This window comes from Paroedura picta, chromosome 1, assembly GCF_049243985.1.
Source record: "Paroedura picta isolate Pp20150507F chromosome 1, Ppicta_v3.0, whole genome shotgun sequence".
Taxonomy (NCBI): Eukaryota; Metazoa; Chordata; class Lepidosauria; order Squamata; family Gekkonidae; genus Paroedura; species Paroedura picta.
Genome location: NC_135369.1, coordinates 198,639,169 through 198,780,797, shown reverse-complemented (window position 1 = coordinate 198,780,797; position 141,629 = coordinate 198,639,169). Strand labels below are relative to the sequence as shown.

The window sequence follows — 141,629 nt, the reverse complement described above, 5'->3', positions numbered from 1 at the left end:
CCGGATCCAACCGGCCCGAGACATCCTGCAGCCAATTGGTCACCTTGTCCAGTTTATGCTGCAATTCGCGCACCTCCAAGGTGGGCTCCATCCCGTAGCTAGGCATCCCTAGTTGATCCGGCCACTGCTCATCCCCCGTCAGGTGGTCGTACTTTGACAGACGCCTGCGTTCGGTGATGTGCTTTTCCAGGAACTCTGCATGACCCGGAGTCGCCTCTCCCAAGGCTCTGATCATGCCCGAGCTATAGGGACCCGCACCGGCCCCGTCGCCCTGAGAGTGGTCCCAATCCAGGCCCTCTTCCTGTTCAGTATAGATATTGCCTTCGTCCTGCATGTTGGCAGGCGAAAGTGGTTGTGAGATTTGACTTAATGTCAAACGTGAAGAGAACTCACAACAGGCTTCTTAATTAAAGAAAGCTTTATTGAAAAGTACTACACGCTCTAGGACTGCAAAGTCAAATCTGACTAGAGTACAGATTTGCTTCTGCTTATCAATATAATTCTCCCGCTCAAAACTTGAAAGTTCCCAAGGGAGGGGAGAAGGAGGGAAGAGGCACAGGCAATTAAAACAGTGATACATTCTCATGGCCTTGACTGGGTGATAGCGAAACCAGACCCAGCCGAGAGGCCTCAACAGGTGATAAGAGTTACAACAACATAATTCACTTATAATTGTTAGCAAGAATATAGGACCCGTGGCAACCAGGCACCAAGCAATAAAACTGTCATGGAAGAACTCAGGCTAATTTATGACAGAGATTCTACAATCCTGACACTTGTTGTCCCAGGCCTCGATTAGGGCCAGGGCCTTTTCAGTCCTAGCCCCATCCTGGTGGAATGAACTCCTGGAAGAACTGTGGGCCCTGATGGAGCTGTCAACATTCCACAGGGCCTGCAAAATGGAGCTCTTCCATCAGGTCTTTGGTTGATGCTGGGCTAGGAAGAGCAGATCCCTCCCTATACAGGCCTCATAAGACCTGTTTGGCAAGATATTGCTTGAAATTGCCCCCTTGGAAGGCTGTTGGCTACGTGAATGGGGGTTGGGGGGTGGGAGTGGGGATGTCCCGAAGATTGGGATTTTTGCCGATGTCTTGGATTCTTGAGCATTGTTTTTATGTGAGGTTTTTAGATTTTTATGTAAACTGCCACAAGCCAGCTAGACCCGGGAGTGGCGGTTAACAAATACAAATGCAAACAAACAAAAATAAATAGCTAAATAAATAAATTCTACCCTTTCCTGGGTCATTGCCTGGATCAGCCCACTCAACAATGACAATGACAATGACAATGACAATGACAATGACAATGACAATGACAATGACAATGACAGACAATGACAATGACAATGACAATGACAATGACATTGACAATTAAAGTTGAGCCCTGAGACCATCTCCTGGGATCCAGAAGTTTAGTGCTTCTGAATGTGGATTTTCCCTCAGCCTCCATGGCTAGCATCCTTCAGAGATCTATCTACCTGTACCTGAGAGTGGAAGATGTCTGGACTGAAGCACTCCAAACTGCAAGTAGGGATAGCGTACATTTGTTCAAAATGTTCTGCTTTGTGAATAACCCCTTCTATGTACCCATGTACCAACAGAATGGTTTAGTGAGATTTCCTTCTTAGTTAAAGTAAGGTTGCGAGATTTATATGTAAGGAGGCATTCAACCCCCCTCCCCTTTCTGCAGTGGCATAGTCCAGATGTTTAACATCTTTCTCCGACTTCATTCTACATTTATGGTTTATGCCGACAAAGGGACCCAACTCCTCCCAACCAGTCGTGCTTGTGTTTTCATGTATTCTACTCAGTTTCAATCAATCCTGCCCCATTTGATCTGACAGGGCAATGACAGTTCTGGGTGTTCACGCTCAAAGTGAAATGTTGACATCAACAGAAAAAACAAGACTGGTGATCTCTCCTCCACAGTGAAACTGAGGAAGTGAATAGTCATAGCTGTCCAGACTATCATAGGGCTTGGCAAATCAGCCCTCATAGCAGTTCTTGTTTCTGAAAACATTGCACATCCATAGGAACCAAAAACAAATAGACTTGGCTCCTGGTCTGTTTTCTGGGCACATCAAAACTGGTTAATTCCATGGTGTGTGTTCTTTTTCCTAATGATTTTTCCTAATGATTGAAGGGAAGAACTGTGTGTTCTATGACAACAGTTGTTCTCTTCTCCACTGCATTACTGCAGAACAGGGAGTAGTGGTGATCTAGAGCAGGGGTAGTCAACCTGTGGTCCTCCAGATGTTCATGGACTACAATTCCCATGAGCCCCTGCCAACATTCGCTGGCAGGGGCTCATGGGAATTGTAGTCCATGGACATCTGGAGGACCACAGGTTGACTACCCCTGATCTAGAGGAGAAGGAGTCCCAAAGCAGCTTACAGTCGCCTTCCCTTTAGTCTCCCCACCACAGACACCCCATGAGGGAGGTGAGGCTGAGAGAGCCCTGATATCACTGCTCGGTCAGAACAGAAGAAGAGTTGGTTCTTATATGCTGCTTTTCTCTATCCGAGGGAGTCTCAAAGCAGCTTCCAATCACCTTCCCTTTCCTGTCCCCACAACAGACACCCTGTGAGGTGGATGAGGCTGACAGAGCCCTGATATTAATCCTTGGTCAGAACAGAAGAAGAAGAGTTGGGTCTTTTATGCTGCCTTTCTCTACCAGAAGGAATCTCACAGCTGCTTTAGGTCACCTTTCCTCTCCCCACAACAGACACCCAGTGAGGGAGGTGAGGCTGAGAGAGCCCTGAGATTACTGCTCAGTTAGAACAGCTTTCTCAGCGCTGTGGGGAGCCCAAGGTCACCCAGCTGGTTGCCTGTGGGGGAGCGCGGAATCAAGCCCGACTCACCGGATTAGAAGTCTGCACTCCTAACCACTGCATCAAACTGGCTCCTATGCAGGTTTTCTTCCACCACTATCTCTCCCAGCTACTTTTGTCCTGCATAGGAGAGAGACCTGTGTTTCAATACTACATATAGATCTAGGAGGGAACAATAGAGAGGAGTGTGTAATGGGCAAAGGATTAAGACCCTTCCAGCAAGTGGTGCCAGTCTTCTCCTTCCAGGGATGGTATTGAAAGATGTGGGATTGCATTGATGGATTTAGCCAATCAATGTACTTCTCTTCTGAAGTATAAAGGTAAAGGTAAAGGTATCCCCTGTGCAAGCACCGAGTCATGTCTGACCCTTGGGGTGACGCCCTCTAGCGTTTTCATGGCAGACTCAATACGGGGTGGTTTGCCAGTGCCTTCCCCAGTCATGACCGTTTACCCCCCAGCAAGCTGGGTACTCATTTTACCGACCTCGGAAGGATGGAAGGCTGAGTCAACCTTGAGCCGGCTGCTGGGATTGAACTCCCAGCCTTATGGGCAAAGCTTTCAGACGGCTGCCTTACCACTCTGCGCCACAAGAGGCCCTTTTCTGAAGTATAGAATCATACAATCATAGAATCTTAGAGTTGGAAGGGGCCATACAGACCATCTAGTCCAACCCCCTGCTCAACGCAGGATCAGCCCAAAGCATCCTAAAGCATCCAAGAAAAGTGTGTATCCAACCTTTGCTTGAAGACTGCCAGTGAGGGGGAGCTCACCACCTCCTTAGGCAGCCTATTCCACTGCTGAACTACTCTGAATTGAGAATTTTTTTTCCTGATATCTAGCCTATATCGTTGTACTTGTAGTTTAAACCCATTACTGCGTGTCCTTTCCTCTGCAGCCAACGGAAACAGCATCCTGCCCTCCTCCAAGTGACAACCATTCAAATACTTTCAAAGTACCCTGCTGCATGCAACATGGGGTTTTCTGTTGAAAATCAATGCCAATAAGTAAGCAAATACGTTTGACAATACTGTAGAACAGTATTGTTCTGATAGCTGTCAAGCTTCTGCCGAACTCCCAATAAGTAGACTTGCTTGTTGAAAAAAATATATTTATTGAAGAAAATAACCAACAGAGAGCAGGGTGTTTCCTTACTAGCACTGCTTTCTCCAAATTCCTTACCCCAATTTGAAAACAGGCATACTGGATGAGATGCCAGGCTTGGACAGCTTCTTCCCTTCAAAAGTGTGCATAGCAGCTTAGAAGCTACAAAGGCATTCCCAAGTGTTGGTGGATGAGGTGAAGGAGGTGGGGACCCTAGGGGAAAGTGACCATGTCCTCATAGAATTCCTTTTGAGATGGGGAGCCAAGGAAGCTGGTAGCCAGACGCGGATGTTGGATTTCATAGGGCAAACTTTAATAAACTCAGAGAGATGATGAGTGTCATACCATGGATGAGAATGCTGGAAGGGAAGGGAGCATGTGAAGGGTGGGTGCTACTCAAACAAGAGCTATTGCATGCTCAATCAATGACTATCCCAGAAAGACGAAAACACTGCAGGAGCTCTAAGAAGCCTATTTGGATGAACAGAGAACTTCAAGAGGAACTAAGAAAGAAAAGGGAAATGTTCAGGAAATGGAGGGAAGGACAGAGCTCTAAAGAAGAGTACCTACAGGTTACTAGGCACTGTAGATCAATCATAAGAAAGGCCAAAGCTGAGAGTGAGATAAGACTGGCCAGGGAAGCCCATTGTAACAAGAAAAGATTTTTCAGTTATGTGAGGAGCAAACGTAAAGTAAAGGAGGCAATAGGCCCACTGTTGGGTGCGGATGGACAAACTCTAACGGAGGATGCAGAGTTCAAATCCCCTGCACTAAATGAGTTCAAATCCCCTGGTCCGGATGAAATGCACCCGAGAGTACTCAAAGAACTTTCCAGAGAACTTGCACAGCCTTTGTCCATCATCTTCGGAACCTCTTTAAGGACTGGAGATGTCCCGGAGGACTGGAAGAGAGCAAATGTTATTCCGATCTTCAAAAAAGGGAGGAAGGATGACCTGGGAAACTACAGACCAGTGAGTCTGACCTCTGTTGTGGGGAAGATAATGGAGCAGATATTAAAGGGAGTGATCTGCAAACATCTGGAGGACAATTTGGTGATCCAAGGAAGTCAGCATGGATTTGTCTCCAACAGGTCCTGTCAGACCAACCTGGTTTCCTTTTTTGACCAAGTAACAGGTTTGCTGGATCGTGGAAATTCGGTTGATATAATTTACTTGGATTTTACTAAAGCTTTTGATAAGGTTCCCCATGATGTTCTGATGGATGAATTGAAGGAGTGCAATCCTAACCACTGCATCAATCCTAGGGAATGTTCAGCCTGGAGAAAAGGAGGTTGGGAGGGGACATGATAGCCCTCTAAGTATTTGAAAGGTTGTCACTTGGAGGAGGGCAGGATGCTCTTCCCGTTGGCTGCAGAGGAGAGGACATGCAGTAATGGATTTAAACTACAAGTACCACGTTATAGGCTAGATATCAGGAAACAGTGTCCTCCAAGATGTTTGAGTGAAGACCCAGGCAGCTGCATATAATGGAAGGCCCACATAGAGCCAGTTACAGTAATCCAGCCTAGAGGTGATCACCACCTGGCCTGGTAGTCTGGGGCCAGGTAGGGCGCTAGTAGCTTAGCTTGGTGGAGATGACAAAACTCCAGCTGAGCTATTCTTGTGAGCTGAGTCTCCATAGTTAGGGAGACATCAAGGATCATTCCCAGACTCCTGGCTGATTAAGGAGCTAAGAGCCGGGCTGGGAAGATGTGCTTCCTGGTCTGATCCTATCTCACCTAGCCAGAGGACCTCTGACTTTGAGGGATTGAGCTTCAAGAAACTCTGCTGGAACCACTCTGCCATGGGCTCCAGCATCTGACCAAAGAATTCAGGGGGGTACCTGGCTTATTGTCCATCAGCAGATAGAGCAGGGTGACATCCACAACTTGGTGACATGCACGCCAAAAAAACTTCTGAACCAGCTTGTTGAGTGGATGCATAAAGATGTTAAATAGCATTGGGGAAAGAATTACACGGTGTGAAAGTCCACTTTGGAGTTGGCATCAGTGTGAATTATTCTCTCCAATGACCTCCTTGAGAAAGGCTGTCCCCTGTATCCCTGCATCGACAAGGAGGCAAGCAAGTCGTTCACGGCTGACCCCATCAAACAAGGGCAAGTGGAAACTTCCTGTGTTCATGTAAGCCTGCAAGTGCACTGCTGAGTGGATCCCATCCGACACGTGATAGGTTTACGATGGAGTTTCATGGTGCCTGATAGAAAAAAACAGTTCCCTTGACTTGGGATGTACAATATTAGAGTGCCTTCCGTGGTGGCCTGGCCACTCTCCAGATCAGGGGTAGTCAAACTGCGGCCCTCCAGATGTCCATGGACTACAATTCCCAGGAGCCCCTGCCAGCATTCGCTGGCAGGGGCTCATGGGAATTGTAGTCCATGGACATCTGGAGGGCCGCAGTTTGACTACCCCTGCTCCAGATGAAGAACAGCCATAGGGTAGGTTTACATGCTATCATTCTAACTGGCACCTTGTCGTTTGTCTCCCTTTGGGTTATTTGGGAGGAAAGAACTGGTGGTGGCTCAGGGAGATCTGTGATGTATGCTTTGGGGAAGGGCCACAGTGGGAGTTGAAGGTGCAGGAATTCGGTCATGACTCTTAACATTGTCTGAAGAACAGGGCAGCCGTGTTGGCCTGAAGGAGCACAATGAAATCAGAGTCCTGGAGCACTGTTAAGACCAACAGAGATTGATTCAGGGCGTGAGCTTTCGAGAGCAAGCACTAAAAGTCTGGGGAAGGGTGCTTTCACTCGAAAGCTCACACCTTGAATAAATCTTTGTTGGTCTTACCGGTGCTCCAGGATTCTGATTTTATTGTCTGTAGAGTTTAGCAGTGTTGCAGTATTATTTGGGAAGAGACGTTATTTTTTGCCTACGCTCCTGCCAGGACCATGAATGGAGAAGATTTGCTTCCTTAAAGAAATTGCATGCGGTTGCCGTGCCAGCTTTGCACGAGGGAGTTTCAGTGAAATCATTACCAGATGCTGTCGCTTTAAAATCATGGTTTCAGATGACGCCGTCAGCCTCCCGTCCCAGTTTTGCTCCATCTGCCTATTTGTAGCGGAAGCAGGGAAATCGGTTAAACTGCATTCCCCTGGTCAAAATCCGACAGATGGCACAATCACCCGTTAGGTTTCAGTGAGGAGGTGTCATTGGTACTCATTTCGCCAGGGAGATGTCCCTCCCCTGGTCCCACCTCCATGGCTTCCGGGGGAAGGGAGGTGGATGTTTTTTAAAAGTGGAGAATGTTGAATAGCAACGCATAATTGCAAGTCTCTTCAGAACCCTTTCAATTATCTGACTTCCCCCTTGCTCTATACATGAGCGCCTGTGTCACATTGTATTTTTTGCTCTTCTTCATTGGGGGGCACATGTAGAACTCCAGTAAAATACCCCCCCCCCCCCGTTTTTTGTTTGTGAATGGCTGGAGACCCCCCACACACACACACACACACTTCTGGAAGGGGATGGGGGGCGGTGAGGTTGCCAGATCCAGAAAAGTTAACTGCCAGGGAAGGGCAGAGACCACAGTTGGAACCAACTATCCAAGGCATAAATTTTCCCTATCACTGACAAGTATTTTGGCCCCAAAGCATCACCTCTTTGCTTCTGAGAAGGGGCTGCTGTTTGGGAAAATTTGCTCAGCCGTCTCCAAATATAAGTTTACGCTATGAAACTATCAAAACTTGAAGACGGAGCTGTGACAGATAACCAATGCCTCTGTGAACAAATGAAATTGCCTTGCAATGATTACTTCAGTGTTTTGTTTTTTTTAAGGAGGGGGCAGGCGGGCTTTGTGTAGCTAGCCGAGGGTGATTGGTTGTCTGGTTGATTGGCAGGCTCGAGGTGGGAGGGGGCGAGGGAAGTTTGTGGTGTTTTCATTGCTCCTCGGGGCAAGAACCGGAAGTAGGTGAGGAATGCTGGAGGAGAAACAGTCCCGCTAGGAAAACAGAGGGCCTTTCCGCACAAGGACCAATGTTGCTAATTGGTTTCACAATGTGGAAACACTATTTTAAATAGTGGAATCTCGGCATTCCGCATTCCTGCATTTGTAGTGGAATCCAGTAGCATTTCATTCGTTCCCCACAGGTTTCCGGTCTAGCAAAAATCACTAGATCACTAGCAAATGAAGTGAATGAAGCCTCGTTGGTTCGTTGCTTTCCCCGCTCTCTCCGAGGGGAAAAAAATGATGATCGCTTTGCTGGAAATTCAGAGGAGAGAGCCAGGGGGAGGGACTTTGTTGCAGCTGCTACATTGAGAACGTACAGGTCTTTTTCGCAAGTGTTGCAGGTTGTTGGCAGGAGTGTAGCGATTTTCGGATTCACTGGAAATAGCTACACACTGGAAATAGCTACACCAAAGCAATTTTAGCACTAGTGTTGCAGGACTGTTGCAGATTGTGTGCGACATCATGCGGAACTGCAAATTAGTAGCATTTACCATTTGTAAGCCTTCTGCTACTTTGAACTCATGCGGAATGGCCCAGAGTTTTTGGCCAGGTGGGAAATGACAATGGAACACTACAATACACAGCAATGGAATATTCAGTGTTGATTACAGATTTCTACCAGCTGTGAGGAATGGCCCTTGCTCTCCTCACATTCTTGTGTGTTTACTCGACTTCTTTTGCTCCAGATGGGTTTCTGCGCTCTAATTATCCCCTTGCCAAGAAAGCATCAGAAGACACGGATCCTCAGAATGCCCAAGTCCTCAAGAATGCAGCCCCTGGGGCCAGGAATGATTTAATCAAAAGTGACTTTCCAGCCACTCTGGAAGCTTTCAAGTCTCTTGTGAAATCTGCTGTCTTGAGCCAAACACAATCAACTGCCAGATGATTGTCATAAATGTTCAGATATTTCAGCAGCTTAATGGGCTCATGATTTTTATCAATGCAGGCATTGTTACTACCCTTATTGGGTATGAAGCTGCTAGATGTACACAAGAAACTTTGCTATGTGGTTAAAGATCTAAGAAGCATTTGGAGTTATGGTGACAAATTTATTTTTTTTTATTTATGATATTTATATACCGCCCTCCCCGGAGGCTCAGGGGAACTTTGCGTTCCTTATGAACTTTGGGCAGATGCTGCTCTTTGTGCCATGCACGGTAGGTGCTGCTAGAATTTCTCTCAAATGGAAGAGGTGACTTTGACTCACTGTGAAGGCATTAGATGGAAGGGGCCATGGAGGCCATCTAGTCCAACCCCTTGCTCAATGCAGGAGCATCCTCAAGCATCCAGGATGAATATCTGTCTTGCCATTGCTTGAACACCGCCAGTGAGGGGGAGCTCCCCATATCCTTAGGCAGCTGATTCCGCTGGTTCCCTTTGCCCATGAAAAAAGCTGTGCTGGAGATCACATAGGACTGGCATGGGTAGTGACGGTGAGGACCAGAGGTTGTAGTACTGAGGGAGAATTGGGCAAGACTGAATTAAACAGTTGGCCAGATTGAACCCAAGTAGGTTGCTAGGGAGGAAAATTCAGCCTATGGGCTAGTCAAAGGCGAAGCCCCTGATATTTCAGGAAATCCTGGAAAATAATTTGAGGTCTCATGAGGGAGGTTTTACTTCTCTACAGTTCCTTAACATATAAAATAAGTGCAACCAGACTGAAGGGGAGATCTTGTTTTGCGCAGAGAATAATAGTCATTTGGAATGTCCAGTGTATTCTCTGCCAACTGTCTGTGTAGAGGGTGAATGGGAAAACCCTCTCTCCCTACCATGTTGGATAATTAATCTTTTGTTAATTTGCCAGGCTTGTTGGCTTGAATCTACTTGTAGGGGGGTCCTTTATGCCTGCAACAGCTGTGTAGCTGTGGGAAGTTTATTTCGCTAAAGTACCTCCTCTGTTAGCAATGGCACAATCATTTAAGAAAGTTCACCTTCCAAATAGGATTGCTGGTTGGCTGACTAGGATTTCTTTCTTTTTAGGTGGGTTTTTAATAGTCTGGAATGATGCGCATCTCTGAGAAGGCAGAGCGCACTGAACCTAGAAAAAGTGTGCAACACAAATTTTGGGTCCCAAATGTATTTCTAGACCACCCTCTCGGCCAAAGTGGACTCAAGAACATATGAAAAATTTGAGCTTTGGCCATGAGTTATATGCAACACAACACAACCTCCTACTGTGTAGCCTCATTGCCAAACATAGCCTGAATTTCCCCTGAGGATCTGGAGGTTGTATTTATTTTTGCAACCCCCCCCAACAAAAACTAAGATTGGAGCTCTGAGCTTTAGTTCTTAAGTCAGCAGCAGGATTAATTTATCCTTCCATGCTCTGTGGGGTTGCAGGCAGACCTCGTGGAATCATAGAATCTGTAAACCGCCCGTGGCGCCGCATTCAGGTCTGTCCCTCTGGGGCAAGAGAGAACAATTCTGCTCCATCCTCTACATGGCACCCTTTTAAATACTTGAAGATGGTTATCAGATCCCCTCTCAATCGTCTCCTCTCTAAGCTAAACAGACCAAGCTCCCCCAACCTTTCTTCATACGTGTTGGTCTCCAAACTCCTCACCATCTTTGTTGCCCTCCTCTGGACATGTTCTAGTTTGTCAACATCCCTCTTCAACTGGGGTGCCCAAAACTGAACACAGTACTCCAAGTGAGGCCGAATCAGAGCACAGTAAAGCGGTACCATCACCTCCCGTAATCTGGACACAATACTCCGTTTAATACAGCCCAAAATCCCATTTGCCTTTTTAGCCACCGAGTCACACTGCTGACTCATGTTCAATGTATGGTCTACTGAAGAAGCCTGGGGAGGGAGGGACCAGGTTGTTTGAGAAGAAGCTGGAGGTCTTCTTCCTTTTGCTCATCCTGGCCACTCCTCCTTTCGCAGAAATAGTGTGGAAAAATACTAGCTCATTGTGGAAGACAGCTCCACACAAAGGCATAGAGCAGCTAGAGAGTTTGAAACTGTGGGATGGCCATGGCTCACTGACAGAGCCTCTGCTTTGCATGTGTGGGTCCAAGGTTTAATCCCTGGAATCTCGTTAAAAGGCCCAGGTTGTATGGGGAAGATCTTGGAGAGCTGCTACCAGTCTGGGTAGACAATGAGTAGACCTTGAAAGACTAATAGTCAGTATAAGGTACTTCCACATCTCTGTTCCATTTACTTTTAAATTTTTTATTCAGGATATTTTGATGCTGCTTCTTGACCCATTATGCACGGGGGGAATAACGCACATTCAGGGTGGAATGGCGGCGACTAAAATCACCGATAACGCACGGTGCCGGCTGGAACCGGCCGCAGCTTCGGTGCATGCCGCCAAAAAAGCCACATTAGCGAAACGCGGAAGAAAGCGCAGCTTCCGGGTGACCGGGGCGCAACCAGAAGCGGTGCCCGGATCGCCTCGTGCATAATCGGTTACTTTGGGTTTTGCCGCCATCGCGCCCCCTCCTGTGCATAACCGGTGTGTGTCGTGTCTTCCCCCTCTGCGTTTTCCATGTGACCCGAAATCGCCGATTCGGCGGCCTTGCATAATGGGCCCTTCAGAGTCCTACTCAGACAAAGTTGCCAAGTTCAGATTTGGGGTGCAGACCTTGGGGAGGGAAGGGTGCTCAGCAGGGGTGGGATGCCATCAAATTCACCCTCTGATGCTGCTATTCTCTTGGGGGAATGTCTGTTGGGGGAAGTGCTCTCTGCAGTCTGGAGAATAATTGTAATTCCAGGAGAACTCATACCTTACCGGGAGGTTTGATTCCCCTCAAGTGTTAGGGGTTGAAATCTGTTTTCCTTCAGTGTTGTGGGTTACCAAGGCAACTCTTGGATGGATTCTTCCCCAGTGACCAAATCCAGGACCCACTGTGATGTCAGCTCAGAACGTTGCCTGGCTTGTCAGTTGGGAGCCCAATCCAGGTTGGTCAACTGACGATTGGGCTAGCATCTAACAGGCAAGAAAACTTAATATAACAACTTATTAAATAATAAGTAGTACTACTTCAGTTGTACAACTAGGAGAAAGTGTTCAGAGCTGAGCCCAGACTAATGGCTGAGAAAATGGTGAGGAAGATTTCCTTTCTCTTTTTGTTGATTGGGAGGCTGTGGTGGGGAGGCAAATACACAAATACAAATGGGGGGGGGGTCAAGATGGCTCACCCTCAAGTGGGGAAAACATTTCTTCTAAATCCGTTATCTCACAATAAGTATTCTTAGAGGGTAGCTGGATTCTACTGATCTGCTGTTCTACTGCAGATCATGTTTGATATGTTAAAATTAATAAACTGTCCAGCAAAATAGTGGGCAGTTTGGTGCCCTTTCAAGGTACCCAGTAGTCTAGAGAAGACCACCTCTTGAAAAAGCGTAAAGTTGGTCCCAATCTTTAGCAATTATGTTCTTTTTTCTGAGCTGTGCCTCTGAGGTGAACAGCCAGCTTTTCTGCTGGAATCAGCAACCCCCAAACCCCACAGGGCCTCCTCTCTAGACTTCCCAAAAGCTACTGGCTTCATCCCCTGACCCAAAAGTGTCTGCTTCAGGTGACCAGTCCCCTGGAGATCTCCTGGAATTACAACTGATCAGTTCCTTTGGAGAAAATACCTGATTTGGAAAATAGCCTCTACAGCAGAGAAAGTGTTTGCTGGCAGGGGCTCCTGGGAATTGTAGTCCATGAACACCTGGAAGACCACAGGTTGACTACCCCTGCTCCAAAGCATTTTATACCCTGCTGAGGTCTCCCCCCAAGTTCCACCTTTGCCAGGATCGAACATCCTCCCCAAATCTCCAAGAATTTCTCAAACTGCAGCTGGCAATCCTAGGCAATATACAAATTAAATCATCATTAATTATTAATATAAAAGCAAATCAAGCCATTAAAAACAAAACAGGAATAGAAAAAACTATAAAAATAGCCACAGAACAGATTCTAGGCCAGAAGCAGAGCATAAAACAGAATAAAAGATAGCTGTACCTGTTGTTTCAGGTTGTTTTTCTTTTCTGTATGTGTTTCACTGTGGTATGTTTCTCTGCAGATTTAAAATGTAGGATGTTGTGCTGGATCAATGTAACATCACCAATGCAATATTGAATTGATCACTGGGTAAAGGTAAAGGTATCCATTGTACAAGCACCGGGTCATGTCTGACCCTTGGGGTGATGCCCTCTAGCGTTTTCATGGCAGACTCAATACGGGGTGGTTTGCCAGTGCCTTCCCCAGTCATTACCGTTTAACCCTCAGCAAGCTGGGTACTCATTTTACCAACCTCGGAAGGATGGAAGGCTGAGTCAACCTTGAGCCGGCTGCTGGGATTGAACTCCCAGCCTCATGGGCAAAGCTTTCAGACAGCTGCCTTACTACTCTGCACCACAAGAGGCTCTAGAGGGAGTAAAAACATGTAAAACAGGAGCTTCAAGCCAGGAAAATGATCATTAACCCCCCCCCCCAAATTTGCATAGGTTTAGAAAAAAGGAAAAGAGAGAAATAACCATAGAATCAACAATGTTCGAAAAATGCTCTGTTGTCATGGTCTTTGGCGAGGAATTTGTCCTGCAGAAACATTTTATGAAGACCAGCCAGCGCATCAAAAAGATGATTCCTCTGGCTGTACAGATACCAGAGAACATTTTTTTGCGGATGAATGGGCCCCATCTGATTCATGATTCTCTGATCCTTTGGGACTGTGGCTCAGTGACACAGCTTGTCACGTGGAAGGTCCCAGGTCAGTCCTCTGCATCTTCAGTTAAAAAGATCAGGTGATGTGAACAACTTCAGGCTGGGACCCTGAAGACAGACTTTGATGCACCAGGAGTGTGATTCAGTAGAAGGCAGCTTCATGTATGTTCATGAAAGTGGATCACTTAAAAAATGAGTATGTGTTCAAGATGGACTTCACAGAGAAGGACTCCAAAATCTTAACTAAGTTTCACTCCTGCCTGTGTGCTGCCAAATCCCCCTCTATAAAGTGTAATATCTGCTCTGTTTACTAACAGAAATAACAGGCAACCTGCCACAACGACTTGCCCAATCTCAGTCCTTCATTGTTCTCCTTTTTAGAATCATAGATTCAGAGTTGGAAGGGGCCATTTAGACCACCAAGCCCCTGTTTAGTGCAGGATAAGCCTCAAGCATCCATGACTATCCCAGAAAGACGAAAACACTGCAGGAGCTCTAAGAAGCCTATTTGGATGAACAGAGAACTTCAAGAGGAACTAAGAAAGAAAAGGGAAATGGAGGGAAATGGAGGGAAGGACAGAGCTCTAAAGAAGAGTACCTACAGGTTACTAGGCACTGTAGATCAGTCATCAGAAAGGCCAAAGCTGAGAGTGAGCTAAGATTGGCCTGGGAAGCCCACTGTAACAAGAAAAGATTTTTCAGTTATGTGAGGAGCAAACGTAAAGTAAAGGAGGCAATAGGCCCGCTGTTGGGTGCGGATGGACAAACTCTAACGAAAGATGCAGAGAAAGCAGAAAGGCTTAGTGCCTATTTTACATCTGTTTTTTCCCACAGGTCTAAGTGTTTAGGCACATCTAGAGATGGCTGTAGCCAAAGGATAGTGTCTGGGTGGCAGGTTAACATAGATAGAGAGGTGGTCGAGAGGCATTTAGCTGCACTGGATGAGTTCAAATCCCCTGGTCCAGATGAAATGCACCCGAGAGTACTCAAAGAACTTTCCAGAGAACTTGCACAGCCCTTGTCCGTCATCTTCGGGACCTCTTTAAGGACTGGAGATGTCCCGGAGGCCTGGAAGAGAGCAAACGTTATTATGATCTTCAAAAAAGGGAGGAAGGATGACCCGGGAAACTACAGTGAGTCTGACCTCTGTTGTGGGGAAGATAATGGAGCAGATCTAAAGGGAGTGATCTGCAAACATCTGGAGGACAATTTGGTGATCCAAGCATGGATTTGTCTCCAACAGGTCCTGTCATGTCAGGATCAGTTCCTGTTCTCTGCCATGATCTGTTCAATGGGCCTGGGTGACTCCATCTTGCCTATTTCTTATTGTGCCTTCCTTTTGCATATTGTGTCTTATCCTTGTAACCCATGTCTATTCACTGTTCCCATGTAACCATGCTTTGTAGTTGCCTGCTTTGATTTGTTTACTTTGATCTCTGGCTGCTCGGTCTGCATATTTTCTCCCCTTTGAGAAACACAAGGACCCTGCGGTGCCTGCGAAAGGCTTTATCATCTCGCTGGCGCCGGCTGGCTCAAGGCTGCGCAAATTTCAACACCTCTGGCAGGAAGCCTGGGATGGCACCTGGGAGAGGGGGCACCCCTCCCCTGGGAACACTCAAGTTTTGGGCGGGAGAATTGTATTGATAAGTGCTTGTAGTTCTGTTGTTTGGCAGATTTGACTTCTCAAGTTATAGTGACTAGAACTAACTTCCATTAAAGCTTTCTTTCCATAGAAGTTTTGTTGTGAGTTTTTTCAGCACTTGACATGTCAGACCAACCTGGTTTCCTTTTTTGACCAAGTAACAGGTTTGCTGGATCGTGGAAATTCAGTTGATGTCGATTATTTGGATTTTAGTAAAGCTTTTGACAAGGTTCCCCATGATGTTCTGATGGATAAATTGAAGGACTGCAATCTGGATTTTCAGATAGTTAGGTGGATAGGGAATTGGTTAGAGAACCGCACTCAAAGAGTTGTTGTCAATGGAGTTTCATCAGACTGGAGAGAGGTGAGTAGCGGGGTACCTCAGGGCTCGGTGCTTGGCCCGGTACTTTTTAACATATTTATTAATGATCTAGATGAGGGGGTGGAGGGACTACTCATCAAGTTTGCAGATGACACCAAATTGGGAGGACTGGCAAATACTCCGGAAGATAGAGACAGAGTTCAACGAGATCTGAACACAATGGAAAAATGGGCAAATGAGAACAAGATGCAATTTAATAAAGATAAGTGTAAAGTTCTGCATCTGGGTCAGAAAAATGAAAAGCATGCCTACTGAATGGGGGATACGCTTCTAGGTAACACTGTGTGTGAACGAGACCTTGGGGTACTTGTGGATTGTAAACTAAACATGAGCTGGCAGTGTGATGCAGCATTAAAAAAGGCAAATGCCATTTTGGGCGGTATCAACAGGGGCATCACATCAAAATCACAAAATGTCATAGTCCCATTGTATACGGCACTGGTCAGACCACACCTGGAGTACTGTGTGCAGTTCTGGAGGCCTCACTTCAAGAAGGATGTAGATAAAATTGAAAGGGTACAGAGGAGAGTGACGAAGATGATCTGGGGCCAAGGGACCAAGCCCTATGAAGATAGGTTGAGGGACTTGGGAAGGTTCAGTCTGGAGAAAAGGAGGTTGAGAGGGGACATGATAGTCCTCTTTAAGTATTTGAAAGGTTGTCACTTGGAGGAGGGCAGGATGCTGTTTCTGTTGGCTGCAGAGGAGAGGCCACGCAGTAATGGGTTTAAACTTCAAGTACAACGATATAGGCTAGATATCAGGAAAAAAAATTCACAATCAGAGTAGTTCAGCAGTGGAATAGGCTGCCTAAGGAGGTGGTGAACTCCCCCTCACTGGCAGTCTTCAAGCAAAGGCTGGATACACACTTTTCTTGGATGCTTTAGGATGCTTAGGGCTGATCCTGCGTTGAGCGGGGGGTTGGACTAGATGGCCTCTATGGCCCTTCCAACTCTATGATTCTATGATTCTAATGTGAGCGTAGGCTAGCAAGAATTGCTAAACATAGCAAAAAAGGCTTCTTTAGTTATATTTCAAGTAAGAAAAAAGAGTAGGAACTCTATAGGACCACTGCAAGGGAAAGAAAGTGAAATTATAACAGATGATGAAGAGAGGGCTGAACTATTTTTCCTCAGCCTTCTCTTGTGAGGGAAATAATGCTCTATGGCCCACTATGCATGGCAGAAGCTATGCCAGGCTGCCGCCGTTCACCATGTATGCACAGGGTTGGGGCTCCGCGGAGCATGCTAGCTGCACTCACACAATGGCCCCATGTATGCAATGTGGGGCCGGAAGTGTTGGGAGTGCTCCGCTGCCATGACAGTAGCAGCTGGGGCGGATCTGGGGCATAGGGCCCCCACTGCATGATGGTGGGGAGCAGCATGCACCATGGTGGGAGTGGGGGGGACGCCTTTGTCAGCTCCGCAGAGCTGCGGAGCTGGCAGGGGTGAGAGGCATCCCTGCAGGGATGCTGTATGTCGGGGGAGGTTATGCACAGGGCTAGCCCGACTTAGCCCTCGCCTGCACCCGTGGTGGTTCCCGGCCAAAGGAAGAATCCATGTTTCCTTAATGCAGGTCTTCCGAGGGCGTGGGTTGATCCAGGCCTCGGTTGGCGGTAACATCATGCATAATCAGGGATTTTCCCCACAACCCTGTTGCCACCATCAGGTGCATAATCAGTCAATATTGCAAAAAACATATCACAACAGGAGGGATGGGAATGGTGGCCTAGGATCACTGTTGGGGCAGTCCACAAACACCTAGTTTCTTTAAAGGAAACAAACTCTTCTGGGCCAGATGAACTGCATCCAAGGGTACTAAAAGAACTTGCAGATGTCATCTCTGAACCTCTGTCCATTATTTTTGACACTTCTTGGGGAACAGGTGAGGTGCCAGATGATTGGAGGCGGGTGAATGTTGCCCCCATCTTCTAGAAAGGGAAAATGGAGGATCTGGGTAATTATCGACCCGTCAGCTTGACATCTGTAGCTGGCAAAATTTTGGAACAAATAATCAAACCATCAGTCCTTGAACAGCTGGAACACAGAGCTATGATTTCTGAGACTCAGCACGGGTTTTGCAAGAACAAGTCATGGCAGACCAACCTTACCTCTTTTTTCAAGACAGTGACTACCTTGCTGGATCAGGGGAATGCTGTGGACATAGTTTATCCAGAGCTCAGTAAAGCTTTTGATAAGATTCCACATGATATTCTTGCTGACAAGTTGGTAAAATGCGGCATGGATCCTAATTCTTTCAGGTGGATTGATAACTGGTTGACAGATCGTACCCAAAGGGTACTTGTTAATGGTTCAGCATCCTCTTGGAGAAGAGTGACAAGTGGATCTGTTTGGGGCCTGTGTTATTCAACATATTTATAAATGATTTGGATGAGGGATTAGAGGGGATACTTATTAAATTTGCAGACGATTCTAAACTGGGAGGGGTAGCAAATACAACCAAAGACAGAATCAGAATACAGGATGATCTTGATAGGCTCGAGAATTGGGCTAAACTGAATGTAAATGTAAAGTTCTGCTTTTAGGTAGGAAAAACCAAATACACCAATATAGGATGAGGGAGTCTTGTCTTGGTAGGGCCTGGGGACCAAGCCCTGTGAGGAAAGGCTGAAGGACTTGAGAATGTTCAGCCTGGAGAAGAGGAGGTTGAGAGGGGACAGGATTGCTGTCTTTAAGTATTTGAAAGGTTGTCTCTTGGAAGAAGCCAGGGAGTAGTTCCTGTTGGCAGCGAAGGATAAGACCCACAGTGTAGAACGGTACTGGCTAGATACCGGGGGGAGGGGGGAATCATAGAGTAATTCAGCAGTGGAATGGGCTGCTTCAGGAGGTAAGGAGTTCCTCTTCACTGGCAGTCTTTAACCAGCGGCTGGACAGATACTTATCACAGAATCACAGAATCATAGAGTTGGAAAGGGCCATACAGCATCACACTGCCTGCTCATGTTTAGTTTACAATCCACAAGTACTCCAAGGTCTCGTTCACACACAGTGTTACCTAGAAGCGTATCCCCCATCCAGTAGGCATGCTTTTCATTTTTCTGACCCAGATGCAGAACTTTACACTTATCTTTATTAAATTGCATCTTGTTCTCATTTGCCCATTTTTCCATTGTGTTCAGATCTCGTTGAACTCTGTCTCTATCTTCCGGAGTATTTACCAGTCCTCCCAATTTGGTGTCATCTGCAAACTTGATGAGTAGTCCCTCCACCCCCTCATCTAGATAATTAATAAATGTTAAAAAGTACCGGGCCAAGCACCGAGCCCTGAGGTACTCCGCTACTCACCTCTCTCCAGTCTGATGAAACACCATTGACGACAACTCTTTGAGTGTAGTCTGTAACCAATTCACTATCCACCTGACTATCTGAAAATCTAGATTGCAGTCCTTCAACTTATCCATCAGAACATCATGGGGAACCTTATCAAAAGCTTTACTAAAATCCAAGTAAATTACATCAACCGAATTTCCACAATCCAGCAAACCTGTTACTTGGTCAAAAAAGGAAACCAGGTTAGTCTGGCAAGACCTGTTGGAGACAAATCCATGCTGACTTCCTTGGATCACCAAATTGTCCTCCAGATGTTTGCAGATCGCTCCTTTTAATATCTGCCCTTTTTTGACGGAATAACATTTGTTCTCTTCCAGTCTTCCTGGACATCTCCAGTCCTTAAAGATGTCCCAAAGATGATGGACAAGGGCTGTGCAAGTTCTCTGGAAAGTTCTTTGAGCACTCTCGGGTGCATTTCATCCGGCCCAGGGGATTTGAACTCATCCAGTGCAGCTAAATGCCTCTCAACAACCTCTCTATCCATGTTAACCTGCCACCCAGACACTATCCTTTGGCTACTGCCATCTCTAGATGTGCCTAAGCCCTTTGACCTGTTGGAAAAAACAGATGTAAAATAGGCACTAAGCCTTTCTGCTTTCTCTGCATCTTCCGTTAGAGTTTGTCCATCCGCACCCAACAGTGGGCCTATTGCCTCCTTTACTTTACGTTTGCCTCTCACATAACTGAAAAATCTTTTCTTGTTACAATGGGCTTCCCTGGCCAATCTTAGCTCACTCTCAGCTTTGGCCTTTCTGATGATTGATCAGAAAGCTCAGAAATATTGAGCTTTACCTTTTCTAACACTCTTCCTACAATCATTGGTTATTTGTTTATACTCATCCTTGATAATGAGGCCTTCCTTCCATTTCCTGTACTCTTTTTTATTCCTCAAATCTTTTGACAACTGTTTATGGAGCCAACTTGGCTTCCTTAGGCTCCTTCCATCTTTTCTTCTCAAGGGAATTGTTTGTAATCGGGTCTTCAGTATTTCACTTTTAAGAAACTCCCTGACTCCTATCTCTTTACGTCTTTCTGACCACAGGACTCTACCCAACGTGCCTGTTAAAATCTGCTTTCCTGAAGTCCAGTCTATACGTCCGACTATATAAAGGTTTTCACTTTCTCACAATTTAAATTCCAAAAGCACATGGTCGCTACTACTAAGTGTGCCCACTACTTCCACCTCATCTACCAGTTCTTCCCTATTGATGAGAATCAAGTCTGAGCCCCTGGTTCCCCTCTCTACGTTCTGGGAAATGAAGCTGTTGGCAAGACAAGTTAAGAATTTAACGGAGTTTGCATTTTTATCAGAGTTGGTGTTCCAACAGATATCTGGGTAATTGAAGTCACCCATGACCACTATTTCCCCCTGTTTTGAAAATTGTGTAATTTGGTCTAGCCGCAACTCATTCAAGTCCTCTGACTGGCTTGGTGGTCTATAGCAGACCCCCACAATAATACCACTCTCATTTCCTACTCAACTGAACTTTCATGCTTTGGTACCGGCATTTCTTCACAAGTATAAAGATTCCTAACATATATTGCCACACCTCCTGCCTTCTTTTATTTTCTGTCCCTTCTGAATAGATTATACCCCTCAATTTTAGTTTTCCAGTTATCCCACCAAGTTTCTGTGATTCCTATTAGGTCATAGCCCCCTTCTATTACAACTACTAGTTCCTCCTGCTTGTTTCCCATACTCTGTGCACTGGTGTAGATCTTTCAATCTGATGAAATACTATTGACAACTACTCTTTGGGCACAATTTTCTATTTCCCTGTCCATCTAACCACCTGAAAATCGCCAGTTTACCCATCAGAACATCATGGGGAACCTTGCTTTATAGAAATCCAGGTATACGTCAATTGATTTTCCACGATCTAATAGGCTCGTCACTTGGTCAAAGAAGGAAACTGAGTTGGTCTGGCAGAACCTGTTGGAGACAAATCCATGTTGTCTTCCTCAGATCACCAAGTTGTATTTCAGATGTTTGCAAATACCCCCCCCCCTTTAATATCTGCTTCATTATCTTTCCTGTGACAGATCAGACTCACTGACCTGTAGTTTCCTGAGTCATGTCTCCTCCTTTTAAAAAAAGATTTGAATAACATCTGCTGTCCTCCAGTCTTCTTACATTTCTCCAGTCCTCCAAGAGGTCCTGAAGATGATGGACAAAGGTTACACAAGCTCTCCATAAAGGTCTTTGAGTACTCTCGGGTGCATACCATCTAGGTCAGGAGATCTGAACTCATCCAGTGCAGCCAGGTGCCTCTTGTCAGCCCACCACCCAGACATTATACTTTGCCAACTACCATTCCTAGATGGCAGAAAACCAGGAAAAATAGAGGCAAAATAGGTACTGAGCCTTTCTGCTTTCTTTCTCTCCTCTGTCAGATTTTCTCCATCTTCACACAACAGCTGGCCTATTGCCCCATTTACCTTACATTTGCTGCTCACATATCTGAAGAAGCTGTTGTTGTTGTTGTTGTTGTTGTTGTTGTTGTTGTTGTTGTTGTTGCTGCTGCTGCTGCTGCTGCTGCTGTCCCTGACCAGTCATAGGTCACTCCCAGCTTTGGTCTCCCTAATGGGCGGCCTATAAGGCCTGGTAACCTGCTAAGTCTTTCAGCATCACTCCACCTCCTCTTTGATCTTTTCTATTTCTTTTGAACATCTACTACTGCATTCCAGTCATGGGAATCATTCCAAGTTTCTGTAATGCTTACTAAATCATCTTTCTGTCTACATGAGAAGTTTGAGCTCTTTCTTTTTATTGCCCATGCTTTGGGCATTGCCTTCTGTACTTGTCTGTCCCTTTGGAATAGATTATACCCCTCATTTCTACCACCACATTTAGTATGCCACCACATATTATCCCACCACATTTCTGGGATTCCTATTAGATCATAGTCTCCTTCCTCTATTAGGATACTAGGTCCTTCTGCTTGTTTCCCGTACTCTGTGCATTAGTATAGAGACATCATAATCCATCCTTTGTGTGCCCCATAGTGATGGTTTTTGAACTTCCTTGTAAGTTCATTGTCGTTGTGAGGTGCGAAGTCGTGTCCGACCCATCGCAACCCTATGGACAATGATCCTCCAGGCCTTTCTGTCCTCTACCATTCCCCAGAGTCCATTTAAGTTTGCAACTACTGCTTCAGGGACTCCATCCAGCCACCTCATTCTCTGTCGTCTTCTTCTTCTTCTGCCCTCAATCGCTCCCAGCATTAGGCTCTTCTCCAGGAAGTCCTTCCTTCTCATGAGGTGGCCAAAGTATTTCAGTTTTATCTTCAGGATCTGGCCTTCTAAGGAGAAGTCAGGGCTGATCTCCTCTAGGACTGACCGGTTTGTTTGCCTTGTAGTCCAAGGGACTTGCAAGAGTCTTCTCCAGCACCAGAGTTCAAAAGCCTCAATTCTTTGATGCTCAGCCTTCCTTATGGTCCAACTTTCACAGCTATACATTGCAACTGGGAAGACCATAGTCTTGAATAAACACACTTTTGTTGGCAGGGTGATGTCTCTGCTTTTTAGGATGCTGTCTAGATTTGCCATAGCTTTCCTCCAGGAACAAGCGTCTTTTAATTTCTTTGCTGCAGTCCCCATCTGCAGTGATCTTGGAGCCCAGGAAAATAAAATCTGTATCTCCATTTCTTCTCATTGTATTTGCCAGGAATTGAGAGGGCCGGATGCCTTGATCTTCGTTTTCTTGATGTTGAGTTTCAAGCCAACTTTTGCACTCTCCTCCTTCACCCGCATCAACAGGCTCTTTAGTTCCTCTTCACTTTCTGCCATTAGTATCATCTGTATATCTGAGGTTATTGATATTTCTCCCTGCAATCTTGATCCTAATTTGTGACTCATCTAAACCCGCCTTTCTCATGATGTGCTCCGCGTACAAGTTAAAGAGGCAAGGCGACAGTATACAGCCTTGCCAAACTCCTTTCTCAATATTGAACCAATCAGTGATTCCATGCCCGGTTCTCACTGTTGCTTCTTGACCTGCATGTAAGTTTCTCAAGAGACAAATAAGATGCTCTGGTATTCCCATCTCTTTAAGAACTTGCCACAATTTGTTGTGCTCCACACAATCAAAGGCTTTAGCATCGTCAATGAAGCAGAAGTAGATGTTCTTCTGGAACTCCCTAGCTTTCTCCATGATCCAGTGTATGTTGGCAATTTGATCTCTAGTTCCTCTGCCTCTTCGAAATCCTGCCTGTACTTCTGGAAGTTCTCAGTCCACATATTGCTGGAGCCTAGCTTGTAGGATTTTGAGCATAAGTTTGCTAGCATGAGAAATGAGTGCGATGGTGCGGTCGTTTGAATATTCTTTGGCATTGCCCTTCTTTGGGATTGGAATGTAAACTGACCTTTTCCAATCCTGTGGCTATTATTGAGTTTTCCAAATTTGCTGTAAGTTTATAGTTCCCTGCTTATGTGCCGTTCCCTGTAGATTTATAATCTTCTCATTTTCAGTTCTTAACATCACACTAGGTCTGAATTTACATCTTTGGATTTAGTTTAAAGCCCTTTTCATCAGGTTTGCCAGGGTTCTCCCAAAAATACTTTTTCTGACCCTTGTGAGGCACACTCCTGATAGTAGCCCCTCATATTGACATGATCCAGAAATCCAAACCTTTCCCGAATACACCAGTGACGTAGCCAGTCATTCACTTGCATAATCTTCTCTCTCTTCCTGTGCCTCGGCCACTTAACAGGAAGGAGTGATGAGAACACAACCTGCGCTCCCAGGTCCTTTACCTTTCCCCCCCACAAAATCTTTCTTTATACCTTCCATGTCATATAAGCCGTGACTTCTTCGGGATTATACCTTCCATGCCATGCTGGGCAGTATCATTTGTTCCTACACAAATGAGAAGGAAAAGGTAATGGTCTGAGGACTTGATGAGCCTGCCCAGCCATTCTGTGACATCCTTGATGCGTGCACCAGGCAGGCAGCAGACCTCTCGAGACAACAAGTCTGGTCCACACACTTTGGCCTCTACACATATCATCAGGGAATCCCCAATTACCAGTACCTGTTTCTTTGTCCTCTTGGAGCAGACCTAGAACACTCACCTGTGAGGGCCTGTGAAGTGTTCTTTGAGCTTTGTGGGGACTGTGGGGGAGAAGACCTAGACCTCTCATCGGTAGGGGACTGTGACTTGCTTCCTGGTCTTTGTGCGAGCTTGGGGAAATTCTCTTGCTCCTGTATTCTGGAATGAACATCTTCAGGCAGATGCTGGAACTGATTGCTGAGCATCAGCGGGGCAGACCTCCTCCTCATTCTTCTATTTCTATGTGTAACAACCTTCCATTCTTTGCCCTCATGTGTTAGGTATCACTCCCCCTGTACTTGCTCTCTCAAGAGCACTTCATGAGTTCTGTCTAAGAACTCTTCACCCTCCTTTATATGTTGCAGGGTATTCAAGCATTCCTCTAAACCCCATACCTTCTCCTCCAGCACAGCTAGTGATGTGCACTTGCTGCATGTGTAAAAGCCTTTACCCTGAGGTAAGAAGACAAACACGCCACAGACAGTACATGTCACTACCTCAGCTTTTTCAGATGTCATGCCACTTTTGATCTATTCCAAATGCTTATCAAGCAGTCCTGCATTTCACTGAATCCTTTGGCTTGATCCTCTGGAAAAAGCCAACAGCCAAGAGTCCTTTAGCTCTTGTCCTTTGACACCATGTCTTCTGGCTTGATACGGAACCCGAGAGTCCTCTGAAGTTTTGCCTCTGGCAAGCAAGAGTCAGCTCCTGAAGTGCCACTTCCTCCTTCTCCCAGCTCCAAGTGGGCTCTCTGGAAACAAGAGCTATTGCATGCTCAAGCCATGACTATTCCAGCAAGACAGAAACATGGTAGGGGATCCAAGAAGCCTTTATGGATGGACAGAGAACTTCAAGAGGAGCTAAGGACAAAAAGGGATATGTTCAAGAAATGGAGGGAAGGACAGAGCTCTAAAGAAGAACACCTGCAGATTACAAGCACTGAAGGCCAAAACTGGGAATGAGCTGAGACTGACCATAGAAGGTCACTATAACAAGAAAAGCTTCTTCAGTAGATCATACATTGAACATGAGTCAGCAGTGTGACTCGGTGGCTAAAAAGGCAAATGGGATTTTTGGCTATATCAAACGGAGTATCGTGTCCAGATCACGGGAGGTGATGGTACCGCTTTACTGTGGTCTGGTTCAGCCTCACTTGGAGTCCTGTGTTCAGTTTTGGGCACCCCAGTTGAAGAGGGATGTTGACAAACTGAAGCATGTCCCAAGGAGGGCAACAAAGATGGTGAGGAGTTTGGAGACCAAGACGTATGAAGAAAGGTTGGGGGAGCTTGGTCTGTTTAGCCTGGAGAGGAGATGACTGAGAGGGGAACTGATAGCCATTTTCAAGTATTTTAAAGGCTGCCATGTAGAGGTTGGAGCAGAGTTGTTCTCTCTTGCCCTGGAGGGTGGACCAGAACCAATGGGATGAAATTAATGCAAAAGAAATTACATCTAAACATCTGGAAGAAGTTTCTGATAGAGTGGTTTCTCAGTGGAACAGGCTTTGCTCAAGCTTTTAGCAAGTTACAGTGGATGAGCAATAGGTTTGTGAGTTTCCTGCATAGGTCAGAGGTTTTGGACAAGAATTATCATTTACTGTATTTGATTGTGTGACACAGTCTACTGATGTAACAGAATCAATTTTTGCTATATATTCCCTGTCATATAAGGAGTTCATAGTCTGACAAAGTGTGCTTGCACACCCTGAATAAAGCTTTGTTGGTCTTTAAGGTTCTACTGGATTCTGATTTTAATGTCCAACTACAAACTTCCTTCACCCCCCATCTCAAGCGGAATTCTAGGAGAACATGATCACTCCCCTCAGGGTCTCCACATCCTTCACCCCATCCACCAGCTCTTGCCTGTTGGTCAGTATTAAGTTGAGTATGGCCAAGCCTCTCGTAGATAAATGAAATTATTGGCTAGGCAAGTCAGAAAATTGCATGACTCTGAATGCTTAACAGAATTGAACTCTCCTCCTCTAGTATTTCTTGACAGGCACTCCACCTCCTCTTTGAATTTTTCTGTTTCTTTTGAACATCCACCCTCTACTGTAGCGATCCCCAACCTGTGGGCTGCGGACCACATGTGGTCCTTTGACTAATTGGAGGTGGGCCCCGAAGGACGCCTCCCCCCCCGGCCTTTTACATCATCCCCCCCCCCGGCCCTTTACAACACACTTTGGGTGTCCTTGTCTCCCATCACTCCCAGATGGGACTATCTCGTTGCAGAGAAACAAGCTCAGGGTTCCCACTGATTTGTCATTGTCATGAGTTAAAATTTCCATGAAAATAAAATGTTCCTTATGTTCATTGCTGTGGCGTGTCTGTATCTTATTTTGAAGGGATGTTTAAACATTACCATAGCGATCAGAGAGCGTTAGGGCAGTGGTTGAGAGTAGAGGAGTAAACTACCCCCCCCCACTGGGCCTCAGTAAAATTGTCAAGCGTTGAGTGGTCCCCAGTGATAAGAAGGTTGGGGACCACTGCTCTACTGCATTCCAGTCATGGGAATAATTTCACCAAGTTTCTGTAATACCTACTAAATCATCTCTCTCAGTCTACATGAGAAGCTCAAGCTCTTCATTATCTTCAGCTTCTGACTCGTTCCTCTTGCCCTGGCAGGCAGGATCAAAGAGAAAGCCACTTGTGCCCCATTAGTTTCAGCTGCCTCCCAAGATCTTCATGGTTAGCCTTAATACATGCAGTTGTGTTCATGGCCATGTAGTTCATTCCCATGTGGACTGACAGAAATGATCTAAACAGGTTTGATCCATGGGTTTGATGAATTTCAGTATCTGGTCCATATGTCTCTCCCCCCTCCCCCCTGTTTACAACTTTCCCCTCTTTACAACTTCCTTCTCAAAACAGATATATGTTGTGTAACAATAACACAACTATAATGTATAACGTACAGTACAATGTTAGAATCCAATGATTCTAACATTGGGGAGGGGTCAAGAAATGGAGAGATCTTGCCTCCTATAGGGTCACCACCTTCCAGGTGGGTCCTGGAGACCTGCAGTTCCCCTGGAGAACAAGGCTGCTTTGGAGGGTGGACTCTGTGGCATAGCACCCCACTGAGCCCCCCCCCCTCTCCCAAGCCCTATCCTCCTCAGGGTCTACCTCCAAAATCTCCAGGCATTTCTCAACCCAGAGGTGGCAACCCTGTCAATAAGTCTCATGGTTTTGAAGGGTAGATCTGGACACAATATGTTGTTTTGGGAAGTAAGACTGTCTAAAAAAGAAACAAGCGAACATTTTCCATTCTGTCCCTTCCTCTGGCAAGAGCTTTGAAAATTATTTCCAGGGATGACATGTCTGCTTTGGAGAAATCAAGGAACACAACAAGGATCCACATGAAATCAGACATGAGATTGACATGATGCAGAAAGAGGAAAGGGAAGCTTTGCCTTTTGAAGCAGGGCTTCTTTAAAATGAAAATACTAATCAACCAGTTAGGCAAAACAGAGTACACCAGAGAGAACCACTTATTTCCCATCATATCTGGTGTTTCTTGGTGGTTTTTGGATTATAATTACCTGAAACTATTTGCAGTCTTAATTGTAGTATGGTATGTTGCTTTAATTCCCAGCGTTCCTCTATTTGGGGGGAGTTAATTCCCCTCAGTGACGCTGGCAAAGGGTGAGGTCCGGCAGCAGGAGACACCTGTCCCCACTGGGGGAGTCTGGCATTCCTAGTTGCCAAAATTCAGTTGGGTCCAGAATATCTCTGAGAATCACAATGGAGTTCCAGATGAGAAATCAGATCCCCTGGGAAAACGGTTCCTTTGGGAGCATATCATGAGAAAGGCGGGGTTAGATGAGTCACAAATTGGGATCAAGATTGCAGGGAGAAATATCAACAACCTCAGATATGTAGATGATACCAATCAAATGGCAGAAAACGAAGAGGAACTAAAGGAGGAGAGTGCAAATGTTGGCTTGAAACTCAACATCCAGAAAACGAAATTCATGGCATCCGGCCCTCTCAATTCCTGGCAAATAGATGGGGAAGAAATGGAGATAGTGACAGATTTTATTTTCCTGGACTCCAAGATCACTGCAGATGGGGACTGCAGCAAAGAAATGAAAAGATGCTTGCTCCTGGGGAGTAAAGCTATGGCAAATCTAGACAGCATCCTAAAAAGCAGAGACATCACCCTGCTAATGAAATTGCGTTTAGTCAAGGATATGGTCTTCCCAGTTGCAGTGTATGGCTGTGAAAGTTGGACCATATCACAAGCCAAGCATCAAAGAATTGAGGCTTTTGAACTCTGGTGCTGGAGAAGACTCTTGCGAGTCCCTTGGACTGCAAGGCGAACAAACCGGTCAGTCCTAGAGGAGATCAGCTCTGACTGCTCCTTGGAACGCCAGATCCTGAAGATGAAATTGAAATACTTTGGCCACCTCATGAGAAGGAAGGACTCCCTGGAGAAGAGCCTAATGCTGGGAGCGATTGAGGGGGAAAAAAGAAGAAGGGGACGACAGAGAATGAGGTGGCTGGATGGAGTCACTGACGCAGTAGGTGCAAACTTAAGTGGACTCCGGGGAAAGGCCTGAAGGATCATTGTCCATGGTGTCGCGATGGGTCGGACACGACTTCGCACCTAACAACAACAAGATAGCTGTCTGTCAGAAATGCTAACTCTGTGAATTTAGGCAGATTGTGAGTCGGTGGACTTGTGTTGGTGCCTGGCTTTTGTTGACCTTTCTTGCATGCCCAGGGAAATTCTGATCGCCACTTTGGGGTCAGGAGGTGAATTTCCTCCAGGCCATATTGGCCAGGTATTCTGGTTTCTTTGGGGGGGAGGGGGATCTGGGCATGGAATTGGGGTCACTGTAGGTTCACATCAAAATCACAAGATGTCATAGTCCCATTGTATACGGCACTGGTCAGACCACACCTGGAGTACTGTGTGCAGTTCTGGAGGCCTCACTTCAAGAAGGACGTAGATAAAATTGAAAGGGTACAGAGGAAAGCGACGAAGATGATCTGGGGCCAAGGGACCAAGCCCTATGAAGATAGGTTGAGGGACTTGGGAATGTTCAGCCTGGAGAAAAGGAGGTTGAGAGGGGACATGATAGCCCTCTTTAAGTATTTGAAAGGTTGTCACTTGGAGGAGGGCAGGATGCTGTTTCTGCTGGCTGCAGAAGAGAGGACACGCAGTAATGGGTTTAAACTTCAAGTACAACGATTTAGGCTAGATATCAGGAAAACGTTTTTCACAGTCAGAGTAGTTCAGCAGTGGAATAGGCTGCCTAAGGAGGTGGTGAGCTCCCCCTCACTGGCAGTCTTCAAGCAAAGGTTGGATACACACTTTTCTTGGATGCTTTAGGATGCTTAGGGCTAATCCTGCGTTGAGCAGGGGGTTGGACTAGATGACCTGTGTGGCCCCTTCCAACTCTATGATTCTATGATTCTATGATTCTATGATTCTGAGGTAGCTGTGAATTTCCTGCAATATGTAGAGGGTTGCAATAGATGACCCTGGAGAGCCCTTCCAATTCTATGATTCTATGAAAGTTAAGCATGTTCTTAAATTTCTTCCATTGAAATCAATGAGCATAGCAAGGATTTATCGTAGGGTGATTTCTATTTATGAGAGTATGCTGTTCTGTGGGTAATTTTTTCCTTTCTCAAAAAGGGCTCTGTAGAAAAGCCTCTGTTTTTCATGCAGAAGGCCCTGACATCTTTGGTTAAAAGCACCAGCCTGTAGGCGCTTTGTGTAAGGCAGCTTCACGTGTGTTCCATTTGAAGGAACTGGGGAGCTGTGGATTAGTGGAAGAGCATCTGCCTGGCATGGAGATGTTTCAATCCTTATCGTCTCCAGTAGAAAGGGGTCCAAGTGATGGAAATGACCTCAGCCTGAGACCCCGGATAGCTGCTATCAGTTTGAATAGACAATACTGACCTTGATAGACCAAGCAGCTTCATGTGTCTGTATATACCTTTTGAAGAAAAGCAAGTGCTTTGTCTGCATCTCTAGTGCACTGTGTTGGTCTTCAGTCACATAACAAAGTTTGAGGCTTAAAGATGCTACTGGACTCAAACTTTGTTCTGGAACTAGCAATGGCATTGACCTAGATCCAAGTGGAAGACTCCTGAGGCAGATGGAGCCACAGAACCCATGCTCAATAAAGGACCTCATGCAATCATCACCCACTATTCCTCCTCACATTGCTATTTTCTAAGATGTGCTGAAGCGTCAACCTCTTATTGGTAGGCTACCAGTAAGCCATAGAATGTGCAGTTCCCACAAGTTATCCATTGTTGTTCCTCTATATATTTATGAAACAGCCTAGGGGGTGGGACGTGTCCGACTGTCCAAGTTAGAATAAGGCCAATCAGGGTGCAGCCAGCTTTGCCCTGATTGGCCCTGCCCCTGCAGCTCCTGCCCACCATCCCTGGACGCTAGCCTCTTTGCTCTCAGATGCCTCAGTGCCTGGAGCCAGCAGCAGGTAAGTGGAGAGGCCCTAGTCAAAGGGTCGTCGTGGAGGCCTTGCTAACGAGGGCCTCTTGGCCTGCTAGGCTGGGCCTGCTAACAAGGGCCTCCTGGACTGCTGCCTGCTAAGGAGCTCTGTCTCAGGCCTCCTAATGAGCTGCCCAGCCCCTACCTGCCCCACTTGATCTGGCTGTGAGCTGCGGCCCAAAGCTACCTTAAGCTGCCTGCCCAGGAGCCAGGGGAGAGGGCTCTTTCAAGGCCCATTCTTAGGAACGGGCTTTGAAGCTAGTAATTATATAGTTTTGGAGGGGGTCTCAGTGTGCTGGTTTTCTGATCTGAACAAGGGGGCCCTCCTGGTTTCATTAAGAATATCTAATTGCACACTATCACTTACAAGACTGATCAATGTACTCTGCTGTTCTGGAGCCAGAAGTAAAATTGGATTGTGTTCTTTCACAGGTGTAAATGGCACACTAAATCTAGCGAGCCATAGAATCATTTTTCCAAGCAAAAACGATAACATTATTCTTACATTAAAATGACCTTACTGTGGACCACAGAGGAAGAATGTTTTCTTTTTCCTTTGCCTTGCACTCCGTTCCAGGACTTGTCCTGGGAAACAGCTTTCGTGAGCTGGAAAAAACAGATTGTTGTGGTTTGCCAAAGTCTTTCTAGCCTTGGCAGGTCAGAAACAACAGGACTGTGACAAATGAGGTGAGAGATGAACTCTGAAATAATTCCCCTCCTTCCACTTTGATGAAATTTTTGTAGGGATAGCCCACGTTAATCGTGTGTTACTTGAACTTTGCCGTACAAACTGAATTTTGATTCCCTCCCAATTTATCTCCCTCTGTTGCCCAAAATCAGGGAGGTAGATTCGGTCCCAAGCTGTTGATGTGGCAGTACCTTATTGAAACCATTAGCATGTAAGAATAATCCTTAACTATTCTACTTAACTGTACAAGCAGTGGGTGGGCGTCAAGGTAGCCATGTTCAGTCCTTGTCCCCCCATCACCAACTCTGCTACACTCCCCACTTGAGTTCTCATCCATGTTTCATTTCTTCCATCTAATGAGAATGCATCTGAACAGATGTTTTGCCCTGGCTTTATTTATAAACCTGAGTCAGACTTCTTTGTTCCTCCTCCATGGAACGCACTCAGGCCTTTAAAGAAGACAATTGCTCCTCTTGCATGCAGCTGAAACTTTCCAGATCCACATTGTTATCTTCACTTTTGATAAACACACCACAAGACCCACCTCGGTTCAGTTTCAAGAATTCACTTATGCGGAGATACTTTTGAAGAGAAATAGGTTTCCTTTCATGTAAGGCTGCACATTTGTGTACAGGCTTGATGGAAAGCAGGATTTGCAACAGGCGCATTCCCACCCCCAAGATCTCCTTACAGTGTGTCCTTCCACATAGAGCTGATGCTGGCTGCTCATGGGGGCTGTTTCAAATTGCTCTCTTCGACTGAAGCCAACGGTGCTGCTGTGCATTGGATGCCGGAGGCAGAGCACTGATCTATAGTTTCTGCAGTGAGCTTTACGTGCTCTGAGCCCCTATGAGAGCCCGTTTGCTCTTGTTCTGCAGTACAAAAAGAATGCTCGGCCTTACACCCAGCAATCACCACGGAGGAGGCTTCTGTGCTGCCCCCCCCCCCAAAAGAAGGCTGTGTCATATCAGCCAGAAATCAGAAGGCAGGCTCCAACATCCAAACAACGAGAACAGAAGTCAGCCATGAAAGTCTCCGTGCAATTCTAAGCAGATCATGCTGGGCCACTACGTATCCTCATCATGTAGTAGGGATGTCATCCTCCGGGGGGACCCGGAGAGCCCCCAGAATTGCAGCTCATCTCCAGACTACAAGGATCAGTTCCCCTGGAGAAAAGGCTGCTTTGGAAGGCGGATTCAAGGGCACTGTGCCCCACTGAGGTCCCTGTCCTCCTCAGCCTTAATCCCCGTCTCTCTAGGATTTTCCCAGCCTGGAGCTGGCAATTCTACCAGGGGGGCTGGCAACCCTGCTGTGTCGAGTTCTACCAAGGTTTGCCAGCCAGTTCCTGGACCCAGTCTTCTACATTCTCAGAAGTGTCCCTAAAAATGTCATGGGTGGATCCAACCATCTCCCAGAATGCTTTCCTCCAGCAAAGGGACCCTGCCTCCTACTTAGGAGATTTCATACTTTTCTCAGTAGAGTGGTGGAAGCAGGGAAAGCATCCAGCCCATCATGTGAACATTTAAAACATCCTGCCCAAATGATTCTAGGCTTAATCTTCAGGAAGTGGCACAAAAAAGAGACCCCCCTTCCCAGTTCTGACCATCTCCTTAGGGTGACATTGTGGGCACCCTTGGAATTCTGCCGCACAGGGAATACAGCCACAAAATGGCCGCGGTGGGTGGGAGACGTAACCACAGCATGGCAGGGAGTGAGGCTATGAATAACTCTGAGAGCCACTCTGACATTTCAGACAGAAGCTCTGTTTATTAGGATGCCATTTAAAATGCACATTTTCCTTTAAAATATTTTATGTTATACACACAACTTACCTTCAGTGCTTGTGCTGTGGTAGCAGCTGCTGCCAAATTCATTTTCCAAATCTGCGCAGCCTATCCTATCTCCAATGGCCAATCAGAAACCCTGGTGGGCAAGAGGGTTTTGGAATGCACGTTCCAAAAATTCCTGGCAAGCACCAGGAAAGGTACTGGCGGGCACCACAGGAACCCTTGGGGACCCTTGGCTTAGAGCAGGGGTAGTCAAACTGCGGCCCTCCAGATGTCCATGGACTACAATTCCCAGGAGCCCCCTGCCAGCGAATGCTGGCAGGGGGCTCCTGGGAATTGTAGTCCATGGACATCTGGAGGGCCGCAGTTTGACTACCCCTGGCTTAGAGCTACTCAGAGCTCTCTGCAGCTAACCACATGCTAGGTGAAATACAAAGCAAGTGTGACCCTTACAGTGAATGAAGGGAGCATTGTTTGAGTTGCTGTGCTCTATTTACCTGCTGCTGCTTCTGCTCAAATAATTACAGTTCCCCACTTAAAATAATTTTCTCTTAAATATGTCTAAATATTTTCATTAATATCTATGTATAGAGAGAAATTATAAGGAAATTATAACAGCTGCATTTGTATTAAATAATTTATGTTCGGAACCTCTCTTTGTAATGCTCTGCCCCCTGGACTTTGCACAAGTATCTCAGGGGAACTGACATGCTTTTCTAGGGAAAGGGCCCTGGAATGGGAGGTAATGTTTTGGAGATCGCCAGCTTTGCTTGTGGAAGTCAATCTGGAGCCCACCTGTTGCATAAACAAAGGCCACCTGATAATAATTTCTGTCCTTGCTACAACTTGTGTGTGGGGAGGGGCAGACATCCTAAGGCCAGAGATTATGCTGTCAAATGAAGGCCCACAGCTCAGAGCATCTACTTGATATGCAAAAGGTCCAAGGTTCAATCCCTGGCTCGTCCAGTGAAAATTACCAGGTCTTAGGCGATAAGGAGGACAGCCGCTGCCAGTTTGCCGCTGTGATTCTCTGATTCTGTGGACAAGACTGTCTTTGGACTGACAATCTGATTTGCTACAAGGAAGCTTGCGTGTGAAGCGGTCCTGTCTGGAAGGCCTTTCCACTACCCGAAGCGCCACTTAAATCAATTGGGGAAGGGGGGGGATCTGGCTCTTTGGCAATTCTTTGGCATTTTCTAGGGGATCCAGAAGGATCCACTCTCAGGTCTAATTTACAGACAAGAGATCACAATCCAGCCTCTGACTCAGCCTAATTTTTTTTTAGACAGAACAGCTTCCTCTGAGGCTGAATGCACTTTTACTATTGTGAAGACCCGTTGGCACAACTGCAGGTCTGTTTGGAAAAAGGCCCACATGAAGTCTTGCATGCGTCTTGTGTATAAATCACATCGCCCATATAAAAATGTGCACCCTATACAAATATATACCATTACTAGAAAAGTGGCTAACACCGTTGGCCAAGAGCTTATTTGATTTTGCATCATGTCCCTCTGCCATGCCCTGACCCCAAACAAACCCTCTGCTGCCCCTGTCCCCTGAACACATGGTTTCTGGATGCAATTGGCTGCCCTTTTCAGTATTCCCTTGCCTCCTGAAACTGTTTGTAATAGTCCCCCTCTGAAGGGTTCTCTGTACATTTCTGCCCATTGTTTGGAGGGCGGGCTTCATTATATCGGCTCCAGTCCCCCTTGCAGATAATCCAGGGCAGGACATCTACTTTGTAATGTAGCTCTGCCGAGAACTCGATGCTGATCAGGTTGGGTGTCCCAGCTCCCTTCCCGCGCGTGATGAGCCTCAGGCTGTCATCGTAGCAGCAGTGCTGCGCTGCCAGGGTGGTGCTCTCCAGGGACAGCAGGGAGCGGATGCAGTAGCGGGCAGTGGGCTTGTAGATCTCCAGCTTCTCCTTTGGCCCACTGGCATCTTTCCAGCGGAAGGTCTTCCGTTTAATCCGGTCGTAGATGTCTGCGGTGCTGTAGGCTACTTCTGTGGGGTATGCGCAGGGACAGGCTGGGAGGTCGTTGAGCACTTTGTGCATGTACTTCTTCAGGAATTCACTCTTGCAGCTCATCCACCGCTCACAGTTGTCCGTGTCTAGGGAGGAAGAGGGATGCGAGAATTGGCAGCTGGTTGGGTCTAAAAATGCAGCCATCTTGGAACAATGCAGGGGTCCCAAGACTTTCTGAGCCCTCGAGCACCCTGACCCAGGGTGGTGGGCACAACTTAAAAGAACCATGTTGGATCAGGTCAACAGCCCATGCAATTTGGAATAGTGGTTAAAGTGGGTAAGGGGCCGTGGCTCAGTGAAGATTGGAAGAGCCTGTCCATACAGAAAGTCATAGGTTCAATCCCTAACAGCTTCATATAAAAGAGTTGATGTGAAAGACCTCTACTGGGAACCTAAAGAGCCGTTGCTATTCCGAGTAGGCCTCAAGGGACCAATGCTCTGATTCAGTATAAAGCAGCTTCAGTATAAGGCTGAGCAACTGGGCCCAGAAGGCGAGGAGCACATGGAGAGCTGTGGCATGGTAAGGGGCTTCTCCCCCTTCTTTTGTCTCTTCAAATTGAGGCAGCCCTGTGTGTGTGTGAGGGAGGACAGTATTTGTGGGTGAGGGGAATTTTTGTAGCCTGTTAGAGAGTACTTTGTTGAATTAAATATTGTTAAGAACTGTTCCTGTGCCTGATTGAGCAAATGTGTGCTGGGGGTGGTGAGCAATAGAGGCATTACAAGTCCTGCCCTGTGCCTGGCTGTGACCTGTGAGTTAAAGGCTCCTCCTCACGAGAGGCATGAGCCTTTGGTGTGAGCTGAAGGGATTTGTTGGGGGGTCACTCTGACTACTTTATCCTGAAGATCAAGATTCTAGAGTCAAGGAGACTCAATGCCCACATCCAGTCACCTGCAAGGAATGTGCCATTTTTCTCCTTCCTGAAGAGAAGATGGACTACACTTGTCATGTGTAAATTGGCTGGGCTCTTAGAAGAGAAAACTAGGAGGAGGAGAGGATTTAAACACTGCATGAAATCTAGCAAAGAGTAGATTTTATTGATAGGAGCAGTGCAAACCTGCATATAATGGAGGAGAACAGTCCAAAGGAGATTTATTTATTTATTATAATTATATTTGTATACTGCCGCTCTCGGACTTGCTGTCTTGCGGCGGTTTACAAGATGCAATAAAACTTCTATTCATAAAACAGTCAGAATCCAAACAATAATAAATCCCCAATTACAAAAACATAAAAACAAGGACATAAAAACAAGACGGCGGATTAACGTAAAAGCTTATCCCGACCTCACAAGCAGCTGAACCAGTATGGGCTGGCAAGCCGGAGATGTAAAGTTAGAAATAAAAAGATGGGCTAATTCAGAGTGGATCAACCAGTGCATGCAGGCCGATCTAATAGCTAAGCCTGGAACCAGGGGAGGGGGGATACTGACTTCCCGATGGAGCCTCCCTTCACTGCCGTAACACGAACCTTAAGGTGTTGAGCGAGATGGCACTTGGCACCATTGAAGCTCAAGAACAGATTTCAAGCCCTTGCAGAGAAGATGGAAGCAGCACTGAGGGTAGAGGGAGAACCTAAACAAATTGAAAGATGGAGTGAAGAGGGCAAGGGGACAGGAAGAAATGGCATTCGAAGGAAAAGGTAAGTGTTGGTCTTCAGTGACTTTCTAGTGGAGGCAAACCGCTGGTTGCATTGATGGTGCCAGCAGGTGAGGTTTGGATTCTGCGACCATGGGATACATTTTCTAGAAGAAGGCTTCACTTATCCATGTTCGGGAAGAATGTGTTTGGCAGGAACCTGTGGAGATTCATCAGGTGAGCTTTAGACTGAAGTCACAAAGGGAAGGAGATGTACAACATAGGGATTCTAATGTAGGAGAGCAAATACTGATGGGCCCACCTGGGAAGGATGGGTCAAACAGAACCAAGGGTAAGAAGCTGCAGATGCCTATATACTAATGCTCAATACATGGACAATAAAAAGGAAGAGCTCAAGCTTCTCATGCAAACAGAGAGAGGTGATTTAGTAGGCATTACAGAAACTTGGTGGAATGATTCCCATAACTGGAATGCAGCAGTGGATAGGTATGAGTTGTTCAAAAGAAACAGAAAAAGAGGAGGTAGAATAGTGCTGCATGTGAGGAGAAGGCTTGCCTGTCAAGAGAGGAGAGTGATATTTCATTGGAAAGTATCTGAGTGAAGATAAGGGAGGAAAAACAAAGAGTATAATGTTTGGCATCTGCTATTGCCTACATAACTAGGGTGAAGATATAGACACTGTCCTCCTTAAGCAGACTGACAGACTTTCCACGCAACAGGACCTTGTAATTAAACCTTCAATTTCCCTGATGTGTGCTGGGAAACAAACTCTGCTAAGCGTCCTGAGTCAGGAAATATTATGACCTGCTTGGCTGACAATTTGATTTATCAAATGCTGGAAGAACCTACAAGAGGCTTGGCCATACTTGACTTAATACTGACCAAAAGGCAAGAGCTGGGGGATGGGGTGAAGGAGGTAGGGACCCGGGGGGGGGGGGGCGGAAGTAACCATGTCCTCCTAGAATTCCTTATAAGATGGGTGGCTAAGGAAGATCATACTCAGATGTGTCTATTAGACTTTTGTAGGGCAGACTTTAATAAACTCAGAGAAATGATGAAAATCATCCCATGAAACAGAATGCCTAAAGAGGTGGTGAGCTCCCCCTCACTGGCAGTCTTCAAGCAGCAGCTGGACCAAGCCCTATGAAGATAGGTTGAGGGACTTGGGAATGTTCAGCCTGGAGAAAAGGAGGTTGAGAGGGGACATGATAGCCCTCTTTAAGTATTTGAAAGGTTGTCACTTGGAGGAGGGCAGGATGCTGTTCCCATTGGAGGAGGGCAGGATGCTGTTCCCATTGGCTGCAGAGGAGAGGACACGCAGTAATTTGGTGATCCAAGGAAGTCAGCATGGATTTGTCTCCAACAGGTCCTGCCAGACCAACCTAGTTTCTTTTTTTGACCAAGTAACAGGTTTGCTGGATCGGGGAAATTTGGTTGATGTCATTTACTTGGATTTTAGTAAAGCTTTTGACAAGGTTCCCCATGATGTTCTGATGGATAGGTTGAAGGACTGCAATCTGGATTTTCAGATAGTTAGGTGGATAGGGAATTGGTTAGAGAACCGCACTCAAAGAGTTGTTGTCAATGGTGTTTCATCAGACTGGAGAGAGGTGAGTAGTGGGGTACCTCAGGGTTCGGTGCTCGGCCCGGTACTTTTTAACATATTTATTAATGATCTAGATGAGGGGGTGGAGGGACTACTCATCAAGTTTGCAGATGACACCAAATAGGGAGGACTGGCAAATACTCCGGAAGATAGAGACAGAGTTCAACGAGATCTGAACACAATGGAAAAATGGGCAAATGAGAACAAGATGCAATTTAATAAAGATAAGTGTAAAGTTCTGCATCTGGGTCAGAAAAATGAAAAGCATGTCTACTGGATGGGGGATACGCTTCTAGGTAGCACTGTGTGTGAACGAGACCTCGGGGTACTTGTGGATTGTAAACTAAACATGAGCAGGCAGTGTGATGCAGCGGTAAAAAAGGCAAATGCCATTTTGGGCTGTATCAACAGAGGCATCACATCAAAATCACAAGATGTCATAGTCCCATTGTATACGGCACTGGTCAGACCACACCTGGAGTACTGTGTGCAGTTCTGGAGGCCTCATTTCAAGAAGGACGTAGATAAAATTGAAAGGGTACAGAGGAGAGCGACGAAGATGATCTGGGGCCAAGGGACCAAGCCCTATGAAGATAGGTTGAGGGACTTGGGAATGTTCAGCCTGGAGAAAAGGAGGTTGAGAGGGGACATGATAGCCCTCTTTAAGTATTTGAAAGGTTGTCACTTGGAGGAGGGCAGGATGCTGTTTCTGCTGGCTGCAGAGGAGAGGACACACAGTAATGGGTTTAAACTTCAAGTACAACGATATAGGCTAGATATCAGGAAAAAGTTTTTCACAGTCAGAGTAGTTCAGCAGTGGAATAGGCTGCCTAAGGAGGTGGTGAGCTCCCCCTCACTGGCAGTCTTCAAGCAAAGGTTGGATACACACTTTTCTTGGATGCTTTAGGATGCTTTGGGCTGATCCTGCGTTGAGCAGGGGGTTGGACTAGATGGCCTGTATGGCCCCTTCCAACTCTATGATTCTGTGATTGTGATTCTGTGATTCTATGATTCTGTGGACAGGTACTTATCCTGGATACTTTAAGCTGATCCTGGATTGAGTAGGGGGTTGGTCAAGATGACCTTTATGGCCCCTTCCAATTATATGATTCTATAAGTTGGATTAGTGTATAGGAGACCCTGGTTTCAACCCCCCCCCCATTGCCATGGAAGTTCACAGAGTAATCTTAGGCCAATCATACTCTCTCAGCCTGACTTCACAGAGTGGTTATAAAGCTAAAATAGAGGAGTGGAGACCAATATATCTTCCCTCAATATGATCCAAGCAATGGTTACCTCTAGATTGGCTTCTCTGGGGCTTCCTTCCATCCCTTCCCAACTTTCGCCTCGGTCTGCCCCTTTTCAATGGCGGGTCTTCTCTTACGCTGTAGGGGGCTGGTGTGTGCATCATCTCCATCCCATACAGCATCTCTGGGGCTCCCTTCTACCAGCATGCTCCCCTTACCAGCCTCAGCCTCCCTCTGCTCCTTTTGGTAGCGCAGCCTCTCCTGTGTCATAAGAGGCCAGTGTGCGTGACACCTCCCTCTCGCACGGCTTCTCCGGGACTCCCTGCTCTCTGTGCAGTCCTTTTGCCAGTCTTCCCTACCCCTTTTGGTGGTGTGGCTCCTCCTTGGCCTTGAAGGGCCGATGAGCGCGCCACCTCCTTCCAGCACCCCTTTCCCTTTCCCCGGCCCATTCTGCAGTGGAACAGCTTGTCCCAAGTCGTCCTAGGAAATTATTCTCTACTGCTGCTTACCCACTTCAAATAGTTTCGTAGCGTTGAACTCTTCACTGCCCACAAGCAAACTCACTTCAGTGGCTGCTGTTCTGAAGGTGTCTTCAATCCCTAAAAGCAATTAAAAAAATTGTCATGGACAATACCCAAGGTGGGAGAAAGAACATGACCCTGCATCCTTACGCCATCCCTGCTCACTGTTCCTTATAGTCTTTACATTTGTGCTTTCATAGTTAGTAAAATAAATCTCAAGGGGATAAAATTTACTTGTGGGTCCAACAAAGACAGGAAAGCCTAACAAGCAGAAGAAAGGGCAAAGCTGATCTGACCCCCTCTCTCTCGTCGTAGAACAGGATCACAAAGTTGGAATGGGCCATAGAAGTTATCTAGTTCATCCCCCTGCTTAATACTGGATCAGCCTAGAGCATCCCTGACAAGCTTTTGTCTAGCCACTGCTTGAAGACTGCCAGCTGAGGGGAGCTCGCCACCTCCCTAGGCAGCCCATTCCACTGCTGAGCTGCTCTTGATTAAACAAATATTTCCAAATATCAAGCCAGTACCTTTCAGCCCATGATGCAAGCCCCCATGGCTGCAAGTCCTCTCTTCTGCTGCCAATAGGAACTACCCCCTGCTCTTCTCTAAGGGACAGCCTTTCAAAGACTTCACAAGAGCCATCCTGATCCCCCCCAGTCTCCTCTTCTCCAGATTGAACATTCCCTCATGTCCCTCTGCTTTTCCTTCTACAGCTTGCACCCCTCCCAAAAAATCTTCTCTCCATCAAGTAATAGTATTTATATGGGGAAAGTTTCTGAGCCTTCATAAAACATCAGCAACAATTCTTGCATTGTCTAGAAGCTAATTCGTAGGACAGGATTTCCCCCATTATTCTATGCTCACAATGCCAACAAGTAGATTCTGAGCATAAAAGTTTGCCAGCTACTGTGTCAATGGATTTCTGCAAAACACAGGATATTCTACTGGCATTCTTTTGACAACATGACTAGAATATAAGCCAATGGATAGAATATAAGAAATGGACGTTAGTGCCCGAAGAAACCGCCAATGGAAGAACAGCAAAAGCTCATCCCAGTTAATGGGACATACTGATGATGGAAGCGTGTCTCCGTGATCTATGCAGGTAGGGACGGCTCGTGGGTGTCTTTCCTACACAGTTGGATCATTTGTATGTTCTCTGAACAGTACAGGAACTTCTTGTGGAAGTTCCTGAGCCATATGGAAGGCGGTATAGAAATCAAATCAATCAATCAATAAACGGCTCCCATGCAGCAATGCTTTGCCTGGAAGTCACCATGTACCAGACTGGATCAAGGCAACTTGAATCACCACTCAGCCACATAAGTTTCCTAGATGACTGTGGGGCAGTTACGCTCTCTCAGCATAACCTGCCTCCCAGCGGCATTAAAGAAGACAATGGTAGAGAGATGACAAGAACAGTAAAATATTCTTTCATTTCCCATTGGGGAGAAGACTAAATGAAAACGAATGCAAAAGATCTCTTCCGGAAACCCTGGGAAGCAACTGCCAGTGTTCTGACACTGAAAGGCAGCTTCATGTCCAACTAAAGTGCATAAGTGGAACATCAAGAGTGCCGCACTACTTCTAGAGCATGGCCAATAATCTTTTGTTTTAGCTGGCTACATGCAACAGGAGAGCAATAGGCTTTTCAAACGAAACTCAACATTCAGAGGCACTAAACCTCTGAATCCCAGAGCCAGGAGGCAACATGAGGCCTCAGCCTCTTTGATCTATGGTCGTTCCTCTAGAGCAGGGGTAGTCAAACTGCGGCCCTCCAGATGCATGGACATGCTGGCAGGGGGCTCCTGGGAATTGTAGTCCATGGACATCTGGAGGGCCGCAGTTTGACTACCCCTGCTCTAGAGGAACTGGTTACCTACTGTGTGAGACGGGAAGCTGGACTAGATGGAACACTGGTGTGAGTCAGCAGGGCTCTTTTTAGGCTTTTATATATCTCTGAATCTCCAATCCAGGAGGTAACATTTATTTATGAGATCTTTATACCGACCTCCCATACGGCTCAGGGTGGTTCACAAAAAACATTGCAGGAGTAATACATAGAACAGTTTAAATGTATAACACAGTCATGACTAACATATCAACAGTGAACTAACTGGCTTCAGACAGAATGGCAGTCATGACCAGTGCTCCAGTGGCACTGGATCATGCAGTGCCCTCTACCTCCAGCCCTGAAGGCTCTCCAGAGCACCAGTGGCACAGTTGAGCCAGTTTGAGAGCATGCTGGCAGAGTGTGCAGCTGGCGGCTCACTGTCAAGCTAGATGGGGCACAGCTAAGGATCCTTTGTCTGATGATGACTGAGCTCAGGTATAGATACAGGAGGGTGGCAAAGCTGCATTTAAAGGACAATGGGACCTTGAGAGCGTTGTAGGAGCAACACATGTGTTCCCTGCCCCTAGGCCCAGACTTCGGTTTCTTGTGATCCTACAGTAAAGTTCTGCTGGACTGAACTTCTGGATTTTGATCTTGGCTTACTCTACTGCAGCGGTTCTCAACTGCTTAGTCTTGTTGACCCAAACTGTGGCTATGGTGGGGTCACCACACGCACGCCGGCAGCGTGCGCATGCGAGTATGCGCGTGCGTTCACCCGCGCGTGTGGGCACACAAAGTTTGGGCGCAGCATGGAGGTGGCCATGGCTTCTCCGCTGCTGGCTGCCGCTGCCTGCCACCTGCTGCCGCCGCCGCTTTCCGGCCACTTCAGAGCGCTGCGGGTGGCTGGCAGGTGGGCGGCGAGGAGGGGCGGGTGAGGAGGCGCCGCAGCACCCGGAGCAGCCTCTGGAGAGGCCCGCTTGAGGGCAAGGCTTGGCGGCAGCGCGGGACCCCAAGGTTGAGAACTACTGCTCTACTGACCTATGACGCTCTCTCAGCACCCGGTAACCTGACTCCTGAGCCCTTGTTCCTGCAACCTGCTCTGGCACCTTCTCAGGCCCGACTCTCCTGCTCTGGCACCCCGCTCTCCAATTGCCTTCCTGACTTGAGGACTGCCCCCCCTCCCCGGTACCAACCTCTGACATGCTCATGGATTTGGCTCTGCCTTTCTCTCCCTAGCTTGACTATGGACTCTTTTGTGGCTTTTCTTTCAGTCTGTGTTTTGATTGTGGCTTTCTGGCCACAGGTGCAGAGACTCGACTAAGTGCAGCCTGGCAGAATGGCACACCTTCCTCAAGGGCAGTCAAAACTCCCTAAGCACTTGGGCCGGGTGTGAGCTAGCAGATTTGTTGGAGAGTGTGTATTAATCTCACTTTGTACCACCATCTCATAGGCTTTCATAAGGTCTTATAAGATGTTATCAAAGCTTCATCGCGAGTCTTCCTCCAAACTCTCTCATTTCCCCTGTGGACCAGAGGGCTCATTTGAGGCAGAGGCGGAGAGGCCATCAGGGGTCAATCACATAGATGGCGGCTGACATCCAGCTATGCCAGTCATTGATCTGCTCATTTCGTGAATTGCCAAGAAGCACCGGGTCCCGCGGCGCATTCAGAAATCCAACTGGATCCAAAGTCTCCAAGGGCGACAAGGTAATCTCCCCAAAGCTGCAATGTTACAAAACAGGAGATTGCCCTGCCAGAAAACCCTATCTAAACAACACGTTGGCAAAACACCTTCCAAAACACAATAATCTTACAGGCCCTCTACTTGAGTGGGAGCCAGGAACACATCACCTGACATGCTGTTCTCCAACTGTGGGGCAACAGGGGCAGTGCTGGATGGCTTCTCATGTTCTTATGTCTGAGGCAGTGATGCTCTGTCTTCTTGGTGCTTGGATGGCAACAGCAGGAGGGTTCCTGGAGTTCTGGCCCTGCAGGCAGACCTCCTGATGGCAGCTGAGTATTGGCTACTGTGTGACCCAGTGCTGCACTCTATGGGTCATTGGACTGATCCAACATGGCTTCTGTAATGTCCTTATGTCTAAAGAAGTGATGCTCTGTATTCTTGGTGCTTCAGAGGCAACAGTAGTTGAAACTCCTTATGGCATCAGAGTATGTTCAAGGTTTTGGTTTTTACCTTTAAAGCCACCCACTACTTGGTCCCTACCTATCTGAGGGACCACTTGTCTGCTTATGCCCTCTGCAGGAGCTAATCTCTTGGAGGTCCCTGGCCCCAAGGTGATACACCTTGCCTCGACCCAGGCCAGTCCCTTTTTGGCCCCAACCTGCTGGAATGAGCTCCTGGGAGAGCTGAGGGCCCTGACAGAGCTTGCACAGTTCTGCAGGGCCTGCAAGACTGAGCTCTTCCACCAGGTCTTTAGTTGAGACCAGGACTAAGATCTACTGGTCCCCTCCTTAGATTCCAAGGAGGATGGCTGCCAGGCGGGGAGGGTGTTATGGAGTATGTTGCTAATCTTGTTAGATTTTTATACTGGTTTAATGGGGTTTAAATGGGGTTTTATACACATTGTAACCCGCCTTGAGTCTACAGAGAGTAGCAGGCTGTACATGTAACAAATACATAAATAAATATGTGACACAGAGTGATACTCAGTATTCTTGGTACCTGGAGGGCAAGGGTGAGAGGGTTTCTGTAGTTCTGGCCCTGCTGATGGCACCTGAGATTTAGTCATTGTATGACACAGAATGTTGGCCTGGATGGGCCATTGGCTTAATACAGCATAGCTTCCCTTATGTTTTTACTGGCTATTATTATAATTTATGGATAAGATTCATTTAAAGTTTTTTTTAATTGCATGGAGTTTGAGGTTTGCTTAATCAATATTTTTGGCTATTGTTTTTCAAGTTCCCTTCCCTCTTTTCTTATGGGTCCCATTATGCACACCCCAACCCTGTGTCAAGATCCTGTGTACCTGTTTTCATGATCTTGCCATGTAATGTTTTTTGGCCTGATTATATGTAATGTTTCCTTGAACGATTTTATATTTTCTGGTGTCACATGCTTCTAAGCTTTGGCTATGTAATGTTCCCTTTGACCTGGGTGTAAACTGCACGGAGCTTTTATTCTAATCCCAGGTCAATTCAGTCCCTGCCATCTCCACTGAATGCGATTTCCACTTTGATTTTGTCAGATTTAAATTTTCCCTCTGCAACAAGCATGATAGATCCAGAGTGACCCTACCTTTATCCTGCAATATCCTAGAGTGGATATAACGCCTCAATATTTGAAGAATCAGATTGAGAAAGCATGAGAAATCATGCGGAGCTCTGGCTGCTTCGAATTTGTTGCTGACTCCATGGTAGAGAAGCCCTGATTGGCCAAGGCTGCCCAGGTGAGAAGCTTGCCTTAAAGGGAAAGCCCCTAATTTCTCTCAGCAGAAGCTCCCAGAAGTCCTAACTTCTGTCGGTAGAGATTTGCCTCTTGGGTTTTTTTCTCCCTCCTCTGCTGTCTCCAATCCTCTCTCCCCAACCCTTCAAGAAAAGAACGAGAGGCTCAGGTTGTGCTTGGCTCCTCTGCTGTCTCGAATCCTCTCCCCCCCCCTTCAAGAAAACAAAGAAAGAGGCTCTGGCTATACTTGGCTCCCCCTCCCCTTCTGAACTCCCCTACCCACGTGCAGAACACTTTTCTCTTTCAATGGGGGGCGGAGAGGAAGACCCGAGTTCAAAGCGATCTGGATTCAGCAGGATCCACACCAAAATAAGTGCAGAGTCAGCCCTGTTTTCAACCTGTGCTTTAATGGTGCAGTCTGTGTTTTTTCACAGCTCTTGCTTGCAGGTGTTTTATTCTGACCTTGCTGGATTTATCTATGCTCTTTGAAATGCCTGTAATGTCTAGAAGTTGGCATGCAGTTTACTCTGGGAAAATTGAGAGCCTGGCACACTGATGAGCCTCAGAAGATTCGAATTTGGGGGAGGGGTTGTGAGGGTAACATAAAAGTAGGTTTGTTGTTTTGTTTGTTAGTTCTAGCAAGGAATGTCCTTACTTCTGTTTGCCATTTTCTTCAATAAAGAGAATTCTTGTTTACAATGGATCTGCATATTGGGAACTCAATGGAAGCTCGACAACCCTGCTCCACGCCTCAAAGTTGTCACTTACTCACGGCAACCCACTCAGGAGAAGTGAACACCAGCACCTGTCCACGTTTTTTGTTTGAGCAACAGGGTAGCAAAAAAGCTCTCTGATAAGCCACCCAGGCTAAACTGCACAGTCTGAAATGGTTAGTTTAAGATCGCTATTTCACACTGGCCAACCCTGTCGACTAGAGCAGTTCATGACAAGGTAATTCCCCAAAGCCACAATGTTACAAAACAGGAGATTGCCCTGCCAAAAACCCCTGTCTAAAAACATGTTGGCAAAATGCCTACCAAAACACAATTATCTTACGAGCCCTTTAGTTGAGAGGGAGCCAGGGGCACATCACCTGACACACTGTTCTCTAAATGCAGGGCAACACAAGGGCATGCCCAATTTCTCACAGAGGACAGGCGTGTGAGCTACAGGCATGGAACAGTCAGGAAAGCCTGCTGGGCAGATCTAAGAGGGTGCATAGAGTTTGCGGACTTCACGCGTTTAAGGCTTGAACTGGGAGGTAAAAATGAGAAAAGAGAGCCTTGGGGAAGGGTGGAACAAACTGGCAGGTGTTCTTCACTGACTTATTTTCCAGGATGCACAGCCACATAAACAAACAGCAATCAAAAATAGAAAAAAAACTTTAAAGGTGAAAAAGTTGGTGTCGATTACATACAGATGCCCTTGAACAGCCTTATAGGTTGGATCCAATTAGCTTTTCTACTAGTGAAAAAGAGAGGAAGGTGTCCTGGGACGTGGGTGCCTGCAGGAAAACAGAACGAGGGACAGAGCCACGCTGGTGCAAGTGGTCTCTAAAATGGTGGGCGCAACTTCAAATGCAAGAATAGAGACTGGGGATGACATAGAAGACAGGAGAAAAGAAATAGGGACTTCCCTGGACTTAGGAAAGAAACCGGGGCCACTCTGGAGAGTGAGAGGGGAGGGGAAGGGAAGGAAAACGCACGCCTCCCCACTCAGTTGCAGGAGCGGAGCCAGCGTGTGAGCCCTTGGAGAGAAGCTGTGGGACGACTGCGAAAGAGGAAAGAGTGGCAGGCAAGGAGATGGAACGTCTGAGAACCAGAGAGAAGGGGGGAACGGGACCAGGAAGGGAGGAAAAGAGGGCGGAACTTTGGGAAACGGGCAGTTAGAGAGAGGGGAGGAGAAGGAGGAGGGAGAAAGGTTGATGGATGGTGACAAATAAACTTCATTGAAGCCAATACGCCTGGAACTTTTCTCCTATTACCAAAAAACAAAACGGTCCAAAGGGGTGGGGTGAAGGGACAGGGTGCGCAACCCACTACAGGAGGTAGTCCCTTTTGAACACCAAAAGACCATGCTGAGGCTCATGGAACCTGCTTGGACAAATGCCATATGGGACGGGGTTGTAATAGGGTGGTGGTGGAATTGTTAGGTGATTGGGAGACAATCTGGCTGGATCCAAGCCAGTGATTAGAGCAGGAGTGGCTGCTATCAGCAAGTTCCTTTCAGTAGCACCTCTAAGACCAACAAAGATTTATTTAAGGCATGAACTTTCGAATGCAAGCACTCTTCCTCAGACCCTTGCACTCGAAAGCTCACGCCTTAAATAAATCTCTGTTGGTTTTTTGTGCTAGTAGACTCTGATTTTATTGTGCTAATTCAGGCCAATACGGCTACCCATTTGAATCTTCTTTTCAGTATGCTATGTAGCCTAAAGGAAACTCTGATTGTCTATGTCCACCTGTCCCCAAAAGCAGGCCAATGCCCCCAGCATGCCACAGCAAGGCACAACAGTCGTGCGATACTTTATCTGCCTTTTGTACCTGGCCTCATAAACTTTGGAGCAGTCCCATTCACAATAAACGGCTGGCCTTCCCTCCCACAGGATGTGCGAATGGCTCATGAAACTAGAAACCAGGTTCTGGCCCTCTGCCCGGCACACTATCTAAGCTTTGAAGTTTCAGAAAGGTCAACGGATCCTTAGTGGGATCCTTAAGTGAGCGCCACCCGTTTTTCTCAATTTGGGCTTCTGTTTAGTGCTCTGGGGGGAAACGCTTGGACAAACTTTTAAAAAAACTTTCCACATCGGAGCATGATTTCTAGATGCATCTTTTATGCATTTAATGCAACATGACGGAGCTGTTAGAAAAGAGCAAGGGTCCGGTATCTCCTTAAAGATCGCTAAATCTGGAGGACAATTTGGTGATCCAAGGAAGTCAGCATGGATTTGTCTCCAACAGGTCCTGCCAGACCAACCTGGTTTCCTTTTTTGACCAAGTGACAGGTTTGCTGGATCGGGGAAATTCGGTTGATGTCATTTACTTGGATTTTAGTAAAGCTTTTGACAAGGTTCCCCATGATGTTCTGATGGATAAATTGAAGGACTGCAATCTGGAATTTCAGATATTTAGGTGGATAGGGAATTGGTTAGAGAACCGCACTCAAAGAGTTGTTGTCAATAGTGTTTAATCAGACTGGAGGGAGGCGAGTAGCGGGGTACCTCAGGGCTCGGTGCTCGGTCCGGTATTTTTTAAATTATTTATTAATGATCTAGATGAGGGGGTGGAGGGACTACTCATCAAGTTTGCAGATGACACCAAATTGGGAGGACTGGCAAATACCCCAGAAGATAGAGACAGAGTTCAACGAGACTAGATGACCCATGAGGTCCCTTCCAACTCTATTATTCTATGATTCTGTGAGGTGAGCAGTGGGTGCCACAGAGGTTGGTACTGAGTCTGAGAATTTACAACATCAATGATCTGGTTGAGAAGGTGGAGGGGCTACTCATTAAATTTGCAGATGGCACCAAACTGAGAGGAGTAGTTAACACCCCAGAAAATATGGAGTTCAACAAGATCTGAACACTTTAGAAAAGTGGGGAAATGAGGACAAGATTCAATTCAATAAGGATAAGTTCAGATTTCTGCATCTGGGTCACAAAAATGAGAAGCCTGCCTAATGGATGGGAGATACACTACTTGGTAGCAGTGTGTGTGAACAAGATCTTGGGGCACTTGTGGACTATAAGCTAAATATGAGTAGATAGTGTGATGCAGCGGTAAAGAAGGTGAATGCAATCTTGGGGAGTATCAAGAAAGGTATTATGTCAAAATCGTGAGATGTTATAGTTTCAGTGTATACTGCATTGGTCAGAACCCACCGGGAGTATTGTGTGCAGTTCTGCAGGCCTCACTTCAAAAAAACGGTTGTGGACAAAATTGAGAGGGTGCAGAGGAGAGAGACAAGGATGATCCGCAGCCTGGAGACCAAGGTCTATGAGGAAAGGCTGAGGCACTTGGGAATGTTCAGCCTGGAGAAGAGGAGGTGAAGAGGAGACAGGATGACTCTCTTATCTTGAAGTATCTGAAAGGTTGTCACTTGAAGGAGGGCAGTGAGCAGTTTCTGTCAGCAGCAAAGAATAGTGCCTGCAGCAATGGATTTAAACCACATGTACAATGGTACTGGCTAGATATCAGGGAAAAAATGTTCACAGTCAGAGTAGTTCAGCAGTGGAATCGGCTGCCTATTGAGGTGGTGAGCTCCCCCTCACTGGCAATCTTCAAAACATAGCTGGACAGATAGTTAACATGGAAGCTGCATTAGATGGCCTATATGGCCCCTTCCAACTCTATGATTCTATAATTCTATGATCTGTGAACCAGGATAGTGGCTCATCCAGTCCAACACTCTGTGTCACACAGTGGCCAGAAACCAGAGATGATGAGGAGGTCTACGACTGGGGCCAGAAGTAGACCTCCTACTGTGGTCCTGCCAACACCAAGGATACAGAGCATCACTACTCCAGACATACGAACAAAGCCATGTCTATTGCCCATTCAGTCCCAGACATTGTGTAAGAGACCTCCAGAGGACCTCACATTGTTATCCCCCAAGCGCCAAGAATAGAGCATCCCTGCCCCACACAGAATGTTCCATCCATACCTTGCAGCTAATAGCTACTCATGGACCTCTGCTCCATAGGTTTATCCAATTCCCTCTTCACAGTCTATGACTGTAGCCGCCACCACTTCATTACTATTTGAATGAAGAAGTAATATTGTAAAGTGCTTGGAACACTGAAAATGCTATATTGATATTCAATGTATCCCACATTTTTCTACAGTTCCATGTTGCTTGTTGTTTCATTTCATTATTGTTAATCTAAGTTATCTGTATTGTTTCTGTTTTATGTGAACCGCCCTGAGCCTTCGGGGAGGGTGGTATATAAATATAGTAAATAAATAAATATGGAAAAGGGAAACGTTAAAAGGAAAGTACAATGATGAGCAAGGGTGTGGCTCAGCGGTAGAAGGTTCCACGTTCAGTCCCCAACATTCCCAGTTATGCGGACTAGGCAGTAGGTGGGGGGATAGACTTCTGCTTGAGATACTGGAGAGCTACTGGCAGTTTGTGTAGACAAGACTAATGTCAATTGATTGATGGTCCGATTCAATATGAGGCAGCGTCATGAGTTCATCTGGTTCCCAGAATGATTAAATCTAAGCAAAGTCTCGTTGACCAAATTCAATAAAAGCACACATCTCCTATCTTGGAGTAGGGATGGGCACGAACTTAAAAATTATGGTTGAATTCAGGATTTGTGGTGGCCCTTGAATTGAACCCCAAACCAAGCCTTGAACCAAATTGGCCAGTTTGGGTAGGGTAGGGTAGGGTGGGGTGGGGTGGGGTGGTGGATTGCCTGCCTATTTCATTTTAAAGCAGGGGGGGTGAAACATACAGGCTTAATGGCTAGCAGCCATGTAGACTGAGCTGCTGATGGGCAGTCCTTTTCTCCGCCCATTCCACTGGCAGTCATTTCACTGGTCCATTTCTCTTCCCACTGCTTTGAAACAGAGGGAAGAGAAACCGGCTGTTGAAATGGCTCGCTATCATTTTAACTGAGGTCAGCTTGCGGATCTGAACTGCGTAAATAGTCTGAGCAGCTGAACAGAACCATGCCAAATTTTGGCTCGTGCCCATCTCTCTCCTTGAGGCTTCAATACCATGTAGGAGGCATTCTGTGGAGAGCATTTGTCTTAAGTGAAAGAAGGTCCTGAGTACCTCCATTTGCAAAACCTCGAATGCTGCTATTTTTCCCGGTCTTCTAATTCCAAGGCATTTTTTCCCAATAGTACCCAAAAGCAATTAGAATGTCAGAATCCATAATTTCCTTAATTTCCCCATCACCCCACCTAGTGCATATTGCAAGAAATGCAGTCATTTTCTACTAAATGGTCATCATTTGGCCAACTTTGGGTTGGGAACCTCCTGGAACTTTGGGGGCAGAGCCAGGAGGAGGAAGGGACCTCATCAGGGTTGTGCCGCCACACAGTCCACCCTCCGAAGCCGCCATGTTCTCCAGGGGAACCAATCTGTAACCTACAGGTCAGCTGTCATTCCAGCAGATCTTTGAGCTCCAACTGGAGCCTGGCAACCCTAGATCATGAGATTACAGGGCATGTAGAATCAACAACATAGTCCAAAGTCCTGCAGGGAAAAACCGAAAGCTGACATTCACAGTTGAAAAGAGCAAGAGATCAGTAGTACTTTAAAGACTAACAAAATTTGTGATAGTATATGAGCTTGTGTGAGTCACTGCTCACTTCTTCCGATATTATTTGAAGTAAAGATCAGTGATGCGGGAAAGCTCATCCCCTGCAACAAATGCTGTTAGTTTTAAAGGTGCTCCTGGACTCCTGCTCTTTTCTATGATTACAGGCATACTAACATGGCCACCCATCTTGATCTGACTGAAGAAGTGCGCAATGACTCACAAAAACTCATCCCCTGTCACAAATTCTGTTAGTCTCTAAGGTGCTCCTGGACATTTGCTCTGTTCTACTGCTGCAGACAAACACAGACACCCATCTTGACATTCACAGTCTTGTAGAAGCACAACAAAGTTCCAGAAATCAGGTGGCATCTACTGCTACGTTTTGTCACTAAAGGTAGTACTCTTTATCAGTCAACTGGGTTGTACCAGTTTTATCATTCCAGTACAAGTCATTCAGCAGAGCCTTACCGGGACAATTGGGCCTGTCGCATGTTCGTGATTCAGTTGCTGTGCAGGCGTAGCCACAGGCCCGGGTGCGCCTCTGGTTGCCACTGCCACAAGTGACGCTACAAACAGACCATGAACTCCAGTCTCCTTCCCCCTCTATATAATCTGCAGGTAGAAGAACAAAGGTATGTCCTAAAATAGACAGGCAAAGAGCAGAATTCGTTTTGCTATTGATGGGTTGGCCACAGTAAGCACTGTGGGAGGGCTCGTCGTTCAGTGGTAGAGGCTCTGCTTGACATGCAGAAGGTCTCAGGTTCAATCCCTGGCAGCATCTCTAGTTGCAAAGACCAGGCAGTAGGTGATGCAAAAGACCTCAGTCTGAGTCCCTGGAGAGAAGCTGCCACTCTGAGTAGATAATACAGACCTTGACAAATCCTTATGCATTGTTGTTCCTCTATATATTTCTGAAACAGCCTAGGGGTGGGGCATGTCCGGCTGTCCAAGTTAGAAAAGGGCCAATCAGGGTGCAACCGGCTTTGCCCTGATTGGCCCTGCCCCTGCAGCTCCCGCCCTCCGTCCCTGGACTCTAGCCTCTTTGCTCTCAGATGCCTCAGTGCCTGGAGCCAGCAGCAGATAAGGGGAGAGGCCCTGGGCAAAGGGTTGTGGTGGAAGGCTTGCGAATGAGGGCCTCTTGGCCTGGTAGGCTAGGCCTGCTGACGAGGGCCTCCCAGCCTGCTGACTGACTGCTAAGGAGCTCTGCCTCGAGCTGCCCAGCCCCCACCCACCCCACTTGATCCGGCTGTGAGCTGCGGCCCAAAGCCACCTTAAGCTACCTGGCCAGGGGAGGGGACCCTTTCAAGGTCTGTTCTTAGGAACGGGCTTTGAAGCTAATAAAATTTATTTTATTTTATTTTATTTTATTTTATTTTATTTTATTTTATTTTATTTTATTTTATTTTATTTTATTTTATTTTATTTTATTTTATTTTATTTTATTTTATTTTATTTTATTTTATTTTATTTTATTATTTTATTTTATTTTATTTTATTTTATTTTATTTATATACCACCCAATCCCCGTTAGCTCAGAGTGGTTCAGAACATTTTAAAAGAATACATAGTAAACAATAAAACAAAATCTTTCCTAAAAACTGCCTCCTGTTACTTGTCTCCTTGTTGGGATTAATCAGATTTTGAGGGGCTCCTTTTGATGGATGCTTTGAGTAGGGAGACTAGCATCTCATGATGTTATTACCTGGCCTCAACCATAGGCCTGTTGGAACAGCTTGATTTTGCAGGCCCTCAGGAACTGTTTGACATCCCAGAGGGCTCTGACCTCTTCAGACAGAGTGCTTCATCAGGCTGAGGCCAGGGCCAAAAATGGACCAGAATGGCAGGTTCGTGTGCACGTGAAAAATTTATACTTGCCTTCCCTCAGGCAAAAGGAATCTTCACTAGAATTAATTAGATCAAAATACAGGGTTGGATCCAGCCAGCTTTTCCATTTAATATTTCCATTTAATAATACTTTATCCCCCTCCCATGTGTCTTTTGTCCATGAAGGTCTCATATAAGACACATTAAGATACATGAAACTGCCTCCCACTGCATCAGGCTCCCTTGGTCCATCTAAGTCAGTATTGTCTACTCAGACAGGCAGTGGCTTTCCAGGGTCTGGAGCAGAGGGCCTTCAAATCATCTCCTACTTGATCCTTTAACTGGAGCTGTCGGGTTGAACCTAGAACCTTTTGCAGATGCTTTGAGCCATGGTCCCTTCCATGATCCTCGGCATATCCTTTTTTGGTGGTCAAAGAGGAGCCTCCTCTTTTCTTTTTCACCAGCAGAAAAACCCAAGGATCCCCTCTACAGGATTCCCTTATCTGAATTCTACTGTTCAAAGGGAAGGGCCGTGGCCCATTGCTTGGTCCGCAGAAGGCCCCAGATTCATTCCACAGCATCTCCAGTTAAAAGAACCAGGCAGTATGTAGTAGGAAAGGCCTCTGTCTGAGACCCATGGAGAGCAGCTGCAAGTATGAGTAGACTATACTGACTTTGATGGACCAAGGGTCTGATTCAGTGTGAGGCAGTTTCATGTTCTTCATGTGTCCTTTTCACATTCCCATTCTTTAGCGTCAGACCTGCCACAACTGTTCTCACTTCTCATTTCCAAACGCTCACAAGAGATCTTGAATTCTTACCATATTCTGGCTGTTCTTTGGATTCAAATGTCCGGTGACTGGGAGCATGCCTATCCCATCCACCAAGGGGATTTAAGAAGTTGCTGTCCTTAGCTGTGTGATCGTACTTGTCACTACTACTCATGCGGGTGACGGTGGGTGCTGATCTCTGCCACCAGTTCCTCCAGTCTGGTGAGGGGACAGGCCAGCTGGGTTTACTGCTTTCTTTTTGGAGCTCCTTCTCTGATTCGGTGTCAGGCCCATCAATGACTTCTATAGTAACCTGAAGAATTGGAGAAAGATGGTCAAGAAACATTCAGAATACTGAAGATTCCCCCCCCCCCCAAAGGGCTTATGTTGTCTGGAAATGGCCGCCTAAATCAGGGGTAGTCAACCTGTGGCCCTCCAGATGTTCACAGACTACAATTCCCATGAGCCCCTGCCAGCATTTGCTGGCAGGGGCTCGTGGGAATTGTAGTCCGTGAACATCTGGAGGAGCACAGGTTGACTACCCCTGGCCTAAATGGCTTTGTGGAAAAGCCATGCCAATGATTTATGTCAAATAAAGGATGGCTTTAGCACTCTGTGGCCAATCCAAGTTGGGACCCATCAGTAATCCCACTGCTATGTTCAGGGGAGGAAAAAGGGAGACCATATCAGATGCAAACATTCCTTCATGTTTAGGCAATTATTTAAAAATATTATTGTAAGCTTTGTAGAAATGTTTAGTCAAATAGATATTATGTTTAATGACTGTATACAACAGGGCTCCCCGACTTTTTTGAGCCAGCGGACACCTTTGTATACTGACATAGCATGGCAGGTGCAGCCACAAAAGAAGAAGAAGAAGAAGAGTTGGTTCTTATATGCCGCTTTTCCCTACCCGAAGGAGGCTCAAAGCGGCTTACATTCGCCCTCCCTTTCCTCTCCCCACAACAGACACCCTGTGGGGTGGGTGAGGCTGAGAGAGCCCTGATATCACTGCTCGCTCAGAAGAGCTTTATCAGTGCCGTGGAGAGCCCAAGGTCACCCAGCTGGCTGCATGTGGGGGAGTGCAGAATCGAACCTGGCATGCCAGATTAGAAGTCCGCACTCCTAACCACTGCACCAAAATGGCTGCTACAAAATGGCCTCTGCAGCGCACCCTTAGTTGCTCAGGGAAGAGCCTTGTGGTGTGGGGCCAGCTCCTCCTGAAACAACGCTTTAAGAAAATTGGCACAACTAATCAAACATCCAGTGGGCCATCAGAGGCCTCACCTGGTCCAACCCACTTCCTAAAAGCACTTGGCAGGCCCTGGGACAGGTGCTGGTGGGCACTGTGTTACGGAGCCCTGAGGAAGAAAATCTTTTGGGAGATGCAGCCTTTTGCCTCTATGAGACACATTAACCCTACAAAGAGTACCTTCTCTTGATTAAAAAATATAGAAACTTGTTGTCCTATGCACATACAGAGAAAAGAAGGAAAATCGGCCTATACAGTTAAGAAAAAAAATGAAGTGACGTGGTCTTTGTTGCAGTTCTGGGTATTAAAGTGGGTCTGTAATCCAAATAAGGTTGCTGTTGATGGGAATGGGGGAAGATAGAGCTTTAGAAAAAGCTGGAGGGAAAAATGAAAACCAGGCCTGTCTGTGAGGAATCTAGCTTGAAGACAACTCTACACTGGAAGAGGAAGAAGAATGGGTGTATCTCCCCCCCTCACAGCTACACCAACACATCTCCTTGGCCTTTTGTGTGGAAGCAGGGGATCTCTCAGGACGGCTACTCATCTCCAGACGACAGAGATCAGTTTCCCTGGAGAAAATGGTTGCTGTGGAAGGGGGCGGACTCTATGGCATTCTGTCCCACTGCGGTCCCTCCTCTCTGAACGGTGCCCTTCACAGGCTCTCAGGATATCTCAATGTCCCACCCGACCCTGGCAACCTTAGGGAAACTAAAGAATAGAAGGAATGGTTTAAACAGGGTAACATGAGGCTAAGGTGACCAGATTGTCCCAATTTTGGAGGGACATCTGGGGGTACCTGGCAAATTGTTGAAATTAAATATATATATATATATATATATATATATATATATATATATATATATATATATATATATATATATATATTACAATATTATTTTTGCGTTCTATGAAACTTTTTGTTGCTCAATATTGTCTCGGGCATCCCTGATTTTTGCCATGATGGTTTCAAGCCGACCAGAGAGACTCCATCTTGGTGTGTGTGTAACCTCTTTTGCTTTATGACTCTGTAACTGCTCTTCGAACCTCTGTCCCCCTTTGATGACCCTGAGCTTTTCACACTGCATTCTCCCCTGCTGTGATACGGTGTTGCAAGTACCCCTGTAAACATCTTATCTGCAAAGAGAGGCGCTAGTTCCACCAAGGCCGCAGAGCCAGGGAGGGTCTGGGAGAAAGCCCAGGATGGCACCTGGTGGGGGGAAGATTCCTCCCTGGGAACCGGGCACCGTTTGGGCGGGAGAATTGTACTGATAACTGCTTGCTTTCCCGATATCAAACAGTCTTGATTTCAGATGTTAGAGGGATCAGAACTACTTCCAATTAAAAGCTTTCTATTAAACCAGAAACCTTGTTGTGAGTCTGTCTGCCTTTGACACATATAGATCAGATTTTTAATCAAGAAAGCCCCAAATGCCCACCATAAACTGACCCACAATTTTGTTGTCCATCTGCATGACACTGAAGCTGTGGTGTCTGTGGACAAACAAAAGAAGGAAGATAGATATCTAAATTCATACTCCACTTTCCTCTGTGATCACTATTGTTGTCCCCTTCACTTTATTTTCATAACAACAATCCTGTGAGTTAGGCTGAGAAAAAGAGAGAGAGATTAGCCCAAGCTCATCCAAGCTAGCTCCTGAGGAGGAGCTGCAGCTCATTGGTAGAGCATCTTCTCAGCATGCAAAAGATCCCCGGTTCGATCCCCAGCATCTCCAGTTAAAAGGATCAGGTAGGAGGGGATGTGGAAGACCTCAGCTTGAAATCCTGTAGAACTGGTGCCTGTCCGCGTAGACCAGTGGTTCTCAACCTGGGGGATGGGACCCCTTTGGGGGTCAAATGACCCTTTCACAGGGGGTTGTGGCAGGGCAAGCAGCTTGGCTGGGGGGGCACCATCCACACAACAGCCTTGCAGGATAGATCAAGATAGAGCATTCCTCTGTCTGGAGCAGTGGGAAAAGAGTGAGATCGGCATGATGGGGGGCAAGAGGCAGAACTGAACTGAGAAACCCCAGGAAAAAAAACAGTTTATATACAATCATGAACACTGGATCTTCACGCCATTGGTCAGTTTTGTTTCAATTTCTAAGAAAGAACCCTTGCATAATTTTATGGTTGGAGGTCACCACAACATGAGGAGCTGTGTTAAAGGGTTGCGGCATTGGGAAGGTTGAGAACCACTGGTGTAGACAATACTGACTTAAAGGAAGGGGGGGGGGTCTGATTCAGTAGACGTCTGATTCATGTCTATGTGGCAGAAGGGTGGTTCAGTCCTGAGTCTCCCAGATCCTGATAGACACTCTTAACTACTATGCCATGCTGGATCCTACTTTAAGCCCAGTTTAGGCCATATTTATTTATTTACTTACTTACTTAATATACACCCCACCTTTCTTCCCAAGGGGGACCCAATGCTGCTTATTTTGCTTACCTCTCCTCCCCTGTATCCTTACAACAACCTTGTAAGATGAGTGTGACCAACTGTTATGGGTTAAACAGGTTCTGGGTCTGTTCAAACAGAATTCTGTGGAGAGGGTCAGTTAAGAAATGACCGCTGGGAACTGACAGTTGAGGAAGGTTAGCACTGACTGAGGACTGGGAAGGAGGCAAGGAGGAATGAGAGTGTCACAGAAAATCCCCACTCAAGCCAAAAAGGGACAGCGTCTAGTGAAGAGACGTGGTCACTGCCTAGTGGAAAGGGAAATAGCTCTAAAGAGAGGAATGATCCCTTGGTTGGTTCATACAGGAGGATTTTGGAACTTTGTTGTCTGTTCCTACCATCTAAACATGAAATGTCAGTGAAACTCAGAAACCTACACTTGAGTGTTAAAGCAGACGCCGAAAAGAAAGCCGATCTCCTCAAAGCTTCACATTCTTTGGATAAAAGCAAAAACACTTGTTGGCATTATATCAACTGGATTTAGTGTCATTACAAAGTTACCTCAGTTTTTATTACCTGTTTGCCTCATACATCCTTCCCCTTATTCCACCTGACCTTTTATCTTCCAAGTTAAATAAAGCATTGTGTTTATTTTAAACTCCCAAAGGCCTCTCATGTCCCATTTCAGAAGTAGAAGATAGGAAAGTGAGTTTGCCCCTCCCTCCCCTACTCGTCCTCCCCCTCTTTCTTGCTGCTTCTGGGCACTTACCAGGGTGGGAGAAGAGCCAGCCCCTAGTCTGTGGCACGATATTAAGGGTGAGACAGGACAGCAGGCAGAGGGCTGGCCCCGGCTGCCCAGCCACTCTGGCCCCACGTGTCCTCCCGAGAGTGGGGGGAAGGAGGGCAGTGGCCGGGCAAGGGGAGGGCTGGGCAAAACCTTTGAGAAATGGCCTGCTGGGGGCAGTAGTTAATGGCGTTGACGCTTTCTTGACACCTCGCAAGTGGGGACCCAGGTTGGTGGAGCAAGTTCTTCACTCCTCATGGTGTAGAAACAGGCACTGCACTGGACATGGCACCCCAACGTAGCCAAGCAGGATCAGTCCAATGGGAGACCACCAAGGCAGACTCTGAGGGGAAGGGAATGGCAAATGGCCTCTGCTTCACACTTGCCTTGAAAGCGCCTTGCTGAGGTTGCCATAAATTGGTTGCAACTTGATAAATGTTATGCAACATGTTCTGCTGAATTACTATGTGGGAAGGATCAAGCTGGGTGGCTGTGTGAGTGTCTGTAGCAGTAGAAAAGAGCAAGTGTCCAGGGGCACCTGAAAGACTATCAAGATTTTGGGCAGGGGGGGAGCTTTTGCGAGTCACTGGTCACTTCTTAACTTAGCTTCCATCCTGCCACCAATTTTGTTTGTCTTCAAGCTGCTCCTGGAACTCTTTGCTCTTTTCTACTGGGTGCAAAAAATGTGGCTGGGAAAAAGGGAGGCAGAGGAGAGCTCAGACAGAAAAGGGGAATGGTGTCCTTTGAGAGCTGGAAAGAGTGAAAAGTATATCACAAAGAAAACAGCGGAGGAACCCTGTCACTTGACATGTGACTTCACTCTATTTTGGAGGAGGAAGAAAGTGAATCTGTTGTGCCCGGAGTAATCCCACAGGGCTGGCATGGCTGCATGCATTGGCATGTGTCAAGTGAGTGGCGCCCAACAAAGGAACCTTTCACCAAGAGGAAGAAATCTCTGCCCCTCACGGACATATGCCTGCTGGTTTTCTAAAGCACCTGCTTTTCAAGAGCGGCCTAAGCAGAGTGGTGCATTGCCACTGTGTTAGTCACAAAGCACAGAACTAAGAGCTGCTTATTTTACCCTTGTCTTGTTAACAGTTCAGCAATTGGAGGTTGAATGAAAATATTTAATTCCTGAGGGGAATCTGGCCATATCATAAGGGACTGAAATAGAACCAGAAATCCCATCCTAAGAAGGGAGCCGTAAGCTGTTGTTTTAAGTATATTACTGCACAGGCCAGGGGCCCCTTTCCCTCTGTACTGTGCCAGGGCAGCCTTGATCATGCACATGGGCAATATCGAGGACTGCCTGCACACATTCCTTCTCTGTTGTGGTTCCTACCTAATGGAGTAGTCTATAAGAAGATCAGGAAGGTTCCTCCTCTTTGGCTTTCAAAAACTGAATTATTCAGGAGAGCCTTTCTGCACAGGCCATAGAGTTGTGCCGTGATTCACAGAGTTACTTGGATGAATGATTAGGGATGGTGATCTGTACAACTGTGCATAGTGGACAACCTTTCAATCAATGGACAACCTTTCCCGGCCTGAGTGCCACCTCCTCCCCACAATGTCTATCTCCTTTCCAATGTTGCTGCCTTTGCTGTATTCCACTCCCCACCCTGAATGGCTTGGGCCAGGAGGAGGCTCAGTTGCAAAAAAAAGGGGAAGTCCACAATTATTGATTCCACATTTAGAGCTCTGTATCCAAATCTTGGCATTTTCTTTTCCACTGCATATTCCATTTATACTATACGATTGTATATAGGAAAAGGCTGCTTTGAAGGGTGCTGGCAGGTGAATCATAGAATCATAGAGTTGGAAGGGGCCACACAGGCCATCTAGTCCAACCCCCTGCTCAACGCAGGATCAGCCCAAAGCATCCTAAAGCATCCAAGAAAAGTGTGTATCCAACCTTTGCTTGAAGACTGCCAGTGAGGGGGAGCTCACCACCTCCTTAGGCAGCCTATTCCACTGCTGAACTACTCTGACTGTGAAAATTGTTTTCCTGATATCTAGCCTATATCGTTGTACTTGTAGTTTAAACCCATTACTGTGTGTCCTCTCCTCTGCAGCCAATGGGAACAGCATCCTGCCCTCCTCCAAGTGACAACCTTTCAAATACTTAAAGAGGGCTATCATGTCCCCTCTCAACCTCCTTTTCTCCAGGCTGAACATTCCCAAGTCCCTCAACCTATCTTCATAGGGCTTGGTCCCTTGGCCCCAGATCATCCTTGTCACTCTCCTCTGTACCCTTTCAATTTTATCTACGTCCTTCTTGAAGTGAGGCCTCCAGAACTGCACACAGTACTCCAGGTGTGGTCTGACCAGTGCCGTATACAATGGGACTATGACATCTTGTGATTTTGATGTGATGCCTCTGTTGATACAGCCCAAAATGGCATTTGCCTTTTTTACCGCTGCATCACACTGCCTGCTCATGTTTAGTTTACAATCCACAAGGTGCTCATGGGAATTGTAGTCCACAGACATCTGGAGAGCCACAGTTTGGCCACCACTGCTTAAAATCATTTAATATACCATCAAATCTGTTTTTTCATATTTATGGTGAGAATATGAATTTGCTTCCATGCCAGGAGACTTGGTCTGGACCGTATCTTCAAATAAGATTTCAAATGTACAGTCCTGGGCAGAGTCCCGAGTCCAGGGTTTCCCAACATGGCTGTCATGCCCCCGCTGTCACCTCTCGTCTCCCAGGAGTTGCCATAGCAACCAGGGCCTGCAGCTGAGCCAGCTCTGGCAGAAGAGAGAGGAGCCTCTGAATGTGCGGCAGGGGAAAGCAGCACAAGTCAGCCAGTCTCTTCCCAAAAGGCATCTTTGGTGCAGCCACAGATGCATTCCAGCCCTGACAGGTCACCTGAACAATGCAGACGAAGCAGAAGGGTGGTGTTTGCTGAACAGCAAAGGAGCCAGAGACTGCAGGCATGCTGTCAAAGTAGCTGGGATAGCTCCTGGGGAGGATGAGTGAGTCATCCCCCAGGTGCAGCCAATTAGCTGGGCTGCTTTTAGGAAAGACAGCAGCACCTCTTCGGCGTGGATACAACCTATGCAGAAATCCTCCTGTCCGGCTTGGATTCCTTGCTCTCCGAATGTCTGACTCCCATCAGCTTCCCTGACTCCTGGCAAACGGCTTTTGACTATGCACCTGGTAACTGGACTGGCTTTGTTGAATCTATGCTTATGTGGACTCTGACCTTGGCTTTCCCTCGACTACTCTTTGCTTCGCCCTTAACTCTGCTTGCTTTGATTCCTAACGACTTGGACTGGACTTTGACTTTGCTCTGGTGTGGACTCCGGCTAGGCTCTGCAGCCCAGGCACCTCCTGCCACTGGGTGTCGCCAGCTAGGGCAGCAGGAAGTCTTTTGATTGGCCACAGGAGATTTTATGAGCTGTGCAGATTTTTTAAAAGATTGTGTGACTGACGGTAAGCTGTGGCAGCCATTTTGTGGTCACGTCCACCATGCTGTGTGAGAATTTCAAAGGCCTTTGCTTTCTCATAAAGGTTGGAGGACCCCTCCTCTAGTCTAATCTCCTGACGTCAACGAACATAAATGGGAAAGATTCTGCACAGGAATACAATAGTATGGATTTACTGCTTTATAGCACAGATTTACTGCAAAGCAGTTTTACCTGGATGTTGGGATTTTGCCCATTGATGTCTGCTTTGGAGAGGTCAGGGAAATTTGGGAGATCCAGAAGGAAAGACTGCGGTCCATCTCGTTGCAAAGATGTCTGCCCATTCTCCTGTCTGAATTGTTGCTTGACAATGTGAGCCCCTTGGGAGTCGGGGTAGCTCCTTCTGTCCTCTGGATTTAGAGTGAAGCTGGAGTCAGGAGACGAAAGGCTATCTGTATGGAGTGTGTCCTGGATGAATAAAAGCAAACGAAGCAAATGCAACATGAAACAAGAGTCTGTCTGGCATACAGCAACTGTCAAAACTCCTGAATATTGCAAATGATGAAACATTTGTCTGTTCCTCTCCCCCACACATCCGTTACCAAACACAACACATTCCTGGAAAAAGTCTTTTTCCCAGTGTGGGAGAATCATTCTGCTCTAACCTGCAGGCCAGATTCCACCTCTCCCTCTTGGTTTCCCCAAGACCTGGATGAGCTTTTCTCCCTTTCATTTCAACCTCTGTCACCACATGAACTTTGCAGGAATGGCCTACTGAAGGTTCAGAGATCTCAGCTTCCCATCCATGTTTTGTGTCTTTGCCTCTGTGTCTCCTGCTGCATGGAGACCACTTACTAACTTTTTCACCACTAGTCTCCACTTGCCAACTACCTATCCTCCTCTTCCTCTTCCTCTTGGTGCTCCTTTGAAGATAGTAGGTCCAAGAAAGTGGAAGTTTTATGTGGCACAGAGAACCATGACCAGGATCAAAACTTACAAAGCATTTCTTTAAAATATTCACAAACATACTTTTAGCACAGCACCAGATTGAGCAAGGTTCAAAAGAATAGGGTAAAATACAATGCCCTACCTGTTCTCTGTTGTTAAATATAAGGCAGGTTCCTTAGCTTAGAAAGTTACAGATTTTTCCATTACATTCAAGCCTCTTTAAAGTGTGCAGGCCAGCACATGGCAATGGTGGCCTGCTCCAGATGTTACTTAAGATTTCTGCCTGCTTTGATGGAATCAGTACCCAACAGTCCTTCCTCTCTCATCCCAGGACTTTTATCATACTTTCCCCACCCACTGACCAAGTCAGGCAGGGTCAAAGAAGCTTTGCTTGAAGTATCCAGATGTTTCTTTCTGAAGTTCTTCTAGGATTTAATGCCTCCAAATCTCAATACCCTGGGGAGGGGGGTTGACCATCCCGTTGTCTAGACCTATTAGCATTTGTACAGAGGCAGGGTGATGTAAATTTAGAAAGCATCCCTCCTTCCTGCCTGTTCTTTGCACACTCGCAAAGAATAAAAATAAACATTTAAAACTCAAAGTGAAGCTTTTACTCATTTTAAACCCCCAAAGAAAAAATGCATTTCTTCTCAACCAGGACAGCCACTAGAATTTTTACCAAGAACCTAAAGGCAGATTAATACAGGAGAAGTCTATCAGCAGCTAACAGCCATGGAGACCAAAGGGACTCTGCAGGTTCAGATGCAGTCAACCTCGAGGGAAGGTCTCTATCCTGTTGTTGGCTTTCCAGAGAAACTGGTTGGCAACTGGGTGAGACAGAATGCTGGACTATATGGACCACTGGTCTGATTCAGCAAGGCTTTTTGTGAGGCTCTTAGCGTCAGGAGTATGCCTCTGTTGTTGGACTGCCCTGTTGTTGGACTGCCAAAGGAACTGACTGGGTGAGAATGAATAATTGATCTGATCCAGCAGGGCTATTCTTATACTCTTACAGAGGCATGATATTTAAGGCAGGTATTGTTGAAGGTGCATTATGGTTTAGTCCTATGCTCTACTACTGTACACAAAACTAGTTGTAAACAGTGGCCATTTATACACTGGCGTTTTCCCACGATTTTGTAGTGCCTGTCCACGTTTTTTTTTCCTTTTCAATTCTGCATTTCCTCTTGATTTCACTGTGCACCTCCATTAGGTTTTATATTTCATTCTATGTAGGTTTTACTTCTTTCAGTACTCAGTTGCTGTTTCCCCAGGGTCTCAGGGAGTGCTATTGTGGCAGTTTTTCCACTTGCTTGGCTCCCAAGCCAAAGTTCATTCAAAAATATAAAGATTCTGTTAGCTTTCCATTAAGGTCTTCTCCTGCCCCCCAGAAGCCACTCCTCCACTGCCCACATTGAGGTTGTTCCTTCCACTCCACACTTTCTGCCATTCTGCCCTTTTACAGCCTGGCCATGACGCCAAAGAACACTACGACAAAATCATTAGCTTGATCTGTTTATCAACAATAAACCTTTAAAGCCATTTGTTGTTGTTGTTAGGTGCGAAGTCGTGTCCGACCCATCGTGACCCCATGGACAATGATCCTCCAGGCCTTCCTGTCCTCTACCATTCCCCGGAGTCCATTTAAGTTTGCACCGACTGCTTCAGGGACTCCATCCAGCCACCTCATTCTCTGTCGTCCCCTTCTTCTTTTGCCCACAATCACTCCCAGCATTAGGCTCTTCCCCAGGGAGTCCTTCCTTCTCATCAGGTGGCCAAAGTATTTGAGTTTCATCTTCAGGATCTGGCCTTCTAAAGAGCAGTCAGGGCTGATCTCCTCTAGGACTGACCGGTTTGTTCGCCTTGCAGTCCAAGGGACTCGCAAGAGTCTTCTCCAACACCAGAGTTCAAAAGCCTCAATTCTTTGACACTCAGCCTTCCTTATGGTCCAACTTTCGCAGCCATACATTGCAACTGGGAATACCATAGCCTTGACTAAACGCACTTTTGTTGGTAGGGTGATGTCTCTGCTTTTTAGGATGCTGTCTAGATTTGCCTAGATTAAAGCCATTATCCTACCCTAATAATGGCTGGTTTGACCCAGAATGTAAAACCTTCAGGAAAAAGCTAGTCAAATGTATGAGGCTGACCCGTCGTAGTAGAGAGGATGACAGTATGTTAGAGCTCATCAGATTAAGATCCCATTATAAGAGTCTCCTCTTATAGCTGACTATGCTAAACATACGTGGAACAAACTAAATCTGGCAGTAAAGGAGAAAAATGAGTCTCAATTCTGGAACCTTGTCTCTTTCAGGCTTGCAAAATCACCCCAACAGGTTGAAGCCCAAATATCTGGAAACACTTGGTTTACATATTTTTTGAAAACTTTTGGAGCCTGAACACCTTCTTCACCATCCACAGAATCAAATACCCAGGTTATTTCCATTTATTCTCTAAATTTACCAGCTTGGCCCCCAGTCACAGAGGCTGAAGTCAGAGGCCTTATTACATCCTTAAAGGTAGGTAAAGGTATCCCCTGTGCAAGCACCGATTCATGTCTGACCCTTGGAGCGACGCCCTCCAGCGTTTTCATGGTAGATTCAATACAGGGTGGCCTTGCCAGTGCCTTCCCCAGTCATTACCGTTTTACCCCCCCCCCCCAGCAAGCTGGGTACTCATTTTACCGACCTCGGAAGGATGGAAGGCTGAGTCAACCTTGAGGTGGCTGCTGGGATTGAACTCCCAACCTTATGGACAGACAGCTTCAGACAGCATTTCTGCCGCTTATCACTCTGCGCCACAAGAGGCCTTCGCCTCCAATAAATCACCTGGAGTAGACCTGATTCCACCTGATTTATTCAAAGCATTCCCTAACTGGTGGACCCCAGTCTTAGCCACTCAGATAAATGAATCAGGCATTTTCTCCAATGGCTGGAAGATGAGCATAGTGGTTCCTATCCACAAAAAAGGCAACAAGATCGACCCACAAAACTACCGCACCATTAGTTTACTAAATATTGCATCTAAACTCTATGAAAAATTCCTCCTACATAAACTAGAGGATTGGGCTGCTGACAACCATATCTTACACCCACACCAAGCAGGATTTAGAAGAGGCCATTCTACCATGGCCCTACGAGAGCTCTATATGCAGCTTTCATTGATTTAGCCACAGCTTTTGACTCCATTGACAGAGACAGACTCTGGTCAAAGTTGAGGGAAACTAATATCAATAAACGCCTACTGTTTCTCAGGCACCCACACAAAAATTAGGGTAGGTGCTTCAGGCTAACTAAAGAAATTGCAGTAAGGAAAGGGGTAAAGCAGAGGTGTGTATTAGCCCCTCTGCTTTTCAATATTTACATCAATGACATAGTGCAAAGACTATCGGGCCCAGAATTTGTACCCCCTTCTGTTGGTCAGCAAAAGGTTTCTACTCTGCTTTATGCAGATGACATGGTCCTGGTTTCCCTTACAAGAGTTGGTCTGAAAAAGCTACTTAACAACTTGGGTACTTATTGTAAGGAAGAGTCCCTCTCCATCAATTATGCAAAAACAAAAGTTGTGGTTTTTAGGAAATGACCAAAAAGATTTATTTGGAGTATACACAATATTCCTATAGAACAATGCAGTACATTTAAATATCTTGGAATCACTTATAGTGAGACCCTAAACTGGAATGCCCACCTTGCAACTATAAAGGCCTCTGGTCATTGGAGGCATTCTGAGATTTTACTACACCAGAGCCATTCTGAGATTTTACTACACCGATACCGGGCCGCAAAGGCCATCGTGCTGGGCCGCCAGCGGCCGCGCCGGCCTCCCCCCCCCTGCAGCGAGAGGGGGGGAAAGAGGCCGGCACGGCAGCCGGCGTGGCAGCTGGTGCGCCAGTGACACTAACGCGCACGCGCGGAACTGCCGCACATGCGTGTTTGCGCCCCCTGGTGGCCAAAACGTGCATGCGCGACAACTCTGCGCATGCGTGTTAGCGCGTTATAGGCAACTGCGGCAGCCGGGCCGCTGGCTCTCCCCCACCCCCGGAGGCGGTCCCCGACCAGATGAAGGTTGGGGACCGCTGCTCTATGGCATCGATATCTGGGGCTGGAAAGAACAAATAACCAACAGCTTGGAGCCCATTCAGAACTTTTTTTCAGATGTATCCTGGCTCTTCCAAAAGGGTCTCTCACAGCCCTGATGAGGGCAGAGCTTGGTTTCCCCTCACTCAAATCCCGTGCCTACTTAGCTATTCTGAAATCTTGGAAAAAAGACACAACAACCAAATCAGATTTTTTAAGCCATCAAAGTTTTAAGCTCTTATTGAGCATAGACAGGACTCGGTCTGACTTCTTTAGCTCCATTCTTTCATGCTATATCTTACCAGACGACTTACTGCATACATCAGCCAATATCTCTCATGTACGTGACTGGGTGCTTAAAGCTGATTCATTGATCACTCTTCAAGTCTCCTATCACAATCAGCCCCATGGTATAAAACAATTTAAAAAGATGACTCTAGAGCATCATATTTAGTAAACATAACAACACATAATCTTAGAATGGCCCTTTGCGGTTTGAAATGATGCCATCAGCCATGCTCTTTGGATGATATCTCCAAATACCCACAGCCCAACACCTGTGTATATGTGGAAATTCATCTGTGGAGGACCTGCCCCACTATGTTTTGGCTTGTCCCCTGTATGAACCCAGGGGCAAATTCCTTGCCAAGTTACTACCAAACTCACACCCCACTTCTGATTTTGATAAAGTCACCTATCTGTTATCAGATGTTGACCCCTATATTTCATATAGAGTAGCACTATTTGCTCTGGCTGCCAGTAAGATCCTAGCCAAAGTTTTATCCATATTTGCACCATATTGTTTTTATTATGTTTTGTAATGGCCTTTGGCTAAACACAATAAATGTTATCGTATCGCATCGTATATCTCTTTCTCTCTTTCTCTCTTCTCTTACTCTTTCTTTCTCTCACTCTTTCTATCACTGTGTTACTTTTCCTTTCTCTCTATTTCTCTCTGTACTTCTCTCCCCCTTTCTTCCCCTCTCTTCCCTTACTTCTGTCCCTCTCTTAATTTCTCTTTAATTTTCTCTCTTTCCCAGTAATTCTCTCTCTACATTGCTCCCTGCCCTTTCTATCTCTCTCTCTTATTTAGTTTCATTCCTTCTACCTATATTTCTGGCTGACACTCTCTTTCCCTTCTCTCCTTTCTTTTCTTCCTCTTTTTCTATCCTCTTTCTCTCTTTCTATCTCTCTTTCTTAAGCACTCTCTTCCTTTCTACCTCCCTCTCTACTTGCTATTTCTCCCCCTCCCACCATGCTAGTGCCTGTTGTATCAGCTACAACGGGCTTTAATTCTAGTATAAGCTTAAGAAAATAAGAGCTCTATCTCCTCATGGAGATAGAGTCCCAGTTAGATTTGCCAGATGTTTGGAAGTGGTTACTGGGCAATTGAACAGAGTCACCTGAAACTCAACCCCTCCAAGACAGAGGTCCTGTGGCTGAGCAGAAAGAAGGCAGATCAGGAAGCGTGTCTAACCAATCTGGCTAGGGTGCAGCTAAACATTGGCCTTGGCCAGAAATTTGGGTGTGATTCTGGATGCCTCCCTTTCTTTGGAGGCCCAGGTCACAGGTGTAGCCCACACAGCATTTTCCCATCTCCACCAGGCTAGGCTACTAGCGGCCTAACTGCCTTCGGACTGTCTGGCTACAGTGATCCATGCAATGATCACCTCCAGATTAGATTTCTGTAACTCTCTCTACATGGGGCTACCCTTATCTTTGACCTGGAAATTACAGCCAGTACAAAATGCATCTGTCAGGGTCCTCACTGGTACATCTTGGAGGGCCCACATTCAGCCTGTCCTGAAGCAGATGCACTGGTTGCCAGTTGTAGCCTGGATCAGATTCAAGGTTCTGGTATTAACATTTAAGGCCATCTACAGCTTGGGCCCTGCCTATCTGAGAGACCGCCTGTCTGCCTATGCCCCCCGCAGGGTTCTTCGTTCTGCAGGTTTGAATCTACTTGCGATCCCAGCCCCAGAGAAACGCACCTGGCCTCAACCCAGGTCTGGCCCCGACCTGGTGGAATGAGCTCCTGGAAGAGCTGTCTCAGTTCCGCAGGGCCTGCATAATGGAACTCTTCTGCAAGATCTTTGTTTGAGGCTGAGTTCTCTAGGGACAACTGGGGCCCATCCTCCAGCCAGTGCTATTACATTCTCTGTATCCCGTACGTGTGGTGGCTTGATTGTAAATTGAGGAAGATATGGGGGATTGTGCTACCATTTTAGGTGGTTATGGGTTTTATGGGGTTTTATGGAATTTTAACGAGGGATTGTGATTTATTTTATTGGGGTTTATTTCTGCTTTGCATAACCTGCCACAAGTCGCCGGAGAGTGGCGGGATAGAAATCTAAGAAATAAATAAAAGAGAAATAAAAGAGAAACCATGTTGGACCAAGCCAAAACCCTGGTGTCCTCAAGAGATCCATATGTCAAAGTATATTCTTAGAAACCAATGCATCATACAAGATTTATTTATTTATTTATCATACTTCTATACCGCCCTCCCTGGAGGCTCAGGGCGGTTTACATTATAACAGAGAACAATACAGTCTGTAGAACATGTATAACTGATAACTAATAATTGTAACCAAATAACAACACAGTATAACAGTAAACAATATAGTAATACAAACAGGTCCAGGGCTTATTGATGGGATTCTGAGGGGGGGGGGGAGCAGGGGCCCTTGGTCGCTGATTGATTATGTCTGGTCTCGGCCAAATGCCTGGTGCAGGAGCTCCTTTTTGCAGGCCCTGCAGAACTGTTTAAGATACACATGAACAATGCCGTTCATTAACCTGAACGTGAATATGAAGAACAATTTTGCCTGCAAATACATATTGGCAAGATAGTCGGTTTGGTCCTCTTTTCTATATTTTGTGGGTCAAAAACTTACAATTTATACACAAAGGCACCGCTAACAAGAGGGACTCTAAGCACATGCTTTGGATACTTTGGTGTGAATAGAAAATATAATTAGTAGCCAAGGTTCATTCTCCTATCTGCCAATTAGATTGAACCATATTTGTCCAGCCTACTCATTTCAATAGGTGGCTGTACTGGTCTGCAGTAGAACAGCTAGTTCTGAGCCCAGGAGCATCTTGTTCCCTGCACCCATAACCAGGGTTGCTGCGAGGACTGACAAGAAGCAGGTTGGCTGGAGCAATGGAACCATTAAAATGGGTTTCATTAATCATAGCTTCTTGCAAGTTATTATTTCACTGCACATTTTCCATTCTGAAATTAATGTCAGCAATTGGGCTCCTGATAATAAACTGGTACTTATTTGACAACTAAAAAGCTACCGATGAAGGAAGTATCTTGGCTTCTAAACTGACTTGTTGCCTAGTTTTTCTAAAATAGCCCTGGCTAGCCAGCTCAAAGAAGCCCAAAGTGGGAAAAGGAAGGCCTGTTCACAATCCACTGTCCAGGTGGCCAGAGCACTCGGATGCCGTCCTCTAGGTGGGACCGGAGAATACCCTAGAATTACAGTTCATCTCCAGGCTACACAGATCAGTCCCCCTGGGGAAAATGGATGTTTTGGAAGAGGGACTCTATGACATTGTGCCCCACTGAAGTCCCCTGAAATCTCAAGGCTGCATCCCCACAACTCCAGGAGTTTCCCAAGGAGGGTGTGGCAGCCTTCCAGGGACAGCTGGTTTATCATGCAATGTTTACCCAGTCTCTAGACTACTGAGGGCCGACCTGAAGTGTGATTGTACACAGCCCCTCCCAGCAAAGGCAGCAGACTCCTGCCACACAGTAGAAGCCCCTCGCTTTAAAACTAATGCACGCCTCCTCCTTCCGACATTCTTCAGGTCCTCACACTCTCCTCGGCCTATGCTCTATTGTTGCAAAACCAAAGACGGACTGCTGGTTCCAATACAGTCCCTAAGAAAAGAGCAAGCTCCCTACATTTACCACCTGACTGCATTCCCTTTAAACGGAGAGCTCCGTGGTGCTTTTTCAAAGAGCTATCACAGGCATAGATCTTCTTTACAGGACACCGCTTACAATCAACGGTTCTGCAACTTAAAAAATAAAGGGGGAAAAAGCGACAAACAACTAGAAGCACCTAGAAAGAATCCCCATGAGGTGAACATTCCTCCTTCAAAAATATTGCTGTGGTTACCGCCTTTTAAAAACACTCGGGACATTTCAGCGTTCACATACCTTTGGGCTATTTCGTTTATTCCCACCAATTAAGTGGTTACATTATGAACTAGGTTGTGTGATTAATGTTCAGTGGGCAGAACATCTCCAAAACAAGAACCTGAAAAGTTTAAAATTTGGTGTTCAAGAAACAAAGTCCAACGTAAAACAGCAACCCTTTCCCTAGTTGACTCACATCTACTCTGAACCTCTACCCTTAAAATCCACCCACCGAAAAACAGATCCCCCCCACAGTGTCTTCTAATTTTCAGACAATATACTGATATATAATGCTTGGAATCCCTACACAAGCAGGGCCTTGCTGTGAAAAACAACCCTAGTGAACTCTTTGGTTTCTAATCTGAACTGCATGGACCAAATAACGCTTGAGATCAGCAGCATGTAAGACCGCCAGAATATTTGTCTTCATTCACAACAAGACATTTAATCTGTCCTTGTTACAGAGCCACTTTAACATTTGCAGATGCTACATCTCTGTGGAGCCATTGCAGGCTTTGAGGTTAATGAAGGGCATGCACTTAGAAGCATAAAAAACTTTCCCCAGAACCATATAAAAGGTGTCCCTTTGGGCCTGATCAACACAGAGAATGAAGACAGATGGTGCAGTCTAAGGCTGATGGCAGAGCTATATTCTATGTTGCAGTGAAAAGTGGTGTGAACAGATTTGATGGCCTTGGAAAGCAGCAAATGGATGCTGAAACTATTTCAATCACATTTTCACATGTACATAAGAGCCCACTTGCCCAGCATCCTGTCTCACAGTGGCCAACTAATTCCTCTGGGCAACGAACAACAGGGCATGGAGGCTGAGGCCTTCCCCTGATCTGGGATTCAGAGGTTTAGATCTCTTCCTGGATCTGGGATTCAGAGGTATAGTGCCTCTGAATGTAGAGGTTCCCCTCAGTCACAGTGGTGAGTAGCCATTGAATCTATCTAACCCCCTTGTAAAGTAGTTTATTCCTTTAGTCAACACTACATTCTCTGTCCATGAATTCCACATTTTAGCCAGTCTGTGTAAAGTAGTATTTCCTTTTGTCCATCCTGAACCGACTGCCCACCATTTTCATTGGAGTTCTAGTATTTCAGGCGAAGGAGAGAAAGTTTTCATTGTCAACTCTCTCTACCCCATGCATCACAATCTAGGCCCTCACCAAGACAGGCCAGAAAGCCACTGGGAAGCGGCAGGACACCGATTCCCAGTGGATTTCTGTAAAGACAGTAAAGACAAAGACCTTCCCCTCGGGCCTAGAAGCACACCCGGGGCCTCAATCAGGGCCAGAGCATTCTCTGTCCTGGCCCCCACCTGGTGGAACGAGCTCCCAGAGGAGGGCCCTGACAGAACCTAAACAGTTCCGCAGGGCCTGCAAAAGGGAGTTCCTCCACCAGGCATTTGGTTGAGGTCGACCCAAACCATCGCTTCCAATAGGCCCCCAAGCTCCCCCCCCCACTACGACTGACTACGACTGACACTAATCAGCCTTACCCACTGGGTCCCAGTAAGAGTGGAGCTGAGGCTCTTGCAATTTCTATCTTCTAATATTGTTGTTATAATCATGTTAATACTGTTATGACCTGTTACTATATGTTATCTTTTCCGGTTTCCTGTAAACTGCCCTGAGCCCTCGGGGAGGGCGGTATATAAATATAATAATTAAAAATAAAAAATAAAATAAAATAAATTGCGGCAAGTTCTTAAAGAGATGGGAATACCAGAATACTGATTGGTTAAAAATTTAGAAAGGAGTTCGTCAAGGCTGTATACTGTCACCTTGCATATTTAGAATCATAGAATCATAGAGTTGGAAGGGGCCATACAGGCCATCTAGTCCAACCCCCTGCTCAAGGCAGGATCAGCCCTAAGCATCCTAAAGCATCCAAGAAAAGTGTGTATCCAACCTTTGCTTGAAGACTGCCAGTGAGGGGGAGCTCACCACCTCCTTAGGCAGCCTATTCCACTGCTGAACTACTCTGACTGTGAAAATTTTTTTCCTGATATCTATCCTATATCGTTGTACTTGAAGTTTAAACCCATTACTGCGTGTCCTCTCCTCTGCAGCCAGCAGAAACAGCATCCTGCCCTCCTCCAAGTGACAACCTTTCAAATACTTAAAGAGGGCTATCATGTCCCCTCTCAACCTCCTTTTCTCCAGGCTGAACATTCCCAAATCCCTCAACCTATCTTCATAGGGCTTGGTCCCTTGGCCCCAGATCATCTTCGTCGCTCTCCTTTGTACCCTTTCAATTTTATCTACGTCCTTTTTGAAGTGAGGCCTCCAGAACTGCACACAGTACTCCAGGTGTGGTCTGACCAGTGCTGTATACAATGGGACTATGACATCTTGTGATTTTGATGTGATGCCCCTGTTGATACAGCCCAAAATGGCATTCGCCTTTTTTACCGCTGCATCACACTGCCTGCTCATGTTTAGTTTACAATCCACAAGTACCCCAAGGTCTCATTCACACACAGTGTTACCTAGAAGTGTATCCCCCATTCAGTAGGCATGCTTTTCATTTTTCTGACCCAGATGCAGAACTTTACACTTATCCTTATTAAATTGCATCTTGTTCTCATTTGCCCATTTTTACATTGTGTTCAGATCTCGTTGAATTCTGTCTCTATCTTCCGGAGTATTTGCCAGTCCTCCCAATTTGGTGTCATCTGCAAACTTGATGAGTAGTCCCTCCACCCCCTCATCTAGATTATTAATAAATATGTTAAAAAGTACCGGGCGGAGCACCGAGCCCTGAGGTACCCCGCTACTCATCTCTCTCCAGTCCGATGAAACACCATTGACAACAATTCCCTATCCACTTAACTATCTGAAAATCCAGATTGCAGTCCGTCAATTTATCCATCAGAACATCATGGGGAACCTTGTCAAAAGCTTTACTAAAATCCAAATAAATGACATCAACCGAATTTCCACGATCCAGCAAACCTGTTACTTGGTCAAAAAAGGAAACCAGGTTGGTCTGGCAGGACCTGTTGGAGACAAATCCATGCTGACTTCCTTGGATCACCAAATTGTCCTCCAGATGTTTGCAGATCGCTCCCTTTAATATCTGCTCCATTATGATGTACAAGGGCTGTGCAAGTTCTCTGGAAAGTTCTTTGAGCACTCTCAGGTGTATTTCATCCAGCCCCTGGGATTTGAACTCATCCAGTGCAGCTAAATGCCTCTTGACAACCTCTCTATCCATGTTAACCTGCCACCCAGACACTATCCTTTGGCTACTGCCATCTCTAGATGTGCCTAAACACTTTGACCTGTAGGAAAAAAAACAGATGTAAAATAGGCACTAAGCCTTTCTGCTTTCTCTGCATCTTCCGTTAGAGTTTGTCCATCTGCACCCAACAGTGGGCCTATTGCCTCCTTCACTTTACGTTTGCTCCTCACATAACTGAAAAATCTTTTCTTGTTACAATGGGCTTCCCTGGCCAATCTTAGCTCACTCTCAGCTTTGGCCTTTCTGATGATTGATCTACAGTGCCTAGTAACCTGTAGGTACTCTTCTTTAGAGCTCTGTCCTTCCCTCCATTTCCTGAACATTTCCCTTTTCTTTCTTAGTTCCTCTTGAAGTTCTCTGTTCATCCAAATAGGCTTCTTAGAGCTCATGCAGTGTTTTCGTCTTTCTGGGATAGTCATTGATTGAGCATGCAATAGCTCTTGTTTGAGTAGCGCCCACCCTTCACATGCTCCCTTCCCTTCCAGCATTCTCGTCCATGGTATGACACTCATCATGTCTCTGAGTTTATTAAAGTTTGACCCTCGTTGACCCTTGCACCTACTCTGCAAGGGCCTGAAATCTATTCTGGATTCTGGAGCTATTCTGGAGCTCCAAAGGCCCCGAGAACTGTCTCACTCTATGCCGCTGAGTCTTTTTCCGAACTGTCTGCAGAGGCTCCGTAGTGAGGTCAATCTCCTTATCCTCTTCAGGACTGGTTGTATCCTCTTTATTCCGAGTTGCACGGCTTGGTTTATGAACTCCTCCCCTTTCTTACTTTGGGTCAGAGTAATAATGCTGTCTTCTAATCCCCTAATCCTTTCCTCCAAAAGTCTTACCAGTTTACACTTGGGGCAGATGTAGCCCATCTTGTCTTCTGGGAGGCTTATATGTGGAGCACATCATGAGAAAGGTGGGGTTAGATGAGTCACAAATTGGGATCAAGAATGCAAGGAGAAATATCAACAACCTCAGATATGCAAATGATACCACTCTAATGGCAGAAAGTGAAGAGGAACTAAAAAGCCTTTTGATGCAGGTGAAGGAGGAGAGTGCAAAAGTTGGCTTGAAACTCAACATCAAGAAAATGAAGATCATGGCATCTGGCCCTCTCATTTCCTGACAAATACATGGGGAAGAAATGGAGGTAGTGACAGATTGTATTTTCCTGGGCTCCAAGATCACTGCAGATGGGGACTGCCCCTTTGGCTGGCCGAGGCCCCGGTGACGAGCAGCCGGGGGGGGGGAGGCCTTGGCCCGGCCAAAGGGACAGGACTGCCTCTTTGGCCGGGCTGAGGCCCCAACGACGAGGAGAGGCTGGGGGGAGGCCTTGGCCTGGCCCAGGGGACAGCCCTTGGGCCGGGCCGAGGCCCCGCCGTCCAGTGGGAGGCTGGCGGGGGAGCCTGACCCAAGCCTAGCGCAACTTCCTGCTCCAAACACCCACCCTCACACCTATGTTTACCCTGCCCTCTTCCCCCACCCCCTCACAAATTCCCTTCCTTACCCCCCTGCCCCATCCTCTTTCCTTTCGCCTTCCTACCTTTGTCTCTCACTCTCTCTCTCTGCCGTGCTCCACCGCCACTCTCTCCCAAACACCCACCCAGCCAACTCTTTCCCCGCCACCCCACCCCTCACAACTCGTCCCCCCCTCAACCACCCAGCGGACCCTTCAACTCCCCGTGCCCTCTCCTTCCCCTCCTGCCCCTTTCATTGCACCTCCCTCCTTCCATTTCTCTCTCTCCTTTCTGTCTCTCTCTGCCTCTGTCTCTTTCTCTCCCTCTCGCTTGCTCTCTTCCTGTCTTCCTGTCTTACTTTCTGTCTTCCTTTCTTTCTCCCTTCCTTTTATCCATCCAGCTATCCCTTTATCCCCTATCTCCCTCCCATCCATTCATTTCTCTTCTGCCTTTCTTCCTTCCTTCCTTTCTCCCATTGCTTACTCTCCTTTCTCCCCTTCTCACTCTTTTTCTCCCTTTCTCTATGCCTGCCTGCCCTCCCTCCCTCCCTCCAGTGTTCTGGTCACTGCATCTTTCTCCTCCCTCCCTCCCTCCCTTCAAACTCAGGACTTCTCAGCCAAACATTCCACCATCACACCATGCTAGCGCCCGTTGTTTTTCAACGTACAATGGGCTTAAGTTCCTAGTTTTTATATAATATTTTAGACAACTTCTAAGTCAAAATTTGTTGCCTGTTTGCATACTGACATTGTCCTTCATCCACAGGAGACTGGAATGGGGGAGAAAGAGGAAGAACTGCTCAGTCCCATCAGAATCAAGGGGATATTATGCATGGCAGGAAACATTGCAAAAAGTCTTGAAAAAAGACCCTGCTCAGCTTCAGAGACCCAGGTCAGCTTTGGGCCCTCCAGATCAAGGCTCTCTGTGTTTAGTGTATTTTGGTATGAGGCAGGGACAATGGATTGAGTTTGGTAGCAGCAAAAAAGATTCAGGGCCACTGTCGAATACTCACTTTGGGGGAGAGAGCAGTGTCTTGCCATCTGGCAATTTGACCTCAGCTGCCAGTTTGCTGAGACTTTTTAAATGTCTTTTTTCAAGACTTTTTGCAATGTTTCCTGCCATGCATGTTCCCTTGATTCTGATGAGACTGAGCAGTTCTTCCTTTCTCCCCCATTCCAGTCTCTTGTGGATGAAGGACAATATCAATATGCAAACTGGAAACAAATTTTGAATGAAAAGTGAGAGACCACCAATGAAGTCCAGGGTTGCTATGCAGAGGGCAGGCAATGGCTAACCACCTCCGCTTGTCTCTTGCCTTTAAAAGACTTTGGAGTTGCCATAAGTTGGCGGCCACTCAATGTCACTTTTTGCCACCAAACATTCTTTTGTATTTAGATGAAGAAGAATGTGCCATTGAGCCACAGCCAAATCCTGGGGCATTCCAGGCAAGAGACATTCACAAGCAGTTTGCTATTGTCTCCCTCTGCATAGTGATCCTGGACTTCCTTAGTGGACTCCCATCCAAGGACTAACTTTGGTTAGCTTCTAAGAATAGGTAAGAGCAAGCTAGCTTGGGTCATCCAGTTCAGGATAGAGGTGGTCTACCACTGCTTGCATCTGTGTAGGAACTCCAGACTTCCGTGGTGGTCTCCCATCCAAGTACTAACCAGGGTGACCCAGCTCAGCTTCTGGGATCTGACAAGCTCCAGTTAAGCTAGGCTCTTGGGGCTGCTGTTACCTTTTTAAACACACCCTAATTTGTCTCACTCTTTTCCTCATCCATTTGTCAAAAAACTCTGATAACCTTCTGAAGCACGGTGGTTTCTCCTCAGGGTAAAGGCTGATGATTGGACAAGGTAGCCCAGAATAGCTGTAACAATCTGGGTGTGTGCCTTGAGAACTTTTAGAAGTGGTGGTGGGGAGTTTCCAAGAAGTAGATTTACATGAAATGTTGATAGATTTGCAGAAGCGTTAATCACTTAGTAATAATTAATTATATGACCCAGAGTGCAATTTGCAAACAGCTGCAAGCACATATTGCCAGAGAACCAACTTGGTTAGAAATATCCTAAGCTTGGGAGAACAACCTTTCCAAGCAAGCATCTGGTTCTCACCACTTGATTTTAGAATGAGAGGCAATATACTGATGCTCCATACCCTCTATGGTTATCTACCTCAATAAAATTCCCAAAAGTACCACTCCCTGTTTCTTCCATACTGAAGACATCCCCTGATCCACACTCCTGTTCTTTCCAGTCTCCAAGCACTGGGTTTTATTTATTCTTGGTCTGGAGAGGGACCTCAGAAGGGTGGAAGACCAGAGTCCACCTTCCAAGGCAGTCAGAAAAGAGGTTTAATAGCAGGATATCTCCAAGTGCCACCCTATATGGAGGGCATGATTTACTTGCATGTTCCCAGGTACAGGGACATGGATAGAATGACCAAGGGAATGGCCAAGGAATGTGTTAGATCTGTGATGGATCTTGTGGGTCAATGACTCACAAACACTGGAATCATTGCAGCTCTTTATTGGTGCCAGAACAAGAAGTACTAAGACTACACTGAATCCCCCCCCCCCCCGCCAGAAAACCCCAACTTATATACAGTTAGCGAACAATACATCTCCTGGCCATGCGCACCATTGGCTAGAATGCCAAAGATTGATTTAAGCTGATTGAAGCACAGCACTGAGATCCTGGCTGGGCATTGGTTTATAACATGCTCACTTCGGTCCTACCTCAGACCTTAAGCTCAGTCCTCCGAAGGATTGTTAACAGAGCCACAAACATAACAGAATGGCATGTATTCACTGTCTAGGGAAGGTCCATGACTAATGGGTTTGGTCTTCAACTGTAATTGTTTTGAGTCATTCAAGCTGGTCATCCCCTGATAAGGGGAACACGGCACAATCTGTAGCACTACCCTGCACAAGGCTGCAAAACTGTGCCCACTTCCTTCCAAGTGAGCCCGCTTGAAACCTGGGGAACTAATTTTCTAATGAACCTGTGCAACGGGCTCCATGCTTCAGGTCAGCATTAAAAGTGGAAAGCAGGTTTGAAAAGGCCAAAAGGTACTACCCTATGGCAAATGCTATAAAAAGTGACAGCTGTATTGTTAATTGAGTTCATAAATGTGCAATATCTTCATGCTATAAAAAATTTTTTTTTGGCTTAGCACCAAATTCATTTCAAAAGTTCACACAGTGGTAGCATTTTTCAGAACCTCTGTAGTAAAGAAAGGGAAATATAAGTAAAAGTATTTTTGTTTTTTGTTCGTTTTTTAAGGGAAGATACAAGATTTAAGATGCACCTCACTCAATTCTGCATCCATTACTCTAGCATTCAGAGTTCTTCCTCATGGGAGAAAGGAGGGGCTATGCTTTTCAGATGCCCACAGCCTAAGAACATGTTGGATCAGGCCAAGGGCCTGTCCAGTCCCACATTCTGTGTCACACAGTGGCCCAAACCCACAGGACATCAGGAGGTCCATCAGTGGGGCCAGGACTCCAGGAGACCGCCTGCTCTTGCCCCCAACCCCCAGTGCCAAGAATCCCGAGCATCACTGCTCCAGACAACGTTCCCTCTATACCTTGTGGCTAATATCCCCTGATGGATCTCTACCCCATAGATAGGTGGCATATCTAAAATTCATACTTGGCTCCTGAGCCACTGAGAATCACAGCATTAACCTATAAAGATGCCTTATACTTAATCAGACCCTGTGGCTAATAATCACTTGCAGACTTCTGTGTTCATCCAGTCCCCTTTTAAGCCTAAACATTTTACAGATGTCTTCAGTAAATAAAAATAAAAATAATGACAGACTTGTCACTTTACATGAATGATCTGCACCATATTTTCCTCAGGGAAGGAAACTTTTGTGATGTGAATCCATGCATACTGGGCGGGCAGGCAGTCAGGATGCGTTTAATCACAGTGGGCTTGGTTAGCGTCCGCATCGGAGCCCTTCAGAAGGGCAGTCTGCTAATTCTTTGGCTGATTCAGAATGCTTGCAGCTCCCATGGAGAGGGCAGAACTCTGCCTGGAGTCGTGAAAGATGAAACCGCCTTACGCTGAGTCAGACCCTGGGTCCATCAAGCTCAGTCTTGTCTACTCACTCTGGCAGTGGCTCTGCAGAGTCTCAGGCTTTCCCATCACTACTGCCAGGCCTTTTGCCTGTAGATGCAGGGGCCTGAACCATGGACCTTCTGCATGCCAAGCAAGTGCTTTATCACTGAGCCAGGACCCAGTTGCCTGCCTCTAGGCAAGCATATACAAAAGACGAGGAATATCCTTCTCTTGGATGCAAGACACCTCAGGACACACTTGACTGGGTCCAACTTTCTTGATGATTAATGGTCCATAAAGGGATTTCTAAGTAAAACACTATAACAGTCTTTCTCTTCAGATTTCAAGAAACCCTAGAAGTGGGGTGAGCATACAGAATATTGTTGAGAAGCACAGCTGTGTACATGCCCACCCTGGGCCGCTCCCCTTCCCACCCCTCCAGGTCCACCATTGGCCATTTTGGGGGGGGGGTCAACAAAACCATATATGGTCATATCTCCTGATTAACAGATTTTTTAAAAATATTAAATTTAATAATTGACGCACCTATTTGGGAAACCCTTCCAGGGCCGTCAAGAAACCCCAGGGTTTCATGAAACCCTGGTTGAGAAAGCCTGCACTACAGGAACAGTTTCAGGATAGTAACAATCCAGTCATGAACTTTGCATTGGAGAAACCAAGGTTACCTGCTCTGGTTTGGGAAATACCTGGAGACTTGAGGATTGGAGCCCAGGGACGGACCTCAGCAGCTTATAATGCTGGACAGTCCACTTTCCAAGGCCACTCACTGGTTTCTCCAGGGGGATCTGATCTCTGCTGTCCGGAGAACAGGAGATCTCCAGCCACCACTTGGAGGTTGGCAAACCTAGGAAGAATGGTGTCTGCTTCTGCACATAAAACCAGTTTCTGGGATTTGCAGATGGAAGCCCATATGTTGTGCTGGTGGTCTCTTCACATTCGCCTGCTGCCAGTCAAAAGGTTGCTCACTCACCCATTTTCTCAACACTGGTAATCCATGATTTAAAAAGGGAAATTGTGGCTGTGGCCACCCTTTGTGAGTTCATCCATGCAGGAAGGTTATGGAGCCAATGAACGCCATCCATCAAGGCTGCTGTACTTGCAAACCGCCTTTCCTCCCTGAGCATTAGTGCACTCACCTCGGCAGGACAAACAGGCAGAAAGGTGGACAGCAAGAAGCCTCCATGAGCAGCTGTTTTAAAAAGTGAGCTGTGTCTAAAGCATATTGTACTCATGGCCTATTTTGCAGAATTCTAATCCCACAGAACAACTGTTTTAAATGTTACTGGGAGATCGTCTGCATTTCGTTATGGATAAATGAAAAACTGCCATCAGTGCTGTACGCAGCTGCCAATAGTTCCCACGAAACTTCCAAGAAAGGGTATTAGTCATCTGACCTCTTTGAGATGTTTATACCTGAAGCTGAAGTCACACTGTCATTTTCTGACTTCTTAGTTCAAGATGAACTCAAATGAACACGTTATTGGGTGTGCATAAGTGGGGAAGCCATTTCAATTGTGACATTCCTTCATCATTGGATAGATCACATACCCTCAGTGTGTGATCTATCCAAAAGCAGTTCATGCTTCCCTGCACGATATCCCTGCCTGATGTCGTGATAAACCATGGCTGATTAAATAATGTGATGTCTTCATGCAAAACTTTTACTTTGCTCTGTAGCATTACCCAACTCTTGCACAAAGAGAGGGGAACAGATTGTGGAGGCCCCTTCCAACTCTATGATTCTATGATTCTAGAGAGCAACCGAAAACCTTGCTGCTCCACCTGTGTACAACTATTATTGATAGCTCTTCCTTCCTCCTAATTTTTCTCTCCATGGCCACCCCTTCCTGGTAAGTTACCAGGAAGGAATCTGCTTCTGTGACTTCATGTTTCTTATTTAAAAAGCAGTGAAATAGCAAGAGATAAGTGGGAAAAGAAAACAGAGTTGCAGTTACCTGTGTCAAATCTCTGTTGAGCTCTCAATAAGCAGGCTTAGAGGAAATCTCATTATAAAAAAAAATAATGAATAGGGAGCAGGGTGTTTCCTTGCTAGAACAAATTACAAGCCTAACTTTGCGTTTCCTTTCCAATCCTCCCCCCTAGTTCAAATTCTGCACACTGAACAACATACTAGGCAAAAGCCTTTCCCAGGCAGGTATTCCCATGCAAGGTATGCCCTGGGCTTAGACTCTACAAAGCATTCCTACCCTATCTGTCCCTCTTAACAAAACAGGAAGAAGGGTTGGGGTGGGCTGAGTCCAGGGGTCACTAGGGCTGCCAAGGGGAATGAGAACGGAGGCTTGGACAGGCTGCACCAGCCCTTTTTGCCCCAAGGCCGTCCGAACTATCATGTCCAACTGTAAATGGCCTCAGAACCCTGACAGAGCTGGCGGGGGGCTGGAGAGTGCGCTCCCTCCCCCACCCTCCCTTCAGGCCTGCTGCGAAGGAGCCTCTGAGAGCCCCTGACTGAGGGGAGGGAGGCCTTTCCAACAGCAACGCAGGGGAGCCTGAGGGCCTTCCTTTTGAGGGGGGGGGACTTTCCCCTTCTGCCAAACAGTTGGCTCACAGGGAGGCCACAGAAAAGCCCCTTCTCACTTAAAATACTGCTCTGCCCGGAGGTTAGATACAGCCAAGCCATGTGTCTTTCTTCTTTGCAACTCTCTGCGGATTTGAAACTGGGTTTTTTTGTCTCCTGTTTCATCTGCACAACAACCCTGTGCAGTAGGCCTCATGTCTTTCAAATCAACAACAACATGTGTGGGAAGCCTTAAATGTTTCTTCTCTACCACAACCCTGTCCAAAATAGCCCTTTCTGCCTGGGGAAATGATCTTTATACTCTACAGGTGAGCTGTAATTCCAGGAGCGCTCCAGGCCCCACCTGGATGTTGGCTACCCTTGGGTTGGAAATATTCCTGGAGGTTTGGAGGTGGCACTTCAAAATCGTACAATACCTCAGAGTCCAGCCTTCAAAGGAGCCATTTTTGCCTGCAGTTGGGAGGGAGTGGTGCAGATGTGTCCCTCCTGGCCTATGGGCTATGGCCAGCCCTTACCAGCAACTGTTTGTATTCTGGGGCGCAGACAGGCAGACCAGCATCAGTCCTGTGAGTCTGGAAAGTGCAGGAAGATCTAAATAAATATTTACAGCCTGAAACTGTAAATAGTGATCAAGTGAATGGCTGGAGAGACATGGGAACTGCAATAACTTTTCAACCTTGGCCTGGCAAATTTTAAAAAACAGTATAAAAAAGGTCAAGACTGATGTGCACAGACAGTCTTCCTCTTAGGGTTGTCAGCTTCCCTGTGAGGCTCACTACCCCACCTCCCTCATGGGGAGTCTGCTATGGGGAAAGGAAGGGAAGACGGTTGGAAAATACTTTGAGACATCTGAGACCTGCTGGGTCACTGCAGCCCATTCCCAGTTCTCTCAGACCTCTCACAGCCCCACATCCCTCACAGGTTGACTATTGTGGGGAGACGAAGGGAAAAGATGTTTGTAAACCGCTTTGAGACTCCTTTGGATAGTAAACAACAGGAAGGGAAATGATGCAGAACTGGGAGGAATTGGTTGCCCTAAGAAAATTGGTTTTCCCCTAAGAAAAGTCTCCAGTTTCATTTTCCTTTCACATATCTGAAGACATGGCTCTGGAAAGCTCATCTGTAACCACTATGCCACAATTCCCAAAGGTCAGTCCTGTCCCACACTCAACAAATATTCCAAACCACAAGTTCTTGACACCCATATCTCTACACCCATGCCTTCATTTGCCACCACACCACCACAACCTCCCACACAACCCACACATTCAACCCCATGCCCTTACACATTGGACAACTCCTCCCCTTCCTCTTCCCCCTGCCAAGCTCTAGCACCCATTCTATTCTTGAATACAACGGGCTTTTCCCCTAGTGCATCTATAAGGTTGGAAAAACAAGCTTTCAGAACAGAAGAGGCTCTTGAGCCTCTAGTCTGTGGAAAAGTACTGGAACATGAAAACAGAGAAAAGGTAGAACAAATAGGCAGATAACCTGTGAGCATGGTATGACTCATGGCAAGACCATGGGAACAGGTGAGCAGATAACGTGGACAAGACCTTCACAGCCTGTGTTGTTCGTTAAAATCTTCAGTACAGGGACACACAAGGACTGTGCACACAGAGGCCAGCCATGAACATCTTTTCCTATTTTAAAAAACAGTTCTAAAAAAACTCCAGCAGGGGCACTCTGCACCCTCAGGTCTGGTGCATGTGCTGATCTTCCCAATTCAGGTGTCATTTGGATTAGGCAGTGCACACCTTCTCCCTCAGTTCCCATTCACCACTGAGAACTTTATTATAATAACCAGTAAATCTCAGTGAGAGATCACAGCAGAGTAGGAGGGAGGGAATGTGAATCTGCACTAAAGATGACTGTGAAAAATAGTTACAGGTAAATGCAACTCTATTTTCATCTTCTGCCTTCATGTGCAGTCCCACACTGGGACATTACTGAGCTACAGGAAGCGCATTTACCCACCCTGGCAGGGGCGCATCTTACCATCGCGTCCCAGGCCAGAAACTTGGGTGTGACCATTGATGCCTCCCTGACTATGGATCCGGTTCAAGGTTCTGGTTCTAACCTTTAAGGCTTTACGCGGGCTGGGACCCACATACCTGAGGGACCGCCTAGTGCCCTATGCCCCCCGCAGGGCTCTGCGCTCTGCGAGTGAGAATCTTCTGGTCGTTCCCGGCCCTAGGGAAGCACGCCTAGCCTCGACCAGGGCCAGGGCCTTTTCGGTCCTGGCCCCCACCTGGTGGAATGAGCTCCCGGGTGAGCTGCGGGCCCTGCGGGACCCTTTAACGTTCCGCAGGGCCTGCAAGACGGAGCTCTTCCGCCAGGTCTATGGTTGAGGCTGGGGCTGCCGGGGTACATCGACTGCTCTCCCCCGGGCTTCTTGAACATCGTTGACCTCCTTCTCCTCCACCCCCCCTTTTTTAGGAATGGGGGTAGGAAGGGGATTTTATTATTGTGCTGCCATGTTGTGACATTTTAAAGTCTTTTAATGGGAGTTTTAATGGGTTTTTTAAGACATTGTAACCCGCCGCGAGCCATTTAGGAGTGGCGGGAAATAAATCGAAATAATAATAATAATAATAATAATAATAATAATAATAATAATAATAATAAATAATAATAATAATAATAATAATAATAATAATAATAATAATAATAATAATAATACTTACTGAAGAAGGCCGTCCAGACCTCTCATTGGAAGAAAGTATGTAAACCTGCTCTCCCCACCTTTTCATCCCTTCTAGACTGTCAATCTACCACCTTTGCAATCAATCTACAACTTGCAATCTACACTTTACAAATGTCCACCAGGGAAACACGTTGATGAAAAGCAGCAGAGGAACCGACCGCTCTCATGGAGTGCGTCGTAAGCTCCAATGGTCACTCCTTACCGGCTGAACATAGCAAGACCAGATAACATCTACCACCCAACATAGACTATGACATGGCTGCCCTTCCCTTCCATAGACTGCAATAACAAAGATTTATCTTGACAAAAAGGTTTGGTTCTTTCCAGATAATATAAGACATTTCTCTTCATGTCCAAGGTGTGAAGAGCAGACTCCCCTGTTGAAGTAGGTGATGGAAAATATGCATAGAGTACAATCCCCTGCGCCAAATGAAATTTTGTCACCACCTTAGGGAGATATTTCAAGCTTGGGTGTAGGAACACCTTATCCTCAAAAACGTTCATAATGAACCACCATGGCATGAATCTCTGAGCCTCTATCCCCCAGGAGAAGCATCCTTGTACTGTAGCATTGAGAGTTGTCCCAATGAACTGGACCACCCGAGTTGGGAGTTGCCCTGACTTTTGTTCATTCACTACCAGATACAACCTATGGCACATCTCAAGGGTAACATCTGCATCTCTACATAAAACCTGGGAATCATGATCCATCAGCAACCAGTCATCTAGGTAAGGAAAAATAGTGCAGAACTGGATATGCAAGAAGCCACGACTATGGCCATACACTTAGTAAAGATGAATAGTGGAAAACTGGAGACCATTTTTTTGGAATAGGAGAACCTTCCTATGCAGGGATGAACAGAAATATGGAAGTATACATCTTTTAATGTCAAGGTCCACAAACCATACCCCCAACTCCAGGAAGAGAGACCATCTTAAACTTAGGAACTTTTTAAAAATTATATAAACAGCTCAGATCCAGAATGGTTCTGTGGCCCCCAACATTTTTGTCCAACAGAAAAACCCTGGAATGAAAACCCAAAGAATTTAAACTGGAGGCTACCTCTTCAACAGAACCTTTCAGGAGAAACTCCATTAACTGGGAAGTTAACTCAGGGAACAGGTTGTCAACTGCAAACTGAGACAACGGACACAGAGGTGATGAGCAGAGGTGGCCTGCCATTGCCTGCCTTAAGACACTTTGCTATTTATTTTTATAGCTTGCCTTTCTCCCCAATGGGGACCCAACGTGGCTTACACCATTCTCTTCTCCATTTATCCTTACAACCCTGCGAGGTAGATTAGGCTGAGAGGGTGTGACTGGCCCAGGGTAACATGGCACAGTGGGGGTTCGAACTGGGTCTCCCAGACCATATTCTGACACTTTAATCACGGTACCACACATGAACAGAGGCATTTCCTCCTATAATTTTATTTGGGAAGCAATTAAGTAGGCAGTGCTAGAACAATGCATAGTTTAAATGGCCTCATAGATGTAAACACCATTTTTATTGTCTGAAAGGAAAGGGGAAGAAGATGGCCACATTCTTAAGTGCAGACAGAGTGATTAAAATGCTGCCAGAGGATGTAGTGACGACCACAGAAACACACAGCTTTAAAAGATTCATGGAGGATAAGTCTGTAGATGGTTATTAGCCATACATAGTTGAAAGGAACCTCCACCTTCAGAGGTACTCTCATTATCCCAGTGCCAGGAGGCAACCTCAGGAGAAGGCCTTGTCCTCTGTGCCCTGTTCTTGACCAGATTTGTCCCTGTGTGAGAGAGGATGCTGGACTAGATGGACCACTGGTCTGATCCAGCAGGGCCCTTCTTATGTTCTTATTTTAGCAATGCAACAAAAAAGATGTCAAATATGCCAGCTTTTAAAAATAAAAACCATCCTTTTGTTATGAATTATGTTTTCCACAGGATGTTGGTGAACTCAGAAAGTAAGCCAATTAAGGGGGTGATCCTGAAAGCACCCCACCCTGTTTGCAGGAGAAGGCATGGATGTGTTGTCCTCACTTATGTGAGCAAAAAGCTGCTGGAACATTTGCTAATGTGAGCCACCTGCGGTGGAGAGTCTGACTGAACTAGCAAAGAGAGTGAGCAAGAGAAGGGGAGAGGCAAAATAACACTCTTTTCTTAGTTGTCTATGAGAGAAACGATGTCAAACCCCTGTACAGATATTGCTCTATGTGGCTGAAATCAATATTAATTCAGGCACAAAGATCATGCCCGAACCACATGAAAGAGTTTGATCCTTCCCGTTCCTTTGCCTTTGTAGTTCATCACAGCACTTCTGCATTTCATGTACATATATTTTAGATGCAGGCTCCATACTGTCTGACTCCTTCTGGGATTAAGAAGCAGTCTTTGTGGGGGATCTGGCTGAAAAATTCCAAGAGAAGCACTCACCTGCTGTTTGTGGCAGAACACATCAGCCGAGAATGAACAAGGATGTATATTTAAAATTCCAAAACAGTGACAAAAGAGAGAGAAGTAGAAAAATCCAGCAACTATTTGTGTCAGGGTAAACTTGGGTCACTGGGGATCCTTCTTTAAAGGCAAGGATTCCTAGGCCTGTATGCTCTGCTGTTGGCCCTCCAGAGAAACTGCTTGACTGTTGTTTGAGAGAAAATGCCGGACTAGATGCACCACTGGTCTGACCCAGTAGGGCTCACCTAAAGTTCTTATCAGGAGAAGACCTTGGCCTCTGTGCCCAGTTGTTGATCATCCAACAGAAGAGGAGCTTTCCTGAGTCATGGCTCGCTTCTTCAGATACAGGTATCTCCGTCAGGGAATGGGCCATGACTCATGGCAGTCCTTCCTCGCACTATGTGTTGGTTTTGGCAGGAAAATGTTGTCTTGTGCATGACAAGGAGTGCCTTTGACCAGTAGAAGTTAGAAAGTGCTCTCCAAATCATCCAAAGCTGCTTTGTAAATAATTTACAAGGAGAAAGAGAAAGGCCGAAGTCTTTCAGGGGCTCCTGGACTCTTGCTCTGTTCTGCAGCTGCAGGCAGACTCAGCCACCCATCTTGATCTACCTGAAAAAGTGAGCAGCGACTCATGAAAGCTCCTCCCCAGCCACAAATAGTCTTGAAGGGGCTCTTGGACTCTTTCTACTGCAATTTTGTTTGCAGTCCTACAGAGTAATCCTACGCTGGATTTTGATGGGCTGAGTGGGGAGTAATTCTGCACTGGATTGCCCTGTTCAAAAACTAAGACTCAGCAAAGCATTCAAAGACCTGGAAGCATCCCTTGAGTTGTACTTGGAAATGCATATCTAGGTCACATTACTCTACCTCAGGCTGGAGAATAAGTGCATTTGCAACACACACATATCCATCTGTTTAAATGCTTAGCATGACACCTGATACACTGTTTGCCAGTAATGTATTCAGGATTCGTCTTTCTGTAGCTGCAAAATCAATTGAGTGAGGAAGTATAAAACTTCTACAGGACTACTTATGGTAGAATACGATGGAGACCTACTAGGCGGGTAGCTCTACAGTGACAAACACAATTGAAAATATAAACTTATGAGAAATAGTCGATAATTCTTGAAACTGGGAGCCTATACTATGAACTGCTGCAAAAGAAGAATGTGATTTTTAATTCTTCCCCTAGAACTAGAGAATCACCCTCAACCCCTGCCCCAGTAATTTATGAAGTACCCCTCTGGGAAAGAATTTCTCCTGGAGTTTGCCCATCTGTTTTGCTCATTATGTTGCTTCTCTGTCAAGAGAGCCAAATTCTGATGGTAGCAAATGCCTCATTTAAAAAAAATCCTTCTTCCTATTTATTATTCTATAGTATATCATTTTAAGGCACTTTGGGAACTCATAAGGAAAAAAAACATCATGCATAGAAATGTTGTAGCTAAACACTTTGAAGATACTTTACAGAGAACCTACAGGAATGAAAAACTGTTGTACAACCACAAGTTCCAAGAAAAGCGGCAACTAAAACCCAGGAGTATTTGAAATCTCCGTGATCCATTCTTCTTTAATTGCCAAGTCCATGCCGAGAGAGGCCAAGTTCCTCTAAGGATTCAAGTGTGGAGAGACTGGTCTAGATTACTCTAAGATGGTGGGAAGGGCTGTCGCAAACCAACAAACAGCATTCCTGGAAGAAGCTTCAGCCCTGGACCCATCTCAGTCAGGTTTCCGCCCTGGCCATGGGGTAGAGACAGCGCTAGTCGCCCTGACGGCTGATACTGCTAGACCTTTCAGCAGCGTTTGACACAGTCAACTATGAGCTACTAGCTCACCGCCTCATTGATGCCGGAATACGAGGAACAGCATTCAATGGCTGATCTCCTTCCTCTGGGGTCGAGGGTTGCAATAGGAGCGAAAACCTCAAACCACCCACTACTCACTTGTGGAGTGCCACAAGGGGCGGTCCTCTCTCCTATCTAACATCTTCATGCACCCTCTCGCACAACTGGTATGGAAATTTGGGCTGGGCTGTCATCAATATGCAGATGACACCCAGCTCTTCCTCCTGATGGATGGCCGCCCTGACTCTCCTCTAGAAACATTTGCCAGCTGCCTGGAAGCAGTGACGAGATGGCTCAAGCAGAGTCATCTGAAGCTCAATCCTTCAAAAACGGAGGTCCTGTGGCTGGGCAGGAAGGGCCCATGTGAGGAAGTGCACCTCTCCACCCTGGATGGAGTAGAGCTCATTACGGCTCATTCCTCTAGGAACCTGGGTGTGATCCTGGATGCTTCCCTCACAATGGAAGCCCAGGTCAGGAAGGTAGCACGGTTGGCATTTTACCATCTCCGCCAAGCCAAGCTACCCTTAGCCTTGACCCAGAAACTACAGCTGGTTCAAAACGCAGCGGCCAAGATTCTCACAGTGACACCGTGGAGATCCCACATCCGGCCCATTCTCCACCAGCTGCAGTGGTTGCCAGTTAAATTCTGGATCAGGTTAAAGGTTCTGTTAATTACCTTCAAGGCCATACACGGTCAGGGCCCAGTGTACCTGAGGGACTGCCTCCCTGCCTATGCCCCCAAAAGAGCTTTACGCTCCACCGCCACCACCCAGCTACTGGTCCCTGGCCCAAAAGAAGTTCGCCTGGCCTCAATCAGGGCCAGAGCATTCTCTGTTGTGGCCCCCATCTGGTGGAATGAGCTCCCAGAGGAGATCAGGGCCCTGATAGAACTAAAACAGTTCCGCAGGGCCTGAAAAAGGGAGCTCTTCCACCAGGCATTTGGCTGAGGCCAGGCCAACCAACCAACATCTGCAGAGTCCCTCCCCCCACTCCCCCCAGAAACCCACTACTGGACCTGTTTATCTTACTGCCACTGTTTATCTTACAATGTTATACTGTTATGTTATGTTCCTCATTCACTTGGAGAGGTAATATCACTCAAACACAAGTACAAGAAGAAAACCAGATATGTTTGTTCCTTGGATACAGTTGGATACTAAGAGCAACCAGACCAGTGTGAACCTTCAAAACGGCAGAGCGTGATTAAGACCGGGGGTCCCCAACTGCTTTGTGCCTGTGGACACCTTTAGAATTCGGAGAAGGGCTGGCTGCCACAGGAGGCAGAGCCACAGGGGACGCCTCCCTCCTCACACCTGGGAAGAACACAAACCTAAGGGGGTAATGGAACTCCACACTGACTAAGAAAACCCCAAGTGTTTACTGGGTTGTGAATGTCCAGTAAAAAAAACTCTTTCATTTGCATGAGGGCAGCCAAAAACGAAACGAAACAAAACACCTGCCTTAGAATGTCCCCACCCATTTTCTGAAAAGCTTGGTGAGCATCAAAGGAAGGACTGGCCAGAGCATGACACCCCGGGGCACCGCACTGCAGAACTGTGGTTTAAACTGAATCTGGCCTCCCAAAGATTTACATGAAGCCCACCCTTCACATCTTTGCCAAAGGGGGGAAAGCACAGAGAGCACTGAGCATGCCTAAAGTTTGGAGTGATGTGTGTGGGATCATTCTATCTCTACCCTGCCTCCTTGGAGTCCAACTTACTGGACTAAAGAGGGAAGATGGGGAGGGGATGTTATAAACCTCTTAGAGGTTGGACAGACCACCGGAACCTATGCAGCTTCTCCCAAGGAGTTTAGCAGAAGAGCAGCTGAAAGGGATGGTGTCTGAAAGCTACGTAAAGACATGAGAATCTTTCTATTCCCGCCGTCAATCAACCTTTGGAGGACATTATGTTGGGATGAGCATCCTGGAGAGCCAGCATGGAGCAGGGGCTAAAGAGTACCTGGGAGACCCAGGCTCGAATCTCCTGCTATGGAAGCAGTCACCCATCCTCAGCCTAACCTACCTCAAGAGGTTGTTGTGAGGATTAAACAGAGGAGAGGAGAACAATGCAAGCTGCTCTGGACTCCCCACTAGGGACAAAGGTGGGATGTAAATAAGATACCTAATCCTGCTCAGGGCCCCTCAGAGAGATGCCCTCAGATGTAGCCACATAAATACGCCTGTAAAAATTCCTCAAGCAAAGAACTACCTGCTATCAGAACAGAGACATTATTTTCTTGTGGGTCACGTTCTGAGGGAGAGCTGTGACTGGATCTTCCAAAATGAACATGAATAACCAGCCAAGTGGACCCCCAGTTTGGACTGGGGCCACAGCATGGCCGGAATGATAATCTCCCCCACCCACAAGCACCTGCACTACTTAAGCCAAGTGTAGGACCTCTCCCAGTCCACCCCAGTGCCACGGAGGTAGCTTCAAAGCACATAGCATGTACCTGAAGCAGCACTATGCTGCGCCCGCCTGAGGCCCTGGAGAGCGGCTGCTGGCCAGAACAGGCAATACCAATGTGCACCTGACTCCGCAGCTGGCAGCTTCCAGGATCCCCTACTCACCCCCCAGTGTAACCAGGATGCCGCATGAACGTGGCTTCCACTCCTTACCTCCCACGGTTGCCAATTCAGGGGTGGGGGTGGGGTGCAGCTTGGGGAGGGTGGGGTTTGGGGAGGGGAGGGGCTTCATCAGGGTACAAAGCTGAACAAATCAGAATATCTCTTTTATCCTGGGGAGCTGAACTATATCATTTAGAGGTCTATTGTAATTCTGGGGAATCTCCAAAGCCCGCCTGGTGGCTGGTAGTCCTATTTTCTCCATGGAGGGCCATTACAGAAACACACTCTAGTTGGCCATGATGATCTGGGGGCAATAAACCACTGGATCCACCTGTACTTTTTGAGCTAACACTCGTGTCTCCTGGGACACTGAATGATTCCAACCACTCATCTCCATGCTTATCAGTGGTCAAGCTTTGTGTATGCAAAGGGAAAAGGGACACAGGCCACAGCTGTGGTTCTCTCCGCATGCAAATGCTCTGCCTAACCCTTCAGGAGGCTGACAGGGAAGCACGCAGTCACTGTAGCCCTTCTGCCTCACCTTTCCAGCCTCACCTTTCCAGATTGGGAAACCAAGGAGGCCAGCCTTGGTTGGTGTTGGAGGAGGGGTGTGTGGAGAGCAGACAGAGCATTCTGCCCAACAGGTACACTACTCAAGGTTTGGTCAATGGATGCTGGCAAAAGCCATGTGCTTGATGGATGAGTTTTAAAACAACGCTGCAAGCATCACGGACAGGACGGAAATCAACACAAACAGGACACTATAGATGTCTACTGTTCTTTCCCATCCACAAACAGGCAGACGGCCAGCTCAGTGGAACGGTTAGGAACGGTGGCTTCTAATCTGGCGGGCCCAGTTTGATTCCCTGCTCCTTCACATGCAGCCAGCTGGGTGGCCTTAGGTGAGTCACAGCATTGACAGTGCTGTTCTGACCGACTGCTCTCTCAACCTCACCTACCTCACAGGGAGGGTGTTGTGTTAAGAAGGGAAATCAATTGTAAGCCGTTTTGAGACTCCTACAGGCAGTGAAAGGCAGGGTATAAAAACCAATTCTCCTTCTACTCTTCTTCTTCTAATGAGAAGCAGAGATTCCCCCCATCGGCACATGTATCACTCCCAAGAGTCACTCTCCTTTCCTCCGCCCCTGGCTAGAACTGCAAGCAACCCCCTTCCCCTCTATTGTGAATCCATCTCTCCTTGCCAAGGGCTCTTACCTGAACAGCTGCGTGCCAGGCAGTCAGATCCAGGGCAGCTTCGCCAGAGGCGCAAGGACTGACTTTTCACATGGGTTGGGATTCAAAGGCCTCTGCAGGAAGACCTTCTGGACAAAATTTGACAACTGGGGTGTGGACAAGATATTGCCACTTCCTGGTGGGGCTGGAGGGCCTCTGGTCACGGAGGAGACAGGATCCTCAATTGTAGCAGACTGGCTGCCCCATGAGGAGTGTGACAGTTCCCTTTGCAGCACGGGGGGGTGGGGGGGTGGCACAAGGGTATTTGGAACCCCCTTTCCCTTATATATAAGAGCCTCTTGTGGCGCAGAGTGGTAAGGCAGCCGTCTGAAAGCTTTGCCCATAAGGCTGGGAGTTCAATCCCAGCAGCCGGCTCAAGGTTGACTCAGCCTTCCATCCTTCCGAGGTCGGTCAAATGAGTACCCAGCTTGCTTGCTGGGGGGTAAACGGTAATGACTGGGGAAGGCACTGGCAAACCACCCCGTATTGAGTCTGCCATGAAAACGCTAGAGGGCGTCACCCCAAGGGTCAGACATGACTCGGTGCTTGCACAGGGGATACCTTTACCTTTACCTTTACCTTCCCTTATATAATGGTCGTAATTGCTTTTCAATATTCCTCCCAAATGGAACCCCATTGGGACCCCATTGGGACACTGGAACCTCAAACTACTACCATTTAGGGTGAACATCCTAACCATTTAATGTTTCCTAACCATTTCCAATAAGGAGTGGGGAAATTGCTGTCCAAGTCCTCTGTTTTTCTCACCATCCAAACTGCCACCTATCTGAAAAACACAGCAGCTAGAACTTTGTTGGTGTTTACCACCAAATGCATTCATAACATCTACCATGTTTGCATTTTCTAACCCCTTTTTGAGTTTTTGATTCAGTTGGGGAGGGTTAATTTTTTTTCGTTGGGTGTTTACATACACCCCGTTCCTCTAAGAAGGGAGATGCTTCAGGTGCTAGTACGTTAGATCTCAGTGTACAGCACCACCTTGCTTGTTCAGTGAAACAAATACAAGCATCCAGGAGCACCTGAAAGACTAACAACATGTGTGGCAGGGGCTGCGCCTTTGTGAGTCACAGTTCACTTCTTTGGATAAGGTATCTGAAGAAGGGAGCTGTGTCTCACAAGAGCTCTTCCCCCACCACAAATGATGTTAGTCTTGAAGGTGCTCCTGGACTCTTGCTCTTTTCTCTTGCTACAGACAGACTAACACAGCCACCCATCCTGATCTATCTTAATGAAAAAAAGATTCAAGTGGGTAGCCGTGTTGGTCTGAAGCAGCACAACAAAACAAAATCAGAGTCCAGTGGCACCTTTAAGACATTCAAAGATTTATTCCAGACGTGAGCTTTCAATTGCAAGCACTCTTCCGCAGGCTATAAACTGGCAGTAGGAATATATAATCAAGTGTTAATCCAGTTAAATTAGTAAATTGTGTCACAAATCCAAATACAGCCATATGAGAATTCTTTTCTAAAACAGCCAATCAGTCCCCCTGAATTCAGTTGTAGTTCACAAAAACATGAGAAATAAATAGATCAGCGGCTTCCACCCCACCATTTGCTGCTGGCCCCATACAAGTATGAAACATTCCTACAAGTAGAGGCTGAGCTGGCAGCTATCTTGTGTTGTGACCAGAGAGTTAAATTCAAAATTACATTATATATTACTAACAGTCACATTGTCCCCATTAAAATAAATTGTGAGGAATGTGGATGCACAAGTTAAACATGGTTAGCATGCATAGTGAGATAAAAAACCTATGTCCTTGTTGAGTCCAGGATATGTCATTGTTTTGAGTATTGTAATGAAACCAAGTTTGACTCCAATAGCACTCTGGGTATAAGTTTTCATGGGAAGAAGTGGGCATGCACACAAAAGCTTACATGCAGAATTAAACTTGGTCTGAAATGTGCCACTGGATGCTATTCTAAGGCTTCAGTCCAACACATGCCTCATGGCAGTCCTTCCTCACTCCAACACAACAGCTCACCTGAATCAACCTAGCATGTTTAATGTTTGTCTTGAAAATCATACGGGGGTCACTGGACGTTGCCTGTGACAGGAGAGCGCACCCACGATAGGAAAGGGACACAATACGACAAGTGAATTCATAATTAAGAACTGATCAATGAAGCTTTTCGCTGCTTTCCTTTAACACAGGGATTTATTATATATGCTGCAGTCCCATATAGAAATTATGGCAGGCAGCGAAGCAGACACTACAAAAGAATCTGTCAGGCCTCTTGCAGGACAGGGGGGCTGTGGCTGCCTTGCACACCCAAAAGTCCCCGGTTTCATCTACAGTATCTGCATTTAAAGCAATGGTTCTCAACCTGGGGGTCGGTGATCGAACAACCCTTCGGTGATCGAACAACCCTTTCACAGGGGTCAAGGCAGGGCAAGCAGATTGGCAGGAGGGGGTGGGGCACTGTGGTTGCTCCTCCTGAAGGCGCCCACCAATTTATAACCAATTTATATACAATCACGAGCAATGGATCTTCACGCCATTGGTCTGTTTTGAAAGAACCCTTGCATGATTTCATGGTTGGGGGTCACCACCGCATGAGGAACTGTATTCAAGGGTCGCGGCATTAGGAAGGTGGAGACCCACTGATTTAAAGGAATCAGGGCAGGGGAAGCACCAGGGTTAGGCGTTGGACTTCCCTCTGCGGGGCCAGCCTGTGCGTGATCGAGGTACCGGAATGAGCCATGGTGGAGAGAGGCAGCACTGCGTTGCGCTTAGAGCACTGCGGGGCGCCTGTTCGACGGAGTCAGGGCGGTGGGGTCCCGCTGAAGGGTCTCCAAGCCACAGACGTCCGGAGGCGGTGGGTCATTGCCAAGCTCTGTGAAGGAGCCCCGGACTTCCTCCCCCCAGGGCTGCCTGCTTAGCTACCGAGAGCAGAGGAGACGGGGCGTCCCGGGCCCGGTTCCGAGGCGACTTAGGTCCAATCCCCGCTGGCCAGGGGAGGGAGGGAGGGGGACCCCTCGTGGCCGGAGCGGGCCTCCCTCGCCGGGCCGTTGTGAGCGGAGACTGGGGGCGGCCCTTCCCCACTCACCTGGCGGCGCTGGCTGCGGTTGCCCGCGGGCGGGTTGGCGTCGGGCCGGCTGCTGCGCAGGACGGTGATGTGGAGCGTGAGCAGGAGGAGACCCAGCAGGAGCAGCAGCTCGGCGGCCAGGCGCACCATCCTCCTGCAGCGGGCGGCTTTAGGGCTCTGCGCCGCGCCGGCCGAAGACGCGGCAGCAGCAGAAGGAGGAGCCGTCGCCGCCGCCGCCGCTACTGGCGCGAGAGCCGGGCTGCCAGCGCCGTTCTCCGCATCGATGGGGCGGGCCGAGGAGGAGCCGCCGCGCCGCCACCGCCACCACCGAGTCCCCCCCGGCGCCGCCACTGCGGGGAGAGGGCCGGCCGGCGGCGGTGGTGGCGGTGGTGGCGGCGGCGGCGGGGTAGGCTGCAGGGGGCGCCGGGGGCCCGCATGCCTGCCTCCGCCGCCTCCGCCTCCGCCTCGACTGCCGCGCTCCGGGGGGCTCCGGGCCTCTCCGGCGCCCCCCACCGCTTCGTCCTCCTCGGGCGCGGCGGCACCATCCAAGGCCCCGGACCCCGAGAGGCAAGGCGAGGCGGCTGCTGCGCCCTCCCGCCGCGGCTCCAACGCGCTCGCCGGCTCCCGCGTGGCGCGTCCCAGCCCGGCCGAGCCGCGACGGCGCCCGCAGTGGCCGCGAGGGGAAGAGGAGGCCGGGCCCGCGGGGCTGTCACTGGGCGGGCGGGCGGCCGGAGGGCTTCCCTCGGGGGCGGCTCCTGCGAGGCCGGCAGCAGGCGGAGGGGAAGCGAGCGAGAGCGGCGGCCCTGGTTTCGCGCCTGTCGTGGCGGGGCTCGCCTTTTATACGACGCCCTTTCCCTCCTCTGCCGCGCTTCTGCCGCTCTTCCTCCGCCCCCCGCCGCCCCGGCTTCTGCCGCTCTAACCGCGCCTGGCCCGCCGCGGCTGCTCTCGCCCGGGCCCTGGAGCTGGCTGCCGAGGGAGGGAGCCGTCGAGGCACTATGGAAGCCCCGGCCTCTCTGCCCTGCGCTGAACAGGCCGCCGTGGCGGACAGGCCAGTGGGACCCTCTCTGGTCTGACTGACCCAGCAGGAGCTTCAGTCAATGTGGGTTACTTCGTTTTAGCCTGCCTTTCTCCCCAGGGAGGACCCAAAAGGGCCCTGGGGAGTCCCCTCCTCCCGGCCAGGGCCACAACCACCCCCCTGCTGTTCGCCTGAGAGGAGGGAACTGGCCCGAGGTCACCAGGTCAGCTTCTCTGTGTGTGTGTGTGGTTCTTCTCTTCATTTATCCCAAGGAGCATCCAACACTCCCCATGTTCTCCTCCCTCCCCTGAATCAGCACAAAAACAATCCTGCAAGGTGGTGGAGGAGGAGGAGGAGGAGGAGGGTGCATTTAACGTCTAGCCTGCCTTAGCTGCTCAGACTCCAGCTGGGAGTGTTGTGACTGGCCCAAGGCCACTGTATAGCAGATGGGCCCATGAGCCAAAATTTGGGCTGAGCTTGGAAGTGATCTCCTGGGGAAATGCCTCCCTTGAGCTTCGCTGCATATTTTGTCATTCTGCTGTTTAATCCTCCACGTTGGGGGAGCAAAACCAAAGGGTTAAGCGAAGCCCCTTCTAGGGCAGCCCCTGCCGTGAGCTGGGAGTGGTTAAGTTTATGCAGGGGTTTGTTCAGTGTCGGGTTTAGTTCATGGGTTGCCCCAAATCAAACCACATTCTTTAGGTTTGTAGCTCAAATTCATGCTACAAGCGACCTCTGAGTTTCTTTTCTCTTTGAGAACCAGCCTCTGATCTGAAGAGCCACTCCTCCACATGCAGCCAGCTGGGTGACCTTGGGCCAGTCACAGTTCTCGCAGAGCTCTCCCATCCTCACCTACCTCACAGTGTGTCTGTTGTGGGAAGAGGAAGGGAAGGCGACTGTAAGTTGCCTAGAGACTCTTTCCAGAGGTTAAAAATTGGGTACAGAAAACCACCTCTTATTCTTCTGTCCTGGTGTGGTTCACTGTTGTAATCTACCCCGAGCCTTTATTTATTTAATTAATATATTTATTTTAATATTATTATTTATTAATTGGACTCCAGAATCAGCCAGCCCAGAGTGGCATATAAATCCTTTGGGGAAGGGCAGAACTAGAAATTTAATAAACAAACAAATAAATCTGTTTAGCTCATGACACCTTATGCTAATGCAGGTCTAAGGGTTTAACCACTCCCCCATCTTGGCTCTTAACTTCTTACTGGTGCTCTGTAGTGGCCCTTATTGGCCCTTTATAACAAGCCTGATAAAGTCATCTCCTGTTAGCTTTTATTTATTTTAAATAGGTCTGTTGCCCACCCTTTCCTCCAAACAGCTCAGAGCTGACATCTGTTCTCTCCCCTCCTCCATTCGATTTTCACAACAGCCCTGAGAGCAGGGTATGGCAGCCATGGCACAGGCCCTGGCACCACTTGATAGGGGCAGGGGATACTCCAGCCAGGCACTCCCATCAATGACCCTACACCAGCCAAATGGCCAGCTCCCCCTCTGCCATACTCTTTGCATGCCAGGACGGCAGCTCCAAAAACTGGCCAACCACACCAAGTGCCTGGTGGATGCGGCATACGGCCTCCAATCCAGAGCCGAGCCGGCCTGGTGCCACAGTAGGAATCAGGAGTCATGGGCCAGGCTGTTGCAGGCCAAACCTGCTCACCTGGAGCCAGGGTGGTAATGGTGAGCATCATGCACCTCCTGCAGTATCCCGATCAAGACACTGCTGGTGGAGCTAAAGCTACTGTCCCATGATGTCCAGGAAGAAGTAGAGCAACACATGACAGATGAAATGTGAGTGCTGCACCAAGGTTATCTGCACTCCTTCCCTGCTACTCCAGCCCCGTGAAGGCTGCTCCCCAATTGCCCCCTTCCCAGTAGCCCCAGTTCTTGGAGTCCACTGCTCTCATACCCTGGGCTGGGTTGGGGAGGTGGTTCTGGGCCCCTGGGAGCTATGATGCCTGTAGGCACATACACAAGGGTAGCGATATTAGCTTGCCCCAGCCAAAGATTATAGTCTCATGACTCCAAAACCATTAATGAATTTCTTTAAGCCTTGAACTGAATGTCAGTTTATACTTGTAGATGCATAAAGTATTACCTTTGGTGGAAATTGCTGTCAGGACACAATGACGCAGGGGTATTTAAGGCAAGAAGTGTTCAGAGGAGGTTTGCCATTGCTTTGCCCCAAGTAATAACCAAGGTTTACTTCCTGCTTACTTCCCCAGTTCTGACAAGATCAGGCTAGACTGGGCCATTCATGCCAGGGCAGAGTTATGGGTCCTCATTCGGGAGGTGCTATCAGACAGCTGTAGGTGACAAGCAGGGGCGTATAAAATGGAAACAAAATGTTGCACTATTTTCAGCTCCCTAAACATAAAGGTTGCAATACTTCTGAGGTCAGGAACTTCTGTTGCTTTGGTATGAACTTCTTCTGATGAATGAGTCAGCTCATGTTCTGATGAAGTGAACTTGGCAATTCTCTCCAGAGCCTGTGCCTCAATAAATTCATTCATTATATATATATATACATACATACATACATACATACATACATACATACATACATACATACATACATACATACATACATACATATATATATATATATATATATATGTTCAGTCTCTGTAGAGACTGTCAAAAATTACCAATTTAAGGAGCCGTGGGGCTTTTTCTTGTGAGAACAACAAAGAATCCAGTAGCACTTTAAAGCCAGAGCTCAATTAACTAATTAAATGAAAAGTTGTCAAAGCACAGGGATGGGTATGAATTGAGAAGTGCAGAACCAAGACTTTAAATACAAGAATGGAAAGATGCAGCCCTTGCTTTCCCCAGTCACCCTTACCTGGCAGCAAATTCCACTGATTCTGCATCATTTGAAGGAAAAAATGGGCATAGGACCAGTTGATCAGGTGTTGAAGATCAACTTTGATCCACAGAAGCTTTTAGGACCAGTAATAAACATTGGAAGCCTGCCTTTAAAAAAATAAACACAAAAATAAAATCAGAAAACACAGTAACTAAGAGCCATTCCGCACAAGTTAAATGTAGCCGAAGTCTTACAGTTTGTAAACGCTATTTTTTTTAACGTTCTGCATGATGTCGCCTACAAACTGCCAAACTCCAGCAACATACGGATTTTTGTAGCACTTCTGTGGGAATCCTGAAAAGTTGATCCCCCCCCCAAAAAAACGCTAGACTTTTGAGCATAAGCTGCAACACATCAGCGAAAGACATGTGTGTTCTCAAAATAGCAGTAGAAAGAATGTCCCTCCCTAGCTCTCTTCCCCAAGCTTCCGGAGATGCGATTGCCATTTCCCCCCCTTAAATCGGCGAAAGCAATGAATAAGCGAGGCTTCTTTGGCTGACGTCTCTCCACAAGTAATTCAGACGTGCTTAACAGTAAAAAAAAGCTCCCTTCTGCAATAGTCTTTAAAGTTCCTATTAAGCAAAGACAGGACTCGGTCTGATTTTTTTAGCTCCATTCTTTCACACTATACCATACCAGATGACTTACTGCATACATCAGCCATTATTTCTGATTTATATGATTGGGTGCACAAAGCTAACTCATTGATTGATCACTCTTCAATTCAGCTATCACAATCAGCCCCATGGTATAAAACAATTTAAAAATACCATTCTAGAGCATCATATTTAGTAAGTATAACAATACCTAATCTTAGAATGGCCCTAACATCTTTGCGGTTAGAAATGATGCCATCAGCCATGCTTTCTGAGCGATATCACAGCATACCCACAGCCCAACATCTGTGTATATGTGGAAATCCATCTGTGGAGGACCTGCCTAGGGTTGTGCAGGGAGGCCCCGATTCGGACCATTTCAGATCCGAATCGGACCGTTTCGGATCCGAATTGGCCGATTTGGACCTGTCCGCATAGATTTGGGGCCAATGCAAGTCAATGGAGGCCACTGACTTTCATTGGAAAGCCTCCTGAATCGTTTCGGAGCTGTCCGAATTGATTCGGGGCCAATGCAAGTCAATGGAGGCCACTGACTTTCATTGGAAAGCCTCCTGAATCGTTTCGGACGATTTGGGGCCAATGCAAGTCAATGGCTCCATTGACTTGCATTGGAAATCCTTCCCCTGCCTTCCCCGGGGGCTGGGGGGAGGGGTGTAAGTTGCACCCCTGAAACTTCTTGCGGAGCTCAGGGAGGGTCTTCCCTGAGTCCCCTAAAAGTTTCAAGAAGATTGGACCAAGGAGTCCAATCCTAGGGGCTCCCAAAAAGGGTGCCCCTATCCGCTCCATTGGTTATAATTGAGTGTCAGATTCTTTAGTCTGAACATGTTTCCCCATAGACTTCTATGGGCAAAGTTCCTTGGGAGCCCCCAGGATGGGACCTCCTGGTGCAATCTTCCTGAAACTTTCAGGGGACTGAGGGAAGACCCCCCCCCCAGAGCTCCCCTGCAAGTTTCAAGAAGATTGGAGCAAGGGGTCCCATCCTATGGGCTCCCAAAACTGTGAGAAAAAAATGATTTCAGCAGGTAAATTGGCAATTTCCTTGTTCTGAAATCATTTTTTTCCCACGCATTTGGGAGCCCCTAGGATGGGACCCCTTGCTCCAATCTTCTTGAAATCGTATTGTATCTTTAAAGTTTCCAAGCACAGTATAGCCCCCTGGTCGACACTGCCCGTAATTTCAGCCAGAAATTGCACCCATCAGGGGGGAATTTTTTTTTTACTTGAAGAGCGTGTAAACGATTAAGCGCTAGCTCCTACGACAGTAAAAAAGGTCTTTCTGAGACAATGAATGAACACATATTCATTGCTACTGGTGTTTTTGGCTTTTTAAAAAAACAGTTTTTAAAGGGAAAGGGGCTTTTCGGGAGCATGAACACAACAGTTCATTGGCTGTTCTGTTTGATTGATGGCCAGGGGTGGGAAGATGCGGGGGGAAATATCGCCTCCTTTGTTGTGATTCCAGCGAGACTGGAAACCTGTGGGGAATGAATAGACCACTACTGGGACTTCAAAATTCCGCTAAAATTGAAGGTGTGCGGAATGACAAAATTCCACTATTAAATATAGCGTTTCTGCATACTGCAAACATGTGGCAACATTGGTCATTGTGCGGAATGGCACCAAGAAAAGAAAAACAGTGAAATGTCATATCTAAAGAAGAAGGAGTCTCAAAGCGTCTTCCCTTCCTCTCCCCACAGCAGACACCCTGTGAGGGAGGTGAGGCTGAGAGAGCCCTGAGATTACTGCTCAGTCAGAACAGAAGAAGAAGAAGAGTTGGTTCTTATATGCCACTTTTCTCTACCCCAAGGAAACTCAAAGAGGCTTACATCCACCTTCCCTTTCCTCTCCCCACAACAGACACCGTGTGAGGGAGGTGAGAGTGAGAGAGCCCTGATGTTACTGCTGGGTCAGAACAGCTTTATCACTGTTTAACCACTCCCCCATCTTGGCTCTTAACTTCTTACTGGTACTCTTACTAGCCCGAGGTCTCCCAGCTTGCTGCATGTGGAGAAGGAGCGGGGAATCAAACCCGGCTTGCCAGATTAGAAGTCTGCACTCCTAACCACTACACCAAGCAGCAGGAAAACAAACCAGGCAGCCGTTGCTAGAAGTACATTTTGGGTGCCAAATGACATCTAGGAGAAATATTCCCAGCAACGGAAATTCAACAGAAAGGGAAGAGCAGATTTCCCTGAGAAGAATTCTAGAACTTGATTCTTCTTTTTCCTTCTGTAATACCACTTCCTGCATTGTTTTAACGCATTGTGCCTATGCTTCTTTTCACCTTCCTGAAATCCTAGTGCTATAACATTGGTTATGGGAGGTCTCATTCTGTTGGCTTTATCCACTTACCCTTTGAACTTACGGGCTTCTTTGCGTTCTCCTTTTTCCTTCTTGTGTGTTCCTGTTATTTCAGGGTGTGTGTTCTCTTCTGCATGTGTTTTGTTTCCTCCAGTGGACGATTCGACATTGCAGCTTTATGTCTGGCATAAAAACCTGCCGTTTAATTCTGTCAGAAGCTATGCTGGACATAAAGCAGTGTAATATTGAATCAAGCGATTGAGGGGGCAAAGTGTGTGTAGAACAGACACCCCGCCCCACCCCCACCCCCCAAAGCAACAGGAGTTCACAAACAAGAAAAACCCATAAGAAAGGTGAGTTATAAATATAGTCAACAAACATAAAAATGAAGTCCTCTTCTTTGTAACCGCTGCTTGTCTGGGTTTCTTAAGAACTGCAACTAGGATTGAGCGCCGCGGCGCTGTTTGGCTGCCTTGGCGATCACCGTAGACTGAGGTGGCCAGCACTGCAGCGCGGAGAGGAGGGGCGTTGGTGGCACACCAGTCAACCGCACGTAGGGGCAGAGCTCTGTGCCTGCGTGCAGCCATCAGCTGCCGCCATCCCTCTTCTCTGTGCCGCGGCGCTGGCCTCCTATGTGCCACCTCAGGCTTCAGAGATCACTGAGGCAGCTGAACCTTGCCGAAGGGCTCAACCTAGCTGCGACCTCTGGAGGGCCTCTGTCCTGAGCCTTCGGGGAGGGCGGTATCCTTATCCATTGTTGTTCCTCTATATATTTATGAAACAGCCTAGGGGGTGGGACATGTCCAGCTGTTCAAGTTAGAATAGGGCCAATCAAGGTGCAGCCGGCTTTGCCCTGATTGGCCCTGCCCCTGCAGCTCCCGCCCTCCGTCCCTTGATTTTAGCCTCTTTGCTCTCAGACACCTCAGTGCCTGGAGCCAGCAGCAGGTAAAGGGAGAGGGCCTTGGGCAAAGGGTCATGGTGGAGGGCCTGCTAATGAGGGCCTCTTGGCCTGCTAGGCTGGGCCTGCTGACGAGGGCCTCCCAACCTGCTGACTGCTCGTTAAGGACTGCTAAGTTGCTCTGTAATGAGCTGCCCAGCCCCCACCCGCAACACTTGATCTGGCTGTGAGCTGCGGCCCAAAGCCACCTTAAGCTGCCAGGCCAAGGGCCAGGGGAGGGGGCCCTTTCAAGGCCCATTCTTAAGAACGGACTTTGAAGCTAGTATAGATATAAAATATATAAATAAATAAAATCTTAAAGGATCAGCCTCTTGTGTGATCCTGGGTGTATCCTGGACTCAGGCTCCTTAGAACTTTGAAAAGGTCATTATTAGCACTAATATGTATGCCAATAAAGGTTTTACAGAATTGAGCTTGAAGCCAATTGCTGGTCAAGGGCGATGGCCAGACCTTATCATCACAAGTTACTCTATTAAGTGGTGAAGCAAAAGTCAAGGATGCAAAATTATTATTGTTGTAATCCTAAACAGAATTACATCCTTTTAAGTATATTTAACAAACTTAGAATGGGGTTACTCTGTTTAGGATTTCACTGCATAGATGTAATCCAATGGTGTTAAGCACCGTAAAACATAATGGAACGTAAGCAGGAATGTATTTACTAGTTCATATAGATCTAAGTGGTGATCCAGGTGCTGAAGCAGGGATCCATGTATCTAGGGAAGAAATAACAACGTATTATTAGAGTATTTATTTATTTAAAAGGCACACCCTGACTTTCAGTCATTACTTGTTTATTTTAAACTTTTCTACTCAGCCCTTCAAGCAGAAAATTGGCTTAATAAATCTTAATAAACAAGCAGAAGAAGATGGTCCCTGAGGTAGATACGCCCTGTATGATTTAGGAGTTTAAAAGCACGAACTCAGAGTAGCAAACATCCCAGAAGAGATAGAGTTCAACAATATCTGAATATGCTGGAAAAGTGGGCAAATGAGAAAAAGATGCAATTCAATAAGGACAAGTGCAGAGGTCTACATCTAGGTCACAAAACTGAAAAGATTGTGTACTGGATGGGAGATACAGTTCTGGGCAGCAGTGTGTGTGAATGAGATCTTGGGATACCTGTGGACCATAAAGCCTGAATGGAAAAATGGGCAAATGAGAACAAGATGCAATTTAATAAAGATAAGTGTAAAGTTCTGCATCTGGGTCAGAAAAATGAAAAGCATGCCTACTGGATGGGGGATATGCTTCTAGGTAACACTGTGTGTGAACGAGACCTTGGGGTACTTGTGGATTGTAAACTAAACATGAGCAGGCAGTGTGATGCAGCAGTAAAAAAGGCAAATGCCATTTTGGGCTGTATCAACAGAGGCATCACATCAAAATCACAAGATGTCATAGTCCCATTGTATACGGCACTGGTCAGACCACACCTGGAGTACTGTGTGCAGTTCTAGAGGTTTCACTTCAAGAAGGACATAGATAAAATTGAAAAGGTACAGAGGAGAGCGACGAAGATGATCTGGGGCCAAGGAACCAAGCCCTATGAAGATAGGTTGAGGGACAACAGGCAAGAGTTGGTGGATGAGGTGAAGGAGGTGGGGACCCTAGGGGGAAGTGACCATGTCCTCATAGAATTCCTTTTGAGATGGGGAGCCAAGGAAGCTTGTAGCCAGACGCAGATGTTGGATTTTCGTAGGACAGACTTTAATAAACTCAGAGACATAATGAGTGTCATACCATGGACGAGAATGCTGGAAGAGAAGGGAGCATGTGAAGGGTGGGCGCTACTCAATCAATGACTATCCCAGAAAGACGAAAACACTGCAGGAGCTCTAAGAACCCTATTTGGATGAACAGAGAACTTCAAGAGGAACTAAGAAAGAAAAGGAAAATGTTCAGGAAATGGAAGGAAGGACAGAGCTCTAAGGAAGAGTACCTACAGGTTACTAGGCACTGTAGATCAATCATCAGAAAGGCCAAAGCTGAGAGTGAGCTAAGATTCGCCAGGGAAGCCTATTGTAATAAGAAAAGATTTTCTCAGTTATGTGAGGAGCAAACGTAAAGTAAAGGAGGCAATAGGGTGCGGATGGACAAACTCTAACGAAAGATACAGAGAAAGCAGAAAGGCTTAGTGCCTATTATACATCTGTTTTTCCCCACAGGTCAAAGTGTTTAGGCACATCTAGAGATGGCCGTAGCCAAAGGATAGTGTCTGGGTGGCAGGTTAACATGGATAGAGAGGTTGTCGAGAGGCATTTAGCTGCACTGGATGAGTTCAAATCCCCTGGTCCGGATGAAATGCACCCAAGAGTACTCAAAGAGCTTTCCAGAGAACTTGCACAGCCCTTGTCCATCATCTTCGGAACCTCTTTAAGGACTGGAGATGTCCCGGAGGACTGGAAAAGAGCAAATGTTATTCCGATCTTCAAAAAAGGGAGGAAGGATGACCCAGGAAACTATAGACCAGTGAGTCTGACCTCTGTTGTGGGGAAGATAATGGAGCAGATATTAAAGGGAGCGATCTGCAAACATCTGGAGGACAATTTGGTGATCCAAGGAAGTCAGCATGGATTTGTCTCCAACAGGTCCTGCCAGACCAACCTAGTTTCCTTTTTTGACCAAGTAACAGGTTTGCTGGATCGGGGCAATTCGGTTGATGTCATTTACTTGGATTTTAGTAAAGCTTTTGACAAGGTTCCCCATGATGTTTTGATAAGTTGAAGGACTGCATTCTGGATTTTCAGATAGTTAGGTGGATAGGGAATTGGTTAGAGAACCGCACTCAAAGAGTTGTTGTCAATGGTGTTTCATCAGTCTGGAGAGAGGTGAGTAGCGGGGTACCTCAGGGCTCGGTGCTCGGCCCGTTACTTTTTAACATATTTATTAATGATCTAGATGAGGGGGCGGAGGGACTACTCATCAAGTTTGCAGATGACACCAAATTGGGAGGACTGGCAAATACTCCGGAAGATAGAGACAGAGTTCAACGAGATCTGAACACAATGGAAAAATGGGCAAATGAGAACAAGATGCAATTTAATAAAGATAAGTGTAAAGTTCTGCATCTGGGTCAGAAAAATGAAAAGCATGCCTACTGGATGGGGGATACGCTTCTAGGTAGCACTGTGTGTGAACGAGACCTTGGGGTACTTGTGGATTGTAAATTAAACATGAGCAGGCAGTGTGATGCAGCGGTAAAAAAGGCAAATGCCATTTTGGGCTGTATCAACAGGGGCATCACATCAAAATCATAAGATGTCATAGTCCCATTGTATACGGCACTGGTCAGACCACACCTGGAGTACTGTGTGCAGTTCTGGAGGCCTCACTTCAAGAAGGACGTCGATAAAATTGAAAGGGTACAGAGGAGAGCGACGAAGATGATCTGGGGCCAAGGGACCAAGCCCTATGAAGATAGGTTGAGGGACTTGGGAATGTTCAGCCTGGAGAAAAGGAGGTTGAGAGGGGACATGATAGCCCTCTTTAAGTATTTGAAAGGTTGTCACTTGAAGGAGGGCAGGATGCTGTTTCTGTTGGCTGCAGAGGAGAGGACACGCAGTCATGGGTACAAGTACAACAATATAGGCTAGATATCAGGAAAAAGTTTTTCACAGTCAGAGTAGTTCAGCAGTGGAATAGGCTGCCTAAGGAGGTGGTGAGCTCCCCCTCACTGGAAGTCTTCAAGCAAAGGTTGGATACACACTTTTCTTGGATGCTTTAGGATGCTTGGGGCTAATCCTGCGTTGAGCAGGGGGTTGGACTAGATGTCCTGTATGGCCCCTTCCAACTCTATGATTCTATCATTCTATGACTTGGGAATGTTCAGCCTGGAGAAAAGGAGGTTTAGAGGGGACATGATAGACGTCTTTAAGTATTTGAAAGGTTGTCACTTGGAGGAGGGCAGGATGCTGTTTCTGTTGGCAGCAGAGGAGAGGACACGTAGTAATGGATTTCAACTTCAAGTACAATGCTATAGGCTAGATATCAGGAAAAAAATTTTCACAGTCAGAGTAGTTCAGCAGTGAAATAGGCTGCCTGAGGAGGTGGTGAGCTCCCCCTCACTGGCAGTCTTCAAACAAAGGTTGGATGCTCACGTTTCTTAGATGCTTTAGGATGCTTAGGGCTGATCCTGCGTTGAGCAGGGGGTTGGACTAGATGGCCTATATGGCCCCTTCCAACTCTATGATTCTATGATTCTATGATTCTATGGACCGCAAGCTCAATAGGAGCAGACAGTGTGATGCGGGAGTAAAGAAGGCAAATGCAGTCTTGGGCTGTATTAACAGAGGCATTGTATCAAAGTCGCAACATGCTTAACGGTTTTGTGACTCAGATGTAGAACTCTGCACTTAAACTTATTGAATTGCATCTTGTTCTCATTTACCCACTTTCCCACCTATTGTTGAACGTTATATTTTTTGGGGTGTTAGCTACTCTTCCCCATTTTGTGTCATCTGCACATTTAATGTGCTTCTACCCCCTATCCAGATTATTAATTAAAATGTTGAAAAGTACCAGACCCAGTATCAGGGCCTGTGGCACCCACTGTTCACCTCCCTCCAATCTGATGAGACACCATTGACAGATACTCTTTGGGTGCAGTTTTGTAACTTGTTCCCTATCTAACCATCTGAAGAACCATCTGAATTGTAATTGCGGGAAATCTCCAGCCACCAGCTGGAGGTTACACAATAGACCAGGGATCTCTGTACTAGAGAACCTTGTATAATCAATCCATATGCATTCAACAACTGTTTTTGATGTGGGAACACATCTACTAACGCATCCCCCTGGGACAGAAATGGGCACGGATGTGATGTCTGTTGTCCTGCCCCAGGGAGTGTGCCAGTAAATGCAGCGGCAGCAGCAACAGCGGTGGTAAAAGTGGCAGCAGGAGCTGCGGCAGCAGTGGCGCAGTGGAGGTGGTGCAGCGGCTGGGGCTCAGCAGTGGCCCTCACCCGCTGTCCCTGCACCCTCCTCCTGCGTCCAAGGGCCCATGTCTCCTTCTGGCTTCATGGCAGGATGAAGAAGCCAGGGTGGTGCCAGGGTGGGAATCAGGTTGTGGGAGATTATGTGTTCCAACATAATCTGCAACAATCTGATTCTTGGAAATTGTTTTACAAAAAAATATTCAAGACTTTTTTTCAGGCTTTTTAGTCACAATTTACATGAAGTGATTCTAACTGTCACACTGTAATCCAGTGATTCCTGGTCTATCGTGATCGCCACCGACTGTGCCACTCCCTGGCACTTGGCTACCACCTGGAGGTTTATTTATTTAGATTTATAGCTTGCCCATCTTGAGGCAGCTCACATCAAGCACGGCCTGTGGACCTCCTTAAAATTATGCAATGGATATTCTGTCATCATCTGAGTCCCTGTGCCCTGGCTTACATAGAATCATAGAATCATAGAGTTGGAAGGGACCTCATGGGTCATCTAGACCAACCCTCTGCACTATGCAGGACACTCACATCCCAATCACTCATCTACTGTAACCTGCCACCCCTTTGCCTTCACAGAATCAGCCTCTCCGTCAGATGGCTATCCAGTCTCTGTTTAAAAATTTCCAAAGATGGCTTTTGAGGGAGCCACTTGGCTGGCCCTTGGCAGGAATTAGTGACAGGGTTCACGTGCCGTTTTAGGGGGAGGGGGAGAGGGGACGGAAGAGGAGTGTGCCAGGAGAGGCAGGGAAGCCAGCAGCCGAGCATACGGGCTCAGGTCACTGTCCTTTTTTTAAAAAAGCCGCCCCCCCCCCAGCAAAAAAAATCTGGCTATGGAGCCGGGGAAGGCTGGAACCATAAAACTTGAATGTCAGTAGATTTTGAGTTATTAAAGAAAACAGAACTTGGTGTATGTTATGCACTATTTTAAGGCTACAAATTAAAGGCTCGAACGATGGAAATATCATAATTCACACCAGCTTAAGTGACAGAGCGATGAAAAAAGAAAAGAAAGACAAACCTTGCACACATGAACTGCAGCTGGATTCTGGGTAATGTAAGTTCACCATGAATTAAGAAACACAAAAGCAAACCACCACCAAGACCTTTAATCCCCCTGAGGCAAGCCTGTTTTTGGCATGTGTTTCCGGATGCAACATTTAACTTTTATGTGTCAAGATGTTGTGCAATACAGTCAAAGACCGTGAAACTCTAATATTGGCAGGGACAAGCTGGCAGGCCAAAACTGGATTCTCTTCTGTTTGGAAAAAGTGCGAGTTCATATTGTTTTGAAACTTATTATTACAAAAAGCTCTCTTCCAGAGGCAGTGTCAATGGGGGGGGGGGGGAATGGAAAAGCACTTAGGCCACAAGAGACGGGATAAATGGGGGGGGGGTATTCTGCCCGGCTGCCTGTTGTATAGCCCACACATGGTGGCTTTTGACTTTGAATCAAAAGCTGTGCACATGATGAATTCATTGACACAAACCAACAGACCAGAGATCACGGTTGAAGCATGTTTTGCCCGTTTTTCCTTTACAAAAGAAAAGAAAAGGCGAAAAGCTGGCAGAAGAAAATCCGCTTTGGTTTAACTGATTCACTGAGGCCACAATCAGCAAACCGGTTACCCCAGAGGATTGGATTAAAAAGCAGATTTGCGTTCCACTTCAACAGATGGGTTTAAATGCAGTTGAAGGCGCTCTTGGCACAGCACAGTGGCTGCAGCCACAAACAGCTGCCATGACACAGCTGCTGTAGCTCACCTTCAGCCACACAGTGAAGATCCTAGTGCTGGGGTGGCTGCCAAAGCAATACTTCTAAAAATCTGAGCAGTCAATCAACTCTTCAATGGCCAATCAGAAGCAAAAGGCCTACTTGGCCCAGCAAGGCTTCAGTTGGGGCCAGGTTAAGATCAACAGGCCCCCTTCAGGCTCTTCTATCCCATCAGGTGAACCCCTGGATAGATGGCTGTGGTTGCTATGAGGGTTTTTGCCAGGGATAGACTTGGTTTGAGGGGATTGGGGGTTTTATATGGATTGATTTATGTGAACCACCTTGAATCTTTGGAGGAAGGCAGCCTATAAATCTAATGATGATGATGATGATGATGATGATGATGATGGATAGAGAGATAGATTGATTTGTATATGGCCTTTACAAAATATAAAATACAAATTTATAAACAGTAAAATAGAATAAAAGGAACTGTATAAAAATATAAATTTAAGACCAAAGAACTAAACTTTGAAGTGCAAGAGAGTTGAGAGGCTGCCTTAGGGGTTGTAACGTTGGCCCTTATTTTCCTTGTGGCCAAAGCAAATAGAGCGGTTTTATATGTTACATTATCAACCTGGTCAGATAGAAGATAGATTGTCTTTTAAGCAACAGAGGGAAGGTTAGAGCCCCGTAAGGTCTCATTGAGGAATTTGACCCTGGGTTGAGCATCTTTAAACCGCTCCTGCAGAGTGGATTAAATAAAAGGGTAAGGGCTCCTGGGGAGGAGTTAGGGTGGGACCTGTCTGGGATAAAAACTTGGAGAGGCCCAATGAGGAGCCGCGAAGCGGCTCCTCATTGGGTTCCTCCAAGTGCCACTAGGGGGCTAAGTGGCCAATTGGGAGGCGCACGCAGCACGGCCGCCCTGCTCCTTTCCCGACGACGGACCATCGCCCTTACCTGTGGAAAGGCAGTCCACGCAAACAGCAGGGCTGCCGTGTCGGCGACGAGCCCAGCGACCAGACTCCACACCAAGACCGCCCCAACACTGCCGGTAAGTCTCTGCCCCGCCCCACCCCATGGCCACACTCCCACCCAGAAACCCCAACCCCCAATCGCCCCCTTGCCCGCTCGCGAGCCACCGCTTTCCCCCTCCACACAAATCCCCCACCCATTCCCACGTGTTGCTGCTGCCGCCCCCATCACCGTCTCCCCCACCCCCAAACAACCCTTGCCACTCCCCAACCCCCAACCCACAGCACCATACCCCCGCCCAGCCACCCACCCATCCCCCTCTCCCCCCAGCACCACCTCGGTTCCACAATCCGCCTGTCCTCGTCTTCCGCCGCCTGCTTGTGCCACGACACCCAGCCCCGCACACTCCCTTCCCTGCGCCCGCCGCCCCCTCGGCCGACCGGCCCCTCGCCCTACTCACCCTTCCACTGCGCCACCCCTTCGCCACCCGGCCCGTCCACTGCTAGACACGGCCGCAGACAAGCCGCACGAACCCAGCTGTCGCAACAAGCCCGGACTAAACCACGCATGCGCACATTTGTGTCCTCCACGCCCGCCCCCCGGACCCACCCCGCTACTCCTACATGCATGCACTGAGTCTGGCGCATGCCTGCTCCCACCCCCCTCGCCCTCTCACCCTCCACCCAGCCCACACGCTGCCCGAGATGGCCCCCCGCGCCCGCAAGCACCCACCCTTTCACCAAACCTCACGCAGACCGGCAAGCAGCCTGCCTGGCAAGACTCCATGGTAGGTCACGCCACGGGGGGGAGGGGACCCGCCACGCTAGGGAAAACCCCACCCTAGCCCACCCCACGACCAGCCGCCGCTGCGCTGGGGGGGCTGCCAAAGCCGCAGAGCCCCCCCCTCCAACACCAAGCCACGCCAGCTAGCGCCTGCTGTATTTGCACTACAGCGGGCTTAATTTCTAGCAATAATAATAACAACAATAATAATCATTGAAAAGAAATAGGAAAGGTGCTGGCGGGTGCCATGTTGGGGACTCTTGTTCAAGGAAAATTTGATGTATGTTCTCAAGCAAAACAAAACAATATCACAACAGCAACTGCAAGTAGAAAATTCACTGAACTGGAAGAAACAGTACCTGACTCATGTAAGAACTTGCCAAACGACACTGTTGAAACTACGAAGATGCCACATGTGCAGAATAGCCATGTGTGGGAGAAGAGAAAGGTGAATTCAAATTCCCACTCAACCACAAAGCTGTTTGGGCAGTCTTTGCCAATCCCAGCCTAAACTTCTTCATAGGGTTTGGGCGAGGAGATCATGAAAAGCTCCAACCTCTGACCTCCAGCTATAAACATAATCCAATAATAAATTTGTTGTTGTTAGGTGCGAAGTCGTGTCCGACTCATCGTAACCCCATGGACAATGATCCTCCAGGCCTTCCTGTCCTCTACCATTCCCCGGAGTCCAAGAATAAATAACTTGCACCAAAACCAAATTTGTCCAGAATCCAGAAGGCTGCCAGTGAATCCAGAAGGCTGCAATCCTATGAGCAGCCACAGTACCTCCATCTTGGAGGGGTTAAGTTTCAGATGGTGCTGCCTGAGCCATCCAGTCACTGCTTCCAAACAGCTAGCAAATGTATCCAGGGGGAAGTCTGTCCATCTGTCCAACAGAAGGAAGAGGTGGGTGTGGGAATTCCAAGGCACTGAAGGATATTAAGAGTAGAAAGGCACCAGGCTTTGACTGCATCCATAATCAATTCCTGACCAACAGTGACATGTTCACAAAACAATGGCTTGCAAAGTTTCTCACTGGCATCATCAAAACAGGTGACTATCAGGGGAATTCAAGAAAGCAACTCTACTTGCTATTACGAAATCTGGAAAACCAAAACATGTGTTGGAAAGTTACAGACCTGTTTCCCTTCTGAGCTCCTGTTATGAACTCCCTGAGAGGCTTATCCTGAACAAAATTATTGACAATGAACCTTGTCCTTCTAGAACGAGCAGGATTTAGACCCTCTCATATTTGTGAAGACCAGGTTCCCAGCTTAACTTTCATGAAGCAGGTTATCAGAAATGTAATAAGGCATCAAAATTTTTCTTCAGTCCGGCTGCCACTTATGACAGCAATGGTCTGCTATGTAAGTTTTTACAATTTTTCCCCTGCAGAATTTTATTTCAACTCCTAAATAACATGCTGAGTGATACAATTTGATTTTTATACTGCCCCAACTGTACAAGCAGACTCAGTGCAGATTACAACAATAAATAAAAACATCATTGAAATATAGTACAAAGGAAACCAGCTCAAACACAACTTTTTATTCAACCACAGCCCCACTGCGACCAACAAGTAAATGAAAGCAGCTGTCTATATAGGCAGCCTTCCCACCCAGAACTCCTGTGCTCAGGAAAAACAGTTAACCCTCAACATGCAAACTTATGATCAGTTCATAACACTCCTCCTCCCTACTCCACATTTTGCTGTAAAAACCCTATCCAGGACCTTTCTCAGACAGAACAATGAACGATGCATCCAGCCGTGCTCACTGTTGAAGGGTTGCTGGCTTCTGGTGCTGGGTGTTCTGTTTGAGCATTGTCCATTTGTGGCACATCTGGAGCTGTCATAACAGGTATGACCCTGGGTCACCATCCCACCTTCATCGCCAACCACCTCTGTCCAGAAATATAGAATGTTCATTGCAATGGTAAATATTTACCAAAGGGGGAGGGGATGCTGGAGAGGAGGGAGGCCTGCACCAGAGGCCTGGTGCAAAAATGCTGTGGAACTTTGATACCTCTGTCAAGGCTTGTATCTGAACTTGGCAATGCATGCCACCAAATTGGAGCCAAGGCTGAAAAGGTCCTGGCTCTGGTTGAGACCAGGCAGGCATCTTTGTGGGCTGGGATCAACAGCAAGTTGGTATTCACAGTGCGTAGTGCTCTTTGGGGAACATATTGGGAGAGACGGTCCTTCAGATATGCAGGACCCAGACCGTCTTATTATGTTATTACGTTATTAAGGGTCAGTCAATTAGCAAGCAGAAGAAACTGAATAATGGTCTATCCCAGGCCTCAGTCCATTTCAATCTATACATCTCTGAAGTTCCCAAGTCAATATCCCGGAAGGTTGCTTACATTGATGATATGGCAATTTGTCAAGGCAGACAGACTAACAACGATACTTCTGGATTAATAGAAAACTTTATTGCTATCAGATCAAGACACCTCAATGTTCATAGTCGATTCTGATCAATACTTGTAAAGCAAGCACTTTTACTCTTTTTCTTTCCTGCCCAAAGCTGCACATTTTCCCAGGGAGCAGAAATCCCCCTCCCACAGGTGCCAGCCTGAGCTCCTTTCCAAGCAATAGCTGAGCCACCTTGGCCTTGGGCGTTAGACAGTTCCTCTCCTCCAAATAACACAGCCCAGCAGAAATATTTGGGCTGATCCTGCGTTGAACAGGGGGTTGGACTAGATGGCCTGTATGTCCCCTTCCAACTCTATGATTCTATTTGCAAAATCTAAATCACAAAATCTAAATTACAGAGCCTCTTGTGGCGCAGAGTGGTAAGGCAGCCGTCTGACAGCTTTGCCCATGAGGCTGGGAGTTCAATCCCAGCAGCCGGCTCAAGGTTGACTCAGCCTTCCATCCTTCCGAGGTCGGTAAAATGAGTACCCAGCTTGCTGGGGGGTAAACGGTCATGACTGGGGAAGGCACTGGCAAACCACCCCGTATTGAGTCTGCCATGAAAACGCTATAGGGCGTCACCCCAAGGGTCAGACATGACTCGGTGCTTGCACAGGGGATACCTTTACCTTTACCTTAAATCACAGCACAAAATCTAAATCACAGCACAAAGCTAAAGCTAAATCACAGCACAAAAATGCTCTCCACCATTCTTTTAAACATCTTCATGTGCCCTCTGGCACAGCTGGTCTGGAGTTTTGAGTTGGGCTGTCATCAATATGCCAAAGACACCCAGCTCTATCTCCTCATGGATGGCCGCCCAGACTCTTCCCCAGAACCATTCATCAGATGTTTGGAAGCAGGGGCTGGATTGCTTGAACAGAGTTGCCTGAAACTCAACCCCTCAAAAATGGAGGTCCTATGGCTGGGTGGGAAGGGGGTGGAAGCACGTTTACCCCCCCCCCCCCGGCTTGGACGCAACTTACCTTCCCGCCCAAAGCTAGGAATTTGGGTGTGATCTTGGATGCCTTGCTGACTATGGAAGCTCAGGTCAAGACAGTAGCCTGCCAGCCATTCTTCCATCTTCACTAGGCTTGGCTACTAGTGACCTACCTGTCTAGCCATGGTGATCCATGCAACAGTCACCTCCAGAATTTCTGTAACTCACTCTACGTGGGCCTGCCCTTGTCTCTGACACGGAAATTGTAGCTAGTGCAAAATGCAGCTGCTAGGGTCCTCACAGGAACACCTTGGAGGCCCTGTGCTGAGGTCTGTGCTGAGGCAGCTGCATTGGTTTCCAGTTGCAACCCAGATCAGGTTCAAGGTTTTGGTTTTGACCTTTAAGGCCCTTTGCGGTCTGGGACACACATATCTGAGGGATCACTTTTCATCCTATGCCCCCGACAGGGCTTTGTGCTCTGTGGGTTTCAACTTGTTGGTCATTCCTGGCCCCAGAGAAGTACGCCTGGCCTTGATCAGGACCAGGGCCTTTTCAGTCCTGGCCCCTACCTGGTAGAATGAGCTCCTGGAGGAGCTATGGGCTCTGGGAGAGCTCTCGGCTTTCCGCAGGGCCTGCAAAACGGAGCTCTTCCACCAGGTCAATGGTTGAGACCAGTCCTAGTGCTAGTAGAAGATCAGATGGGCCTCCCCCTTGGAAGATAGGCTCCCATGCCAGTCCATGGGTGTAGTTGGTTGTCACAGCACTCTCCTAACCACTCCGGTTTTTTCCACTGTATGGTTTTTGGATTTTTCTGTAATTGTATGGAGTTTTAATGGGGGTTTTAATTGGGGATTATGTTATTGTTCTGAACAATGGTGGGCATACATCCAACAACAACAACAACACCGTCACCAATATAGCAGCAAAATTTGCACATGCAAGAACATACTCCAAAAATTATGTGTACAACTTGCTCTGCTATAACACTTAAGTGCTCAACTAAATAGAATCATAGAACCATAGAGTTGGAAGGGGCCATACAGGCCATCTAGTCCAACCCCCTGCTCAACGCAGGATCAGCCCAAAGCATCCTAAAGCATCCAAGAAAAGTGTGTATCCAACCTTTGCTTGAAGACTGCCAGTGAGGGGGAGCTCACCACCTCCTTAGGCAGCCTATTCCACTGCTGAACTACTCTGAATGGAAAATTTCCCCCCCTGATATCTAACCTATATCATTGTACTTGAAGTTTAAACCCATTACTGCGCGTCCTTTCCTCTGCAGCCAACGGAAACAGCATCCTGCCCTCCTCCAAGTGACAACCTTTCAAATACTTAAAGAGGGCTATCATGTCCCCTCTCAACCTCCTTTTCTCCAGGCTGAACATTCCCAAGTCCCTCAACCTATCTTCATAGGGCTTGGCCCCTTGGCCCCAGATCATATGGTACTGTGCAATGTGGTGCTTCAGTCATAGAATCATAGAGTTGGAAGGTACCTCTTGGGTCTTGTAGTCCAACCCCTGCAGAATGCAGGAAATACTACCCCACCATAATAAAATCAGAGTCCAGAAGCACCTTGAAGACCAACAAAGATTTATTCAGCGTGAGTGCAAGCACTCTTCCTCAGACTATGAACTCCTTACATGACAGGGAATTAATAGCAAAAAACGAAGAGCGCTTGTACTCGAAAGCTCATGTCTTGAATACATCTTTGTTGGTCTTAAAGGTGCTACTGGACTCTGATTTTATTGTGCTACTTCAGACCGGCTACCCATTTGAATCTCCCCACTATAATGACCCCAATTCCATCTCCTTCTGCCCACCTATATCCATAATCTGATAAACACCAATGAGAGGCCCACAGGATTGTCACATGAAGTATGGAAGGTGGCCAATAGAACATAAACAATTGCACAGAACTGCTGTTTAAATGGGGCAAAACACCAGGTCCTGAATGTGATTGTGAAACAGCCTGCCTAACTATTTTCCACCTGTCACAGGAATGTGAACATCGTGCTTTACAGGGAGATGTGATGGTGCTCTTTGCACTCTCCCCAGCTGCAATAGAATGGATCGGAAACTTAGATATTAGTATTTAGGAGGATTGTCAAATCTGTCTGCATAACTATGGTATCAATTTGATTACGTATTTTATGTTGTTACTAGTAGCAAAGCCTGTTTCTAAAACAGGTCATGATGGGCAGGAGGGTGGAGGGCACAGCAGGAAGACGGCATGCTGGGCTGGATAGCCTGCCTGAGCTCTCCCTGAAGCCAGGAGGCTTGAGTGCATGGTTCGGCCACCGTGGAGTGCGGCTGGATGGCCTTTCCCAATTTCCTGGTGCCCGCAGGGTGTGGCTGTGGTGGAGTATGACTGGATGGCCATTTCCATCTCTCAGGCTTACCTCCTGGCTATTTTTCCTTCTTCTTCTTCTTTTTTTTTGACTTTTTAATTTTTTATTATATATAAAGCATTTACAGAAAGATGAAAAAAGAAAAGTACGACCAGCCAGCATGAGAATATAGTATGTTATTATCTTAAGAAGTATATAGTCAGGGCCATTCCGCAAAGATTCATTGTAACAGGAGTGTGGCAAATTGTAATCGCTACTAAAATGCAGTTATGCACAACGTCGTAGACAATCTGCCACACTCCTGAAACCGATCCGCAAAAAGCGCTTCACTGTAGCGCTTCCAGGGAAATCCCAAAAAGTGGATTCACCCTCTGGAAAGTGCTATACTCTTGCAACCAATCTGCAACATTAGCGGAAAAGTTCTGTGCATTACCATTGTTGCAGTTTCAGCAAAGTCCCACCCCCTGGCTCTCTCCTCTGTTCTTCCGGCGAAGTGATCGCCATTTTTTTTTCTCGGAGCAAGTGGAGAGCAATGAACCGGCGAGCCTTCATTCACCCAGCGAGGCTTCCCCGGCTGCAGTCCCTCTGTTTTAAGTCACCAAGCACCACACAGCCCCGTTTGCTGGTTCCCTTTATTTTCAGCCGAAAATCGTGCCCATGCAGGGGGGGGGATTTTTTTTTCACTCGGGGGAGCGTGGCCACAATGAAACGGCAGCTCACACGCCACCTGCTAGCTAGATAGGTCTCTCCGTTGCAACGAATCAACGCAGATTCGTTGCAGCAAAGTGTTTTTTTTAAAACCTGCCTTAAAGGGAAAGGGGCTTTTCAGGAGCATGATAACGGCCGCCCATTGGCTGCTCATTTGATTGACGGCCAGGGGCGGGACAAAGCTCAGCAAATATCGCTTCCTGGATAGCGATTTTTGTTGAGACCGGAAACCTCCTATCTACTTCACCCACGGCCTCATTTTATGAATCTTGACCCCTCCCCCCATTGTCTTCTTAGCCAGTGCCAGCAGGGAGAATATGGCCTTTCAGGCCCAAAGGGAAAATGGCAACAGAGAGTATTTTATGCCCAATTAACCCTGAGCAAGGCTTCCTTCTTTTCTCTCCTTCCCAGCCAACAGAGATCCAAAAATCCTATCATACTGTCCTTTCCGGGCTATAGAAGAAGAAGAAGAAGAAGAAGAAGAAGAGTTGGTTCTTATATGCCGCTTTTCCCTACCGGAAGGAGGCTCAAAGCGGCTTACAGTCGCCTTCCCATTCCTCTCCCCACAACAGACACCCTGTGGGGTGGGTGAGGCTGAGAGAGCCCTGATATCACTGCCCGGTCAGAACAGTTTTATCAGTGCCGTGGCGAGCCCAAGGTCACCCAGCTGGTTGCATGTGGGGGAGCGCAGAATCGAACCCAGCATGCCAGATTACAAGTCCGCACTCCTAACCACTACACCAAACTGGCTCTCTATATTATTTAGTTTGTGTGTGTTTGTTTACATCTAGTAATCAAAGAGCCTCTTGTGGCGCAGGGTGGTAAAGCAGCAGAAATGCTGTCTGAGGCTGTCTGCCCATGAGGCTGGGAGTTCAGTCCCAGCAGCCGGCTCAAGGTTGACTCAGCCTTCCATCCTTCTGAGGTCGGTAAAATGAGTACCCAGCTTGCTGGAGGATAAACGGTAATGACTGGGGAAGGCACTGGCAAACCACCCCGTATTGAGTGCAGCAGAGCCACTAATTTGCACTTGCTGAATTTGTAAAAATTGTCCCCCTAAGGTAAAAAGACAAAATTCCACAGATGGTACATGTCACTACGCAACCTTCTTCATTCTTCATGCCGCTTTGATCCATCTGAACTGCTCAACAAACAGTCCTACACTTCACTGAAACCTTCGGCTTGATCCTCAGGTGAAAAGCTAACCGCCAAGAGTCCTTTAGCTCTTGCTCTTGGCTCCTTACAGAATATTATGGACCCCAAGAGTCTTTTGGGTTTTGTTTGTGTTGCGCGCCCTTGGCAGAGTCAATGTTCTCCTCCCAGCTTCTCCAAAGTACTGGCTACCTTTGGCAAGCAAGATCCTTTTATAGCACAAAGGCCTACTCAGCAGAGGGTGGAGCTTGCTGTCAACTCCTGAGTCAATGTTCTCCTCCCAGCTCCTCCAAAGGTATAAAGATCTAATAAGAATCAGAAGCCTTCGATCAATTGAAATGGACTCTAGCTTTTCCCAGAGACGAGCTCTGGAAACAGAGTCAAATGCTGCTTTGAGGTCTACAAAGACAGCATAAGGTGAGGTGGGACTAGTAGAGGTATATTTCTGTATTAGATGCTGGATAGTTTAACAATGATCCAAGGTGGATGCCCCTTCCCGGAATCCAGCTTGTTCCCTCCCAATCAGCTTTTCCTGATCTAGCCAGATAGATTATTTGTCTAAAAGTTGTTTAGCATAGATTTTACTAGGGACACTAAGTAGACTAATTGGTCGATAATTTGTTGGGTCCTTCCGATTTCCTTTTTTTATAGAAGGGTACTATAATTGCTATTTCCGAACTCTTGGGGATCTGTCCTGTTATGTTGATATAGGAAAATAAGGCTGCCCACCAAAAGTGGAGCTCACCAATGTTCATTGTTTCTAATTAGTTCAGGAGGAAGGCCATCTAGTCCTGGGGCCTTTCTGCACCTCAGCTGCTAGATGACTGACTTTACTTTGCTGCAAGAGACTGTAGGCCACTTTGTGAGGTTATGGTTGAAATGTTAACAGATAAGCACTGAATTATTAAATGTTCAATGTTGTTGATGTTGTTGAATTCACGTTGTATCTGTTATATTGGATTTCATGTTTCCTGTGAACTGCCCTGAGCTGCAAGGGAGGTGATGTAAGGAACAAACCAGCCAGCCAGCCAACCAACCAACCAAACAAACAACCAAATAAATAAAAAATAACAAATCACTGTCATCTTCAAACTCCAACTTCAAATCTCCATGAATTACCCAACAAGGAGTTGGCAACCCTATTTAAACTAAAAGTTATATATTCCTGAGGAATTATAAATTCCTATTGTTTTGCTGCAGCCTGAACAAAGAGCCAGTGAGGCCTGGTGGATAGAGTGTCAGAATAGGATGCAAAGGCCCACTCTGCTGTGGAAGTGACTGCGGGGTATAAATGAGGTGAACAAATAAACAAGTAATGAGTCCTGTGGCACCTCCTTTACCATGGTTTAAACAAGACATCTGTGACTGAGTTATAAGACACCTAAGTACTAAGTCTCAATTCAAAAAATGTCTAACAGTTACCCCTCCCATTTTAACCATGTGCTTTTTAATAAATTGGCAGAAGCAGATTGGAGGTGGCAACTGTGAGAAAACAGTTTAATCATACAGAAGTATTGGAATTGTTTCAAATGCCCCTGTAACTAAAATAACCAGCACATCCGTGAGAGATGTGGAGTGAGATGTTCTCCTGACTGAGCTAAAATTCCATTTGTAAGGTGTTTGTATATGTATATATCTATGTATGAATGTATGTACATGGAGAATGACATGGCAGAATTCTGGACTGTCAAAGTGTATGGGTGCTCATGTACTGGTTATTATCTTAACACTGCCCGTGGCGCCGCGGACTAAATAATGCCGTAAGGGCTGGGTGGGAGGAGTTAGGGCGGGCTGTGTCCGGGATGAGGAAGGGTGCTGATTGGCCCCTCCTCCGGACTGACAATAGGAGGGCCCAATCGGCAGGCACAAAGCTGTGCGCGGCTCGCAGTTCCTCCCTTGCCTCCGATGCGTCAGGCCGCCGGCAAAGCGAGCTACCGCGAGCTGCGCTGCCTGCCGCCTCAGGGGCTCTGCACTGGCCCGCTCGAACTCAAAAATGGCCGCCGACAACAAGAACCCGCCAAAGAGCCGCCGCCGCACACAGCACCAGGCCGTCAGGGAGCCGCCGCACGAAGCCACGCCTCCCTTCTCCACTCCTTTCCCGGGCCGCCGCCGAGACAAGGACGCCGCGCCGCCACCGCCCGCCCTCGAAAATGCCTCCTCTTTCAGGTAAGCTTCCTTCCCTCATGTTGCCCTCACCTGTCCCTCGCTCTGCCCCCGCCTGCTAGCGCCCATTGTATTTTTTATACAATGGGCTTTTTTCCTAGTTTCAATAATAATAGGTTAATAGGGGTTATTATTTCACATTTCTCAGGTCTTTCCTGCAAGGAGTTCAGAATGGAATGTGCAGTCCTCCCTTCCACCATTTCATCCACAAGAGTCCTGTGAAGCTAAAGCAGCACGAGGGGTTCAAGGCCACCCAGCAGCCAAGGGCCAAACTTGACACATCTATTAGGATCAAGTTGGGTCAACTTGCCCAACCTGAGGATGTCTGTTCCTGAACAACACACCTGTTTGTGGCAGACATTACATTCAGCCTGGTCTTCAGTAGGAATTTGAGCCCAGAGCTCCCTGTTCTGTGACCAGCATTCAAACACTAACCCCACACTGGAAGTGGGTCCAAAATGGCCCAGCCTCCCAGATGCGACAGGGAGTTGTACAGACCAGAATTCTTTCTCCCCCCCTCCAGTCACTGCAATAACAGTGCACAACCGTTCTGAAACTCAGAAAAGTGCCGCCAGGGCCCCCCTCCGTAGAAGAGTCCATCTGTAATTGATTCTAAAAAGGACTTCACTAGAAAAGTTTACACTTAATTATCTTTTCTCCCCAAAGGAAAGATATAAGAAAATGTATTTGGAACTGCGCCCCGAGAGAAGAAAGATGATGAAAGCAGCATTATTGTTGACTATAAAACTCTTGTTTATGTATCCCCCCCCCCCCCGTGATTACTTAAGGGTATGACTCATTTAACTGAGCGGAACAGAGACATTCAAAACATATGGATAATTGAATGCTTGGATAAACTGATTATGCACACTTAAGTTAGACTGGAACAGGGTAACGTCGGCTTAACACATTTCTAGTATAAGTGAGGGGCAAATTGCACACAAATGAAAAGCAGCCTTGGGTGGCTGCAGTTTTCGAGCAGAAGAGAAAGTTGTCGCTGTGCGGAAAAGAAGTGGAACAAGAGCCAGGAGGGAAAGATCCCTCCCTCTGTCCCTCCCTCACACACACACACCACACACGCACACGGAGTACTCCACTCAATAATCTTTCAACGACTGTTTGTCCTTTTTAAAAAGCACTTCTAAAAGAGCAAAGGGCTGCCATGAATCTGGTTCTCTCCTTTTGCTTCAACAGCCAACTTCTTGAGCCAGCAGCCGGGCACAGCATACACAAAGCTCCCCCCCCCCCCCCATTTTGCACCGTGCTGTGCCGGGCCTGCAACCAAATGGGCCACATAGCGTGAGTGTGCTGCTCCAATCAATTGGCTGCACCTACCCGGCATCTGACTGGCAAGGAGAAGTCCCACCAAGAAACACAGAACTCCAACTTCACTGCATGAGCCTGCTGCCTCCAGCCACTGACACTGTGTGACGTCCAGCAACCATGCCTTCACCATCAACTCCTCCTGGATTGGCCCTAACAAGAAGATCTGTCTGTCAGCGAGCATTCAGAGGGCCCCTTGCACCATAGAGCTGGACACTGGGTCGTCACTATCCATAATCTCTAGTGTGACCCCCAAGTGACTTTGCACTGATGGGGGGCCTCCCCTTTGGCCTTTGATCTTCATCATCAAGAGCTTCCATTGTGCCCTCAGTCCTGTACAGGGTGTGAGTGACTTTCACGTTTGCTTTACAAATGTTTCTGGCACATGGCTGCTCGTCATGGTTGAACATAGGGTTGGGCTATACCACTATACCATTTCACTGATTTCCCTAGCACTTGACCCCCAGGCTTATATGCCTCAAGGCCAGGCACGTGCCCTTTGTGCTTAAGCCCTGTATCAACACAAAGCTAGACAAACTGTTGGCACAGTGTGACCTGGAATCTGTGCCCAATGCATGGTGGGAGGCCCTATCATTACCCCTCATTAAGCCTAATGGGAAGTCTGCATCTGCATGGACTAAGTGCACACTCAATAAGGCATTACAACAGCACTCATATCTACTGCCTGTTACAAGACACCTCTTGGTGCCTCTGGCAGGGGGCAAGTTCTTGAGCAAGTTTGATCTTGCCCAGGCATACCAGCAACTGCCAACTGATGATAACTTGGCCAAGGTCCAAAAGATCATCACCCATCGTGGTGCGTTCAGGGTCAAGTGCCTTCAGTTTGGTGTGAGCATTACACCAGGGATCTTCAAAGCCCTTATGGAAGATCTGCTCAAAAGGATTCCGGGGGTGATCCCGTATTTTGACATTTAGCTCATTGGGAGCTCAGTCCTCAAGCTTGCTGACCATCTTTGAGATGTTCTGCGCTATTTCAACACTGCTGGTCTCAAAGGTAAGTGGAGGAAATGTTTTCTTGCCTCAGGTGGAATTCCTCAGGTTCCTCATCAATGCTGTAAAAAGTTCACCCAACCAAGGACAAGGTGATGGCCATCCAGAATGCACCACTGCACCACTTGGACCACTGTCCAAGCATGACCTGCAAGCCTTCCTAGGCCTTTTAAACTTTCTGCCCAACTAGGCCACTGTCACAGAGCCACTGCACCAGCTCCTAGACAACAAAGTGTCCTGGGTGCTACTCAACAATCTGTCTTTTAGCTGTCCAGCATCTCATCATCTCAGACAGCATGCTGGTACACTTCAATGAGACGCAGCCTGCAACATGAAATTCGAGCCATCCTGAGCCACCCCGTATCGGACAGGTGAGAGGCTCCAGTGTCCTATTCCAAGACTCTGTCTTCTTGCTGAGTACAACTATACACAAATTTACAAAGACATTCTTGCAATATTTGCTGGAATTAAAAAAAATCATGACTACCTCTACGGCCCCCAGTTTACAGTCATCACAGATCACAAATCGCTACCAGGACTCCTCACTACAGATCGGCAAACTCCGCATATCCTGTCTCTGTGCACGTTTTGCTGGTCAGTTTTTCTCCATGGCTACAAAGGCCATCTTGGCCATCGCTCTGGAAGTCCGCTGGCCATGCTGACACTCAGCTACCTGCCCCTGCCCAACAGGGACGTGGATCCTGCTCCTGCTTTGGATGTCCTGCTCCTTGATTCATTGCCAGAACAACTGCTGGGCTTTCACAGGCATTGCTGCCCACTCCACCAAGGGCCACCTCCTCTCCCACGTTCTCAACTGGCCTAAAGGTAAGCAAGACCCAGAGTTCACTCCCTTAATTGCCTGACAAACTGAGTTGTTGTGGAGCCAGAAGTGCTGCATGAGACCTCCTGCATGAGGGCTGGCTTGCAGTTACTTGTGGCAGGCTGGACTAGAAGGAGGTAAAGGTCTGGGTCCACCTGTCGGGAATGCTGGTTCAAGATGCCCCAACCGCCAGTGGAACCATGGGAGTCAGCTAAGAACTTTGCTGCACATAAACTTTGCTGGTCCCTTCTAGGGACACACATTCCTAGTTATCATCAAATCTTTTTTGACGTAGCCCCCGTGATGTCTATGACCTTCGGTCATTAAGGTTTTACAGTGTCGTTTTTCAACACACAGTCTGCCCAGCAACAGGGCACAATTTACCCTGGCAGAGTTTGAAGCGTTCCTCAAGGAGCGCCTGATTTGGCACGCTACCTCTGCGCCCTTCACCCCTCTACTAATGGGCAAGCAGAGTGCAATGGCCTACATGACCAAAGACGTGCTCTCCTGTCTCACCTACGGAGATTGGCAACAATGCAACAATGCCTAATCTACTTCCTGGCTAGGCAACATGTGACACCGTCAGCCACTAGTACGAGCCCTGCTAAACCGATTATGGGCTGGTGAATACAAACCCTCCTGGACTGACTGCACCCAGACCTCAACATGACCAAGTCAACCAGCCAGGAGGCTCCTACCGCACCCTGCACCTTTATCCCAGGTGACCCTGTCTACCTCTGGAACTATGGTGCCGGGCCTGATCATAGAATCATAGAATCATAGAATCATAGAATCATAGAATCATAGAATCATAGAATCATAGAGTTGGAAGGGGCCATACAGGCCATCTAGTCCAACTCCCTGCTCAACGCAGGATTAGCCCTAAGCATCCTAAAGCATCCAAGAAAAGTGTGTATCCAACTTTTGCTTGAAGACTGCCAGTGAGGGGGAGCTCACCACCTCCTTAGGCAGCCTATTCCACTGCTGAACTACTCTGACTGTGAAACTTTTTTCCTGATATCTAGCCTATATCGTTGTACTTGTAGTTTAAACCCATTACTGCGCATCCTATCCTCAGCAGCCAATGGGAACAGCATCCTGCCCTCCTCCAAGTGACAACCTTTCAAATACTTAAAGAGGGCTATCATGTCCCCTCTCAACCTCCTTTTCTCCAGGCTGAACATTCCCAAGTCCCTCAACCTATCTTCATAGGGCTTGGTCCCTTGGCCCCAGATCATCTGTTGAGAAGCCCTGGTCTAAACTATACTGCTGTGTATAGTTTGCTGTAGGTCAGATGCTAGGTCCTAATCTGGATAGTGCTATCCTATAAGCAGTGGTCCCCAACCTTTTTATCACCGGGGACCGGTCAACGCTTGACAATTTTACTGAGGCCCGGTGTGTGTGTGTGGGGGGTAGTCTTCTGCTGAGGAACTTCACCGCCGCCTGAGCCCCTGTTCCGTTTGCTTTCCTGCCAGCGCCCCTGACTTCCCACCACACACTGGGGGATGCTGCCAGCAGCAGCTGCACAGTGCCATGCCAAGGGGGAGCCCCAGCCATGGCGGCTGCCGGAGAGCACCAAAGGTGAGCCAGCAGCAGAATGGCAGGGCAGCCCCTGAGGCAGCAGCCGGGGAGGAGGACAAGGAGGAGCCACGGCCCAGTACCGACTGATTCACGGACTGGGACCAGTCCCCGGACCGGGGGTTGAGGACCACTGCTATAAGAACATAAGAGAAACCATGTTAGATCCAGCCCATCATGTCCAACACTCTGTCAGACAGTGGCCCAAACCGAGGTGCCATCAAGAGCTCTACCATCTGGGCCAGAACTCCAGAAGCCCTCTCACTGTGCCCCCCACCCAAGCAGAGTATTTAGCCCCAGGTATAAGAACACAAGACAAGCCATGTTGGATCAGGCCAATGGCCCATCCTCTGTGTCACACAGTGGCCAAAACCTCAGTCACTGGAAGCTAAGCAAGGTCGACCCTGGATAGTCTTATATGGGATACCTCCAATGAATATCAAGGTCATGATACGACGGCAGGCAATGGCAAACTATATCCGAATGCTTCTTGCCTTGAGTATCCCATAGGATTGCCACAAGTCAGCTGGGATGTGATGAGGGAAGAATATAAGAAAAATAGGTTTTTGTGCCCAGCTTTTCACCAGAAGGAGTCTCAGAGTGGCTTATGATAACCTTTCCTTCCTCTCCTCACAACAAGCACCCTGTAAGGTAGGTGGGGCTGGGAGACCTCGGACAGGATTGCCTTGTAAGAACACTACTATAAGGACTGTGATTGGCCCAAGGTCACTCAGCTGGCTGCCAGTGGAGGAACGGAGAATCAAACCCAGCTTGCTGCATTGGAAATGCTGTTCTTAACCACTACACCAAGCTGGCTCAAATTGGAGTGGCATAATTGAATGTACCATGTACATATTTGTTACTACTATTAATTTATTTGGCTTGTATATTGTCCCTCTCTGAAAATCGGATTTGGGTGTTTCACCATCTGTAACCGCTCCAAGGGAGCAGTATAAATAAAAGGCTAAGGGGGGTAGGGGAGGGCTCTGTCTGTGATGGGCAAAGGGGCACATTGGCCCCTTGCCCATGGACTGACAAGCAGAGGGGCCAACGGCCAGACGTGAAGCGCCTGGCGATTGGCCCCTCCGCTTGTCAGTCAGGGGGCAAGGCCCCAATCTCCAGCCGTGCACAGCGTGGCTGGCGAGTGGTGCCTTGCCCTCGGGCTGACGAATCGGGAGGCAACCTGCCCTCCCCACTTGCCTTTGCCCAGCAGCCGCCATTATGTGACCGCTCGCCTTAAAGGTAGGTCCCAGCTCCCCGCCCTGGAGGAACCCTCCCTTCCTCGTCCCCCTCCCCGACGATACCCCACCCTCCCCCGGCCCCAGGGAGCACATCGCACGTGTCGCTGACGTGGCAGCTGTGCTTCCCAGGCCGCCAGCGACATTCCCTGGCCCTCCCCCTCCCCCATGAACCCACCCCCTCCCGTGGACCCGGGGAGCACGCTTGTCACACCCCCGCTGCCTCCTCCCGAGTTGCCAGAGCAATTGGACCCAGCAGCTGACCCAGATCAGGCCGAAGACTCAGGTGAGTCTGACGAGGACCCTGGGGAGGGCTGCTCCAGGCACGGCAACGGCAGGCTGGATGGGATTCTGACGATTCGCCCGAAAGGCGCAGGCCTTTCCCCAACATAGGTTGGGGATGGCAGAATGCTGAAGGGGCCATTGGCTGCAGGCGAGCTGTCAACTTAGATGGGGCCCAGGTGAAAGCACTTCAGGGGAGGATGGAGTGGGTCATCCCCCGGGTGCAGGGAATTAGCTGGGCTGCATTTAGCTGAAATGGCAAGAGGCTTCTTTGTGGAAGCAATTTTATGCAGACACACCTCGGTCTGGCTCTGAATTCCCGCCCTCCACCGCCCCCCAACACCCACCCAACCACCCATCTCTACCCCGACCTATTCCCCTGCGCCCCTCCACAACTTCCCCCCCTCGCCATCTTCCCCTTCCCCTTCCCCCTCCTTCCCCCATCCCTTTACACTGTACATTCCTTCCTTCCTTCCTTCCTTCCTTCCTTCCTTCCTTCCTTCCTTCCTTCCTTCCTTCCTTCCTTCCTTCCTCTCTCACCTTTCTGCCTCTTTCTCCCCCTGTTGCTTCCTCTCTTCCTGTCTTTCTGCCTTTCTTCCTTTTTCTCTTCCTTCTCTCCATCTATCCACCCATCCCTTACTCTTCTTTCTCGCGTCCATCCATCCTTTTCTCTTCTGCCCCTCTCCCATTTTATCTCCCATTGCTTACTCTCTCTCTCTCTCTCTCTCTCTCTCTCTCTCTCTCTCCCTCTCTCTGTCCATCTACCTTTCTCTGTGTCTCCATGCCTGCCTGCCTTCCTCCCCTCCCTTCAGGGGGTCGGCCGCCGCAGGGTGCCTTCCCACACCCACCCACTGCCTGCTTGCTTTCTAGTAGCAGGATAAAACCATAAGTCAGTTAAAACAGCATAAAATACTAAAATTAACACTTAACTGTCGGCAACTAAGAACACACACACCTCGGTCATCTTCTATCTGACCTGCAGGGTTGGTAGTCTGTGCCAGCAGTGGAAGGCGAGGAAGGAAACAAAGGAGAGGAGGGAGGCCAGGATGGTGCTAAGCCTCCTTGGCCTCAGGTACGGGCCTGGCAAAAGAGTCCCATCTTACAAATGCTGTGGAACCGTAACAGCTCCATCAGGGCCCTCATCTTGGAGACCAGCTCATTCCCCAGAAGTCAGAAAGGCCATGGATTGGCACTTGAAGAACAAAGTGCTCTCTGGAGGACATATTGGGAGAGACGGTCCCTCAGGAGCTCAGACTGTGTGGGGCCTGGTGCTACAATCCTAATCCTATCTCTTCGCCGTCACAAGATTGGTCTCCTACTGCCGTTAGCTATGAGGGCCTCTAAAGAAGGAATTTCTGTCCCAGCAGTTACTATCCCTTTGTGATGGGGATAAGCCACAGATGTGGATTGTTTGCTTTACACTTTGTGTCCTGGAGACATCCCACTTTCTCCTGCTGGAGACAGGCCGCGGAGCTCTGCAGACAGTCCTTGATCTTATCCCAGAAGGAATTTTTAAAATGTTCTCGTAACCCATGGCCAATAGCCGCTCCGTGTCCTCTTCCTAAATCACTGCCTAATGTTGGGTGGAAGCGGTGTTCTCTTTCTCGTTTTGCCTCAAGAATAGCCATATAAAACATAACGTTTGCATCTACTCCTAAACAGATGTTCAGCCCATCAAAAAGTCTCTAGTATCTCCCGAGAGGAGTGTTATCTCTTCAATTTTAACTCCTTGTCTTTGACGCTGATGGAGACCAGAGATGTCTCGGGGAGGCCACCGTTTCAGAGCACCCGACGAGGCTGTGTCTGTGATGCAGGGCTGCAGGAGCCGTCCCAGCAGGCAGGCCTCGCTCAGGGTTTCACTTTCCCAATTCGGTAGAAGGGCCTGGGCGACACCAGGGCAACCGCAGCATGCCCTGCATTGCTTGGGTGTCACAAAAATGACGCAGGCTGGTGGCAATAATCTGACCCATGTCCACAACTAACAAGGCTGTCAGAAATGACAAAATGCATAGTGGACGTCAAACTTCCTAGATTTCTGTTTCACCCATCACTGCTGTAATTCAGAAAAGGATATATACAAGGCCTTTGCTCTGTTTCCGCAAGATAGCGGGATGTTACAGCAGAATTGTGGCAACTTGTGGCAACCAAGTGGGAAGCAGAGGTAGCTTGCAGAGGTGATCTCCCTTCCAAATACTGACCCTGTTTAGCCTCCGAGATCTGACAAGATCAGGCCATACCATGCCACCTCCTCTCTGCTTACACTGGTCTTCCCTCCTTCATTCAGTCATCACAACAGTCCTATGAGGTAGGATGGGCTGGGAGGATGCAAGTTTCCATGGACGAGTGGCAATTCAAACCAGTCCTGCACACTTCTTCTCATGCAGTCCAGCATCTTGTATCCAAACATGTGCTCTTAAAGGCCCACAATCAGAGTTATAAAGTTAACCTTTTGGAAACCCACCCACCCAGCAACTGATATGCAGAGTCTCTGAACGTGCAGGTTCCATTTTGCCATTGTGACCAATTGCATTAGGCAAAATCACATGACCAGTTTTCATCACAGATTTGCCTCATATTCTCCTGAAGTCATCTAAGCTAGTGGCTATAGCTACATCCAACGCTCACTGTGTTGTGCGAACTGCACACTGATTATGCATTGTGTTAGTTAGAATGTTCTTTTCTGCCATACATGCCTATGACTCACATTCAAATACTTTAAGTAACTGTGACCAGTTAATTTTTTTAGAAGATATTTTGAACAGGGAGAAAAACAGATTTACAAAGCAGAGTTATCTGCAACTGCTAGGGAGGGTACCTGATTGCATTTCTTGCTGTCCCTTAGTCTACAGCTAAGGTAATTTAAGCAACGGACAAGATTAGAACAAAACACATGCTTAGCTCCCTAAAGCAATGGTCCCCAACCTGCAGTCCGCGGCCCGGTGCCGGGCCGCAAAGGCCAGGGCGCCGGGCCGCGGTTCCCTCTTCCCGCCCCCCTCCACAGTAAAAACCTTCCCAGGCCGCAAGCTTGCGGCCCGGGAAGCTTCTTACTGCGGGAGGGCGAGGAGAGGGAATCAGGGCTGCGACGCGCATCGCGCATGCACGGCTCGGCCGCGCATGCGCACATGCGTGCTGTGCGGCCAAAATCGTGTGCGTGTGGCACTTGCGCTTATGCGCGATTTCAGCCGTGCAGCGCGCATGTGTGCATGTGCTGCCTGGCCACGCGTGCATGATGTGCGGGCGCGACCATGCATGCGCGCTGTGCGGGCGCGGCCATTGCTCTGCTGGTCCCCAGCCAAAAAAAGGTTGGGGACCACTGCCCTAAAGCATCGCCGTCACGCCGTGACCGTGATGCAAGCTAATTTTTTTAAAGTAAAACTTCTCCATTGCTATGCCTATGCATCTAATCATAGATGCATAGTGCTTACTTTACTGCCGTCCCTTTTGGATTTATGAGCCCTGAAGCTTTAAAAACGTAACATAGTTCCCGATTTTTTTGGACGTTAGAGAGGCATGCTTTGTGTGTTAACTGGTGGGGAATTTTTTTTTTTTTACTCTGCCTGGATGATTTAACGTGTATTAGTTGATCCTGGTGGTTTGCTTAAAGAAAAAAAAAGTCCTGTCCTCAGGAGAAGGGAGAAGGAAGTGGGTGCAAGGATAGGCGCTGGAGGCAGAGATAGCGCTACTTCGCCTCCACACCTTTCCTTAGCATGTGTTTGCTGGTTGCTCTCCTTTCGCTCGTGCTACATGGCTGGGGAAATCCAGGGGCTTTCCGCACTCCTTCAAAATCGCACAATGGTTGCCAATTGAAAACGCTACAGTTTTGCCATTATGCACAACGTTGACAATCTGCCACACACCTGAAACCGATCCGCAAAAAGCGCTTCCTTGTAGCGCTTTCAGGGAAATCCCCAAAAGTGGATTCACCCTCCGGAAAGCACTACACTCCTGCAACCAATCTGCAACACTAGCGGGAAAGTTCTGTGCGTTACCATTGTTGTGGTTTCTACAAAGTCCCTCCCCCTAGCTCTCTCCTCTGATCTTCCGGCGAAGCGATCGCCATTTTTTTTTCTCTGAGCGAGCAGAGATCAACGGACCGGCGAGCCTCCGTTTAGAGGCTTCCCCGGCTTCAGTCCCTCCCCAGAGCTGTTTAGTAACTAAGCACAAACAACAGAGAAGCCCGTTTGCTGATGTATTTTCCCTTTATTTTTCACAATGTTTTCGGCCGAAAATTGCGCCCGTGGGGGGGGATTTTTTTTTCCCCTCGGGGGGAGTGTGGCAACGATGAAACGGCAGCTCAAACACACCTGCCAGCTGGATGGGTCTCTCCGTTGCAACGAATCAACGCATATTCGTTGCAATGGGTGTTTGTGTGTTTTTTTTAAAAACCTTTCTTAAAGGGAAAGGGGCTGTTTGGGAGCATGCTAACGGCCGCCCATTGGCTGCTTGACGGCCAGGGGCGGGACAAGCTCGACAATAGCGCTTCCTTTCTAGCGATTTTTGCTGAGGACGGAAGCTTGTGGGAAACGATGGAAACGCAACTGGATTCCACTACAAAGTCAGGTATGCATAACGACGAATTCCACTATTTTAAATGGCGATTTTTCGTTCAGCAAACAATTTGCTACAAGGATCCCGGTGCGGAAAGCCCCCCACTTTTGTGGATTCCCCAACTAGTGCTTTAAAATGGAGGATGTAGCTGCTGGTTTGCTGTTGGGATGCTGGATGCTGATGACGTGTCAAACACCAAAAAAAAGACATCAGCAAAAGGTAAGTCACTATATTTTCCGAGAGTAGAATCAATTTAAATATTTTCAATCTTCATTTAATAACTTGTTTTGTATCTCTACTTCAAATTTTATTCCAGTCGTTCAGACCAAGTTGTATGAAGTTAATACATAAAAGACCAAAAGAATATGGTCATTTGATATAATGCAATTTAAAACAGATCATAAAATAGAACTTAAAATTATGCTACTTCAGAGCTTCGGAGTTTTATCGCAGCGGCACAAAACGTAGCCAGCTGAGTTGTCACCTGGGGGGACTCATCACTTAGCAGCCTCTTTGCTCGGTCTACATCGTGATGTTCTGCCAACTTTTTAATGAGTGGTTTAATCAAGTTGCTACGAATGTCTACATAAGCAGGGCAGTGGTACAATATATGCTCTCTTGTATCAATTTTGCCACTCCTACAAAAACATTGTCCCAGTGTAAGGGGAATATTCTTATAGCGACCCTCTACAAGAGCTGAAGGCAAGACAGAGCATATTGCAAGGGTAAATGCCCTTCTTTGTTTACTTATTATCAGTTGAGACATATCTTGTTTTAACTGGGGCCAAAAAAGTTGGATCTTTACACAGGTCCAGTTGATATCTATTGTATCTGCTGCTTAACTAATGATGCAGCATGATCATGAGCTAGTTGGCATAAAGCAGTATAGGGATTGGGCAACCAGTTAATAATGGGGGATGCAAGTCTGAATCTTGAAACACTTGCATCAAATCATTTACAGTATTTGCTGGCATATAAGACTACTTTCCCCCCCTGAAAAACATGCCTCCAAGTGGGGGGGTCGTCCTATACGCCGGGTGCACTTCAGTTGCGATAGACATAGCTGCCCATAGTGGCCCATAGTACTGTCATGTAATGTAACAAACTCTATATTTTGAGTGGAAATGTTGGGGGGGTCGTCTTATATGGTCAGTCGTCTTATACCGTATATAGAAGTTGAAAAGGGACTAAGTCACAGCCTTGCTTGACCCCTTTGAAGGTATTAATTGGGTCAGTTAAATGTTCTTGTTTGCTACATCTTACTCTAAGAGCCTCTTGTGGCGCAGAGTGGTAAGGCAGCAGAAATGCTGTCTGAAGCTGTCTGCCCATGAGGTTGGGAGTTCGATCCCAGCAGCTGGCTCAAGGTTGACTCGGCCTTCCATCCTTCCGAGGTCGGTAAAATGAGGACCCAGCTTGCTGCTGGGGGGTAAAGGGGAAGGCACTGGCAAACCACCCCGTATTGAGCCTGCCAAGAAAATGCTAGAGGGCGTCACCCCAAGGGTCAGACATGACCCGGTGCTTGCACAGGGAATAACTTTACCTTTACATTTTACTCTAAGAGCTGTGTTCTGGTATAAAGATCTAATGAGAATCAGAAGCCTTTGATCAATTGGACTCTAGCTTTTCCCAAAGACGAGCTCTGGAAACAGTGTCAAATGCGCCTTTGAAGTCTACAAAGACAGCATATAGTGAGGTGGGACTAGTAGAGGTATATTTCTGTATTAGATGCTGGATAGTTTAACAATGATCCAAGGTGGATGCCCCTTCCCGGAATCCAGCTTGTTCCCTCCTAATCAGCTTTTCCTGATCTAGCCAGATAGATAATTTGTCTAAAAGTTGTTTAGCATAGATTTTACTAGGGACACTAAGTAGACTAATTGGTCGATAATTTGTTGGGTCCTTCCAATTTCCTTTTTTATAGAAGGGTACTATAATTGCTATTTCCGAACTCTTGGGGATTTGTCCCGTTGTGTTGATATAGGAAAACAAGGCTGCCAAAAGTGGAGCCCATCAATCTTCATTGTTTCTAATTAGTTCAGGAGGAAGGCCATCTAGTCCTGGTGTCTTTCTGCACCTCAGCTGCTAGATGAGTGACTTTATTTCGCTGCAAGAGACTGGAGGCCACTCTGCTATACCCGTTAATAAACATGGACTATAATGGCAATTTGGATCTTTATAGAGATTTTGAAAATATGCTACCCAGATATGTGGAGAAATATGGATGTCGATTGGAGATCTATCTCTGGAATCAATGCCAGAGGTCAATTTCCGGAAGAGTTATTTTTATCTTTTTATCTTTTTTTGTACTTTTTCTTAAATTCTAGAACTGTGTCAAATGTTTCTCTCCTACAATGTAATCCTGCCTTAGAATACAGACTAAAGGCTCTAGACAAATCACCTTTTGCTTTGACACATTCCTTGTCAAATCATGGCTTTCTGGCTTTGTTCATTTTCTTGCCATCTGGGTAAGAATCTTTAAATAGGACATGTTTTATCCTGTCCACGAATAAGTCATAAGGGGAGATTGAATTCTGTGAGACATCCACATTTGAAAGGGCCTTACAGATGCTAGACAGATCTTCTGCGGATATGACTTCCTTCAGTTTTAGATTAAGTTGATCTAATACCCAATATGATTTGTTGGAAGAATCTGAATGGGGAGCTCTACTTCAAGGAAACAACGATTACCGGCGGGACATAGTTGCAAAAGAAGTGGGAAATGGTCGCCCTCCAGGAAAGGGAGAACCTGAAACCCCCCGGCTTGATTAAGAGAGGCTCCCTGGAGCAACATGTAGTCAATTGTACTAGCTCTAGTACCGGCCATAAACGTAAATTCACACAGATAATCATTATTTAGTCATCCGTTTAGTATGGACCTTTGGATAGGTGGGGAACTTGCCACATTCCAGGACAGAATTTCCAGTAGTTTGGCCGGGCCTCGGGTGCTGGATCCTGTAGACGTCATGCCATAACATTGTCCTGGGGGGGGGGGGGGAAAGGATCCTCCACAGCTTCTGGTTGGTCAGGATCATCTTCTGGGGGAGCTTGCATGGTGACTGGGGTTGGAAAGAAAGTGTCCTGCCTTCCGGCGTCTTGCAGTTCTGGTGCCAGGGTCTTTGATCTGTTAGTATCTTCCAGGCTGTTGCTTTGGAGTACATTGTGGATTGCACATGAATCTAGTTCAAGATTCTCATTAATTGCTCCTGTTTGTGATATTTATTTTTTTGTATCTTTGTTGCAGTTACTAGGAGTGTTGGAGTGAGAGTTTAGATATTCTTCCTGAACATCTCTATTGGCCAGATTTATATGGGTTAAGTGTTCTAAGTTTTCTAACCATTCTTCCATGATGGAGCAATGTGATGATTCTAAAGAAGGCATAGAGTCGAAAGAGTTGGCATCTCTACTTCTGACTTCTATGACTTTCTGTGTTCTTCTGAAAGTAAAGATAATTGTTTTAAATTCTTGAATACAAGCCAAGTTTTAATTGGAACTGTGAATTGGACCAATGAGTTACCAAGGAGTCATTTTAAAGCTTTTAAATAAACTGAAAATTACCCAGTGGAATATTTGGAACATACAGTGAAAACTACATCATTTTAAAATACACTTCTAACTAGAATTTGTTTATGAATACTCATATTGGCTTGCCTCTGGTTAGTAAGAAATACTGCCATCTACTGTCCTTGTTTAACACTACTACAGGATGAGATTAAGTGATTTAAAAATCTGAGAGGAAAAAGCAGGAAGCTTTAACTCAAAAGCTTTCTGCAGTTATTTTTACACAATTTAAACCTTTAAAAGTGAAAATAAAACAAGAAAATTACAAAATTCATGCTCAGATATTGCAGCTGTCACAACCTTCTTATGAACTGCATATACAAAGACAACAAAACCAAGACGGAGAACTGAGAGAAAAATTACAGATATGCCCAAGGGAAGGTAAAGTGTTGCTATTCCCAAAGTGAATTTGAGAGTTAGCTTCTTGTCCTCACAAGAAATTCTAGATGGGAAATTAGAAAAAAACAAAGAGGAACAAAGAAACACCTCTGAACACAAAAGGGCAAAGAATGACACTTAAAAACTTAGCATATAACCTGAAATTAAGACATAGAAGTTGCTGATTCACTTTGGGAGCAGAAATATTTTTGAACCATCGAGTAACGTACTATTTTTAATATGTAACTTAGATTATACTGGCAATGATGTTATAATTTCTTAGTGATATGTAACACATCACTAGGTGAGGGTCTTTAAGATGAGGAAAGTATTTCTAACATTCAGTTTCTGAAAAAATATATAGGGATTGAAAGATTTGCAATGTAATGGTTCTTAAATTTAAGGTAGAATATACAGATTAAAAGACCAAAATATCTCAGTTTTAGGTACCTGATGTTAAATATTGTAACCATCAACGTTATAATCTAAACCTTATTTTATAATAGATTGATCGCATTAATGGAAGAGAAAAAGTATTGCTACTAGCAATATTTTTGAATAATGGATGAACATACTATTTTCAATATGTAATTTAGATGGAGTGTTTTGCTTTTAGATGGGAAATGTACCCCTAATATACATTTTTGAAAAGTAAGTCTAAATTGTTTAAAGACCAACAATTTAACAGTTTTCTATCTAGAAGATACATATCAAAAGGTCAAGATATTTCAGCTCTAGGTGGTTGTTGCCAGCTATTCTGTCATGTCTTGGTGATCCCATGGCACAGCTGCCGCCATGATCCCCGATCCTGCACTGCCTCCCTCAGCCATGCAGTCTTCTAGCTGGTATCCAACCACCACGCCCCTTGTCGGCCTGGTTTCCTTTCCCCCCCAATTAGTTGTATCGCATTATATGGCCAAATAAGTGAGCTGTAGTTTCATGATTTTGCCTACTAGTGATAGATCAGGCTTTAAGTGCTGTGGTATTTCCTTGTTTGTGACTTGTGCTGTCCAAGGAGCCTGCAGAAGTCTTCTCCTACACCAGAGTTCAAATGAATCAGTTCTTCTTTTACCTGATTTTTTCTTCATCCAACTTTCACAGCCATAAGTGGCTCTTGGAAATCTGATAGATCTAACTAATCTACATTTGGTAGTCAGGTTTATGTCCTTGCTTTTCCACATTTGGTTCAAGCTCATCACTGCTGAGCAATTCAGAGCAATGTAACCTTTTATTTCCATGCTGTAATTGCCACTCATATCTATTTGTGATCCAATTCTTGAACACATTCAGTCTCTTCATGACATGTCTGTTTTTTTGCAGTAGTCATTATTTTTGTCTTTTTAGTGTTTAAGAAAAGGACAAATTTCTTGCTTACTTCATTGACCTTTTTAATCAGCTGTTCTAGGCCTTCCTTAGTTTCTGACAGGAGAGTCGTGTCATCAGCAATCTGAAGATTATTTATATTTCTTCTTCCAGTCTTAATTCCAGTGTTTGATTCTTTGAGTTCAATCCCTCTCATAATAATCTCAGCATACAAGTTAAACAGGAAAGGGGAAAGAATACAGCCCCGGCGCACTCCTTTCTCTGTTCTGAACCAATCAGCGTCACCAAATGGTATATGGAAAATGGCTCTTTGGTTTGCGTAGAGAGACTGCATAAGTTTGATCAAATGCTTTGCCACCCCCACATTTTTCAAGGCTTTCCACAATGTGTGGGAATCCACACAACCAAAAGCTTTCTTGTAGACAATACAGCAGATATAGACATCCTTCTGATAGTCCCATGACTTTTTCAAAATCCAGTGCAGTTTTCCTATGTGATCATGAGTGCCACGCCCCCATCAAAAGCCAGATTGAACATCTGGTAATTCTCTTTCAATGGCTGTTGCTATGCATTGTTGATTTTGACTCTCCAACGAAGAGTCTGTCCCATAGCATATAATGGAGGGATGGGGGCATCCTCTTTGGGAGCCCCTAGATATAGACCCCTTGGACCAATCATTCTGAAATGAGAAGAGCCTTCCGGAGGTACCCTGAAAGTTTGAAGGCTGTACCTCATCCCCTCCGCCAGGCCCCGGGAAAGGCAGAAAAGCTGAAATTCTCATTGTAGTCAATGGAAGAAGGGGATTGCGGCACATATAAGGTGCATTGCTCTCTTCCGCCATTTCCAGCAGCACATGTGGAGGGTGAGACATATAAAAAGGTGGCAGACAACATTGAGATAGCAAAAAGGTGAGGAGGAGCTTTTCTATCCAGCTGGTGAAACATGTTTTTACTCATGTGCAGAAATGCCCTATGACTTGATGATACTATGAATTGCTTCAGTACATGTCCTAACTGGTACCCAATGGATGGCGCATATACAACTGTTTTATGTATTGTTTTCTGTTATAATGTAAACCGCCCTGAGCCTCCGGGGAGGGCGGTATAGAAGTATGATAAATAAATAAATAAATAAATAAATAAATAAATAAATAAATAAATAAATAAATAAACAAATAAACTGGTGCTCTTCCCACTGCATTGGCTCCAGCCTGAGGACTGGATCAAGTTCAAAGTTTTGGTTTGGCTTTAAAATTCTAAATGGTCTGGAACCATCATGTCTACAGAACCATTATATCTACACTAGAAAATAAGCCCGCTGTCAAAGAAATAGAGCGGGCCCTAGCAGAGGGGGAGAACAGACTGTGGGGAAGGAAGGAAGAAGAGGAAAGGAGGAAGGGGAGGGAGAACAAAGGGCAAGGGGTGGTCAAAGGGATGGGTAGAAGGGAGAAAGAAAGAAAGAAAGTAAAGGAGAAAGACAGGAAGCAAGTGAGAGGGAAAGACAGAGAGACAGGAAGGAGATGGAGAAATAGAGGAAGTCAGGAAGAAAGGAAGGCAGGCCGAGAGGTAGGTGTAATGGGAGGGGACGGGGGGGGGTGAATGGGGGGAATCACAGGCGGGGCGAATCAGGAGGGGGAGGTGGGGAGGAAAGAGGGGGTAGACAGGAGTGCATGCGTGGGTGTGGGGTGGGGGAGAAGAAGTCAGGAAGTAAGAAGGAAGGAAGGCAGGCAGAGAGGTAGGTGAAAGGGGAGGGGACAGGGGAGGTGTGAAGGTTGGGGGGAATCGCGGGGCGGGCGGATCGGGAGGGGGAGGTGGTGAGGGAAGAGGGGGTAGAGAGGAGTGTGTGCATGGATGTGTGGGGTGGGGGAAGGGGTGGCAGAGCGCAGTAGGTGGCTGGCTGTGTGTGTGTCTGTGGGGGCGGGGAAGTGGCGGCAGGGCCAGGAGGGGCAGCCAGGGGGTTTTGTGTGTGTGTGTGCGTGCCTATGTGTCTGTGGGGGCGGGGATGCGGCGGCGGGGTAATGGGGGGGTGGCCAGGGGGTTTTGTGTGTGTGTGTGTGTGTGTGCATGTCTGTGTGTCTGTGTTCGGTGGGAAGTGGCAGCAGGGTGAGGGAGGGTGGCCAGGGGGGTTTCGCTGTTGAGGCTGTGTGTGTGCGTGTGTGTCTGGGTGCGGGGAAGCGGCGGTGGGGAATAGCCATCGGGAAGAGACCCCAGACGGGAAAGGAGCAGAGTCAGGGCGTCTGCGACGCAGAGTCCCTGCTCCTTTCGCGAGGGCGAGGGGAAGCCACCGGGAGGACTCACCGTCGGGGAAGGCTGCTTCTCCTCCTGTGCGGTGAGTCTCCAGGCGGGCAAGGCGAGGCTGGGCCAATCAGCCAATGGGGAGCTACACTTTGCGCGGCTCCCCATTGGCTGCTCGGCCCTGGAGTGACATTTGGAGGGCCCAATCAGGAGCCGCAAAGCGGCTCCTGATTGGGCCCTCTGAGTTTTTATCCCGGACAGAGCCGGCCCTTTCTCTTCCCCCTTAGGGCTTACTCTTTTATTTATTCCATTCTGCAGGAGCGGTTAAAGATAACCGCCATTCCCTCTACACTTCTCTGAGGGTGCTATGGCCAAGCAACCAAAATCTTCTGACGATCTCGGGCCCTAAAGAGATAAAACTGGCCTCAACCAAGGGCAGGTCCTTTTCAGCCCTGGCTCCAGCCTGCTTGAATGCTTTGCCTAATGAGATCAGAGACCTATGGGACATTAAAGGACTTCCAAGACAAAGCAGTTCTGCCAGAGCTATGGTTGAGGCCACGGATTCCTGCTAACGTTTGCTGGCCTCCCCACCTGAAATCACCCCAACCTGAACCCACCCACACCTACCCTCCAGCCCCTAGTTATGGTCTTGCCCTGTGATTTATTACCTCTTGTTTCCATAAGTCTCAGCCTATCCTTATGTTCAGGTCGTGGGATGGACCTTTGATCCATCTAGTGGGTTTTGTGTAGTTAGTATTATAATGGAACTCTCTCACACACTAGTTCTTATGCGTTGACAGGCTGAGAGGGTTCTCTTGGAATGTCTTGTTCCCCCAACCCCTAAACCCACATGTGCCCCTGGTTGTCTGCCCAATTTCTCTCTTACCTCTGAAAGACACCCCTGGCTCATCATGTGCTCTTCAGGGCTCACCCCCAGAGATGGCCAAATGTCCTCCTGGGAGTCATAGGCCAAAAGCTCGGCCTGAGCCCCTTCGGGCACATTGTTTGGAGTTGCCTCTTCTTGTTCTTTCTGCTGCTGCAGCTGCAAGGCCAGCTTCTTCTCCATAAGAATGCACATTTCATTTGTCTCTTATCTAGTTCATTACGCCAGCCCCCTTCCACTTTGGGCACTTGCCAACATCTTTCCTGGCACTTGCCAAGTGTTTTAGAAATGGAGTGGAGCCAGGTGAGGCTTCTGATTGGCCACTA

The 141,629-nt window shown here is 47.2% G+C and overlaps 1 protein-coding gene across 1 annotated transcript; it reads right to left on the bottom strand.

The window, feature by feature from the left end:
• Positions 1-33,811: 33,811 nt before the first annotated feature.
• Positions 33,812-96,524, bottom strand: ISM1 (isthmin 1). The gene is made up of 6 exons (XM_077316131.1): positions 96,237-96,524; positions 62,103-62,336; positions 54,075-54,336; positions 51,898-52,041; positions 39,902-39,991; positions 33,812-35,029 (listed from the first exon to the last, which is right to left on the bottom strand). Exons 1-6 carry the CDS (start codon positions 96,363-96,365, stop codon positions 34,512-34,514), a joined length of 1,377 nt encoding a protein of 458 aa, XP_077172246.1. The 5' UTR covers positions 96,366-96,524; the 3' UTR covers positions 33,812-34,511.
• Between the last annotated feature and the right edge of the window lie 45,105 nt (positions 96,525-141,629).

Coding starts and splice junctions, on each gene's coding strand:
- ISM1 (XM_077316131.1), bottom strand. CDS start 96,365: ATGGTGCGCCTGGCCGCCGAGCTGCTGCTCCTGCTGGGTCTCCTCCTG. Junction 62,337..96,236: donor ACCGCAGCCAGCGCCGCCAG/GTGAGTGGGGAA, acceptor TTATTCATCCAG/GACACACTCCATACAGATAG. Junction 52,042..54,074: donor CAAAGAACAGCCAGAATATG/GTAAGAATTCAA, acceptor TTCTACCTGCAG/ATTATATAGAGGGGGAAGGA.